At 41.9% G+C, this 144,179-nt stretch overlaps 2 protein-coding genes across 2 annotated transcripts; both read left to right on the top strand.

The window, feature by feature from the left end:
* Positions 1-69,062: 69,062 nt before the first annotated feature.
* LOC306968983 (ectonucleotide pyrophosphatase/phosphodiesterase family member 7-like) lies at positions 69,063-95,180 on the top strand. The gene is made up of 6 exons (XM_079564587.1): positions 69,063-69,215; positions 74,128-74,273; positions 82,027-82,656; positions 92,002-92,239; positions 94,822-94,933; positions 95,116-95,180. Exons 1-6 carry the CDS (start codon positions 69,131-69,133, stop codon positions 95,171-95,173), a joined length of 1,269 nt encoding a protein of 422 aa, XP_079420713.1. The 5' UTR covers positions 69,063-69,130; the 3' UTR covers positions 95,174-95,180.
* A 4,856-nt stretch (positions 95,181-100,036) lies between these two features.
* Positions 100,037-114,189, top strand: cbx2 (chromobox homolog 2 (Drosophila Pc class)). Its single transcript, XM_079564499.1, has 5 exons — positions 100,037-100,188; positions 100,276-100,319; positions 110,382-110,447; positions 110,534-110,603; positions 112,994-114,189. Exons 1-5 carry the CDS (start codon positions 100,117-100,119, stop codon positions 114,149-114,151), a joined length of 1,410 nt encoding a protein of 469 aa, XP_079420625.1. The 5' UTR covers positions 100,037-100,116; the 3' UTR covers positions 114,152-114,189.
* The last annotated feature ends 29,990 nt before the right edge of the window (positions 114,190-144,179 follow it).

The following is a 144,179-nucleotide window of genomic DNA, read 5'->3' as shown; positions in this document are numbered from 1 at the left end:
CTCTTTGAGACTGAAGACATGGTGCACAGTTGTATTAGATTCTGTTTCATTTAATTCAGGCGCATTGAGTTGCCTTGTGTACGAAATGCGCGGTATAAATAAAGTTCCCTTGCCTTGCCGTGCCTTAATATCGAATATAGTGTATATTTTAGTATCAACCAGTGATTCTCAAATGTTTTGGCATTGAGAAACCCAATTTGGAAGTGCCGCGACCCAAATAAAGAACATTTATTTGATAGAATTTCATGTTTTTATTTATTTAAGGCGAGACATTGCAGGTGAATCGGAAGACAAATTTATAAACATGTGAAATTTTATGTCTTCACAAAAAAATCAAAATCCTAGCAGCACTGACGGTCCAGTGCAGTAAATAGTCTATACCAGGGGTGGCCAACCCGCGGCTCTCGAGCCGCATGCGGCTCTTGGCCAATCAGAGTGCGGCTCTTTGCATGATTGGAGATGTTTAATACAATGCGGCTCTTTGCAAAATAATTGGTAAATATTTCCCATAAACTGTAACAGTCTTTGACCAAAAATCCAACCATCGTCTACAGACCCTGTTTCCATCTCTACATGAATGAGACTCTGTATCTCCCTTGTTTTCGAGGCGGCGTGTAAAAGGAGCCCGTGCAGCCTCACTCACAGCGGGATGTAGGTTGAACAACAGGCAGGCAGATCGTGGCACTAGGATCAGCTTCTGTGCTTTTCAGATTTCTGATCAGCTACTCTTTATTTGATGTAATTTGGCCTCATATTCACAGAAAAAGATCAAAATTAGGAAATGGAAAAAAGCGGAGCTCTTTTGAAGCGTATGATGCGAAGCGCGACATCGTAACGCGGAAATACACAAAGTCATGACTTTTCTTTCACATGTGACTGTAACTGTAACAGATGCAACTTAAAACAGACTCAGATCCTCCAGAGGCTCCTGGTTAAAGTTCATGAACTTTGTGCAGCCTAGAGTGCGTTCTCTGCACAGTCCAGTCAGGACAAAGCTGCAGGCACTGAGCCACAGGCCAGGGGCGGATCAGAGGAGGGGTCTCAGTGGGCAGGGCCCCACATACAAACACACCCCAGCATTAAAAAAAATAAGAATAATAATAATAATCTAATTCTGTCTCAGTCAGAACAGGAAACACAAAATGTCATTTAATATACATGTATTTCAATCTTGTTGAGGAGTAAAACCATTCAATCTAACACAATTATTAAAAAAAAAAAGAAAAAGGCATAAAGTTATAGTTTATTGTGATTAAATAAAACGGTCACATTCTATTTAATCACAATAAACTACCGCCCTGGGATCTCGCTAATGGTCGGTGCCTTTGTGGCTCTTCACAGGATCAAGGTTGAAAATTTCGGCTCTTGGTCTCTGACTGGTTGGCCACCCCTGGTCTATACTGTTATTTATATTATAATCAAAGGAAATAAATTAGACCATTTATTCCAATGATTTCTTAAAGGAACAGGCCACCGTTTTTCCATACTGTGATATGTTCTTACCTGAGCTTAGACGAGTTGATGCGTACCTGTCTGGTCTTTGTATGTGCCCGTGGAAGAGCTTGGTCGCTTCTAACTTCACAACGTTTGGAGCTATAGGAATACATTGGGAGAGGCAAAACGCTAACAACATCTTTAGTCGTTTTGCATGACTGAGGGCACGCACAAAGACCAGACAGGTACGTATCAACTCGTCTAAGCTCAGGTAAGAACATATCTCAGTATGTAAAAACGTCGGCCTGTTACTTTAAGAACATGATAAAGCCAAATAAACTAATTCTGCAATGTAGATAATACAGGGCAGATGGAAAAAGAGACAAGTTTCCTACAGCAAAAATAGTATTTATAGGCTATGCATAAAATTGGTATCGAGAATCGAGTTTTATTTTCAGTATCGAAATCATCCTCCCATCCATCCATTTTCTTCTGTTTTATCTGGGGCCGGGCCTCAGAAGCAGCACTCTCAGCAGATATGCCCACACCTCCTTCAGCTGTTCTGGGGGACCCCGAGGCGACACCAGGCCAGCTCAGAGACATAGTCGCTCCAGCGTTTCCTGGGTCTTCCACGAGGCCTCCTCCCAATAGGACATGCCTGGAACACCTCCCGAGGGAGGCGACCAGGAGGCATCCGAAACAGATGCCCGAGTCACCTCGGTGTAAAGGAGCAGCGACTCTACTCCGAGCTCCTCCCGGGTAACTGAGCTCCTCACCTGATCTCGAAGGGTGCGCCCAGCCTCCCCCGCTTATATACGCGATCTTGTTCTTTCAGTCATTACCCAGATCTCATGACCACAGGTGAGGGTGGGAACGTAGATCGATCAGTAATAGGTTTAGAATGTGATGATGTCATAATGTCAGGTGGAGGGCGGGGCCAATGCAACTCCATGGGAGAAATAGAGTTTTTGGAAGAAATCTCCAAAACGAAAATTGACAAATGTTTTTCCTCATCAGTATTTGATCGTGATTGGATTCACAAACCTGTGATATTATTTTTATGTCTGCAAGTCCTTTCTATTAGACAACATCACGGTCATGTTTTTGCATATTGTCACCACTTTTTGACGTTTTTCGGAGAAAATAATTGGACATTAGTTCATATGTGCTGACAGTGGAGATAATGAACTTTGTGACAGTTTTTGTTTCATGTGGATTCCTCCAGTTACCATAGTTACCGTCAGTTGCCCTCCACCTCAATTTTAAACTCTAGGCTCTTTAGAATGTTGTGATGTCACGTGAATGCAACCTATTAAAGAGCTTTTCCCCCTGACCCAGCTCCCTCTTCACCACAACAGTCCGATACAGCGACCGCATCACCGCTGACGCTGCACCGATCCGTCTGTCGATCTCACACTCCATCGGTCCCTCACTCGTGAACACGGCCCCGAGAAACTTGAACTCCTCCAAATTGAGTTTTAAAAGGTTGGTATCATGACACTAGTTTACAGAAAAGCAAAACACCGGTTTCGTGTGGATGATACGCTGGATTAATGCGTTTAGTCCTGAGCTTGACTTCGTGTGGACAGGCCTCAGAGGGTTCGATCTGGTCTTTGCCTCTGCAGCAGGACTTCGCACTTTCGAGAGACCACATTTATGGTTTGATCAAGAAACAAAACAAAAATTCAATCAATAAAGAATAAGAAAGAAGAAAATAGTGATTGATCGATATGTGGAAAATAATCGTGCCCTGCGATAACGATCATTTGGCGGTACATCGGGCAGCGCTACACAATTATTCATCAGTTTAGCACCTTAAAAATGGTTTGTCCCCGACTGCCGCTCGCACGTCTTCCAGAAGCTCAGAAGTAGCAGCTGTTGCCACTTGTGCAGCTTCAGTGTGCAGGTGTCCATGACTGGAGTTCACACTGTCCTTGTTTATCCCGCCGGTGGCCTCTGTGTGTCTCGTATTGTCCCGACTATCTCCATGGCTGCATTTTCCTGTCAAAAACAAAAGTTTACTGTAAGTATTAAGCTGAAGTAATTACTGCCTGTATATGAATGTTTGAAAACTGCACGCTTACCTTTTGGCTTGTTGTTTAAGGGCCACGGGGAGAAATAGGCTGAAGTCAGCAGTTTTTCCCTGAGGATATCTTCCAAAATGTTGTTGGTGCAGTCTGTGGTGCAGTTGCGGCAGGTCGTTCTGTCTTTTGCTAAATCAGACAAGGCTGTTATTTCTGAAATTCTCTGATAGCGAGGACATGCTTGTAACACATATACTGCAGCGTTGATATCGTGGAATATTCAGTTTTTCCACACGAGGCTCTACCTGTTATGTTCCCAATTGCAACATCTTTCTTTATCAGATTCGTGTTTGGGAGGTCGTTCCCCATTTCTATCCAGTTGCTGTGACTGTAGAAATCCTGTGAAGGGTCCACATCTTACTATAAGACATTTTTATTCTTTTCAAAGCACAATAAAGGGCCCATTTCATCGGAACAGAGTTGAGGAGACTACCCCGACCGGCCGTCTCTGCAACGTCCCCGCAACTCGGATTGATTGTGCGCATACAGAGGGCGTTTCTCACTGGCCTGGAGACCGGCTGGAGTGTCTCTGTCCTGCCTCCTGTGTCATGTGATCACTGTCGACACAACACAGTTCAGGAGAAAGGTCTAAATGTGTGATCAGTGGAGCTCTTCTTCTCAACAAGAAATTACGCCACCTGAGTAGGACAAGGCTATAGCTTCACCTCTTACCACCCGCCTAAACCAAATGCATTCTGTCCTCTTTGGCCATTATATCGGTCTGTGTAACACCTCATTTGAAAGCTAAGACCTACAAAACTGATCTTTTTCCTCGCGTTGTTGCTGTGTTGTGTCACCATTTTTATGTTTTATTTTTTTAATTTTGGTCACATTTTTGTTGAATTTTTGTCACATTTTTGTAGAATTTTTGTCACATTTTTGCGGAATTTTTGTCACATTTTTGCGGAATTTTTGTCACATTTTTATTGAGTTTTTGTCACATTTTTGTTGAGTTTTTGTCACATTTTTGTTGAGTTTTTGTCACATTTTTGTTGAATTTTGTCACATTTTTGTTGAATTTTTGTCACATTTTTGCGGAATTTTTGTCACATTTTTGTTGAGTTTTTGTCACATTTTTGTTGAGTTTTTGTCACATTTTTGTTGAATTTTGTCACATTTTTGTTGAATTTTTGTCACATTTTTGCGGAATTTTTGTCACATTTTTGTTGAGTTTTTGTCACATTTTTGTTGAGTTTTTGTCACATTTTTGTTGAATTTGTGTCACATTTTTGTTGAGTTTGTGTCACATTTTTGTTGAATTTTTGTCACATTTTTGCTGAATTTTTGTCACATTTTTGTTGAGTTTTTGTCACATTTTTGTTGAATTTGTGTCACATTTTTGCGGAATTTTTGTCACATTTTTGCGGAATTTTTGTCACATTTTTGTTGAATTTTTGTCATTTTTTTGTTGAATTTTTGTTGAATTTTTTTGTCATCTTTTTGTTGAATTTTTTTGTTGAATTTTTGTCATTTTTTGTTGAATTGTTGTTATATTTTTGTTGAATTTTTGTCATATTTTTGTTGAATTTTTGTCATTTTTTGTTGATTTTTTGTTGAATTTTTGTCACATTTTTGTTGAATTTTTGTCACTTTCTTGTTGACTTTTTGTCACTTTTTTGTTGTGTTTACATCCTTGTTTTCTTCTCATTTTTTGTGGCTGTTTTGGTGCTTTTTTTCCAAAGCCAAACCGGAGAAAATGGGATCCGTTCAGGTGGGAGTTAAGAGGTTAAACTAATCCAAACTAACCCTACACCGAACCTTAAAGGAATAGGCCACCGTTTTTACATATTGAGTTATGTTCTTACCTTAGCTTATACGATGTATGTATGTACCTGTCTGGTCTTTGTGCGTGCGCTCAGTCACGCAAATGTTGTTGGCATTTAGCCTCTCCCAGTATAGGTATAGCTCCAAATTGGTTTGAGTTAGAAGCAACCAAGGTGTTCCATGTTTTCCCTATTTAAATACAGTTACGTGAGCCTTTACATGATCCAAGTCTAGTTTCACAAAATTAAACATGTTGATTTTCTTAGCGGATAAAAAGGGGCACTATATTGTGAGTCGTCAAAGTACAAAGCATACGTATATAGTGCCCCTTTTGACTGAGTGACTGAGCGCACGCACAAAGGCCAGACAGGTACACATCAACTCGTCTAAGCTAAGGTAAGAACATATCTCAATATGTAAAAAGGTGGCCTATTTCTTTAAGGATAGTGCAGTTTACTATAGGCGTCTTATTGAGATTAATTAAATAAACGTGGCGGTCATTTAATGTCGAGTTCTGGAGTCGTGTAGACCCTCTTGCAGTTCAGTCCTGTAGGTGCGAGTTTTCCTGAACTTGTTTATAGTTCTCTCAGATGGAAACAAAAGACGGCAACCTCTTTTCCGGTGGATTTAATAAGAAATGGAGTCAATATTTATTGACTAGGTTCGGGAGCAGGACCACGCCTCAACCTATCACACTTTGCACACCAACCACTCTTGCTTTCACCTAACCACGCCTCTAATTACTCACGAGCCATTATATGCCAAGCCATACCCTGTCATCTCAGTTTGTTTGAAACTGTGTCGACCCCACCCTCCCTCCCTTCATGTCTGTTCCATTTCAGCAATGATTCTCCTGCTTAGAAGGGGGGTCCCGAATAGCTGGGTTCATCCGAGACGGAGCCCCCACTCACAGCCTCGCCCAGTTTCACTCTACACTATAACCTTGTGAATAAAATCTTAATTGCACTTTGTTGTGGCGTGGTCCTTGCTAGTGAAAAGGAGGTCATAGACATCAGCCCCGAGACGGAGGAGACAGTGAAGAGAAGTAGCTGAATTGTCCGAACACAGTAAGTGCCCCTGAACTCACTTTACGGTTGAAATGACGCTGGAAAAGGTGGTTCATGTGAACTTTTGGTGATATAAATGTAATGTTGTGCTGTTTGACGTGTTCTGTGTGGGTGTCATTGGACGCTGCTTTCCACTCTCCTCCTGTGTGTCCAAAATCTGTCTTGAAATGATTTACTGTGACTGAAGTTTTGTCATGTCTTTCTGCCGCCCACTTTACACGATTGTGGTTGACCCCTCCACTCTACGAGACGACTCGGGAAGACTCACCACGACTGAGAATTATAGCAAAACAATCGTGTAGTGTGTGCTCAGCAGCATATACAGTACAACATGTAAATATAAATAAATCTTAACCTGTAAAGTGTGCAGGATTTCTCCAAGTTTAGCTCTTGCTACGTCATAGTTTTCCTCCTTAATGCTGGCCTTCACAGCATCTAGTCCATCTATGATGTGCTTCTTTCCTTCGTCAAAACTTTCATCATCAAAATGGCGGCTTGGGACGAGTGCGGAATCAATGTTGACTAAAGCGTTGAAAGCTTGTATGTCAAATGTACTCTTTGTAAAATCCTTGGCTGAGCTGGTAGCCGCACACGCTTGAAGAAGAGACACTGCTGTCAGTGATGCCTGAAAGAATTGGAATACTTTACTTCACATGCTTTATAAAAATACAATACAAAAAAAACATTCCGTTTCATATTTAGCGCAGAACAAACAAAGGTTTACAAAAGCCCCAATACTGTCTCTGCTTTGTATCAGATCACACCGCCGTCTCTCACACATGCATTTGTCATCTCACAGGTTAAAAATGCAGACACGCTCACTTTCAGCTTTACATATTCCAATAAAAATGGTAGGTTTTACTTATTCAATCAACTTCTTACAGGAGATGTGAAGTCCCTGCTCTCGCTTAGAGCCAGAGCTTGGCAGCTTTGTGCAGTGACTTTTAAAATGGCACTTTCCGTGATCTCCCAGTGGCTCTGCGAGTTACTGTCGAAGTCCAGTTCAAATCCATTCACTCCGGCGGAGACGAGCAATAAGGTAAATAAAACCGTGGCAGACATCGCGGTACGGCTGTGGGCTGTGGAAACATCAGACGCTTAGAAGTGTAAAACACATCATTTATACTCACTGAGGTCCTTTTCTCAAATTGCGGGTAAATATCAAACAGGAATCAGGGATGATCGAATAAACAAAAGACAGAGGACATTTACATTACACGGCCAGCGGTCTCAAGAATAAACTCTTTTCTTCAGGGCCAAGATTGTCGACTGAATTCCCACAAGATAAAGACAAACATGTATATTTCAGATTTTAAACGTAAAACGCAAAAGTTCTGTATATCCACAGGCCACAGCCTTCTGATGTGTGTAAAAATCAGAATAAGGGCCGTGTTATAGAATAAGAGGTGTGACAAACATAGTAGCAAGTGTTTTGATTACCTTTCCAATTTGTTTTCATTGTGAGCTGAGAAAAATGCCCTGAGGCGGCAGCATATTTTGAGTGTTTGAAAACCTGTCACACGAGTCATGTTGTTCTGGACTCCGGTTTCCCCCATCAACCAAAAAACATGCACAATAGGTGAATCCTCCAGTCAGGTGACTCAGGTGACTCTGACCATCAGCCTGGCTCCACATCTGGTGATGGGTTCCCGGGCACGGCGCTGCTGCCGCCCACTGCTCCTTACGGGTCGCCCCAGCGAGGACAAACTTCCCTACGGCACGAGCGTCAAACTCATTGTGGGTCGCGGGCCACACGTAAACAGGAAAATACTATTGACAAATATTTTTCAATGAATTATTAATAATAATAGTAATGTGTCGCTGTGATTTTAAAATAAATGCCCGACAGGACTATAAACTAATAAACAATAACGGCCTATACTTGTATTGCACTTTACAAGCCTGTATCACAAGTGTTTCATTCATTCACACTCTGTGGTGGTAAGTAGCTAAGTAAAAAGCACAAATATATTTACTTTTACTTTACATGGTAAATGTTTATGATGAATACTTTTACTTTTACTTCACTACATTTTAGAGCCTGAATCTGTACTTTCCTACTCCACTACAGTTTTAAATTGGGTCAAAAGTAAAAGTATTCTATTTTCAAAGTGACCTCTTTACGATGAACTGGTTTAGTCCCACTTTAGACTTGGTTTAGTGGTTTACTCCTTTAGACCTGGTTTAGATCTGGTTTAGTTCCTGTTTTTGACCTGAGTTAGTGGTTTACTCGCTTACACCTGGTTTGATTCAAATGATTTAAAAAAAAAAAACCTCCTGGGCGCCTTTACCCTGGCGCACACGTGGGATTCACTTCTGCAGTAAAACCACCACACGGCGGCAGGCGTGGCCCCCCCGACGCCCCCAGCATTATTATTGTGTATATTGCTTCTGTCTGCCTGGGAATAATAGCTGATATGATCTGTCTGGAGAGGCCTATGATGAAGACAGAAATAGATTTCCACTCCGTTGAAGCATGTCAGGTGTTTAAGTGAACTCAGTGTCTTACGTCATGCATTCTTTAGACTCTAGTTAAACCTGTTGATCAATTCACTGGAAAAGGATCCATTTATTGTTGTAACACACCCGGAATCATAAATCAGTCAAAAATCCCCAAAGGCGTTGCGGTCGGTTTTACACGTTGCTCTAGACTTCCTGAAATCTTGAAAATGCAATTCTGTAAACTTAGTGTAGATTCTGTTGATGCATTTGGGTGAAATAATCATGTAGCTAAATTACATTCTGTGAAAAAGGCATATTCTGCACTGATGGCTCTTTTGTTTTTTTCATTTGTCTGTTTCAGACAAGCATTTGAAAATTGACTCTGCCAAAAAAAGAAAATAACTAAGCTTTTAATTGATTGCGTTTGACCCTGTTCAGCGTTAACTCGAAAACCCCAAAATGGAACTTGCTCGTTTAGGAAAATAGCACAAATAAAACTTTATTTGATCTGATGGTTTTGCAACTTCAAGGGATATTTCAGGATTTTTGACATAGGATCTTCATTTCATAGTTGTCCAGAGTGTATTTTTTAATTGGTAAAATGGTAAATGGTCTCAACTTATAAGCGCACTCACATTAGGCACTCAAAGCGCTTTACAGCAAGGATCCACTCACCCATTCATACTCTCATTCATACACCAATGTACGCAGACACTGGGGGCAATGTGGGTGAAGTGTCTTGCCCAAGGACACAACGACAATGTGCACTTTCAGGAGGTGGGATTCGAACCCCCGACCTTCCGATCATGAGACGACCCACTCTACCATCTGTGCCACTGTCTGTGCAGTCCTTATATTTGTAGAGTTTAGTGGTGCTAGGCTAGTGCATGTCTATGGTAACTATTAAGATAAGATAAGATAATCCTTGATTGATCTCACAAAGGAGAAATTCACTTGTTACAGTCGGCGTTCAAGAAGATCACTCAGAGTTAAGAAAGTGCAGCTGATACAGAGCTTATTGCACATGTTACTTTACAGTCTTACTGTACAGTCTGACAGCAGTGGGGATGAAGGCTTTGCGGCAGCGCTCCGTCCTGCACTGAGGGTGTCTCAGTCTGCCACTGAGAGAGCTGCACAGCTCTTCTACAGTCCCGTGCAGTGGGTGGGAGGTCCATGATGGAGGTGAGCTTGGCTAACACCCTCACATTAACACATTAGCACAGTGCCCCTGAGGCAAATCACTTATAACGCCAGACTCCCCGTATAAATGTCTGTGCTGACTGAATAATTTTTGAAATATAACCATTTCCCATTTAAAAGAACTTTAGAGGAAGCCGTTATCTGCTAGAAAATAGTCCCTCAAAATGTAGTAATTCATGTGAGGCAAGGTCAGTTATATAAAAAATAATATTCAGTCAACACAGACATTTATGCGGGTAGTCTGGTGATTTGCCTCAGGTGCACTGTGCTTGGGTCAGACTGTTTTTGATGCAGGCTACTAGTTACCATAGACATGCACTAGCCTAGCACTAGCCTGGCACCACTAAACTCTTCAAATATAAGGACTGCATGAATAAAATAAAAAGATCTCCAGGAATCAACAACACTCTGGATAACTAGGAAATGAGGCCCTCTGTCAATAATCCTGAAATATCCCTTTAAGTAAAGAAGTTGGCTACATTTTGCTGCGAGTCTTGCCTTCTCTCTCCCTTCTCTCTGGGCGTGTGATACACAGTGCGGTCAGAGCAGACGCAATGCAATTGAGCTTAGTTATAAACAGATCTGAACTTATCTAATTCAGCCTTGAACACGTTTTCAGGTCATAGTTCAGTCTATGATGTTTTTGTTGTATATTAGGATAGTGTAAATATACAGTGGCTATGGGTTGTTTTTCTGTAAATTGTAAAATGTTCAATACAGAAAATAGTAAATACAGTGTTGCTGGCTGGTGATATTGGCCAAAAAGGTAGTGTCAAGCCCTGATAAACTATGAAGAATGAAGAAACATCCCATAAGCTTTTTACAATCTGCTCAAGGAAGTGAGTGTAATACGGAAAATGCAGTAACAATGCGTCCTATCACAATTACACAGACGATGCTCAGATGTATTTGTCACTGAGAGCGGCTGAACATGGGCTCGCAGACACTGTCATTGATCAAACAGATTACACCGCGTTCCAGATTCTTATGCAAATTGTGAAAAAATTACCTCTGGAAAATATGTGGAGTTTCTGACGGACCACTTTCTTCTATGGCACAAAAAGAAGAGCCGTGCTTTCCCGAACAAGATCCTCTTCACGCATGACAACGCACCATGTCCTGCTGTAAAGAATACCTCTGCATCACTGGCTGCTATGGGCAGAAAAGGAGAGAAACTCATGATGTGGACCCCCTCCTCCCCTGACCTCAGCCCTATTGAGAACATTTGGAGCCTCAACAAGCAAAACGTCTATTAGAGGGAGGCAGTTTTCATCCAAACAGCAGCTCTGGGGGGCTATTCTAACATCCTGCAACAAAATCCAAGCAGAAACTCTCCAAAAACTCACAAGTTTAATGGATTTAAGAATTTTGAAGCTGCTATCACACAAGGGCTCCTATGGTCAAATATAACTTGACCTGTTTAGATGTTTTTGATTGAAATAGCTCTTGATTTCAGTAAATATGACCTCCTAATGCTACAAATTCAACAAATGACCATTTTCAGTTAATTACAAGCTTTAAAATGTATTGAAACAATGAGTTGCATAATCATTTGGAACAGTAGATTTAGAGTTTTTTACTATATTTATTTTTGAAAAAAAATTTTTTAAATGATACTCAAGCAGACTTGAAAATGATGCTGACTCTCACTTGAGTTGACAGTTTAGAAAATCAGAGAAAAATGTAATTTGCATAATAATTTGGAACGCGGTGTAGTGTGTGGACACAAAACAACTTCCTCTAGTTAAATATAGATACACTGAGATCAATGTCATTGGCCCACAAAGACAACAAAGAGAGCTTGTCATTAGTCATCTTTCTCTGGAACTGAAACATCAAGTTTGAAATCTGGGCGTAATCATGGCCCTGAATTTCAATAGTCATATTAAAGGACCAGGCCACCGTTTTTACATACTGAGATCGAGTTGATACATACTGGTCTTGTTGTTAGCGTGTTTCCTCTCCCAGCAAAGGTATAGCCCCAAACCTGGGTGAAGTTAGAAGCGACCAGGCTCTTCCACGTTTTCTCTATTTAAATACAGTTACGTGAAACGCTACATGATCCAAGTCTAGTTACACAAAATTAAACATGTCAATTTTCTAAGCGAATAAAAAAGGGTTCGATATTGTGAGCACTGGAGCACTTCAATGATATTACTGCGCGGACGTCTAAGCGCTCCAGGTGTTACTACGGCTCACAATATAGTGCCCCTTTTTATCCACTTAGAGAATCGGCATGTTCAATTTTGTGGGAGTAGACTTGGATCGTATAAAGGCGTTAACCCCTTAACGCCAAGTGTCGCCAATTTACGACATACCTCTTCCTGCAAGAATTTAGCATCAGCTTGAAAGCAAAAACACATACAATCTCTGAGTGAGAGGCGGGACATGGCCACACAGTTCCTCTCCTCTGCACACATTCATAACTCAGACCCCTCCATTGGACACTCAGACGCCAAAGACCATGAGCAGCCAAGAAGAGCAACACAAAAAAACCATTAACGTTGTTTTGTAAATCTGTTTTATATATGTTTTTGTTTTTTCTTCTTCTAGTGCAGTTTTTATTCAATTATAATTGACACATTTCAGGTTGAAAAGTTTCTTCTTTCCTGCTATGTCAATGTTTAATAAACCTAAAAACACTGATAAGATATTTTTTATATTATTGGAAATAAATTCAGGCGTCAAGGGGTTAAATATAGAAAACGTGGAAGAGCTTGGTTGCTTCTAACTTCACCTCATTTTGGGGCTATACCTTTGCTGGGAGCAGCTAAACGCTAACAACATTTGCGTGACTGAGCACACGCACAAAGACCAGACAGGTACGTAATCAAGTCGTCTAAGCTCAGGTAAGAACAAATCTCAGTATGGAAAAAACGGTGGCCTGTTCCTTTAACCCCTTAACTCCCACCTGAACCGAGCACATTTTCTCCAGTTTGGCTTTACCCCAGTCCAAAAGCTTCTGGAAAAAGCAACATAACTGAGATGAAAAAAAATGATGGAAATGTGACAAAAAAGTGACGAAAAATTGATGAAAAAGTGGCAAAAATGTCACAAGAAATTGACAAGAAATTGACGAAAAAATGACAAAAATGTGACAAAAAAATGACAAAAATCTGATTTAAAAAAAAGGACGAAAATGTGACAAAAATGTGACAAAAATGTGATTAAAAATTGACGAAAAAAAGGACAAAAATGTGATTAAAATTTGACAAAACAATTTAAAAAAACTGACAAAAAAATTACAAAAAAAAATACAAAAATATGACAAAAAATGTCAAAAAAGTTACAAAAATGAGTTGAATACCCAACAAAAAAATTATGGAAAAAAAAAATCAGATGACGTGAGGAAAAAGATCCTCTCGGTTCAGGCGGGAGTTAAGAGTTTAAGTCTATAGGCTTGTGTATTTATACTTTAATGGGCTCTTTACCTTCACCAAAACACAGGAAATGTGACCCTTGCCAAAGTAGACCAGCCCTCCCTCATTATAAAAATCACGTATTATATTTAGGTTTGTCTGCTTTACCGCCTTTTGACTTTGACCCAGTGTGGAGCTAATTTATACATAATATACAGGAAACTAATAAGACAAACAAATGGCGATAACGATAAAGTAACGCGCTGTGGTCTGAGTTCAACCTCCGGGTGTTGGACGCAGAAAGTGATTCAATGTCATCAATTAAAGGTTAATTATTGCATTGTCTTTGTTTTTCTTTTTTAAATATTGCAACAAGTACAGAATATGTGAAAACGCAATTCTTCATTTTGAATTTTCCTTTTAAAATGGAAAATACAATGAACACAAAAGTAAGACTGAGGTTGTGGTCGAGAGAGGCAGTTTTATTTGTCATGTCCCCTTCTGAACTTCATAGGTTTTATTAACATTAATAAATATGACTTTAAAGTTTGTGTAATAATAGTCATATGTTTTATATTGGATAAGTTTGGACGTGGCTTTCACTGATTATTCGTTTAACAGAGAATGTGAAGGCACCGAAATACACAGTTATAGTCATTCTGTTCTTACTATTGATGACTTGACTTTATTTGAGTTTTTTGTAAATACCATAAACCAGAAATTAGATCAAATATACTGTATTTAATCTCAGTAAGTATTTAGTCTTAAATGATTGTGTCTGTGGTGATGGTTATTATATTCAATCTCTTAACTCCCACCTGAACAGAGCACATTTTCTCCAATTCGGCTTCACCCAAATCTATAAACTTCTTGAAGTGATGAAAAGTCAATAAAAAAAAGAGACAAAAACAAAACAAGAGCCACAAAAAAAGTGATACAAAAAAAAGTGATGAAAAAGCAACAACGCGGCAACAAACCGAAAAAAAAAAGAAAAAAAAATCAGCTTATATCAGTTTTGTAGGTTTTTCAAATGACGCTTTACTCTGGCCTAGAAGCTGTAAACTTTTAGCTTTGGCTAAAGCTGAACTGGAGAAAATGCATTTGGTTAAGAGGTTAAAGATGCACTATGCAACTTTTTATGCCAAAAAATAATATGTATTATGGCTGCATGGGCAGTTAACATGGCTCCTTTACTTTCCAGGATCAATTGTGTTGTAGGTTTTCTGGTGAGCGGCTCCGTCAGCCGTGAAAACTCTAAAAACAGTTGATCCTCGAGCCTCCGAGAGACCTCAGACTCTGCTCTATCGTCGCTCCCTGGAGTTTAAACTTTGGTGCTGGTTCAGCAGCACAGATGGAGTAAAGAATGATTGTAGGAACTTTGTAGATGCTGTAAAGAGGCTCTATGTACCAAGCTTTTGGTCAGTTTTTATGTTTTGAAAATCCGTCTCATATACACGGAGTTTTACAGCTGATGAACAGATTTGTTTGTGTGTCCAATAGACTTAAGTTTAGTCTGTGTCACAGCCCTGTGTCAGTGAGAGACGAAGAAGCGGAGCACAGGCAAATGAAGTATTATCCAGGCAAATGAAGTATTATCCAGGCAAATGAAGTATAATCCAGACATATGAAGAAGTATGATCCAGACATATGAAGTGTTATCTAGGCAAATGAAGTGTTATCCAGGAAAATGAAGTATCCAGGAAAACACAAACACTGGATATGTGTCTAACACAGCCTAAAGCACACGACATGTTGTTGTTGTTTTTATTCCTATTGATTTTGATCATATGATATTTGTGTGAAAATAAAGTTCACTTTATTCATGTTTCATTGACACAATAAGAGTTAGAATTTCATACAGCTCGAACTCACTCATGACACATTGGCACAACAGGAAAGCAACATAAATAGTTATAATTGTCATGCTGTTGAAAGACAGTTATGCCACAATCTGATTATCATCTTATACATTGTTACAATAAATAATGTCTCATTTTGAATATATGTATTTCTACAAATGTGTTGCAATGTCATTATTTCATCTAATGCATTAATGCATTAAATTACAGGAAATTACGTGTTCGGTTCAAAATTTGTTGTAAACTAAAGTTGTATTTCTCACCCCTGCGTAGAGGCCTGTGTGGTGGAAATAAAAAGAAACAATCTTTTTTTTTAACATAAAGAGTTGCATCATTTACTTTTAAATGTAACATTTAAATGTAATTTTAATCATATTAACACAAAAGTGCATTCATTTTGATGCAAAGTTCTGAAAATGATCTTATTAATTTGTTTTGATAGAAATATAGCACATTAATGATCCAAAGTTCAAATTCATGAATCAACATTCAACAAGTGAATGCATATAACAGGTCTGCAGCAGAGTAATAATGAATGATACTCACAGTCAGTGGAGATGTCAAATACAGAAACAAAAAGTGCTGTCCTTTTGTACATGAGCGCTGTAGTTATGACTCCTCCCTGGTCAAACCTGCTCCACATGATTGTGTTTGTGGATGATGGACAGATTTGATGATGACTCAGTAGCAAAGTATCAGATTTGCGTTTGTTAGTTTAACTTTTCATATCAATAATACAGAATCATTGAACTCCTATTGTTTAATTTGCTCCAAATGTGGTCTCAGCTCTTTAACATAATGACAAACTAAATCTAATAAAGATGACAGATCGATGTTTTTAGAGTTACCGTCCAGACAAAGCAACAGGCACAGACGTTTCTTCCTTCATCATTTAAACCTTGGTAAAAGTTGTTCCATGAGCCGTTGTTAAATAAAGCCGAGGAAGTCAGAGTTATTGACGTGTGTGTTGTAACCATGGCTTGCCGTGACGCTTTATGTCAGATAAGGCTTGTCCAACAATAACAAAACAAGAAAGAAAGAAAACTTTTTATTTTCCTTTTGAAGTCACAACACAGACTTGACTTGACTTGACTTGAGGCAGGGCTACTATATATTAGATTGACTATTTGAAGATGATAGTAACACAATATGCACCTCACAAGTTTAATAGCATTTTGTAGCAGTAACCAAACTCTCAGTAGCACTTTTAGATCCTATCAGCACATTGTATCATGCAGTAATCAATACAGTATTCAGTATACAGTATACAATGAAGCAAACATAGACGTTCATTTCTACAGCCTAATACAAATAATACAGAGATAGAAACAAAAAAGAAAATGCTTCACAGAAATATACAATTTTACTATTAACAAAATGAGGCCAACAACACACAGTGAATTGATCTGCTCAGGACTGGATTGAAGCCTGTAGTCCTAAAGGTGTTAAAAACAGTGTGTCTTTAAAGGTACACTGTGTAACATTCAGGACTATACTTTATTGCCATCAACACAAAACATGCTCTCAATGACCAGGTCGACACAGAAAATGCTATTTTTGCAGTGGGTAATCAAAGAATGGATCTGGATGAGGACCTAGCATGTTTAACCCTCAATTCTGTTGACTTTAGCGTACATCGCCATGGAGACGAGCTGGAGACGCACCCACTCCCAGTGAAGTTATAGGGTGTGTCCGAATGTCCACACGTTTCCCTATATAGTGACTTGGGGTGTCCAGAGAGAAAAAAGCAGGGCACTCGAAATTTCCCACAGTGCATCTCGAAGAGTAGTGAGCATCGAGGGTCACTAAACGGGTCAATATAGACCACAATGCATTGCGAGAGTCAGAGAAGACAGCGACAGGTCTTTGAACTAAACAACACGACTGAATGAAATCAAATGTTTCAGTCGTGTGTTGTGTATTTCTCACCAATAAATGACTTAAATATAAACGGTTACAGTGAAAAGATGCTAACGTTAGCTGCTAACCTTTAGCTGGAGCTGTTAAATGACCGAAAGCTTCCTCTCGAATAATCCAAGCCATTCATGTAAAATCCATGACTCGTATTTATCCATGAATATTCCACTGTCTCATGAGTTTGGTCTTTATCGCAGAAATACATTATTCCCGGAGTTTAGCGAACTTTTAGCAGATGTCGTCACTCATTCTGCTGGTGTTCGGACACCGAGCTGACCTACTCTCTGCACGTCTTCGAGCTGCTGGAGTTATTATTATTATTTTTTGTGATGATAGTTTTCATTTTAATTTAAATGTCAAATAAAACGCCTGTAAAAGTGCCAAAACAGTCGTTCTGTTTTCATAAAATAAATGTTTGTTACATTAAAAAAATTCAGATTAAAAAAATACTAATAAAAAAAACATCAGCTTGGAGAAAGTAGTGGCTTCTGTCGGAATCGCCAACAGAATCAGTGGCTATATTGTTGACTATATAGTGCGGGCCTATGTAGTGAATGAGGGGTTAGGGACTAGGGTGGACATTCGGACACAGCCAAAGGCATGTTTTAGCAGAGGTGAGCCGCTCAGAGCAAAAGCACATGTTTGTTTGAGGTATTTCTCAATGGTGAAAATCCATCCATCCATCCACTTTCTTCCGCTTTATCCGGGGCCGGGTCGCGGGGGCAGCAGTCTCAGCAGAGATGCCCAGACTTCCCGATCCACACACACCTCCTCCAGCTGTTCTGGGGGGACCCCGAGGCGACACCAGGCCAGCTCGGAGACATAGTCCCACCACCGTGTCCTGGGTCTTCCACGAGGCCTTGTCCCTCTAGTACATGCCTGGAGCAACTCCCGAGGGAGGCGACCAGGAGGCATCCGGAACAGATGCCCGAGCCACCTCAGCTGGCTCCTTTCGACGTGAAGGAGCAGCCGGCTCTACTCCGAGCTCCTCCCGGGTTACTGAGCTCCTCACCCGATCTCGAAGGGTGCGCCCAGCCACCCTGCGAAGGAAACTCATTTCGGCCCCTTGTATTCTCGATCTTGTCCTTTCGGTCATTACCCAAATCTCATGACCATAGGTGAGGGCGGGAACGTAGATCGATCGGTAAATCGAGAACTTTGCCTTTGGCTTTAACTTGGGCTTGCACACGATCTGGACACACAGATTGAGGGGCGAAGGGTGTTTGTTTGTAACACAATACAATACAATACGCTTCAATAGTGATACAAAATTCATCCAACTTTTTTTGTGAACAAGGTTTACTAAAACTGCCTGGGAAGCGCTCATCATTGTCTAAAAACACCTTTGGCCACAATCTACAACCGTAGCTTCCAGTGTGGCACTTTGAGAAACTTGGCAAAGATTCAAAAGATTTTCATTGTCAATTCATTGATGAATGGAAAAGTACGTTTCACCCAAACCCTCGGTGTGGGCGGCTGGGTGGATTACTATCTTGCCTTTCGTGCAAACTCTTGGAAAACATCTTATGAAGTAATCCAAAGTAAAAGGCCAGTCTGTACGTAGTAGCTAGAGGCAGAACTTAGTACAAAAGGACTGGACAAGACTTCCGATGTGCACTTCCATCAAATACTCGCTTGATGTTACGTGTCATCTTTGCTCTGACATTGATCAAACAAAGACTTCTTCAAACGGATGCATTGTTCTTTTTCATGTTCCGGAGCGGAGAGGAACTCGCGAAGCACAGGGAGGGCAGGGGAAGTGTGGGAGTTCAGCTTCCTGAACATCCTGGACCTGGCCCGTGGATGTCTCCTCCCTGAAGGCCTTATCTTGAAGACCGGTGATTCTGGCAGCTTTGCGGGTGAGACGGGCTATAGAGGTTGGCCAGATGGGAACTGGGAAGTGGACTGATCCTTGTTGCACAGGGGTGGGTCGAGATGGTGTGGGTTGGTGGGGGCAACTAAGCTACACCACTGGCTCCACGGATCTTCTCAGCTGCTCTCACAGGCTTACAAGCTTTTATTGCTTTTGTTTATGTTGGCTGTCACCTTTTCACATTACTTCTGATGTTCCTTCTTGCATGTGCTGAATGTTCTCATGCTTACCCTCACCGCTGGTCTGGATCAGAGAATCCGTCAAGATCAGGAAGTGTGCATCAACATCTATGAGCCGGGACAGTGGAGCAGACACCTTAAAGGGGGGGCATTATGCAAAATCGACTCTTTCAAGCTTTACATCATGTTATTATGTCATTCCCTCATTAAAAAACATGCCTGAAGTGTTGCCTTGGCACATTTACGTATTTTGAGTAATCTGTAAAAACTCTGATGGCGGCCATTTTAGGGATAGGTTTGCCTGAGTCCTCCTAGGAACGCCCCCACCTCCTGGAGACGCCTCCGAGCTTTCGTCACCAGCCGAGTAACCAACCACTGCTCCTCAGCAGAACCCCCTCCCCACTGATGCCACAGACAGCGTGGCCTATTTCAAGACATTCGCTACAGCCATTTTGAAAGAGCAATTTTATACAAGGCAGTTATTCTAATTCACTGCATTTACAGACCAACAGAAGGTTTGCTCATCATTGTAGTGTGATATAGACTGGTGCTATGTGATTGAAAAAAGCATAATACCCCCTCTTTAAAGGTACGTGCATCCCTAACTGCATGGATCGCTCTGCCGCTTCTATTTGGTCACACGTGTTCACGGCAGGAGTCACTGCTGGTGCTCAATTCTGTAAAAAAAAAAAAAAAAAACTCTGCACTGTTGCTGCTAAGCACTAAGATGTGAATGAAAATTGTTTCCTGATTGTGTACTTGTGCTCATGTGTACTTCCTCCTGCCTCTCCCGGATATTATTTCAATGTGTGTGGGTTGAGTGAGCAGTACCTGTCTGTAAAGCCTCATGTCATAATAAAACAACAGTTTAAACATGTTGTAATCTAGTGCGTTTTTTATTGCGTCCATGTTTTCATTAGGTTAAGGATAAGGTTGAACTTTATTGTCCCGTGAAGGGAAATTGGTCCTGGATTTGCCGGGCTGTGGTTCCTACAATACAATAACAATAACAATATATGACAGTGCATTAAAATGACAGAATAGACAACAGCCATCATCACTTCATCAATGGAATATGGCTGTGCCAGAACGACTACAGTACAACAGAATGTGTCATACATTAAAGGGACTAGATGGAAGAATTGTTGTACTCACTGCTGCCACCGCAGGTCTTTCGTGTAACTGCAGGTTCTATATTTAGCTTGTGCATGACTTTACAACGTTTTGAGTGACAGTGATATAGAGTCATTACATGCACAGAGACAGATGGCAAGCCTTTATTTGTTATAATTTCGATGATTATGGTTTACAGTCCATTTTCTAAATATTCTAATTTATGAGATTTTTAATTTGGGGTTTTCACAAGCTGAGCCATAATAATCAAAATGATAAATAAAAACAAATAAAGGTTACATATCTCACTTTGCATGTAGTTAGTCTATCATATATTAGTTTCACAGTTTAAGCACGGTGGGGCAGTGGTTTGGGCTCGTGCATCACAGCTCGAAGGTCCCGGGTTCGATTCCCACCTGGACGGGGCCTTTCTGTGTGGAGTTTGCATGTTCTCCCCGTGTCTGCATAGGTTAGTGGTAAAAACATGTGCAATAGGTGAATCCTCCAGCCAGGTGTTTCTGACCACCAGCCTGGCTCCACATCATGGAGACAAGTCCCCGAGCGCCGGCCCATGCTGGCAGCTCACGGCTCCTACAGGTCGCCCAGCGACGTTGAGCATGGGTCAAATGCAGAGAACTAATTTCTCTACAGAGAGAGATTCATTAAGTATAATTGAATTTAACAGCAATGAATGCACTTTTGTAGGTCTAGGCTCCTTCTACACATGGGACATCGCTGGAGAAAGTACAGGGTAAAGAAGACATCATTTTAACATTTTAAAACTCTGTCTCGTCCCTTTAAGTTTAATTGAAGTTTATAATCCCTCTGATCCGAATGCCTGGGCTCGGGAAAGGCATTTCAAACCACAGCGGCTGGTTGTCATAAAGCTCTTCCCCCTCTTTCCAGACGGTCTTTGTGTTTCACCTGTGTCTTTATGATGTAGTAGAGGTGACATTATGTTGAATTATTTTTTTATTTAAAACAAACATAGAAGAGAAATGTGGAAGTTTGAATGATTTTGCCTTACGTCAAGTCAGTCAATCTTTTCTTATATTTGACCAGTAGTATCCGTGCTTCAAGTAATATTGACCACCACTCAGTAAAATTATGAAGTTTTTTACAACTACAGATCCTCAAAAACGTCAGTACAGCGCTGTTTCTTGACTACTGGCCTCCTCTGTGAAAAGAACAGGACGACAGGAATTGACGGACAAAGCAGAAGCCGACACGGGGAAGAAAAGATGGAACAATCAGAGAGCGAGGGAGCGCTGTGACCAAAAGCCAGCGGTGAACGTAATGCTCGGCGATGGCGCTCTTATGGCGTATCGATTTCCAATGTGTGGCTCGGCGCGGAGCTGGGGGGGTAGTTATACCGAGCAAGCAAGGGTCGCCGCCGAGCAAACATCATCATTGTCAGATTAGGATGAACGGGGGCGCGCCGGAGAGCCAGGTGTCCGCGCCCGTCATCCGTCTTAATGTCCCCTCCGAGCTCCCGTCCCTCCGCGGGGTCATCGCTACATCACCCTGACACTGACCGCGAGAGGGGGGGAGCAGGTCAGGGGGAACGGGCCATTTATCAGGCGCCGACAAGGGCCGAGGCGAGGCAGAGGGAGAACACGCAGAGGAGGGACAAGGGTGGAGCGATAAGGATCAATGTGGGGCGGCTGCACGGGCAGCACTCTCGCCTTCATAGCGAGAAGGTCCTGGAGTCGATTCCCCAGACAGGTGCGGTCAGTAGTGCGGCTGTGCAGTTAAATCTGATAACGATTTCGATTATTACACAGGACGATTACAAAATTAGCATAATCGGAAAAACAAACAAACAAGCAATACGTGGCAATTTCAGTACATTTGACGGACTAACACCGATACAGGATTACATATAATACAGTACGGTAGACAGGACTTCAGCACAATGCATTCCAGAAAGAAAAATAGTAGTAGCTTTAGCAAGTGTTTGGTTGATAATGAGGATGTTCATCTTTTTAACTTATTATAAAACAATTGTTAAACCCTTAACTCGCACCTGAACCAAGCACATTTTCTCTGGTTTGGCTTTACCCCAGTCCAAAAGCTTCTGGAAAAAAGCTGTGAAAATAGCAACAAAACTGAGACAAAAACAATGATGGAAATGTGACAAAAAAGTGACGAAAAATTGGTGGAAAAAGTTTCAAAAATGTCACAAAAATGTCACAAGAAATTGACCAAAAAGTGTTCGAAAAAAATGACAATAATGTGACAAAAAAATGACCAAAATGTGACAAAATGTGACGAAAAAATGACAAAAATGTGATAAAAAATTGACAAAAAAATTACAAAAAAATTACAAAAAATGACAAAAATGTGACAAAAAATGCTTGAAAAAATTACAAAAAAATTACAAAAATGAGTTGAATGCCCAACAAAAAAATGATGGAAAATAAATCTAATGACGTGAGGAAAAAGATCCTCTCGGTTCAGGCGGGAGTTAAGAGGTTAAGGATGCCCTCCCGCTTGTCCATCCAAAGCAATTTCACGAACCAAAGCAGACTTGCATTACTTCATACCGCTGGGATTATTTTCCCTTCACATTTCTCATGCCTCAGCTCATGCTTTTCCCTGACATAAAACAAACAGCGCTGTGTGATGACGTCATCGGGCCGTTCTGCTCAGTTTGCTTGTGCAGGTGTGAGGGCTGGCCAGCAGGGGGCAGGTGTGCAACAGAGACCTCTCCTCAATCGAGGCAAATCATTTGTATGACCGTTCATAAAACAGAAATTATTCAGCATAGTTTTTGACTAATTAATAAATAAAATAAAGATGGACTTTTTTTAAGGCAACAAATAATCATTTGAATAATCCTGATTTCAATTATGACTAAAATAACCATGATTATTATTTTTTCAATAATTGAGCAGCCCGAGTCCGTAGTGTAAACTTCATTTTTCTAGAAGGTACTGTATCAGGAGACAATATTTATCATGTCACAATATTAGTGCTTTCCAAAGGTCACAAGTGTCCCAGGACACTGAAAAGAAAGATATTGACACTTAATTCAATAAAAGTCTTAACTGAAAACATGGGATAAATGTTGAAGTCCAGTTTTGCTGCTTGGTATTATTGGCACCAAAAATGCTTCACATTAGTTTCTGTGTTGTGAAATCCCGCACTTTTTCCTGCTTTGTAGTTGATGGTTCTTTGTGATTGACATTTGTGATCGTTGTGGTTGAGTTTCATCAAATAAAGACTGATTTGAAAGGTGACACGCTCAGAAAGCCAACATGAGAGCGCAGGAAGAGATACGGACTCTTCTCTCTCAGGGTTTGCGTGTTGTAACATGTGTGCTGGTTTCTAAACTGAGAGAAAAGTTAAAATAACAAGTCGACCAGTGTTGTTTTTGGCAGCGGCTCACATTAACTGTGTTCCGAGTTCAGCCCGGGTTTGGTCCTGATCCAGTCCGGGTTTGCCCCGAAAGCTGTATTTGCCAGTAGTGTCCCTGTGTCACTGGTAGTGGAGAAATGTTTACATTACGCTCGTGTACAGGTGGTAAACGAGACCAGATAAGTAGTGAGCAGATTTTATTTTGAAATACACCGGATCTTATTTCCTCACAAGACCTCACTTCCTGGTTGGCTCATGTTTTTGCAGCTTGATCCGCAGGGCTCCGGGCTCCGGCAAAAATAAACTTCTTGCGGATTCTTAACCGGACCCAGACTTTGCGGAGCAGTGTGAGTGTGAAACATTGGTTTTAATGACTTTCTAATATTGCGGAGGCCGTACCGGACCTTAACCGGATTTAATGTGCGCTGGGCTGGTTGTAGTTTAGCAATGGTGGCGGATATGAAAGTAATGGAAGCTCTTCAATCCGTTCTGGCTCGGCTCCTAAACAAGACTTAAAAATAGTGCTCAAGACAGAGCGAAATAGTGCTTAAGATAGAGCGAGTCAAAACAAGACTTAAAAATAGTCCTCAAGACAGAGTGAGTCAAAACAAGACTTAAAAATAGTGCTCATGACAGAGCGAGTCAAAACAAGACTTAAAAATAGTGCTCAAGACAGAGCGAAATAGTGCTTAAGATAGAGCGAGTCAAAACAAGACTTAAAAATAGTGCTCAAGATAGAGCGAGTCAAAACAAGACTTAAAAATAGTGCTCAAGACAGAGCGAGTCAAAACAAGACTTAAAAATAGTGCTCAAGACAGAGCGAGTCAAAACAAGACTTAAAAATAGTGCTCAAGACAGAGTGAGTCAAAACAAGACTTAAAAATAGTGCTCAAGACAGAGCGAAATAGTGCTTAAGATAGAGCGAGTCAAAACAAGACTTAAAAATAGTCCTCAAGACAGAGTGAGTCAAAACAAGACTTAAAAATAGTGCTCAAGATAGAGCGAGTCAAAACAAGACTTAAAAATAGTGCTCAAGACAGAGCGAGTCAAAACAAGACTTAAAAATAGTGCTCAAGACAGAGCGAGTCAAAACAAGACTTAAAAATAGTGCTCAAGACAGAGTGAGTCAAAACAAGACTTAAAAATAGTGCTCAAGACAGAGTGAGTCAAAACAAGACTTAAAAATAGTGCTCAAGATAGAGTGAGTCAAAACAAGACTTAATAATAGTGCTCAAGACAGAGTGAGTCACATTTGAGTCAATTCTAAATATGTTAGTTTTAGTCAACTAAAACTCAATGAGGTTTTAGTCAAGTTTTAGTCAGTTGGATTCAAAATTAGCATTTCAGCAAATTAATTCAGCATTGAACATAAGTAGGCCTATTGGAATCTGGGATGAAGTAAGCTTTTGACAGACCTCAATAGGCACTGGCAGAAGTGTCATTGTGAACAGGGCTTTACCCAAAAGCGACCGCTCTCCTCATCCTCTGATCATTGCTTTGAGATTTGTTATCAATAGCGCCGTCTGCACATTCGTGTTCATGCGTTCATACCCTACGGTGTTTAACTGGAGCTGTAGGCGCAGATTGGAGCGTGGAGAAAGAGAGACGTCAAGCATTTGCACCACATTTGCTGGTTGTAGTTTAGCAATGGCGGCGGATATGAAAGTAATGGAAGCTCTTCAATCCGTTCTGGGCTCGGCTCCCAAATATCCAGAAATTAAAATTGAAGCCTTGGAATGTGCAAGGAGTTCCCCCAAGTCAGATCCAATCGTTTCAAAGGAGTTCACCCCTCCCACCTGATAGCGGAGCTCAATTGTGAAGATCTAATACCAGGCTAATATTGTTGTAGACTTTGTTGACGAAAACAACGCTATGCCTGTGTATCTCTGCTCAATGGTTACACACCTCCCCACTCCGACATTGAGGTCTAATTGTCTGAGTGGGGGCATTTCCCCAACTAGAGCTAACCCTAACCTTACCTTAGCCCTAACCTTAAAGGAACAGGCCACCGTTTTTCCACACTGAGATATGTTCTTCCCTGAGCTTAGACGAGTTGATGCGTAACTGTCTGGTCTGTGGAAGAGCGTGGTCGCTTCTAACTTCACCCCGTTTGGAGCTATGGGAATATACTGGGAGAGGCCAAATGCTAACGACATCTTTGGTCTTTGTGTGTTGACAGGTACGTATGAACTCGTCTAAGCTCAGATAAGAACATATCTCAGTATGGAAAAACGGTGGCCTGTTCCTTTAAGGAATGGAGGGGTGTCAGAATGACGGGTCGACCCCCTGCTCAATTGGTAGAGAGTACAGGGCAATTCTGCAGGATTTAGGGGAGGGAGTTCACATGTTCCGCCTGACATGTTGAAGGATGGGTCAAATGCACGTGGCACATTTCCAAATGAAAAGGTTTGGGAGGGGAGTCCTCTGCATTCGACCCATCCATCAGTGCGACCGCAGTACAGCACTTGAGACCCTTCGCCGATCGCGGGGACTGAGCTCCTGCTGCTCCGGGCCTCTCTTATCATGCTCCTCTGCCGCATTAGCATAGGCATTACCATAAACAGGTCAGACTGGGGGGGTCGCACTGTCACAGCCTGTCACTGCCGCGGACAGAACGGCATTAACCTCAGGCTTATCTGCCTTTAAAGACGTCCAGCGAAAAATAAAGGAATGCACAAAGGCTTTAGGAGACAGTCAGGCCGGGGTTTGAGGGGGGGTTTGTCGAAATGCGCAGTCACTTCTTCCTTTCCTCTCCTCAGGGACTCGGAGGCGGGAATAGCAGAGTAGGCTAGATTTCTATCACGGTAACTATAGTAACAGTCACATTTTTACTGTCCGACTTTTTGGTCAATGTCTCTGTAACGGCTACATAGGGCTGTGCAATTAATCGAAATTCGATTACGATTTCGATTACAACAGTAAACGATTACAAAATTAGCATAATCGCAAAAAATCGATTATAATTTTTTTTCTTTCACGTTTTTTTTTCTCCAATTTATTTATTTTTTTCCCCAACATTTTTTTTTCTATTTTTCCGAGTTTTTTTTTTTGCAAAGCAGACTTGCGTTATTTCAGGCCGCTGGGATTATTTTCCCTTCGCTTTTCACGTGCCATGGCTCGTGCTTTTGCCTGACATAAAAACAAACAGCGCTGTGTGATGATGTCATCAGGCCGCACTGCTCAGTTTACTTGCGCAGGTGTGAGGGCTGGCCAGCAGGGGGCAGGTGTGAAACAGGGACCTCTCTTTAATCAAGGCGTACTTGAAATCATTTGTACTTTTATGACTGTCCAGAAAACATAAAATATCATCATAGTGTTTTGATTAATAAATAAATAAAATAAAGATAGACTTTTGTTAAAGGCAACAAATAATCGTTTGAATAATCGTGATTTCAATTATGACAAAAATAATCGTGATTATTATTTTTTCAATAATCGAGCAGCCCTACAGCTACCCCTATCCACATGAAACAAAAACTGCCTCGAAGTTAAACGTCTTCTCTCTCAGCACATATGAACTAAGGTCAAATGACTGTTTCATAAAGGCGTCCAAAACTGGAGACAATATTCATAACAATGTGCTTGATGTTGGCAGGTTTGTGAATCCAATCACTTCCAAGTAATGATCAAGGAAAACATTTGGAGATTTCTTACCAAACCTGTGTCTCTTCAAGCTCATTCACACCAACACGATAATCTCCTGTCGGGAGTGGTTGAGCAGACTTTGCGGATGGCGACACACATGTGCGTGGTGTTCATAAAACCATCAGGCGTAGACATCGGAGCTCTGTGAACATAGTTTTGGACGATTGCGTTTGTCAAGTCAGCGTCTCTTTGTCGCCGCACTAGGATCGCTGTGATTGGACTATCTTTACCGACTGGGCAGTGAATCAGCTGGATTGTGGAGGGAGAGGTTATCTACTGTGTTTTTGAGCTGTGGAACGCACTAAACTGGGCTCCCTCATACAATTTTTTAACCTAGCAAGAGTCAGATTGACATTACGGTGCCAAACACACTGATATCAATCTGGGACCACTCTGGCTTGACTCTTCGGGAAGAGGATGCGCTTTTGAAGCAGCGTTTGCCACTGATTGGATCAAGAACACTGAAAAGCCATTAAATATTTTATTTTTAAAAATGTTACATGAGTTTGTGTTATGCGTAGTAGTATTCCTCATTTTTTGGGGGGGTTGGCCCATTTGTCCGACGTCTCATTAGTCCGAAAATGTCCCATTGAGTAGTGGTTGAAAACTAAAATTAGGTTCAGGCAAGAGTCCACTGACCTTAAAGGAACAGGCCACCATTTTTTTTTTTGCCCCTCCTAGAACCGCCACCTTAACGTGGTGGAGGGGTTTGAGCACCTGGGAGCTCTGTTGTCGGGCTTTGTGCCCCTGTAGGGTCTCCCATGGCAAACAGGTCCTAGGTGACGGGTCAGACAAAGACCGGTTCAGAAATCCCTTATGAGAGACCAACCATGAGGAGGAGCCATAGGGGGCTGGTGCAATGTGATTTGGGCAGTTCCAACACATGCCCCCACGACCCGGAAACGGAGAAGTGGAAGAAAATGGATGGATGGATGGATGGATGGGCCACCATTTTCCGACACTGAGATAAACTCGTCTAAGCTCATATCAACTGAGCTTAGACGAGTTGATACGTACCTGTCTGGTCTTTGTGCGTGCCCGTGAAAGAGCTTGGTACACTTCACCCCATTTGGAGCTATAGGAATATGCTGGAAGAGGCCAAATGCTTTGGTCATCTTTGGTCTTATTGCGTGACTGAGGGCACATAGTTCTTCCATACTGAGATATGTTCTTACCTGAGCTTAGACGAGTTGATACGTACCTGTCTGGTCTTTGTGTGCGCCCGTGAAAGAGCGTGGCAGCTTCCAACTTCACCCCCGTTTGGAGCTATAGGAATATGCAGGGAGAGGCCAATTGCTAACAACATCCTTGGTTGTTTTGAGTGCACGTGCAAAGACTAGACAGGTACGCATCAACTCGTCTAAGCTCAGGTAAAAACATATCTCAGTATGTAAAAACGATGAACTATTCCTGTGGTGGCGCATTGTTGGCTGGTTGAACGCGTGCGTAAGAAAGTAAAAAATGCCAAAAACGTAAAAATGTCGTCGGATATGTCAATCCATTTATTGCAATGAAAGGTGATTATTATGGGAAAAACTGAAAACCAAATAGTTAATAACTCACAGTTAAAGGATGTTTTGTAATATTCTCTAGCACGGTCAAAACCGTGTGCTCCAGCAGCGCCACACCGGTCACTAATTGGCGCACCTCTTAAGTAAATGGGCCACTCCCAGAGCGCCCCCTAATGGCTCCACCATACCGGCCCCTAATTGTTCATGGCCACAAGACATAACAATTACAAATGAAATACAAGTGGAGCAAAATAAACAGTACCTTCATTTACACAAAAACAAACAAGGTTCAAACCCAAAAATAAGAATTTGAGTAGAATACAAGATAACACTTTCAGGTTTTTCTTTAAACCTTTTGTCATTCTATTGGGTTTTCTTTTTCAAAACCATAACATTTATGTTTACCAAACACCAAATATACACACATTCCTAATGCCATTCAAGTTTTATCTGTGTACACGATTTGCCACTTTTGTTTCTCCTGTATGTCACACAGGTATTTTCTTGGACATTTTTGGTTGGGTCTGTCAGATCTCTTAGACTTTTGATTCTTTAAAGCATTTGTTGGGCGATGTGCCTTGATTTGGGCAATTTCATCGTTTCGTCCTTTACAAACTTTCTAGTATTGTCCACATTTGTCACTCTTTTTTTCTTGAACAGCGTTTTTCCTTTTCACTTTTGGTACAGCCTTTTTGTGCTTCATTTCCTTTTCGTTTCTTTCAGCTTCTCCTGTGAAGCGTCCTTGAGCTTTGCTCCCTGTGAGCATCCTTACTTTCTTCACTGTTCCTTTTTCCAAGAAATCTTTCCTGGAGTTTACTTGTTTGCATTGTGTTCCACTTACAATCCAACCCAACAGAGTTTTTACAGCAAAAGGTCAATTTTTTTGGCAATTAACAACCTTTTGAGGTTCGTGCAATTTTGGAGCATTTAATCCGATAACCAATTCAACATTTGAATTAATTTCAGGAACATCAATGTGACTCAAGTATGACCACTGTTCAATATCCCCTTTGGAGACAACATTGTCCTTTGTAATTGGCAGTACCTTTTGTGTGTACGCACCAGGAATGTTATAAAACATTGCATCATTAACATTAGAGACAAAAAGATCATGAATCAGGTAAGTTGACATTGTTTGCTCAGATGACATTGTCTGTAAACTAATTTGTGTCTTTTTTCCTTTTAAGTTTAGTTTTTGCATCAGTGATTCAGAACAAAAACTGGAAGTTGAACCATTGTCCAGAAGTGCATATGTTTGAATGATTTTGTTGCTTTTGTTCGACTTTACATTTACAGGAAGTACCGAAAACTTTACACTTTCACCGGCCCCGGTTTGGTCTTTGCCTGGTTTGACAGTAGTGAAAGTACAGTGAACAGTTGGGTTACTCTCATAAGTTTCAGTGTTCACAGATTTGTCAACTTTGACAACAAGATGTAGCACAGTTGGATGGTTGAGGTTACACTTTACACATACAACACGTTTACTGCACTGTTTACTGAAATGTCCATAGTTTAGGCATTTGAAACAAAGTCTTTTTTCTTTCACGAAATCAATCTTGTCATTGTGTTGCTGGCATTTAAACTGAGCACAGTTGCAAAGAGAATGCTGTTCAGAACAAAACAAACAACTTGGGTCTCTGTCATTTACAGTACGTACATTTGTGGCAAAATTCAGTTCATGTCTCATTTTCGGTCTTTGACTTTCAACTTTAAATGGAGTTCTTTCAACAGTTTGAGCTTGAATGTCTCCAAACACTGGATCTGACAATATTTTAACTTCACGTTCAACAAATCTGACGACGTCACAGAACCTTGGTCTACGTTCCAGTGTGTCTTGAATGTCACAAGCAATACTTCTGAATTTCTCTTTCATTTTGTAGGGTAGTTTGGAGATTGCAACTTTAAGATTTGACGACATGTCCAGTTCTCTCATTTCACTTAATTCAGACATTGCATTTTGACACGCTGTAAGAAACAAAGAATAATCATGCAGCAGTGACACATTTTCAGCCTTAATGTTGGGCCAGTTCAAAACCTTTTGCATGTAAGCATGTGTGAGTCTTGTTTCATTTCCAAAGTGTTCTTGTAGAAGTGCTTTGGCCTTTTCAAATCCTGCTTCCGGTGGCATATGCAAACAGCTTTGTACCAGTTCTCTTGGACGTCCCCTGGTGTATCTTTCCAGAAAATACAAGCAGTCACCTCTTGAGGAGCACTTGTTTTCCACACAGTGCTTGAATGCTTGAATGAAAACTTTATATTTCAGTGGATCACCTTCAAAAATTGGAATGTCTCTGGGAGGAAGTTGAGTAGCATTCTGCTGCTGAATGAGGAGGTCTGAAATTTCATTCTGCTTTTGTAAAAATTGCACAAGCAAATTATTTTGTTCTTGTGTTTGTACAGATGAACTTTGAGTTACTTGGGTTTCTGGTTGAGTGACAGGAATAACTGTTGACCGTTTGCTTTCTGGTTTGGTCGAATACAACACATTTACAGTTTGCATGTTTGTCTGTCTGGTTGTAGTTTCACTTTGAGTGACTTTTGGTTTGGTGTCGGGATCACGTCTGCTTGCCTTTGAAACATAAGAGTTCATGCCATCGCTGAATGTTTCTAGAACGGAAAGTTCAGCGTCGGCAGCTTTTATTTCTGCTTCCAATTCCACCTTTTCAATTCTCCTTCTCAATTCTTCCTGTTGTGCTTCCCACAACTGTTTTTCTTTTATTTCTTTAGCTTCATGCTCTTGTTTGTGCTGCATTGCCATTTGTTGAAGTTTATGTTTTTCCAGTAATGCATTTTCTTTTGCGAGTAATGCCGCTTTTTTGGCCTCTGCTTGGACTCTCAAAGTTGATGAAGTGGTAGAATTATTTGATCGTGCACTTTTGCGAGAAACATTTGATGCACTATCATTAGGTTTGATTTCATTGTTTTCACAGTCATTTTCATTTTCATCAGTTTCACTTTTGTCTGTTTTACTCAAAAAATAGTCTGACACAGACTGAGAACACTCTTGGACACTCAATAGCTTTGCTTTGAACCAAATTTCATTTTTCTCTTTTTCATCATCAGGCAACAACTTCAATAAACATTGATGAGTACATTTGGCTTCTTGTACAACAAACTCGTACTTTGCAAATAAACTGTTAACCTCTTCACATGACCCATCATTTGCTATTAATTCATTAATTTGTTTTTTGACATTGCTAGCTTTGTTAAGCAGACATTTTCTTGCTTTTTCCAAATCTGATATTTTTGCAAGCAATGCTTTTTCTGTTAGCTTTTCGTGTCTTTTACTTCTGACACTTAGTTCAACCAAAGGTGGCTCCAAACACAATTCACTCTTAGGCTCAACAGAAAACGCCTCAACATTAGTTTCAGTCATTTTGTACCAGAACTCAAAATATTCAGTTCAAAATCAAAAAGGGTACCTTCAACAAACACTTTCGACTTGCATAGTCTTTAAACAAAAATATTTTTTAGCAGAAACCTTTCTTTTCAATCTTTGCGTGTTTCCAGTTCAGTACTTCACTTTACCAATGCATTGGATTTAATTTTCAGAGTTACTTTACTTCGTGTGCACACTTTAACCCGTAGCGCTACGCATACCTCGATCCTCTAGTTTCCAAACAAAACACAGGCCTGACAAGCCTGTGTGGCCGCTTCCTTGGCTGCTCCTGGCACGACCGGCTTCCCCGTTGCGTCTGCCTGGTGGCCGCCTCGACTCGACCCGACCTAGCCGCCCTCGTGCGGCACCTTCCTCCGGCCCCTGTACACCTTTCACGGTTGCCGCTCCTCCTTCTCCAGCCCGCCGACCGCTGGACCGCGATGTCCGCCTGTAGCCGACGTAGTCCGGGAAGACCCAGTCGCTCCCGGTTCGGCTCCGTTGCTCTTCCGTAAGCCCACCTCCGCCAGACAGCTCCGTGGCTCCGCGAGACCCAGTCTCCTTCAGAACGGCCACGAGCTCCTCCACGCCCAGCAGCTTCCAGGTCGCTTCGGCTAAGCACCCAGTGCTTAGGCTGACAGGTGGTACTCACAAACAACGTGCAGGCAGGCCACGTCCACGCGGGTCTTCACTCCAACATGATGAGAGCGGGTTTTGACTTTTTGTGGTGGCGCATTGTTGGCTGGTTGAACGCGTGCGTAAGAAAGTAAAAAATGCCAAAAACGTAAAAATGTCGTCGGATATGTCAATCCATTTATTGCAATGAAAGGTGATTATTATGGGAAAAACTGAAAACCAAATAGTTAATAACTCACAGTTAAAGGATGTTTTGTAATATTCTCTAGCACGGTCAAAACCGTGTGCTCCAGCAGCGCCACACCGGTCACTAATTGGCGCACCTCTTAAGTAAATGGGCCACTCCCAGAGCGCCCCCTAATGGCTCCACCAATTCCTTTTAGGGGTAAATGGTTGTATATGGCTCTCTAATCCACAACACAACTGGGTTAGAGATGTCGGACTCATGGCACCTCTGCTCAGTGGTAAATTTTCAGAATAATGAGACGTCGGACCAAACCACTTTTGGTTTGTTTTGAGACGGTGAAGGCGGGAACAGTTCAAGATGGATTCTCGTCTTGCAGGTAAAACTAATCTTGTGACCACCGTTGATTGACTATTTCATCAAAAAACCGGGTGAATGTACAAACTCCTTCTCTACAAGCGGGACCGACAACCCACAGTGCGTTATTAACATTTCAAAGAGTAATTTGGGGGTAAATAGTAGTTACCTTTCAATACGTATATTCCGAGCCAACGTGATCCCTGGAGAGTTGGCGAGCGGCTCGGTGTCGGAGTGAGGATGTGCGTCTTCTTCTGTTGTGGTTACATTATGAGCCGGTGTCAGACGGAGCCCGCCACCATTGCAGCTCGTCTCCTCCTCCGCACCCGCCGGATCCGAGCCGCCGCGGCCGTCTCCGCCGCTGACAGGAGCTGGAGCTGTCGAGAAACTGCTGAGTGAGGGGCTTTGACGCTGGAAGTCATTATGAGCTACACGCCGGCGCCGGGAGACAGGGAGGCCGCGTAACATCAGCAATACTCCTCCGATAATTGGGAGAGACACTCGATCAGAATGGAAATGCGTCATATTTACATCAATAAAGGGCTACAGGTCCAAGAGTCAGATCAATGGAGCGACCTTTTGACTTTATTTGTCCTGAGTGAGAGGAGATGCGGTATCATAACACATGTTTGTATAGGTGTAAAACTATGACACGTAAAAACATCACTTTTGGATAAGACAGTGGCTCTAAAACACAGAGGCAGCCGAGGGAATGAGAACGGCTAAAAACAAACTTTCACTGTCATCCAACAATGTGACAAGCAACTTCATGGCATTGAGGTGAACACACTTGGTGGTGATTTGTGTTTTTCTAATATGACTCAGGAAATACAGAGCGGAGCGCTTCAGCAGGAGAAGAAACGAGGGAGAAAAAAAGTTAAAACTGCTTGAATGATGTGAAATTCTACTCAGGTAGAGTTAAAAAAGGCAATATTGCATCACGGTTACACATGCCCCGTTACCATACAATGCCAGTGTCACCAGTGTTGTTTACACCATGGAAGACGATAACGATGTCATTTAATTGACTCTGTGCACAACTTCAAATCATAACAAGGCCGCCCAAGAAGCGACTTCCTGTTTCTGCCTAACTATTAACAGACAAAACACTTAAAATGTGTGTATTTATGTATATTCTTGTAACGTTGCAAGTACGAGACGAGCTGTGTGCTTTTATTTTGGTGCTGGATCGAAACAGGAAGTCACTTCTTGGGCAGTGTTGTTATGACTTTAAGTTATGCACCCCCACCCCCGCCCTCCAGTCGACAGGCGGGCGCCCCTCCCCTACCCAACAAAAAATTCCAGCGCCTGCCCAGGTGTACTGTGTGTTTCCCATGTCTTGATGTTTTTATATATGTGCTTTGCCTTAACTTAACCTGATTGTAATTTCGCATATTTTCTTTTGTAAGGCGCATTGAGTTGCCTTGTGTACGAAATGCGCGGTATAAATAAAGTTGCCTTGCCACTGAGTCAATTGATGCACCTTTTTAAAATGATGATACTGATAATAACGATGAGGAGCTAACAATAGCTCTTTTGTGACTAAAACGTGGCGAGGCGTTTTTGAGTTTATGTTAATGAGACGAGACAGAAATGGGAGAAAGTGGTTTGTCTGACCGTTCGCAAACAGAGGTTGGGCGCAGAGCAGAAGAAACACACCCGGTACTCGTGACACAGAGCGGCACCGTCAGCGTGGACTCCAATGGCCGCTGGCTGCTCTGCTTTTTGGCCACAACACTAGGGGCCGCCATTGCTGTAGTTCCTCCATATGGCCGCTAGTCTCCCATTGAAAAGCATTGCACTTTAGACACGTTAAAAACAACTTTAAAGCCTGGTCCCAATTTTTTTGAAACTATCTAGAGCTTGATATTCCTCCTGTGCTAAGGTCGGACTGTTGGCATTGGAGCTACGCGAGCTACACATCACACACTCTTCTACAGTGAAGATCCCGCCCTTATGCCCTTTTTAGGAACATGCTTCGTCAGAGCTGGGGAGGAGGAGTCTATAAATCTGCCATGACTTCCCCCTCGAACGTGGTCATTATGGTAAACGGGGAGGAGTGAGGAGAAGCTGTCTATTATATATACAGTCTATGGTGGATGCAGCTGGCCACGCCCTCTTCCCCTTCTCTCCCCGTGCTACAATCAACGCTGATACGTCCTCCATGGAGTGCGTCTGACAGCGATGTTACAGAAACTTTATCTTTTCTCTGGACAGTTTTAAATCCCTAGTGTATGAAAATGCCGCACCTACTGCTAAAAAAGTCATATTTACTAAAGTCGGTACAGCATTTTTGTCCAATGGGCCTGAAAAATAAGTATGTTCAGTAACTTTCTGTTGAGTTTCAGAAATATTGATTGTTGTATTAAAGAGTTTTTTGTAGTTTCTCGCAGATCTATGACCGCGGAAGTAGAGCTGTGACATCACCACTTAACAAACGTATTCAAACTAATGCATCCCGTCTGCAATAAGCTTCTTCAATTCAAACTAAGAGTTTGTGTTTTTAATCGGTCTTGCTCGACCTTGTGAACCTGTGAACTGTTGTGGCACATACTATAAATGTTTGTTCTGTGTGTATGTATGTTCATGGGATTAATAAAGTCTTCTGATTCTGAACCATCATTCCAAATTCTAACACTAACACTTAATCACTTTTTATAAGGAAACTGACTAAAACATGACTTAAACTATCACATTTAGAAGAGAGTAAAATGTGACTAGGACTAAAAGCATTCATCATAAGAAACTAAAAGGGCTGCCAAAAGTGCACACCAGTGAAACGCACAGAAGTCATTTCCTCCTCTGGCTGTTCTCGAAACTCCCTATTTATGAGTTTCACACAGGTTGGAATTAAAGAGTTGTTTTACCTGTAATGCTGACACAGAAATGTCCTGTACCTTCTTCCAGAGTGTAAAAACTGTATGTATTAAGTATTCAGCCTGTAATCACTATTATTTGTCAGTAATTATGTAAAATGATGAAACATGAATAATGAATTGTTACCTGCTCTTTGAAAAGAGAACATTCACATTGTTGAGCCAAGACCTGCTGGACTTACTTAAGACTGAGTTACTGTAATAAATCTGCTTAAGGAGTTCCTTTTGTGTCATTTTGCAAAGGAACCCTCAAAGCTTGATGTGTGACGTAGTGGACCGATCAAGAGTCTGGAAACCCTTTTTAGGCCCGAGCGCCATACATGGCGATAGGGACTATTGCTTCTGCAACGCAGGGGGGCACCAGGGTGCGCTTCGATGGCGTACGGAGTGCACAACGGACACGACAGCGACCTCCGACCACGACAGACGCATAGGACTCGGCCAGAGCTTTCCGAAAATGTCTAATGTGTAAAAACAGCTACAATGGAAAAACGCCTATATTGTTTTTGCTCAGAATATTATTATTATTCTATCCGTACCACTTTTTAAAACTGGATTTTCACCCCCTGAACGTGCGCGAAAACTCAATTAAAAATCACGGAAAAAATCAGTCTGGTGAACAGTTTATGAATATCTGGGTGTCCAACGTGGGACATGCAAAATGGCACAACAGCGCCACCTGCAAAATTGAAAAAAATAATTCAGTGACGGAGAGCCTCCACCAACTTGGACACACACTCGCGCCTTTGGGCACAGACATTGTCCAGGTCGTGACCAGCAAAAAACATTATTATGACCCCGCCCCCTGACAAACAGGAAGTCCCCTATTTTGAGTGGAAAAATGAGGAAAAGTCAAATTGCCTCCACACTGATGTCACATTTGAACGAACTCCTCCGTGGGCGTTTGTCCGAATGAGCTTCTGATCGCTTCTAACTCATCTACACATGTTGGGGATCAAAAGTTATCCACGGATTTTTGCTATGTTATGCGGTCTTCCTCCAGTGGAGCCCCAAAGTTGACCTTTATTTTGGCGATTTTTGAGACATCAATAATGGCTCCTGTTCGCACAAACTAACTCGGATTATTACCAAAACTCATACACATGTTGCCCCTTCACCCCCGCATACATGACATGAGGTTTGGTGGCAGTGGGCCCAACAGCGCCCCCTTTAATATGCATGTTAATGCCATCACTCATTCACGGGGTACGTGCCAGAGAGTAATGACCCTGACAGGTGCATGCGCCTTGGTCAGAGCTTTCCGAAAATGTATAATATGTGCTATTTCGAGCAACGGGAACCCTTGTTAGGCCCGAGCGCCATACATGGCGATAGGGACTATTGCTTCTGCAACGCAGGGGGGCACCAGGGTGCGCTTCGATGGCGTACGGAGTGCACAACGGACACGACAGCGACCTCCGACCACGACAGACGCATAGGACTCGGCCAGAGCTTTCCGAAAATGTCTAATGTGTAAAAACAGCTACAATGGAAAAACGCCTATATTGTTTTTGCTCAGAATATTATTATTATTCTATCCGTACCACTTTTTAAAACTGGATTTTCACCCCCTGAACGTGCGCGAAAACTCAATTAAAAATCACGGAAAAAATCAGTCTGGTGAACAGTTTATGAATATCTGGGTGTCCAACGTGGGACATGCAAAATGGCACAACAGCGCCACCTGCAAAATTGAAAAAAATAATTCAGTGACGGAGAGCCTCCACCAACTTGGACACACACTCGCGCCTTTGGGCCTTAAGTGGGTTTTAAGTGGTTCTAAGTGGTCCCACCCATCCTCCGTGGAAATGGCCAGAGGTCTTAGCCAGGCAGCACGGTGGCCTCTCTAAGAGTTTTCTCTGAAATTCGTCATTTTTCCAAATTTCCTCCTTTATTCACAACGGCTACAGTTTCAGAATCGTACATGTTTATACTACCCCTCTGTCACAGACAGATGCTTCAATTTTGATGTTTTTGACTCCAACATCTACTTTTTCTAAAGTTTATAGTGACAGGAAGTTTATTTTACCCGTTTCCTGTCCGTCCCTCTGTGTGTTCCTCGTACTATTTCGCTCTCAACGCCATATTCTTTATATGGAGGGTGCTGCTGGGCTGGTGCACCCTCTCATCAAATCTTTGGGCGGTCAGAGGAATTTACCCTAATTAAAAAGAAGAAATATATTAATGCTTAAGCTGTAATTTCCGTTTTCTGCAAATACACAAGTGCAGTCTTTCATAACATTAATGTTCAATTGGCTGCAGTATTCACTAAGCTTGTGAAGCTCCATTGGTAGAGTGCCTGGTTCCTATACGTTAGGTTGTTGGATCGATCCCAGCAATCACCTTTTTTTTTTTTCTTTTGGACTCGGTAATTTCTGGTCCCACCCTCATGAAAAATGGGGAAATGATCCCTCTCCTCCAGTGGGGTCCTGTCACCTAATTTTGGCCTGAGAATTGAGAGAACCCTCACCCTCATCAGGCCCATGTTTGTATGGACTTATATCTCAGTAGTAGCAAGGTTTTCTTCAGTGAATGAGCTAGTCCTAACACAGCCTTCACACTTTTCTTATGCTTTCTCATTTTACATGGACCACTGTACACATTGTCTCAGCCTAAGACCATGAGTGCGAGTGTTTCATAAGATATTTTTTTGTTCGATTAATACATTGTTTGTGCCTGTATAGTGTCATGGGCAGAGCATTGGGTTTATAACCAAGAGGCCCCTGGATCAATTCTGACCTTCATAAGTTTTTTTGTTTTTTTTCTTTCTTTCTTTCTTTCTTTCTTTTTTTTGGCTCTTTCTGGGAAGAACATGATTTACCGCCTTTGGTCCCACCCTCATGAAAAATGGGGAAATGTTCCCTCTCCTCCAGTGGGGTGCTGTCCCCTAATTTCGGCCCAGAAATTTAGAGAAGCCTTGCCCTCATCAGGCCCATGTTTGTATGGACTTATATCTCAGTGGTAAAAGGTCGTCTTAGGTGAAGGAGGTAGCTAGTCCTAACATTTCTAATGCACGGGGAGTTTCATAAGACATTCCTTTGTTCAGCTTGTATTTTAACTGTGCCTGTATAGTGTCATAGGTAGAGCATTGGGTTCATAACCATGAGGCTGCTGGATCGATTCTGATCTTTACTATTTTTATCTTTTTTTTTTTTTTTTTCTTGGCACCTACTGGAAATTACATAATTCAGCACCTATGGTCCCACCCTCATGAAAAAAGTGGGAACAACGCTTACAGAATTTGCATAACTAAAGACATGGCAGGATAGTAGGGCAACTATTGAGGCAACACCAGGGACAATGGCAAAACAATCTAGAAAATGGAGGGGGAAAATTGACCAAAAATTACCTCTCCTCAGGCGCTGGGACCTAATTTTGGAGCGTTATTCTAGAGAATACTTGCCCACATCAGGTCATTGACAGTATGTAGTTATAGCTCAGTGATAGTGTGCTGGTCTCTGGCATAGGAGGTTGCCAGTTCAAACACTGCCATGACAATTTTCCAATTCTTTGTTTTTTCACATGATTCACATATTTTCGAGCCTGATACAAGTACACAATGAGAACCAAGTAGTGTGACACAATTGTGTATTCCCTTCTCCCTCTTCACTCGTGCAGACCATTGCAGAGAGGTGTTCCATTTAAACACCCCTCTGGTTCGTTCCACATTACAGTACAACGTGTCTTCCTACAACAAGTATGAAAAGTTTTTTTTCGTCTTTTTCTGATTCTCCTGTTTCCGTTTGTTATCTTTGATAGACTTACATTACTTATAGGCTTGTGTTACAAGCTTCATATCTGGAACAGCACCCCAGGCTGAGGACAGGGGGCCTTCAGGCTGAGGCAACAGTGGGCCGGCACCAAAGCTACTTGGGACAAGAGTGAGGCCGGTGTGTGACAAAGGCTCAGGCGAGAGTGGGATGGGGCAGGAGTTATCAGGCGTAAGAGAGTGGTTTGGGTGTGAGACAGAGGCTAAAGCAGGTTTGGGTGATAGCGAACGTGGGCATTCGCAAGGGGGAGGTCGCCAGGGGCAAGAGCGATCAGAAGGGCTCACAAGGAGCATAGCAATCGGGGGGCTCGCATGGGGCGACAGCGAGCAGGGGCGGTTGCAAGGGGGGGAATGCCAGGGGCGAGGGCCGCACGACGCCGCTTGCGGCTTTAATTATGACTTGCTTTTGCTTTTATTTTAAGACTATTTACGTTGTAGATTCTCACTGAAGGCATTCATTTAAGAATAGAGTCTTTCCACTTTGCACACTTTTCTCAATGAGCTTCACTATTTAATCACCAGAAATGGTTTTCACTCCACACACTGTTGGAAACTATTTCAGGTTATGAAGCTCATTGAGAAAATGTCAGTGGAAATTTTGAAGAATTTGAAATATTAAAACCCTTTTTTGTTTCCTACATAACCCCATGTTCTTCCATAGTCTAATGTCTTCAATGAGAATCACACTTGTGACGGGTATTGTATATCGGAGTGTGAGCTGGCGTTTTAAGTGCTCAAAGTGGAGACGGACTGAATATGAGGGATTGCTCAAACATGTACGAATGAAACCAAACATCAGGTACTGTATTCTTTCTCTGTTCTTTGTGTAAACAGGACAAGATCATGACCGGTAATGGGTAGTGAACAGTCCCCTTTCTGCACAGGCTCTGATGGGACACGGCCAACCATCCACCGCAGCTTCATTTCGCGAGAGCCTGATCCATAAAAGCATAATCTCAAGCAGTTGATTGAGGCCTAGTTTCTAACGAGATCCAGGACAATAATTATCTGCAAACACAAAAGGTGAAACTAAAGCTGGCATGAACCGGTTTGACTGAGGAGCAGAGGTTTTTATTACGTACAGTACGTACTTTTGGATTTGGATGAAAATGTTCCTTAAAGAGCACTACAAAAGAAGAAGATGTACAGTCAACGCAGCACGGCTCCACCCAGGACCAACACCCAGGACCTCCCCAGGAGCCTCGCCTGTGCTGAGCCGTCTCAAATGTTATTGCTTCTGGACGAATCAATGAGCAAACTTTTTTCCTTTTTTCCTAATTTCCGCTGTGCAAACAAATCCGCGACAAAAGCTGAAAATACATTTGCGTGAAATAACTTTAAAGTAACGCTACTCGTACTCAGTGGATACGGTGCCTACACACCAGCCACCCCTCAGATACCCACGAGCAAGGCGGTAATTCTCTCCCTTATGCAACGAGAACATAGATAGAATAGGTCTTGTTTGAGCAAATGACACATAAATGACCCTGAGTGAGGCCTGAGAGTGTGAGCGTGTGTGGTTCCCTGATGTAAAGAGTTTTGAGAGCCTAAGATGGAAAAAGCGCTACATAAGATGAGACCATTTACTATTTACTTGGGCTTTGCGATATAAGACGAGGTCATTGATGCTTTAGAATCAGGGTTTTTCCATTGCTATACTTTTTGTAACTTTTGCATCACAAAATGAACTCTTCAACTCTTGTGTCAAAGAGTCATGTGATATTATTTATTGATAACCCTACGTGGAGCCAGATGTATGAATGTCATGTCATATGTGAATTGTGACTCACACTTATAGGAATGTTGTTGTTGTGGATATCGCCCGAGGCCTCATGTGACATGTGTCACGTTGAGGCCCCGTCGCAAAAACAAGACTGCCTCAATATCGCCGGACAAGAATCCCGTCTTTCCCTGTTTTAGCATCAGTGACGCCTCTTTTCCTCATATTTGCTGAACCTGCTGTGGGAAGTACGGTCCACTGAGCGCTATCCTCTTCTTCTTACTGCAGACTTTGTCTTATTATGATACAAAATTTAATTTATCTGTAGTCTGTTCATCACTATTCACATGGTGTCTCCTATCAGATCGAACGGAGGAACCCGGCTGAACGGAGGAACCCGGCTGAATGGAGGAACCCGGCTGAACAGAGGAACACTGCATTCTGGAATCTGAGGACTGGACGGTCTGCGATCACGGCCCGTCTGCTGAGGGATCCTTCAGCCCTGGGTCTCTATAGCCTGTCCATCCATGGGAGTGGATCTTTCCTTCTGTGGTTCTCCCCAAGGTTTCTCTTTTCTCCCTCCGGGTTTTTGAGTTTTTCCTTGCCGTGCTGGAGAGTCTAAGGACGGGGGACACCCGCGCCGCTCGTTGCTACCTGCTGAAATCATAACTCCACACAGGACAGGGCTAGAGACTTACTTTTTTTTTACATACTCTGGAATTTATGCTCTACAGGCCGTATGTTTGACACCCCTGCTTTAAACCTAAAGCAATGAGGGGTCTCCGCACCAGAGCCTCCTCCAGAGGAGATGTGGAGATCCCACACCGAAAAACAACATTTGGACAGACTGTGCTGTCCGAGGTCACAGGAGGTACGTCTTGGAACAGCCTTCCTACTTGTGAGTCCTGCATCGGGACTACGGATGTAAATAAAATCAGTTTTTTTCTATAATCTGGCACATTTACACTTTCTGTACAACAAATATGATTGTTCATTAATGTGTGTTGTCCCGATGATATAATGATGATCAAATTTGTTTTCCAGCTCTTGAGTCGTCCCGCATAAAAGCGTTGTGTTTATATATGAACCTGGTTTTGCTCGGTGAGACATGGCGGCCATCTTTAAACACTCTCCCTCTTCTCTTCTCCGGCTCAGCGTGAGACCCTTAACACCTAATTTCCGTAATGGCTGTGAACGGAGTAAATATCCCTTGCGCGCGGCGTCTTTAGCACTTCCATCCTCATTTCTCTTGCTCCGACAAAGGCGCGGGGCGTTGCTAAAATCCCGTCTGATTCCGGACCTCCCCGACTCGATGTTCATTTCACACCAATTCTCCGGGCCCGCGCTCCCTCCGCTAAACTCCGGGGAAAGACGTCCGCGCTAATTGCTTTTAAATGGAAATAAAAAAAATAATCTCACGGACCCTTTGATGAGAAAGGCCGGTGTCACGCCGCGATTGGGGACGAGGAAATCGAGGCTCGGAGACGTTTTGGGGGTGAAGCTGCGCCGCAAAAGTCAGATTCTGGAAAAGTAACAGCACTGATGCATTTGACTCATGTCTGTGAAAGGTTTTAGATCAATGTCACTCTTTATTCAGGCCTTTACGACTAAAATAGACTCTTTAGCCTTGGTGTTTTTGTGGTATAAAACAAAACATAGACTAAACTCAACCTTTACGACGCTCATTTCATGGTAGTGCTTGGAAATCACTACAACAGGCGTATTCATTCACAAATATTGACATGTTTGGTATCCACGTGGAGCACAAAAGGCGGCAAATATGGTAATTTCCTCTGTGGGAAACAGTTTTGAATTTTTGGGGGGAAAATCACATTGAACATTGTGGAAAAGTTGGGAAAATTATGGAATTTCATTTTTTTTTTTTTTTTTTTTACCTCTTCACTCCCATTTTCTCCAGTTTGGCTTTACCCTAATCAAAAAGCTTCTTGGGGAAAGAAGCACCAAAACAGCCACAAAAAATGAGAAGAAAACAAGGATGTAAACGCAACAAAAAACAGACAAAAATGTGACAAAAATGTGACAAAAATGTGACAAAAATGTGACAAAAATGTGACAAAAATTCAACAAAAATGTGACAAAAATTCAACAAAAATGTGACAAAAATTCAACAAAAAAGTAACAAAAATTCAACAAAATGTGACAAAAACTCAACAAATTTTTTTACAAAAACTCAACAAAAATGTGACCAAAATAAAACATAAAAGAGGTTACACAACACAGCAACAACACGAGGAAAAAGATCAGTTTTGTGGGTCTTAGCTTTCAAATGAGGTGTTACACAGACCTATATAAAGGCCAAAGAGGACAGAATGCATTTGGTTCAGGCGGGTGGTAAGAGGTTAATTGGACAATTACCGCCCCCAAACGGTAACTGTCCAATCAGACATCCTAACAACCGTTACTATGAAGCCAGGTCCAACACGCTAAAGACCTCTAATGCAAAACAATGGGATGTACCAGCAATGAGCACTGAGCAAATGCACTTTTTTTCACTGCTAACCACCAAAAACCTACCAGACAAAGAAGAAGCAAAATGGTTAAGCATCTGCCTATGGAGGATGTAAATCAGACACTAGGGACCACAAGAGTGTGTCTGGGGGAGTGGAGTTAGTTTTGGCTATCCTACCCAAAGCGAAAACACAACCTGAACACTGCCTACAATGGATCAAAGAATGTGGACGGCCTACGCCCAGATAAAAGTCTCCAAAATAAACAAGCATACGGCTGCTCTAAGGTAAGACTGGGGCCTAGCTGCTAGGCTAACAGCATGCTAACATCTAGCTACTGACAGTCTTTTTGTGTCTCAGTGTTTTGTCTCCTGTAGGTTTAGCTAGCGTTAGCTAACTTTAGCCGGAGAAATGTGTCTATTATTAGCAATAGTAGGAAAGTAAGAGGGTCCACAAGGCTGTACTGTTGCATTTAAGGAAGAGAACATGAGGTTTCTTTGGTTTTGCTTGAGACCTGTCTGTCTGTTTGTGTCAATTCGTTGTTCTTTATCCTTCGTTGGATACTTTAATATCTTGAATATATGATCCTTCCACTGCAGACTGTGACCCCTTTGCCTCGATCTGGAGGATATCGAAAGGTCAATTCTGGAACAGTTTGGAAATGTTTTGAACATTGGCGCTCCCTCGTCTTTGCCCCACACTTCATTCATTCACAAATATTGACAGTTTGGTATCCATGTGTCGCAAGAAAGGCGACCGAGGTGACGCTTTAATCCAAATATAGATATTTTCTTTCTGGAGACAGCAGTGGCTACAGATGAGAGAGATATACTTCAAAGATATTTTAATGCACCTACTTCGAGCCGACATACTTTTTTCACCTACAATAGTTAGTTAGTTAGTTAGTTAATTTATTTTCTTCGGTCATTATGAACATTTAAATCACATGTTTTCCAAAGATCTAAGACATTATACAATAAGAAAAACACATACATTAAGAATTAAATCTAAATGATGCCTGACCGAAGGGTTTAGGCTGAAGCCAAGACTTATTTTGCCTAACCCCTTTTACAACTGTGACTCTGTGTCCCAAGATGTCACATTATACACTTTCTTTAATACCAACGATGGTAACACTTAAGCACAAAACTTAAACTTCAACAAACAAAAATTATGCTATGTATCCTCGATCGACTTCTCTTCTAATGGTCTTCATTCAAGTGTTCTATACTTCTCTATCATGTTTAACTTATACATTTTCTTAAATGCTTTAATAGTTTTGGAGCCCTTAAGTTGAATAGATAAACCGTTCCATAGATCAACGCCTTTAACTGATAAACACCTCCTCTTAGTATTACTGAGCGCCATAGGTTTCTGTAGCAGATCAGTTCCTCTAAGGTTGTATATAGATTCTCTAGTTTGAAACATCTCCTGTAAACACTGAGGGAGCATGAGATTGTGAGCTTTGTACATCACAACTGCTGTGTAAACATCAACAAGATCATGCAATTTTAAGATATTTAGTCTGATAAAAAGGGGATTTGTTGGAGCCAAGTAGTCTGCATGGCTGATCACTCTAACTGCTTTCTTTTGCAATGAAAAGAATAGCTTTAACAATAGCTTTTCCAAAGATCCAAAAATCCTCTTTGAAAACATTTATGTAACGAAAATTCATTCAAATTGACACATCTGAAAGTTATCCCCCCCCCCCATTGTGTCTCACTTTAAGATAATGCTGCAAGTGACCAGGAAATACCTTCATGCAGTTGTACGACATGCCAGTAGAGGGAGCACTTCTTCCTCTTTTGCATCAGTAATCAGTGCAAAACAAAACTTAAAAAGGGAAGAAAGAAAGATTAAAATTGAGAGAAAGTTCATGGAATATCATTGACTATGTTCCACGTTGACCAGAATGAAGACAGATGAGATAAGATAAACCTTTACTGATCTCACAAAGGAGAAATTCACTTGTTACAGTCGGCGTTGAGACAAATACGTTTTTTTTCGTCAGTTTGATGGATAATCTTATAAAACATGCACAGATTTTGTTGTGTTTGTGGCATTACAAAAATACTACTTGAGCTCCAGTTATGTTTGAGACAACAATGTAAGAGTATGTTGATTTTTACATATTCATCTGCCTCCCCAAATTAGCATTTTCCCAATCAGGCGAATGTATAACCTCAGTCTGCCAAACCAAAATCCTCCGGCTGCGGCGCATGATGTTTCCTCCTTTTCTGATTCCTCTGAATGTAGAACACAGTTTTGTGGCGTCGGCTCCGTGTCACCGTGACATTTCTGCTGCACCAGTTGTATTTTTTTCCGTTAATGTTTTTGGGTGAAAGCAGTCACTTACTCACTCCACACGGCGCCTCCTCGTGCGACAGGCTTCGGGATCAGGATCTGTGTCTCTCTCTGTTACTTTTTGGGCACGCTCCAGGAGAAATGGCTCACATTCACTCAGAGCAGCACCACATCACAGACTCACTGCTATCTCCACGTCACATGACCAAACGCTAAGCTCTGTGAGGGCTGGGTTTGAAGCTCCTGTACATAACTTTATTTATGTAGTAGAAACAAATCGTTTTTTACTAACATTCAGATTATGTTAAAGTGGCAATTTGTGAACAATAGTGCTTGTGTGCAGAATGCAGTTTGGTAAAACATGCTTATAAAACATTTGAATCGTTGGCTCCTTGTGCAACACAAGATGCTCTTGATCTCAGAACCAGAATAGTTTATGTTGCCATTGTTTGGAAACAGGTCCACAAACTAGGATTTTTTTAAACATAAAAATATATAGCACAGAGTTTAGGTTAAAATAATCTATAAAACTTTAAACGGTAGGACTATACATGCGTTTCCAGTGACATCACGCTTAGTTTCAGCGGCCATTTTGAATACCGAAGTTACATTATGCAGTATTATAACGTGTACCAATATCTCTACTCAGGATGAAAATGAAAGACAATTGATTGACAAAGGCATTTTTATATACTCGTAATAATTGCTCAAGAAGATAACAGTTAAAACACGACCCCAGAGACGCACGTTTATGTGATATAACCAGCAAATATTTGTCTGTCGACCTACAGCAGGATTTACTAAAGATCACTCGTCACTCATCAGACTAAATGTACACATCAAAGAGGAAACAGAAAACCTTTCACTGTGATTTTTACAGTTTGTTATGTCAACAGTCTCAGTTCGAGTCAGTGTTTAAGCTGCTCAAGATGGTAGCATTCTACCAGTTAGCAACCGTCATCAACGATAAACACATGTGTGACTCACATCTATGAACACTGAGGAAATACTACAGTAACAGCTCACCTCTGACCTCTGTCACATGTTGTAGCCTAAGCTGTTTAGAGTCTGGTTCAGGACTTTCTCTTGGAGAGGTCAGAGCTGAGCTGTTGAAGCTAAATGCTAACCGGTAGCATGCTAGCATCTTAAACACTGCCTCACTAGTTTCTTCACATAGTGCGCGCTCAGGGGTCGTGTTTTTACTGTTATCTTCTTGAGCAATGATTACGAGTAAATCGAGTCATCCTGAGAAAAGATATTGCTACATGCTGTAGTACTGCATAATTCTACTTCAGTATTCAAAATGGCCGCCATAGCAACAAAAGTCACATGACTGAAAAGCATGTATAGGGGCATGCTTAATATATTGTTATTATTATTAATATTAAAATAAATAAGATAAAAATTGGATTGGATTTACATATTGTGTGTATAAAGTGGTACAGTGATAAGTGGATCTAAGTGCGGACAGACCACATAGTGCAATAGAGCTGATTACTGTCTGTACTGAGTTATTAGGTCTCTTTATCGTTCATGAGTCTGACGGCTGTGGGGAAAAAAACTGTTCATGTGGCGGGATCCATGGGTCTTGATAGACCGTAGCCTCCTGCCTGACGGGAGAGGGGTGAATAGTCCGTGTCCAGGGTGAGAAGGGTCAGCAGTGAGCCGACCCACGCGCCTCCGGGTCCTGAAGGTGAACAGGTCCAGCAGATCTTACAGTTCTTCATGTCTTTTCAGGACATCTTTGAAACACGGTGTCTGATATTGGCTGCTTCTTTTGCCCACATATTGTAGCGTTACAATGAAGGGCAAAGACGCATGACGCTGGGATGCCGGCGCCCCATGCACTGTCCCCACCAGAAAAAATGTTCTTGTTGACAGGTGCCAATTACTTTTCACAGTGGGAGTCTGTGATTATTTACATGGGTGTTTTTGGGGCTGTAAAAGGTTTGGGGACTCCACCTTTAAAGCCCACATGCATGGTTAAAATGTAAGTAAGTAAATAATGAATGACTGGCAACCACTCATTGATTTACCATTACTGGGAATTGTATGACGCCACATTTCCAACCTGTTTCATAAGTTTTTGACCTCAGGAAGCAGACGATTTGCATTTGGATGAACCCCGAAAGCAGCAGAAGGAGCAGAAACTACTGTGAAATTATAATATAGGATTCCGGAGGAGAGAATACTGCACAGAGACAGCGTGGAGTCTGCCTCAGCTGAATCAGCACCGGGCGGTATGCTAATGCCATGCTAATGCTATGCTAATAAACACTGAGGCTAGCAGCTGCAGTTTACGGCGCTGCTTTGGGAAGTCGTGTGGGGGGAAAAGTTGCTTACTCCTCTAAACTAGATTTGATTGAAATGTGACTGCAAAATGAATTACACATAATCTCATCTGCATCAGGTTGTAGACGACAGAAGCCTGAGCAAGAAACTCTCAGGCTTCAAGGTGATGGCGGTACGTGGGGCTTTACTATTGTTACAAAGGCACAATGACCTTTGGCTGCCTTAAAGCATATATTTATTTTGTGAAGTTAGTTTACTCCCTTAACATTTTAGATCTAATTATCAGGGTACATAAAAGAGTAAACTCAGCCTGATGATTATTGGATGATGTTTTGTTGCTAGTGAGCCAGAGATATCCATATTTTATATCCACTTGTGTTGTGAAAAGCAACCGAGACAACGTTGTTTTCCGAATATGGTCAGTTCCTTTCTGGGAGACAGACGTCGCAAAAAAAAACATAGCTAAGAACATATCTCAGTATGGAAAAACGGTGGCCTGTTCCTTTAAAAGAGAAAAAAGGCGGGAAAGCCGGCAGACCGACTATGAGGCTTCCAGAGCCTGTCCGTCATAGATTTAGATTTCAACTTTCTATTGCTGCTGTACAAAAAACAGTGTGGTGAAAAATATAATATCCAGCCCAGTGTTGTCACATGGTCATATCCATTTTTACAAAAAAAAAATAAACAATTTGAAGCCAGGCTTTTAAGCAGTACTTGGGAGGTCCAAAGCTACATAGGAATGGTGTTTCAAAAGTCGCCCCTGGCCACCAGATGGTGGTATTACAGAAAAGTCAGCTAAGGTTTTCCATACTGAGATATGTTCTTAGCTGAGCTTAGACGAGTTGCGGTAGCTTCCAACTTCACCCTGTTTGGAGCTATAGGAATACATTGGGAGAGGCCAGTGTTTGGAATAACGCCGTTTAAAGTAATGGCGTTACGTAACGCCGTTATTTTTTCAGTAACGGAGTAATCTAATTCATTACTCTCCCCGTTGTTACAACGCCGTTATCGTTACTGGACGTAAAATGCGGTGCGTTACTATATTGATTGAATAAACTGTGTAATCCGAACGCACCCCTGAACGCACCCCTGGCTCACAGCTAGCTAGTGAGGAGGCGGAGTCATGTCTTAGTCATTCCACACGCGCCAGTGGCGCCACACACACACACACAACAGCTAAACCGAGAATCGATGGAGCAGCAGAGATGGCGAGTCAGGAGGAGAAGGATAAATCTGATGAAAACTTGGCATTTTCAAGGTGGCGATATAAGCACTACTTCAAGTTTATTGCGAGCAAAGGCAAGAACGTACATGTAACGTGTACATTATGTCCAGGGGTGAAAACTCTTTCGACATCCGTTGTAAGTAACTCAAATTTAATGAAGCATCTCACAACGACACACGCATCTACAAAGTTAGTGGCCAAAAACACCAGTACCTCAGATGATAGCACGCCATCCACTAGCAAAGAAGAAGGACTCGGAGCAAAGTCCCCCAAGCAGCAAAAGCTAGAACTTTCTGCCTCACAACAAAAGCCTATGACACAGGCTGAAGTTAACCGAATGATAGGCAGGTATGTTGTTGGAAGAATGTTGCCATTATCGACGGTGGAGGATGATTCATTCCGAGCCATTATTGCTAAAATACCTACGAAAGCAGGGGCCTGTGCACCATGCGCAAAGACGTTTGCTAAATACCTAGATGCCGAGTACGCCAAAATGAACACGGAGCTTAAAAAGAGTTTTGAAGAGTTGGGCTTTTTGTCTACAACTGCAGACATTTGGACTGCGCACAACCGCAGTTACCTCGGCGTGACTGCTCACTGGTTAGATCCACACAGCCTAGAGCGAAAGAAAGCTGCCTTGGCCTGCAGACGTTTTAAGGGCCGTCATACATATGACAGCATTGCTACAGAACTGTATAATATCCACTCATCCTTTAGTATTTCTAACAAAATCACAGCTACTGTCACAGACAATGGTTCGAATTTTGTGAAAGCCTTTAAAGTTTACCAGCCCGTTCAGGATGATGACTCTGGGGAGGAGGAGGAGGATGATGATGTGACTTTTGTCGACCTTCATGATGCCTTACAAGACATGAATGTGGAAGAGGATGTTGTGACTTTGCCACCACACCACAGATGTGCATCACACACAGCGAACCTTATTTCATGCTCTGATGTGGACAAGTGGCTAATTTCAAAGCCAGGCATAAAAGTTGTGTACAGAAGTGCCATCTCCAAATGCACAGCTTTGTGGAACAAGGCTAGCCGTTCCACAGTGGCTGCAGAGATGGTGGATGAAGTCCTTGAAAGGAAGCTCCTCGTCCCATGTACAACCAGATGGAACTCCTTTCATGATGCCGTTGCTCGTGTCTGTGAATTCCCAATTGCCGAGCTGAACACCATTTTTTACAATTTTGGATTGAAGGCTATCACAGATCGGGAGTATCAGTTCCTCAGAGAATACTGCACAGTGTTGAAGCCACTAACAGTAGCCCTTGACATTCTTCAGGGTGAAGACAATTGTTTCTATGGCACCCTCCTACCCACACTGGAGACATTGATCTCCAAGACCCTGAATTTGAAGACTGGCCTCCAAATCCTTGGTGACCTTCCAGAGGCTGTTGTCAAGGTAAGAGCCAGTATTTCTTCAAATACATTGAATACATTAAATATGGATTAATTGAATTATGAATTATGAAATCAAAGTAAAATTAAATGTATATCTCTTAGCTCATAAAGTAATGTGTAATGCTGTATGTGTGTGTGTGTCTCATTTCAGGCAATCAAAACCAGATTTAAAGAGGTGCTGGAAAGTGAGATTGCCATCTTGGCTGCGGTGACACTGCCCAGATTTAAACTACGTTGGCTGCGGACACAGGAAAGAAAGGACAGCGCCAAGGCAAGTCTGCTGGCAGAGTGCCGGAAAAGTGCCCAAGATGAAGACCAGCCAACAGGTACCAACACAACAACGCCCAGCCTCAGCACCGACTCAGCCCTACAGGATGAATTCTTTTCATTTGAGGAGGAGGAAGACACCTCTACTTCTGTGGAAAGCCAAGTCGCTGACTATTTAAAATCAGGAGCACAAGGGATGGACAGTCTTAACAGATTCCCAGTAATAAAGAACATTTCACTGAAATACAATGCAGCCACTCCATCTAGTGCCCCAGTGGAGAGACTATTTAGCCTGGGGAAGCTGGTCTTCACCCCAAAGAGAAACAGGCGGACAGACAAGAGGTTTGAAATGCTGCTGCTTCTTAGATACAATCAGTGGTTTGAAGGGTAGGCTACATTTCTTAGTCGGATACACGACGGACACATGAATAGAGTGTTTTAGATTTGAGTGTTAGAGAGTGTTTTTTTGGATGGGTAGATACATATCTAGGAGCTAAAGTTCAATCTTTAAAAGCACTCCATCTTGTTAAACTGTTTACTTTTTTTAATGAAGATAAAGAAATACAGCAGCCTATGTCTTCCAGACTATTTATCTCTGGTTGTTAGAGTTTGATTTATTTAATTTGCTGCAGTTACTGCAAACACACTTTATACTATTTAACTGTTTACTTTTGAAGACAATACTTGAAGTACAGAATGTCTAAGTTGTCTGAGATTGAGAGTTTAATTTATTTAATTAAGAATAAGACTACAGAGCTAGACACACTTTTTTGTTGTTTAAAAGTTTACTTTTGTTGTGAACAAAACACTTGGAAGTACAGGTTGTTTACTTGACCAGTTGTCCCAGGTTGAGAGAGTTTGATTTAATTTGCTAGCGTTAAGTGCACTTTATATGGTGTAACTGTTTACTTTTCTTACAAAGATAATACTTGAAGTGCAGTATAAACATCTTGCTGTTTGTCGACGTGCAATAAATATCAAAAGTTATATACAAACACCTGTCTGTTCTACTCATTCAATTGATTTGTGAAGACTGCACAAAAAAAACATTGATATTTAGCAACTAAATAAACTTTTTTTAACAGTAATACAAATAGTCACTTTCACTGGTAATGAGTTACTTTCATTATAGAGTAATTCAGTTACTAACTCAGTTACTTTTTGGAACAAGTAGTGAGTAACTATAACTAATTACTTTTTTAAAGTAACGTTCCCAACACTGGGAGAGGCCAAATGCTAACAACATCTTTTCACACACAAAGACCAGACAGGTACACATCAACTCGTCTAAGCTCAGGTAAGAACATATCTCAGTATGGAAAAACGGGGTTTCCTTAAAACTTTAGGACCCGTTTTCTCAAAATGAGGTTTTAATTCCAGTCCTGCTACAACATGTCCAGCTTTGCAACAGGTTCCAAACTTTCCTGTCTTGGGCTTAACAATATTGACAAGGGTTTCTTTTGATATCTAATTCCTGCCTGATTGATTGACCCCAAAAAACAAGGCAAAATTTGATTTTTTTTTAATAGAATTGATCATTAAAAATAGCTTACTTACCCAAACACTAAACAAGATTCATAATCCCATCTGAAAAAATCTTTGTAACTAATAAATCAACAAGATAAAACTAAATTTTAACCTGGCTCTATCCATTACTTACATTTCGTTGCAGAAAATATCAGCTATTTTTTATGGATTTATTTATTTATTATTTAATTTGAAGACATAAAATATCAGAAAACTTGCTGTACATATTTTCCCTCATATTTACATCAGTAGTTTACAGTAAAAATGTATATCTCAAAATATTGTTCCCCCCAAGCAGAAGATGAGACCAGTTTCACTATATTGGGCTCATTTGAAAGCTTAGAACCTCCAGATTTCAGTCACTGGAGGCTGCACAAACACTAAAGGTTATGATTAGCGACAGATGCTGGGATAGTGGAAGCAAGAGAGAGCCACATTATGTTCAACAACGGTAAATTTCATGTAAACTTTCCCTTGCATAAATACAGAGTGGAGTCCTCTGCTCACGGGCTGATTCAGCGGCGCATTCAAAGGCGTTTGGTGGGAGGCGGCCATGGTGTGTTCGAGGACTGTCTGTGCATCTGTGAGTCACGGTGAGTGGGGAGGACCTACGGAGGAGTGTGCCGCTCTCCACACTTCAGAAAGAATGCTACAGACATGCTTTGAGTTTAAGTCAAAAGAAAGTGTAATTTTATTATATACAGAGTCACAGTCCGGAGGTCACCTGGTTTTAAAAGAACTTTTTCACTGCAGGTAAAAAAGTATTATATTTTAATGTCAATGCCTGAAGTGAGGACCTAACATCACCTGGCAAATAGCGTTCTGATATTCTGCTCTACACAAATGTAACACTATCTTACACTTTGCTGGTTAGAAAATATAATATTTATCTAAAACAGGTGAAAAAACGTGGCTGTAGCTTTGATATCAATTTGCCGGACCATTGTTTCAACAAGCGTCTACAATGTCAAAAGATCCAGTGTTGCATTCATTTTTCAGCAAGATCTTGTATTGATGATGAGAGAGTGTGATCACAGCGCAAAGCCTTCTCTAGCACATCCCATAGATTCTTCACGTCCAACCAATCCATGCGTAAAAATGTCAAGCTCCTTGGACCACTCTTTCACAATGTGAGCACGATGAATCCTGGCATTGTTATTCACAGGTGCCAAGGCAAAAACTAGAGGAGAGAAGCAGCTAAAGACGAACTGTGAAGGTAAGCTACATGCAGATGTTTTGTTAACTCCAGCCAAAGTTGCGCTAACAGCAGCTAAATGCTAACATCAGCAAAATGAACTGTTTCAGCAGTGGTTTGATGTTGGAAATAATCCAGTATGACCTGCAGTTCAGCGCTTTAGTCAAAAGGTTAGTTAAATCCAGGTAGTGACCATAGGCATAATATTAATACACTATGGGCCAGATCTTGTGGCGGCGCACGGGGCGGCGCAGGCTGTTTTCCGAGTGGCGGCGCTATATGTGCCATTCGTCACAAGAGGAGGCGACTGCACTGATGGAAACACGGCTGACATTCACTTTCTCGTTTACATTGCGCTGTCTTGCGTTCTTTCTTAAGCCTTAGGCTCTCATAGGTCAAACTAAAAACTTTATTTACCCCATCGTGAGCTAAACCATGTTCACGTCTCCAGAGAAAAAGAGCTAAAACGTCCGCTGTGGCGCGGATCGGCCGCGCTCGGCGTGAACGCGAAGCAAAACAAAAGCACATGTTCACCCCCCACTCCCACACAACCACTCTCCTGGACGCGGAGTCGATCTGGTTGGAGGAAAATGTCTGTGTCTCCACCCATGTAAATGCGCTAAGTCTGGAGTGGCAAGATCACAAAGTGCGCTCCGACTGAGCGCAAAATGTCACGCTATCGTCTCCGTTTTGATGCACAAGATCGGGCCCTATGTCTTCTCACTTCTCCCCATTTGCCATAATAACCACGTTCGAGGGGGAAATTATGGTGGATTTCCAGACTCCTCCTACCCAGCTCTGATGTTGCATGTTCCTTATAAGGGCATAAGGGCGGGATCTACAGTGAAGATCCCGCCCTTATGCCGTGTACATGTCAGCCCTTGCATGATGTGTAGTTCGGTCGTAGCTGCGTCATTAGCTCTAATGCTAACGGCCTGTCAATCATAGTCCGGCCCTAATTCGTATACGAGATTTCAAAAATGTTCCTTACAAAAATCAGTCTAACCCAGCGTCATCACAGAAGGAATATCTAGCGGTAGAAAGTTTAGGAACATTAGGCACCAGGCTTTAAGTTGTTTATTGTGTCTTAAGTGCAATGGTAGCTTATGGAAGACTAGCTTGTTCTGTCTATACTTGGATTGTGTAAATGCTCACGTAACCGTATTAAATAGGGAAAACATGGAAGAGCTTGGTCGCCTCTAACTTCACCCCTGTTTGGTTCCATAGAGAAGAGGAGGAAAGGCTAAATGCTAACAACATGATCGGTGTTTTTGCATGACTGAGCCCACCTGTAAAGACCAGACAGGTACGCATCAACTCGTCTAAGCTCAGGTAAGAACACATCCCAGTATGCAAAAACGGTGGCCTGTTCCTTTAAGTGCAAGAAGCTTTCACGTGTGGCCGGCTCCATTGTTGGGCTGATTCTTGATCTGTCTCTTTTCATCAGGGCTGGACTGGCCATCGGGAGAATCATGAGTTTTCCCGGTGGGCCGATGTACTTTTGGGCTGGTTGGGCCAGTCAGATTGAGACAAGCCCCGTAATACCTTACACCAGCCCACAATTAGCGGGAAAAACCATTAGAATCTCTATCATTACAGAGATGCAATTAAACAATTCCTCCAATAGAGGGATGTGACGCCTTTTATACCCCTCACGTGGCGCTTTCTTGAGTCATGGTTCCCAGATAATCTTGTATAATGAGCAATCGGCCTCTCGGACATAACACTCATGCCCCTCACATTGCAAATATAAGAGGAAATAGTTTATTGTATCTCCCTCCAGGACCCACAGAACCATAGACCTCTATTTTTGATACATTTTAGACAAATGTTTGCCCCTCATCGTCAGTGCAGTTTGGAAATCTTCTAGTTTCTATTGAAAGGATTTACAATGTTTGGCCTTTTTGGGACTTCTGTTTTCACTCCACACCTCTCTAACTTCGTGGTGAGTTTTACCATTTCATCTTCAATCTACAGTGGGATCATTTGGTTGGTTTTGAGAAGTTTATTTGTGTTGCAGTCACGAGACAAAACTTCATTAACGCACATTATAAGATTGTTAAGTAATTTTACAAAAGTTCCATCAAGCTGTAAACAACAAGATTAAAGTGTTGAGTGCTATGAGGTGCTAGCTTGAATTCAGCAGAAACAACCTGCAGCTATTGTCCTCGATTCGTTTTAGTTCAACCAAGGGCTTATTGTTTTGCTCATCACCTCGACTATTGTATTGAATATGACTCTTTTTTTTTTTTTTTAGAGGGCCAGTCTTGACCCAAAAGTCCCGAGCCGATTTATTTCTGCCAGTCCATCCCTGCTTTTCACAACTGAGATCCAATTCGAACCGCCAGCTTCAAAACCTGTGCCCCAATCGCCTCACTTTACAACAAGTTATGACAAAAAAAGTCTCGATAAAGTGCTTGGGAGCCAGTTATCAACCGTGTCTTATTGTAGAACCCCGTTCCTGACATTGTCACTACAGGCGTTTAAAGCTATCGCCACCTTTTACAATAAATAACACCGTACGTGGACTGAAAGGCTCTACGGGAGACTTCTTTCCTCCGCCTCAGCGTGACTGCAGCGGCTCACACTCGGCATTATCTGGAGTGAAGCAGGCCGCCGTCTTAATCTGTGCCTTAAACGGCGTGAACGTATGGCGGCGCGGAGAGAAAATGTCACGAGCGCCCGGCGTTTGAAGCCCCTGCGCTCAGGCATAAAGGCAAAACGCGCAAATGCTAATGAACGGTTGGGGAGAAACGGGAGATCAGAGGAGCCAAACAAATTCCATATCACACCTAAAGACCTGGCATTTAATTAGAGGGCCTTGAAAAATGCCCGCGCGCTTCGGCTGACAACGGTGTCTCTTCTTGAGGCAAATTAAAGGAATCAATTAAAGCGTAATGCCGTGGCGCGGGACCACAGAGAGGAGAGTGATTCAGCCTCCAGCTCGTCAGGAAACATGTTAATTTGGACTTTGGGATGTAACAAAATTAACATTGAGGATTTTCTACAATGAAGTTCAAGTGGAGTGAAATTATTTTTTTCTGAAGTTTCTCTGCTATTGAGTCTTTCTTTGGCATTGGGGAAACAAGGCGTCGCTTGTATTTTAGTGATGTGACTTTCGTGGACGACCGGCTCTTTTGAACGGCTCTTTAAAGCAGTGCTAAGTAACCCATGCCCCTAGTGGCCATAAGCACCATGGCAGGTGTCGTAACATGTTGCGTTTTTTTCACTCATTATTTGTCCGTGAAAGTAAATACTACACTGACAGTAAAGACAAAGGGAGAGAGGGATATTGTACATCCAATTACACAATGGAAATAATTGTTTTCACTCAAACTTGACATCAATCTCAGACACCTGGAATGACTAGTTTTCAGGTTAAGCCCAGTTCAGGGAAAAACTACTGAAAAAGGACGTTCCACATTATTATGCGGACCATTATTTTCAAGCAATATGGGAGAGAAAAAGGATCTCTCTGCTGTTGAAAAGCGTGAAATAGTTGAATGCCTTGGACTAGGTATGAAAACCTTCGATATTTCATGAAAGATCAAGCGTAATCATCGAACTGATAAGAGATTAGTGGCTGATTCAGACACACACGGGTTTGTGCAGATAAAGGCACAATGAGGTTTCTGCCAGACAAACACATCAGATTAAGAGAACAGCTGCTACAAAGCAGCAGACAGGTATTTGACATCAAGGTGTCAGACTGAGTCTGCAGTTGTGCATAAACCTTCTATCCATTGGTTTCATTGGAGCTGATGAACAGAAACGGCTGCAGTGGCTCAGAAATACATGAGGACTCATTTTCAAACAGTCTTGTTCACTGATAAGGCCGTGTAACCCTGGATGGTCTGATGGATGGAGTAGTGGATGGTTGGTGAATCTGAAAATTACCTCTGGAAAATATGTGGAGTTTCTGACTGACCACTTTCTTCTATGGTACAAAAAGAGCCGTGCTTTCCTGAACAAAATCATCTTCATGCATGACAACGCACCATGTCCTGCTGTAAAGAATACCTCATGCATCACTGGCTGCTATGGACATAAAAGGAGAGAAACTCATGATGTGGACCCCCTCCTCCCCTGACCTCAACCCTACTGAGAACCTTTGGAGCCTCAAGCAAAACATCTATGAGGGTGGGAGGCAGCTTTTATCCAAACAGCAGCTCTGGAAGGCTATTCTGACTTCCTGCAAACAAATCCAAGCAGAAACCATGTAAATATTTCCATATCAAAGGAAGGTGTCTTTCAAAGAACTGCAGGTTTTCCCGCAAAAGACTGACGAACGACACTCAGAAAGTTCTGGATGCCGTGAGTAACACTTTGATAAATGATTTGTCTGTTGCGTCACACGTGTAGCGGCCGGTGTTGTCACAGAGAATAGAAAGAGTGCAATGGGAGATTGAACTCAGCAAAAAATATTACTTATAGATAGATTTTTGCTGTTATTCTATTCACCTGATGCGCTCTTTTGCTGCGTACAAGTTTGTCCAGTGCGTTTTTACCAAGCGTGACCTTCCGCGCCCGTCCCCGAGTCTATAAATATGGAGCGCCTGTTGACGTTGATTTGATAAAGCTCGCATTAACACGGGGGGAAGGTGGCCGTCAGTTCCAGCCCAGTGTTTCTGCATTATGCCGTGTATTGAAATTAAACGTTGCAAGTGTGACAGCAGATATTCCACACATAAACATAGCTCTTGTGTTTGGCACCTAATTATTCCCGCTCCTCCGTATCAGCCGCTGTTGTTCCGCGTTGCTGCTCTGCGACTGTGAGGACTAAATAACCCCCGACTTTTCTATCCATACAATGTGCTTTACGTGTCACGGCGGCTCACGAGGAAAAAGTGCTTTCAGTGGACGATGCTTCTGATACTGTGTTTGCAAACAGTGGTAGTCAGCTCAGGTCCCCAAAATAAACTTTACGATGAGACACAGAAGGTGAATAGATGTATTTATGTATTTAAGGGTTAAGGACAATCAATCAACAACTCCACTCAATAAGGCAATAATGTAAACATAACTCTTTTTTTTTGTCTGTTTAGAAAAAAATTAACATCAGCTTCAACTCAATATTCATCAGTTTTGTAGGCTATTAGGGATGGGCGGATCGATACCAAAGTATCGATATATCAATACCAAACGGCTATTTTTTAAGCATCGATATTGGGCAAAAAGTATCGATACTAATTTGCATATGTAAAAAGAAGGCGGGGCAGCAATTATCAACACAAAAGGATGATTTATTTCTTTGTTCTGAGCCAAAACAGTCCACAACAGCAAAGGATTGAACTGAGCCAGGCATATCATTCTGGTTTAGGTTCTGTTTATCATTTAGCTAAGTATTAATTTAAATTTTGTTTATGTAGGCTATTCAATTTCACATTAGTATTGTTTAATTAAACAGTTAAAGTAATATAATTTTAACTGACCAGTTAATTATATATAATAACCAGTTTTAGAGATGCATATTGATTGAAACACATTAAATGACCAGTATCAGTATTGGTATCGACAAAAATGACCCCAAAAGTATCGGTATCGTATCGATTCCAAAAAATGTGGTATCGCCCATCCCTATAGGCTATTGCTGGGTTGCAGGTGACATCACAGCATTCTAAAGGCCTATACTCTTATATAGAGGAAAACATATTTTGTTTTTGAGGACATTGTTGACCTTGTACAGAGAGATCATGGACCCAGTGACTGATATTGATGATAAAACAACATATTTTTTCCTCTATATAATAGTATAAGCCTTTAGAACACTGTGATAGGATTGCTCAATTATTGTAAAAATAATAATCACGTTTATTTTAGTCATAATTGAAATCACGATTATTTGTTTCCTTTAAAAAAAAGTCTTTATTTTATTTATATATTTATCAATAAAAAAAAAAACTATGCTGAATATTTTCTGTTTTCTAAACAGTCATAAAAGTACAAATGATTTCATGTATGCCTCGATTACGGAGAGGTCTCTGCTTCACACCTGCCCCCTGCTGGCCAGCTCTCACACCTAAATTACAAATACAGCAACTTTTTTTTAAATGAATTGTAGCCCCTTGTTGACGCTCTGGGGAGAAATATCTTGCCTGCAGTGTCTATAATTGTATGTACTTTATGCTTGTTCTGTAAAAACACTTTGAATTGTGTATGAATTGTGCCCTACAAATAAACCGGCCTTGCCTGAATGATACCGTGAATTTGGCACCTAATCACTCAAAGCTCTGCTCATTCAAAGGCCTGTAGCTAAACACCGTGCGTATACATGTGCGTGTTTGGCAGCAGCTCGAGCCGTGTGCGGCGCCATGATAACTCACAGTACGAGGCCGGTTCACTCTGGATAACACGCGTGGAGGTTACGTAAGTGAATCAGTGTCTATTTTACATTTAAAGTTCCACTCATAGCATTGGCAAAATCGATCACCCAAACCATGTCCGCTGTCCGTTTCTGCAAACCACTGATACATCGGTAATGACCCTCGGCTGGGTTTATTTTGACTTTGTAATATTGGAAGGATTTTATTATAATTCAGGCCAGTGCACTCACCGATGGCAGGCTGGGCCCTCATTTCGGCCCCGAGTTTTGTAATTTACAGCGGTGTTATGTCATCTCAGCTTCATCACCTCCAGTGCATCATGAAGATCTGCATCTCCCCTCCATTAAGGACATGTACTCCACCCGTCTCACCCGCAAAGCCTTCAGAATCACCAGGGACCCATCACACAGTCTCTATAGTAAGTAAGTAATGTTTTAGTAAGCGCCTGGAAGGATCGATCTGCTCTGGTCCTGAAATAAGTGTGAGGGACCATGACACGGGTCTGATCCAGAGACCTCAGCCAGAGAGGGGGTATAAGGACACAACAAGTCTCTTCACAATTTCCTTCGCAACTTTTCCTTAACTCCGCAACTTATGCTCAACTAAAGTGAGTTTCTGATCAGTTAGATATATTTCACTTGTTATATTTTCACGAATATGCCCAGCGCCTCAGACTGAAGGACTCTCGCATCTGCTCCGCCTCCTCTCACTCGCCTGGGCCTGAAGCTCCGCCTCCTCTCACTCACCTGGGCCCCCCGTGATGCAGTCAGTGGTGTCTGTGTGAGGGGCTGGTGCTTTTACTTTAGGACCCACAGATCTGTTGAACCGGAGCCGAAGCTCAATGTCCATGTGTGAAATAAACAGACATTCGTCCTTTGGTCTGTTCTCCTCGGACTCTCCTTCATGGCTCTATCTTATCAGTTTTGTGTGGAGTCAGACCCTGCGCTCCCAGAAACAGGTCAGGTGCCTGTTAGCCCCGCCCATTTTCTGTAGCTGAGTGGAGTAGACGAGAGAGAAGGGGCGCACATGGTTCTTTTTTTTTTTTTTAGATAAAATATCTGTGTGTTTTTTTTAGATAATTATAAGTCTTTTATTATTCTCCAGAGTCTCTTTGAGTCTTTTGAATTTTGAATCTTCTGTTCGCAAATGAAGTTCCTGACGGGCAAATAGAGTGAATTAGATAGATGGATGGATGGATGGATGGATGGATGGATGGATGGATGGATGGATAGATGGATGGATGGATAGATAGATAGATAGATAGATAGATAGATAGATAGATAGATAGATAGATAGATAGATAGATAGATAGATAGATAGATAGATAGATAGATAGTGTGGGAAATTGATGTTTTTTAGCTAATGTTATATTTTATAATGCTATTGAATGTTTTTGATGAATTTAATCTATGTGCTTTAAAGTTTCAGTTGAAAACCAATCTTTTCACACGCACATTGCTGCAACAATACCCCATTTCTCGCTCTTGCATTCTTTTGCTCATATCTATGGAGACGTCCAGGTGCCCACACCAGTGTGGACAATAATAACTCCAAATAAGGCATCAGGAAGACACTTCTAGTGGAAAACTACTGAGAGAAAAGCTTGGTGACCTTGGCCTAAGCTCAACTCATCTCCTATCTCTTCGTGAACGTCACATTTTTGATAATATATATTGTAAGAGCGCAGTTAGACGATGCTTTTCCCGGGACTGCCCCGCTCGAGCACCGTGTGTGTGTTAGTGTAGGGACTTTAGCGCTCGGAGAATCTGTGTTTAGAATTGTAATTGTTATAGGGAATAAATCTTCTTTGACTAAAGCTACTGAATTCTGGTTGTTTCTCCTTGGACCTTGGGATCAACGAACACGCTTGGCGAGACCTTTTTGATACTTTAATACTTTAAACTTAACTGTTTAACTGTGTTTAAATTGATCTTATGGAGTCAGATCTTGTGTAAATTAGAGTGCTAATATTTCCTGTAAAATCGCCTACAATAGATAGATAGATAGATAGATAGATAGATAGATAGATAGATAGATCTCTATCCTTCAAGGTTCATTAAATTAGACACTAGGATTATACTATAACAAGTACACAATGAACGTTACTAAGCAATACAATCCTGAATATCTCTGGCCCTTGTGTCTCTTAGTCACTGCCTTATCCTTACAGAAACATCAATCATTCTAAAACATAAAATATCAGTAACTGTATATGTCCTGCATGTTCCCCTAACATTTCAAAAGCACTTTAAGGCCTCCAGCCGTTTTCTCCAAAGCCTGAATAATGCAATATACATCTCCAATAAACACCGGCCTTATCGTTTTAACCCCACGCTGTGATAGTTTACATATATTCACAAAAACCAGCGGTGGTTGTATCAGAGGCTCGGCGGACCTCCCACCGAGTTTCCCGCCGCTCGGGCTTTTCCTCCAGAACCGAGTGATGCTGAACCCGTAACAAGGTGTTCATGCATTAAGTGTTTACCCTCTTCCATCGCAGAAGCGTGCAGATATTTCCAACCGCGGTGAGACGAGCAGCCAGGCAGTCGAGAACATGGTGATCCGTGCTGAATATGAATGTGGATTAGAGAGTTGTTTTAGCACTGGCTGACCAGCACTTCCACTGTGTCATATTGTATCATGTAGTGTCATATGTAACGTGTGGCAGCGAGCAGCAGGGGGCGCCAGTTACTCGAGAGCAACACCTGGCTAAATTTGTCATTTGGGATTTATGCACAGGGCGCCAATCCTGTGGGTGCTCTCGAGCTCAAGCGCCCGCCATGGACAGCACAAATCTTAGGGCACAAGGTGAATCTGCCCAAACAAAATGATTCAATAGAAAACGTGTAACATACAAGAGGTGTTTGTTTTCTTCTCTTTCACGTCGATGTTGAAGTGCAATGCAAAAACATAGATATATGTAGCGCATTTTCTGGCCTATAAGTCACTCCGGAGTATAAGAAAAAACAACAGGCTGAATAGGTGTACGGTTTTCTAATGTAGCACATTGATGATTAGCTACATGAAGCATAAACAACGAACTAAACAGGTGTCTGGTATGTTAACGTCACAGAAACAGTTCAGATAACTATAGCATAAAGAACAAACCAAACTCTCCATCTCACTCCAAATCAATAAATCCATTGAAATCTTCACCCTCTGTGTCACTTCCTGGGCACGAAGGCGTAACTACACCGTTGACAAGCCTCTCCCGGCAGCACGTTTTTCAAGCTCTCATTTGCAAAGTTGTTCCTCTAAATGTGGCTCTAGCTTTTAGCCCCGTGATTAGTTTTGTTTTGTTTTCCTCTCGCACGAAGCCAGCTTAGTAAATGTGTGCGTCCACATGGGTCGACTCAGGTCTGTGAAAATGGCGCAATTCATCTTCCAGGCCTGTGTGAGGCGCTGTGACGCTCACATAGATAATAGAACAAGATGTAGAGGCGCATTTGCAGTAAACTTATGTGGAATGTAAACGAAAATGAAACTGATTCAAGGATTTAGGATCTACAGAAGAGACGAGGAGGCGAGTTTATTCTTCAGACGTAGCGGGACTAAAGCAGAAAAACCTGACACAGACTGACTCAGTGTTATTCTACTTGTCACCTGTGGCTTGTGGACTGCAGTGGAGCAAAGAGGAGCGGAGTCAAACCATCATAGATCCATGAGGAAAACTCATTATAAACTCAGTAGATTATGGATCACAGACACCACTCTGATGCTGTGATGACATCGTTTTAGTAAAAGTTGCGGAGACGTCGAAACAACGGAGCCACGTTAACAGCGTTTTGAGATCTTTCCACTCTGCGACCTAGTTTGGAAAATGTTCCTTTACAGACCCCCAAAACGCCGGGCTCGGACGATACACTGGATTGATAAAAGATCTTTGCGCTTGGTCCTCAGCTTGACTTCCTATGGAAAGTCTGCTTCTCACTCCAGACTTTCTTTCTGCTGCTCGATTAGCCTGCAGTGTCCTCTAGCAGGAATGTGAAATTATACATTTTAATACCGTTCACGGAGCTCTGTAAGGAAAGCGTCCTTATAATTAGGGGTCGTGAGTTCGAGTCAGATGATGGACGATTATGGTGTTGTTTAACTTGACTTGATTCATTGGTAAACAAAAGCAGAAATATGTTTGGGGTCCTATTATTGTCACATGCACTATCCTTTATTAAATCTTGGTCAGTGACTTCATTTTTAGATGGTTGTACCACTGATACTTCTCATTAATTATCAATCATTTGTTTCTCTTCTCATTATCCAGAGCAGTTTTCCTCTTTCTAAATTCTCACTCTCAGCTGGTTAAACAGTTCAATCCCAATGCTTTGGTCCATGTTTCTGAGTAAATGAGCTCAGTCAGTGTTGAGTTTGCTTTATTCATGCTCACTGCTGTTGTGCTTTTTCACCACCAGATGGCGCCTATAAGCCCAACAACTTTTCCTGGCAATTTTTATTTTATTTTGTAGACTGTTTGTTTTTTGTTAAGTTATGGAGTTCCCCCACTCTGGAAACCACTGATCTAAACTGTTGTAATGTTTATTAAAAAGACGACTCTTTAGTTTTGACTTTTTACACATTGAGTGACATTTTTTAATTACGAAGCTACACACTCTAATACACCTTATGTGTGATTTTAGCAGCTCTGTGATGAACAGGACTGAAATAGATGACAATTAAAAACTTGTGAAAAGTCATGATCAAAATCGATCCAAGGACGACTGAGAAACATCCTGATAAAGTCTTCAATCCGAGAACCAGGCTGTTGTTAAAGGAGCTAGATGCAAGTTGGCCATTTTATACTCACTACTGCCACCTCGGGTCATACGTGTAACTGCACCTTCTATATTAAGCTCGTGTATGACGGCACTTCAGACCCAGAGTAACTTTCTGAGTGACAGTGCAGGATTTTAGAGGCAGTTGTGGTGAACAGGTCTGGGCTCATTCTACACATTAGGACATGGCTGGAACAGGTAGGGGAGGAAAATACTTAATTTTAACATTTTTAAACTCTGTATAGTCCCTTTAATGCGAAATAAGCGTGTCAATAATGTTGTCGTTGAAAATTTACTTGAAATGGACATATTTAGGAGTTAATCAGAAAGGACAGTGTTGCATAAAACCCCCGTTATCTCCGTTTCTAGAAAAAAAATCTGTGATTTTGATCAAAACTAGCCTCTGTTTCGCTTAGATTTCTCAGGAACCGTGGCACGTAGAATCAAACAGTTTTCCACCTACGGAGAGCTTAGAGTCCCACCTTTCAAACGAGCCATAGCATGTGTCCATAGCTATAACACAGAATATGCTGTGGTGCTACAAATATCATGAAAAATGGTCTGGATTGCTGGCACTCTACAGCTACATCCCCAAAACAGCGCGGCCTCATTGTGTTAAACACCAAAAAACATCTAATTGGTAAAGATGGAAGGAAATGTTCGTCACTCAATGCTATGTTGCCATGCTTAGTCCATACTCTGGGAGCCCCTTGGTTAATGGAAAATGCGTCTCGTATTATTTGCATTAACAACTATCCCTACTGTAGTGCATCTTGACAGTAACGTGGTCTGTGAGCAGTGTGGCAGTCACATGACAAAAGCTGATGCATATGAATGAGCGAAATGAAAAGCTTGCGAGCGCTATCTCTTATCATCGTACAGATTAGTCAATTGCCTTTAACCTGAGCCAAGGACACGCTCCCACGAATATGAACCTTTTGATAGATAAGATGAGATTTCCTTGTCATTTGTCGCCCGTTGCAATGAAAAAAAAAAAGAAAAAATCAATTCGGAGGCAAAAGATACTATCCGCGGGCCAACATACATTACAGTGGAGTTATTAAAATGAATATGTCTATTAGCTGGCGTTTGGTCCCGGGAGAGCGAGATGTATGCTCTCATTTTCCTGTTCATTTTGCGGACGTCAGATCAATCATGCGGCATCCCCAACCCAAGGTGAAAGCCATCAAAATGTCATTGCCCCCGTTTTTTGTCGATGATTCACCGCAGCGGGAGCCAGACGGACGCGGGGGAACGGCGGCGGCGGGACAGCGGGCTGAGGGGGAAATAAACAAACGCAATAGACGGATAAAGCTGGAATTCAAGTTACCGTCGCAGTTTGACGATCGAGGAAAGTCGCATTGGCCTCTCACCTGACCTCGAGGTGAGACGCTGCAGGTGGAAAGGGAAGAGACATCGATTTGAACTTTCGCACAAAAAACAGCATGGTTACGAATATGATACCAAACCCAGCGTTGTCACATGGGTCACAGCAATCATTGGAATCCTGTTTACCAAGTGTCTAGAAGGAGTCACCCCTGGCCACTAGGGGGTGGTATTACAGCAACGTCAGGTCCCTGCCATGAGGACCATAGAGAAGGGCTTTCCTCACCCATTGGAAATAGATGCAGAAGGCATCGAGTGGCTTCGCCGAGAGGGAAAATAGAATCTTTCTTTCTGGTTTTTGCCATTTCTGGTGGAATATAAACGTATTTATCACACATAAATAAAGTCAAGTCATGACAGCATGATGCACATTCTCCGTTATTTATGTATTTATGGGCTGTTGAACCACTTTGATCCTCTCCATGTCTTTGTATCTTTATTTAGTAGAAAACTATATTCATAATTCAGCGTTTGTTAAAGTTGTTTTTGAATAATTAGAGAAAATTTAGATTTTTCTCCAAATTGGTTTCCCCCTTAACTGTTTTCAAACATGACAATAGATACAGACGGCATCTCGTCATAGAAGGGGGCGTGGCCTCGCCAAGGGGGAAAATAGAATTTTTTGGGAAACACAATTTTTCACTCTATTTAGCCACTTTCTGGTGGAATATGAACTTATTTATCACAGACAAATAAAGTCAAGTGTAAATCAGGTCCATATAGATATTTTCTCACAGCAGATTGTTCTGTAGAAGTGAAAAAACGGCAGTTGTAGCTAGTGCTAGCTAGCCGTTAGCATTAGACCGATGCTAACATGTAGCATCATGTTAGTATTCTCCGTTTTTTTATGTATTTATGTATTTATGATGATGCCGTCTGTATCTATATAGATACAGACGGCATCTCTGGAATCGTCCATATATGGTCATGTTTGAAAACAGTTAAGGGGGAAAACAATTTTGAGAAAAATCTAAACAAACGCGGAATTATTAATATAGTTTTCTACTAAATAAAGATACAAAGACATGGAGAGGAGCAAAGTGGTTTAAAAAAACAGAGAATGCTAACATGATGCTACATGTTTGCGTCGTGCTAACGCTAGCAAGCGTTTGCTACGACTGCTGTTTTTTCACTTCTACTGAACAGTCTGCTGTGAATAAACATCCATATGGACCCGATATAGACTTGACTTTATTTGTATGTGATAAATAAGTTTATATTTCGCCAGCAAATGGCTAAAAAGAGTGAAAAACTGTGTTTCCCAAAAGATTCTATTTTCCCCCTCAGCGAGGCCACGCCCCCTTCTATGACGAGACGCCGTCTGTATCTATACTGCATTGACTTTGCATAAACTTTAAAGGCACCTAAATTTGACCTGTTTTATGTCAGATTTTGAATAATGAAAGTCTAATCTGACAATATAAGTGTTTTTATCATCGTCTTTCAGTGGCAGCATGTAGCAAAAAAGGTACAGCCCTTTATGTTGCATATATAGTTCGGGATGGAATGTTATAAATTCACTGTTACCATGGAGATCCGCCATGTTTGTGGTTACTAGCAAACAGTTTCCATGGATTTAACATAATATTGGCTGAAAACAGTATAGAGAGTTGAGAGAAAAAAGCAGAGGAACAATTCCATTAGCCACAGAGTCACTACTAGTAAATCCATCTAACAAACTGTGAGTGTTTTTATGTGAACAATATTATTATTTAACCTTTTAAGTTTCCCTTATAGTTTATTGTGGCATCACCATTCTGAACTTGACAATTTGAGCCACAAATATCAGCTTTTACAACATACTCTTATGGGGCCAAAAGAACTTTACCCAACATAAAAGGATAAAAAAGCCGGTCCTTGATTTGTTATGATTTACAGTTAACAGATAAGAAACAATGGACCGGGGCAGATATTCCTGAAAGTGCAGTAAAATTTGTTAATAACCATCAGCTGGACTCACAAGAGCAAACCGCAGTCGGGCAGATAAGATAAAGCGGGGAAACTTTGCACCGGAGTTTATCAGAAGGCTTTGGCGGCTGAAGTGGAGAGACCTCGGGGGGAACCGGGAACCGGCTGTGGAAAAATGCTCCTGAATCGTGGTGTTCTGTGTCTCCTCTGGGCGGCGGTGGCGCTGGCGTCGCCGGTGAGCAGGCAGAATCAGAAGCCGAAGCTGCTGCTGATTTCGTTCGACGGCTTTCGGTGGGACTACGACCGCGATGTGGACACGCCGAACCTGGACCAGATGGCCAAAGACGGGGTGAAGGCCCAGTTCGTGACGCCGCCGTATCTCACCATCACCAGCCCGTCCCACTTCACGCTGCTCACAGGTAATCAGAGCACGGACGCCAAAAGTCTATGCATCACTTCCAAACGTGTGTGTCCATACCAGAAAACAGGCCAATGAACAACTTTTGAGCTAAAATTACTTGCAATGTAAAAGCAGTTTAGAAACACTGTGTATCTAAGTCTAAATCATTTGCATCAATATCATCAGAATCAGGCAAGTTTTCTAGCATTCAGGTGAAAGTGACCCTAAAACATGACCCTGCAAGTTGTAGAGCGTGACTACAAAGTCTTGTGAAGAATTGGGATGCTACAAATAAGTGAGGAAAGTTAGGATTTAATTTCGACCACAGCTAACAACGGAAATTACTAAATATTTAAACGAGACACTCTAATACACCTTATGTGTGATTTTGGCAGCTCTATGTTGAACAGAAGTGAAATAAATGACAATCAAAAACTTATGAAGTGTCAAGATCTGGACATTTTATATATTTTATTGTGTTTCTTTCTTTTTTTTGTTTTCTAGTCCACGGAGGCGTGGTGTTGCGTAGCGAACTGCTGTAAACCCAACATTTCTCTCTCGCTCTCTGGAGCACATTTGACAAAGCAGAGCGGCTTCCCATGTAGAGTTCGAAACAGTTGAGATTTTAACGTTTCTCTGAGTTTTTAAATGGTCAAAATCGGTCCAAGGACGGCTGAGAAACATCCTGTTAAAGTCTTCAATCCGAGAACCAAGCTGTGTCAACAATGTTGTTGTTGAAAATTGACTTGAAACGAATATATTTAGGCATTTGCCTCTTCCCATAATGCTAGTGCCCGTCCAGAGAGGATAGAGGAGTTAATCAGAAAGGAAAGTGTTGCATAAAACACTAATTATCTCCGAATCTAGAAAAAAAGCAGTGATTTTGTTCAAATTAGCCACTGTTTAGCTTAAGATTTCTCAGGAACCTACGGAGAGCTTAGAGTCTTGTCTTTCATACGAGCCATAGCCTGTGTTCATAGGTATAACACAGAATATGGTGCTACAAATATCATGAAACACGGTCTGGATTGTTGGCACTAAACAGCTACATCCCAAAAACAGTGCAGCCTCAATGTGTTAAATGAGTGGTTTCATCTTCCATTTTTTGTAATCAATAAATCAGGTTTAGGCCTTTACCACATCTCAAACAGTTTTTCAAAGAAGTGAGAACCACTCAAAATGTCCTCACTTTACAAAAATGTCCTCACTCTGTTGGTTAAAAACTCAAACTGGTCCTCACAATGTTGTAATTACAAGAACACACACACATATGATCATAAAAACATGGAGACCCCACATCATATTTTCTCCACCTTTATTGCCCCAGACTCAGATCCCTCACGGCTTTCATTTAAAAGCTCAATAATCGTTCAATTCACTGTGTAAACATATGTGTGTGCCATGTTTACACTGTGGGTACTTATTAATGGGATCATTTATGCGCTTTCAGCAACATACTATGATGCAATGCTTCAATGAAATGCTGTTATTTCAATTACAATGAAGCTGATTGAAAGCTCTGATCTGTAACTTTGTGCAGATGTGGCTATACAATGTGATTATAAAAGGCTCAGGTCTCACCTCGTCTTTACAGCCACAACATTCACTTAGTCAGCATTGTTATTTTTAGTGTCCCAAGCCCAGGTCCGTCTGACTGCAATAAATGCATTATACTTTTTTATTTGTTAAGCCCGACTGACTGAGCACAAGCAAAAGCACATTTTTGCTGGGCTGTGTTCATTTTTCATCACATATTTTAATTTATTTTTAGTCTTTTCACAAAATGTCATGTCATTTTAGTCACAGGGCTGCCAACTTTTCACCAAACTTTGGAGTGAGACTTTGGTCGGTCCAGAGCTGGGTGGCCCTTTTCATGGCGACGGTGTCTCGTAATCGTATTAAGTTTAAGAAATGTTTTAGAATTCAGATATGATTTCCTGCAATCTGGTGCATTTTAGATCATAAATAATAATTTTAGCTGGTCTATTTACTGGTGTTAAAGAATTATATTTCTGGGCCCCTTTCAAATTGGGGCCTCTCAGCAAATGCCCAGAGGCCCCCTTCATCGTTACAGCATTGCCAAAAGGTACAATGACACAATATCCCTGTTTCTCTGAGTCACTCATTCCAATTATTACCAACAAAAAGCAGCACAAGCTTTAGAAAATATGAAAAATCGATCCCTGTATTTTGCAGTATGTTAGAGCATGTTTGATGATTAAACTTTGAATGAACTACTTTTTCTCTGCCTATCTCTCCCTCGCACAAGAGGGGGAAAAAAACTGAAGTAAAAGAGGTCTAGGTTCAATGCGATCTCTGCTGTAACCGTTGTTTATTATTTCATTAGGACTTTTATTTCTCAAATTCGTTGCCTTATGCGTGCTCACTTTGAGCTCCTCGTGGGGCAGCAGCGGCGGCAGAGGTGACCGGGGCGGAGGAGGAGGCAGTAGGCGTGGAGGAGTGGAGTGAGCTGAGCGAACAGGTGGAGGATGTGAGTGTCGGGGCTCCTGTAGCCGCCTCGTCACATGCGGAACACACGCACCTTTTTCTCCTCATGGCCCGGGAGCGTTCGGGGGCGCTCACGTCCCGCGCGTCGTGCATTCGAATAATACTGTACAAAAAATGAGCCGTTCACCTCCGCGAACCCGTTCATATCACATCACTATCACCGCCGACAGACACACAAACACACGCCAGAGGAGCCGTACAGGCACACAGACAAAATAAAGCGTCTGGAGCTGCTCACTGCAAAAAGTCAGGGATGATTTTTAGTTGAGCGTGTGATATGAGAAGAGTGGCGTGAGAGCGTGTGAAGGCACTCAAATGCGTGTGTCTCACGGTGAAAGCGTGAGAGTTGGCAGCCCTGTAGTCAAAGTTATACCATAGTCTGGGTCAATACTAGATTCTGATTGGCTGGAGGGTGTCCGTTAAAAGTGATAATGTACACCTAGTCCGGCAACAGTAAAGTACAGGTAAATCATGTTCTATACGTTTGTTTAGTGGTGACGTCACAGCTCTACTTCCAGGTTTGCAGATATGCGAGAAACTACGCTTTAATACCACAATCAATATTTCTAAAACTCAACAGAGAGTTACTGAACCTACTTATTTCTCAGACTCATTAGCCGAAAAAGCTGAACCTACTGCTATAAAAGTAATATTTACCAAAATCAGTACATCCGGGTTAGCGGAGATAAATGCTAACCCCGGAAGTACCGACTTTAGTAAATATTACTTTTTAGCAGTTGGTGCAGCATTTTTGGCTAGTGAGTCTGAGAAATAAGTAGATTCAGTAACTCTCTGTTGAGCTTCAGAAATATTGATAGTTGTTTTATAACGTATTTCTGATAATGGAAACCTCGTCGTGCATTACCCCTGACCCTGACCCTGCTTCATGTTTTTTCTCAACATGGAAACAAAGCTCAGAGCTGTTCCTTTGGCAGTGGATTTAAATGATGTGAGGCACTTTCAAACGGTCACTGAATGTTTTGATTATTTTAGCTGCCTCTTATTTATTTATTTGTTTTATTTGGTCAGGACAGTGCACGTTAAAGGGACAGGCCACCGTTTTTACATACTGAGATACGTTCTTACTTGAGCTTAGACAAGTTGATGTGTACCTGTTTGGTCTTTACGCGTGATGTTGTTAGCATTTAGCCTCTCCTCCCTCTCCTCTATGGGGAAAAACGGGGGTGAAGTTAGAAGCGACCAAGCTCTTCCACGTTTTCCCTATTTAAATACAGTTAGTTACACGATCCAAGTATACATGACATCACACATAGTTCCGGCGGCCATTTTGAATACCGAAGTAGCATAATGCAGTACTACAACTTGTAACAATATCTCTACTCAGGATGAAAATGAAAGACAACTGATTGACAGTGGCATTTTATGTACTTGTAATTATTTCTCAAGAAGAAAAGAGTAAAAACACGGCCCCAGAGACGCACGTTTATGTGATATAAACGGCAAAGCAGGATTTACTATAGATCTGCTTCACTCCTTAGACAAATTAAGACATCAAAGAGGAAACAGAAAACCTTTCTCTATATTTTTTACAGTTTGTCATGTCAAAAGAGTCTGAGTCAGTGTTTAAGCTGCTCAAGACGTTAGCATGCTACCTGATAGCAACTGTCGATAGCTTCAACACGATAAACACATGTGTGGCTCACATCTATGAACACAGGAAATACCTATACCTATAAATACTGCCTATTGTACATATTTTTAGTGGTAGGGGAAATGGAGTACCTGGAGGAAACACAGAAAGGCCTCATCCACGTGGGAATCGAACCCGGGACCTTCTAGCTCTGACCACTGTGCCACCGTGCCTCTCATAATGAAATATTATGTCTTTATAAGAAAGTGTTATTTTCCGAGAGATGTGCCCAACCGGTCGCCGGTTATTTTTAGGGCCTTGACTATTATTTGTTGGAATAAAAATGTTCAGGAACAAATTTCACATTTTTGACCGAAATCACCAGCGCTGGCTCAGGGAAAGTAAACTTCCTTGAAATTGAATTCTGCTAATCTCCGGAGTTCAGGGGCGAGACCTCGTCCACAAAACGTCAACCACGAAGTTAATCAAAATTTTTGCGATTCTCTGCGGAAGGACCGGGGACCAATTCTGCTGCTGAGGCCGACGTTCGTTTTGTAAGTGACAAATTAGACACACGATAGAGCGAGGGGAGTGAGTGGAGGTCGCTCTAATACTTCAGGGCTCGGGCAAAATCAGCGTTTAATTCAAAGAAGAAATGAGCTTCAGTCCATTCTTGAAGTCCTTCCTCAGGTTTTACTTCACGGCTTTGTTGATATCTAATCCCCAGACTGATTTATTGGACGTTGAAGCCCAAAGAACCCCAGAATTTCACACAAACAAATAAAATATCTGAATTCCCCCCTTCCCTGAATCTCATTTTGTTGTTCTCCAGGTCTGTACGTGGAGAACCATGGAGTGATTCACAACATGTGGTTCAACACGTCCTCCTCGGAGACGCTGCCGTACTACCAGACCCAGTTCAAGAACGACTGGTGGGACAACGGTTCTCTGCCCATCTGGATCACAGCCCAGAGACAGGTACAGACTCCACAAAATAGAATAATGGTCTGAAACGGCTTAGACAAAATATGGAGTAGTTCCACTTCCTGATTGTCCAAGCGATCTCTCCATAAACCATCGCCCATTCGTCTCCTCTGGCTGCACTTCGCTGCCCAACAAAAGAGAGAAAAAAGGGGAGGTAGAATAGACCGAGGTGAGATGAAAGGATTAACCTCTGAACCCCAGCCTTAACCAAGAGCGTTTTCTCCAGTTCAGCTTTATCCAAATCTACAAATCTCATCGGATGATTTTCTCATTGGTGTCACTTTTTGACTTTTTATTTGAATTGCATTTGGTCACATTTGTCTCACATTTTTGTCACTTTTTCGTGACTTTACACTGGACAAAAAGCCCTAAAATCCGGGAAGATATAGTAAGATCCTAGTTCATGGATCTGTCAGATATCCGGAAAGTATCCTGGAAAATCCGGGAGGATCTGATCCGTCACAGATCCTGACATATGCATATAATTATCTTTCCGGATCTGAGAATTTAAAATGTCAGTATTTCTTTATTTGGCAATATTTCATTAAATAATCTTTACATATGTACGGGCAGTATTTTGGAGATATTTAGACAACATAAAACCTCACTTTATGAGCTTGTTAATGTTACTGTACAGATCCAGTGGTGCATCTCTCTGGATCTGTGAGATATGACTATCCGCGACAAATCCGGAAAAATATCCATACTGGATTCTCGCAGGTTCAATCTTGGTACATGTTCAATCATATTTGTAGATATGAGAGTGACATGGCCTAAAACTTTAATCAGGAGGTGGATTAGAGTGAACCTGGCCCCCCATCATACTGAAATTTAAATGAAAAATATTTAATCGTTTGTGCTGTAAAAATCTTCGTTTGTGCTGTTATCGTTTTTGAGATATTGATGATTTTTGCATGCAGTGTGCGTTGCCGTGCGCCTCTGACACATGCGCGCGCCTCAGAGGACGAGGGTGAACGCCTTAAGACTCTAAAGTTTGTAATAGTTTAAAAACCAAACCCGTACAACTGGAAATCTTTACAGCACAAAACAGCACAGATGTAGAGGAAGCAGTGACACCATTTTTTCCTGTTTTGGAGCTTTATAACAAGCAGGGTGACCTCAGATCTGACCAATAAAACAATCATTAATATCTCAAAAACCCTAACAGCACAAACAAAGATTTTTACAGCGCAAAACAGCACAAACGATTGACATATTTTTCATTTAAATTTGAGTATGATGGGAGGCCAGGTTCACTCTAATGGGTGGTGCGGTGGAGGAGGGGGCACATGCACGCGCACTGTCTACTGTGCCATTGAGACCTTGATGCGCGTCACAAGTTTCTTCTACTAAAAGAAGCGAATATTTATCCTTGCATTGGTGATGGCGTCTAAAGTTGAAAACACACTCAAAATTACGATTATGCTTCAACATACCGGAAAATAACTACATTCAACCGAAAAATAAGAACCAATCAGGGAGCTAGATTATTTTGAAATAGTTGTGGCGCGAAAGCCGATTGGCTCGTGCACCTGTTGTGGGCGGGAGGAACAGAGACGGGCGCTCGCGCTGTACAGTCTGTGGTGCGGCCAGAGCGGGGAGCGGTGCTAGCTCCGGAGACACGGAGAGAGAAAATGTTCTTCCTAATGTACGTTCTCTTCGGACTTGGACCCAGCATAGTGAAATGGACACAACATCGACTAAGCCTCGGGTGGGAGAAGTCGAAGCAAACCAAAAACCAAAACTGGATCCTTGGGACTAGAACTCCGCGCCGAGAACCGTTAGATAGCTAGCATGCTAAGTTAGCATACTTGTGCTAATGGCTAGCTTTATCTAACGACCGATGTCTGGCATTTACGTAAGTATTTTACTTCACTGAGGATATTGGCACTGTGTCGCTAGTAATCCGACAAAACACTCACATTATTTTCTACTGTCCCTAGGTTACAAAATACAAGTCTAATAAATGAGCTAAAGATAAGCCAACCGTTATTTTTTGGTTATAGTTAAAATTAGTTTGCCACTAAATTGTGCTGCATAGCCTTCTATTTTAATAAATTGGACTGAGTCGTGTCATTTACAAAACAACATGATAATATTAATAATGCATTTGGTGCTAGACATTAATGCCTTGCACCAAAAAGTTTAATATTTACACTGCTTGGCGCTGTTTTATTTTTAAAGCCTAAAAGACTAAACTTTAAGTGTGTGTCTCTGAGACAGACTGTGTGTGTCAAGCCAGCACAAACCTGGTAAAAATAAGTATTACTCATTATTTTCTTACCTTATTTGCTAAGTGCCAAAAATATTGCACTTTCATGCTGCATTCAATCTCGTTTGCATCTTGTAATCATTTACTATGCTTTTACTATTAATAATGTCCATATTTGCTTTGCCACAAAAGTTTTGGATGGATCTGAATGCTGTCCACACGTGGATGAGGACCAGGGTGGATGTCAATTTGAGGCAAGTAAAAAAAATGAAAAAGAAAACTAAAGGGTTGTTATATACTGTATCAGCCTGTTTTGTTTTATGTGTTTAGATCCATTCGGACAGGTGCGCACTGTCATTGTGTCGTTGGGCAAAACACTTCCTCCACCTTGCCTCCAGTGTCTGCATACACAGGTGTATGAATGTGAATGGGTGAGATTCCTTGATATAAAGCGCTTTTAGTGCTAATGTAGGTAGAAAGGCGCTGTGTAAATGTGACCATTTAGGACAGTAAGTTCAATCATATTTTTGTCATACTGTTTTAAATCAGCCTTTCTGGCCTTTAAGGCCGAGCATTGGGAGGGAAAAAGTATTAATGTCCCAACAGATGTTTGTATCATCTGCCTTTAGTTTTTTATCTTGTTTGTTGTGATTTTAGAATGTAATGATTATTCTTATTTACAGGCCATGCCACTTTGACAATGCCTGTTCGAGTCAGGTGTCAGAGGCTGAACAGCTTGGGCGGGATTGTACCACGATGGAAGACCATGCGGAAATATATGGCAGCTTGAGTAAGTTGACGGTGGTGGTGAGAGGGTACGTTGGCAATAATTGGAAGCTTGTGTCCCTTACGTAGGGCTTTGGGTGTGTTCTGTGAAAAGTGCTGTACAAAAATGATTTCCTTTCCCCTATGCAAAATACTATTTATCTGTCTAATGAGCCACAACTTCACCATATTTGTCTTTTAACAGGGTACTGGCAGACAGGAAGTGGTGTGGCAGTTGAGGGAGAAGACAGAGGTGATTTTCAACACTTTTTACAAAGTAATGTATTTACCATATATAGTACATAAACATCCTTTTCTTATGAAAGATTAGCAGTGTATTGAACACATGTGGCAGGCTGCAAGCACTGGAAATGTGTTGGATGAGAATACTGAAAGTTAATGTTCAATTAAAAGAAATGTCAGAAAAAATGTTCTCTACACACATTATCCTCCAGTGAAGTTGTGTTACATCCATCCATTTTGAAATATTTATTGTACTAATCTTCGATAGGAAAATAACGAGTGGAAAACCAGCGGCTGATGTGTCGCTTGTGTGCACAGAGCCTCTTGGATGCTCAGTGATTGGCTTCTTCTCAACAGTGGCTCACACACCCCGAGAGGCCACATTGAGTAACCTGAAGAGGAGGAAGCCCACAATCTGAGGCCCACAAATAAGGTAAGTACAGGAAAGCCTCTCCTACACTGCGGTTTTACATACTAGGTTGGCCAAATGAAACTCAGTTTTGTCACCTGCAGTGCTGCACATGAACAGTGAGAAGCTGCAGACGAGGACACTGGAGACACAGAGGGAGGACTGAGCTGGAGAAACGGACAGCGCAGAGCCAACGTGACTTTCTCTGTGAACCACAGCCTGGTGAAGGAACATTTGTGTGAGTTGTGAACTGTTTGCTAGGAGATTAGATTTGATTCTTTACCTTTTGTTAAAGCCTTGGTTCTGCATAACTACTCATTCAGACATGGGGGCGAAAACATTGAATCAGATTTCCAAGATAAACACTGAGGTTTGTCTCCATTAATACTAGGTTTGACCTACAGTCTGTATTCATTTAACTGCTTATTTTATCATTCGCTTCCTTCAAGATACTTTTTTGTTTTTTTTAAGCACTCCTTAGTGACATTGCCTTGCTTTTTTTTTCAGGAACATGCAACCCTTATGAGCGCAATAGACCATAATTTAAGGCCATCTTCATGCCAAGACAAACAGGTAAGCTAAACGCATTTCAAATTAAGTAAGCAAACAAAAGCTATCCTTACATGCATGTAGGGCTTTGTGCAAAAAGTATTTGATGCTGATTTACTGTATATAAACATAACATATTTATGTTTTTTTTTTTCTTAAAGCACCTGAATCCTGTGAAAGTGGAGGCCACTGGCTGATGGGGCTCCTCTGCCTGCTGTTTTTCTGAAGAGGACACCAGTGAAACCCAAAGAGACACCCAGCCTCACAACTGTGTAATGTCATGAAACAGTCGGACAGGGCGGACGGTCCAGCCTGTGTGGTCATGATGTTGCGACTTCCCTCACAGAACACAGTAACCTTGGAAGCTCTCTTTTTATTTTTCCTTGGCGAATGAAAAAATATTTGTCCCACGTGTCGCATAGGGCTGCACAGTTAATTGTTTTCAAAGCAAATTGGAAATGACTGCAATTCTTAGGTCATTCCAAACTAAATCTGTCCTCATGTTCTAGAATGCATGTGAATTTTTCACTTTTATGTGTAAAATGTGACGTCAAAGTGAGTCTCATCTGAATCTTGAATCTTAAAGATTGATAATTACAACACAAGTCTAAAAGAATGTTATTGATATTAATATACAATTGTGCCGCCCTAATCGAGAAGTATTACTTTTGTACTGTTTCAATTCTTGGTTCAGTCCAGGTCTAGTCCTGGTACAGTTTAAGATTAAGGCGCTTTATTTGTCATTATACATCAACTATACAAAGAAAAGTGTCCTTGGCATTTGACCCATCCTTTGATGCTGCTGGGACAACCCGCCAGGAGCAGTGAGTGACGGCAGGACCGCCCCCCAGGGACCAATCTCCAGATGTGGATCCAAGTCTGGCTGGAGGATTCGCCTATTGTACATGTTTTTATCTGTCATTAGTCCAAGATTAAATCTAGTTTAGTTGTGGCACTTCCACACTGCTTCAAGTCATATCCCTTCTCTCCAAACAGGACAGTTTGAAAGGTTATTGGAAATGTTTTTATGGTTCATATGTGAAAAGTTTCATTGATTATCTGATTTCAGTTTGGAGAGAGAATGTGCTTTGCAGGCAAGTGTATTATGTAAAAGCAAGCTTTTTTTCCCTGATATGTTTTGAATGTTTGACATTTCCAAAATGTGACATGGTTAATAAATTAGAGATTCCTGAAATATGGTATCTTCACTTAAATATACTGTAAGATGCACAGGCATTTTGTCATATCTGTGAAATATGCAGTAAGTTCCAACTATATCAAACGAGATCTTAAGTGAGATCACAGATGGGACCTGTTAAGGATTTGGGTTCAGGATATTTTGGTGTACCAGAGGGATAAAAATCCGGAGATCTCCAAAAGATACAAATAATATGCAAGGGGATCCGAAATGGATCTGTCGGAGATTCGGTTTCCGTATACAAGAGGGATAATATCCGTCGATCTTAAGAAGATACAGAAAATATGCGGGGAGATCCGTGATGAATCTTTTGAGAATACGGGATCCGGATATCCGTATATTTCAGGGATAAATATCCGGAGTTCGGATATTCCCGGATACAAAAGTGGTCCCGATCCGGGAAGATCCGAAATTTGCATACCTCGAAGATACGGCTTGCATATCTCCGGATATTCTCCGGATCTTTGACAAATACGGACATATACTGGCTTCCGGATATCTCCGTATATTTCAGGGATAAATATCCGGAGTTCGGATATTCCCGGATACAAAAGTGGTCCCGATCCGGGAAGATCCGAATTTGCATACGTCGAAGATACGGTTTGCATATCTCCGGATATTCTCCGGATCTTTGACAAATACGGACATATACTGGGTTAAATCTTCCCGGATTTTAGGTCTTTTTGTCCAGTGTTATCTTCTCCATTTTGACACTTTTCTGCTACTCTTTTGATGCATTTTCGTCACATTTTCACAGATTTTTGTCACTTTTGCCAGATTATTGTCACATCTTTATCACTTTTTTGGCCATATTTTTGTCACTTTTTCATCAAATTTTTGTCACTTTTTCTCACTTTTTTCTCACATATTTTTTGTCACTTTTTACTAACTTTTTGTCCCTTTTTTTGTATTTTTTGGTCACATTTTTGTCCCTTTTATTGTCACTTTTTCATTACATTTGTGCCAGATTTTTGTCACTTTTTTTCGTCACTTTATCTTCTCCTTATTTTCACTTTTCTGCTACTCTTTTGATGCCTTTTTGTCACATTTTAGCCACATTTTCACAGATTTTTGTCACTTTCGCCACATTTTTGTCACATTTTTATCACTTTTTTGCCACATTTTTGTCACTTTTTTATCACTTTTTTGCCACATTTTTGTCACTTTTTTAATCACTTTTTCATCAAATTTTTACCATATTTTTGTCACTTTTTTGTCACATTTTTGTCACTTTTTTTTCTAACTTTTTCACCATATTTTTGGCACTTTTTACTCAGATTTTTGTCACTTTTTCACCATATTTTTTGGCCCCTTGATGTCACTTTGCTGCCCAACAAAAGAGAGAAAAAAGGGGAGGTAGAATAGACCGAGGTGAGATGAAAGGATTAACCTCTGAACCCCAGCCTTAACCAAGAGCGTTTTCTCCAGTTCAGCTTTATCCAAATCTACAAATCTCATCGGATGATTTTCTCATTGGTGTCACTTTTTGACTTTTTATTTGAATTGCATTTGGTCACATTTTTGTCACTTTTTCGTGACTTTATCTTCTCCATTTTGACACTTTTCTGCTACTCTTTTGATGCATTTTTGTCACATTTTTGTCACTTTTTCTCACATTTTTCTCACTTTTTTCTCACATTTTCACCATATTTTTTGTCACTTTTTACTAACTTTTTGTCCCTTTTTTTGTATTTTTTGGTCCCATTTTTGACACTTTTATTGTCACTTTATCTTCTCCTTATTGTCACTTTTCTGCTACTCTTTTGATGCCTTTTTGAAACATTTTAGCCACATTTTCACAGATTTTTGTCACTTTCGCAACATTTTTGTCACATTTTTATCACTTTTTTTGCCACATTTTTGTCACTTTTTTAATCACTTTTTCATCATATTTTTACCATATTTTTGTCACTTTTTTGTCACATTTTTGTCACTTTTTTTTTTTTACTTTTCCACCATATTTTTTGGCCCCTTGATGTCAAATTTGTCTCACTTTTTTCCTCACTTTTTCGTCACCAGATTTTCTGTCACTTTTTGTCTCAACTTTTTGTCTCAACTTTTTGTCGCTACTTTGACACTTTGTTCAAGAAATGTTTCGATTTGGGTAAAGCCAAGCTGGAGAAAATGTGCTCGGTTAAGGCGGGGGTTAAGAGGTTAAGCTTAGCAGGTGAGGTGTGCTACAAATTGCCACTTGTGAAGATGCAAAGATTAGTGAACAACGTGCGAGTCGGTCGAACACAGCTCCAGGTAAGATTCTGATGAAAGAACATTGTAATGTGGTAAAAAAGCTCTAAAAAGTAAATCTATCAGGTTCCCTCTGTCCCTCACTCTGTCTTCATTTCCTCACTCTTCCTTTTCTTCCGTTTCCCAGGGCCTCAAAGCCGGCTCCCTGCACTTCCCCGGCACCGCCTCCACCTACGACGGCGAAAGGGCGCTGGTGACGGAGGTGGAGCCGATCCTGTACAACTACAAAAACGAAACGCTGTGGCGCCAAAACACCGAGAAAGTCATGAGCTGGTTCCGCGACAAGGACCTGGACTTCATCTCCATGTATTTCGGCGAACCGGACGGCACGGGGCATCGCTACGGGCCCGAGTCGCCGGAAATCCGCGAGATGGTGAAGCAGGTGGATCGCGCCGTCGGGTACTTGCGGGAAACGGCCCGAAGCTACGGCCTGGAAGATCGGCTGAACATGATCATGACGGCGGACCACGGCATGAGCTCCGTGTACCGCAACGGGCTGGTGGAGGAAATCACGCTGTACAAGATCCCGGGGTTCGCCTTCAAGGACCTCTCCTTTCACATCGTGGACTACGGCCCCAGCGGGATGCTCCTGCCCAAGCCGGGGATGCTGGACAAGGTCTACAACGCGCTGAAGGGGGCGCACCCGCACCTCCACGTGTACAAGAAGGAGGAGCTTCCCGAGCGCATGCACTTCAGCAAGAACGAGCGGATCCTTCCCATCGTCCTCTGGGCCGACCCGGGATACGTTATCAACGGGGTGAGCGACCTTTGACCTTAAACTCATTTAGAGCTTGTGCGTTCCTCCTACTCACCTCAACTGTGCCGTCCTTTAAGGTTTAGCGATGTCTTGCACAAATTAATGAATAACTAAAAACATTACTTTGGATACAAATATGTGACGGCAGGAAAGCTAACGGCTAACATCATAAAACACCAAGTATTTATACTAAAGACAGCCCGGTTATTTTTGGAGCGGCTTCTTCAAAATCCTTCTGCTATTTGAATTTTATTTAAAGAGACTAGATGCAAGTTGGTTATTTTATGCTCACTACTGTCACCTCAGGTCTTGCGTGTAACTGCAGTTTCTATAATAAGCTTGTGCATGACGGCACTTCTGGATTTTAGAGGCAGTTGTGGTGAACAGGTCTGGGCTCATTCTACACATTAGGACATGGCTGGAACATGTAGGGGAGGAAAATACTTTGTTTTAATATTTTTCAACTTCGTGTCGTCCCTTTAAAGGGATATATCAGGATTTTTGACATAGGGCCTCATTTCCTAGTTATCCAGAGTGTTGTTGATTGCTGGAGATATTTTTTTTGTAATTCATGCAGTTCATATATTTGAAGAGTTTTGTGGCGCTAGGCTAGTGCAAGGCTAGCGCATGTCTTTGGTATCAGCTAGCCTGCATTAAAAACAGTCTGACCCGCTCCACAGAGCACCTGAGGCAAATCACTTATAACGCCAGACTAACCATATAAATGTCTGTGTCGAGTAATTTAAACCATTTTGCATTTAAAAGAACTTGAGCAGCATCAGCTTCGTGGTTGTATAAGCTACGCGGCGGCGGAGTGATCTGCTAGAAAATAGTCCCTCAAAATGCAATCATTCATGTGATGCAAGGTCAGTTATATTCCAAAAGTTATTCTATCGACACAGACATTTATATGGTTAGTCTGGTGTTATAAGTGATTTGCCTCAGGTGCTCTGTGGAGCGGGTCAGACTGTTTTTAATGCAGGCTAGCTGATACCATAGAAATGCGCTAGCCTAGCGTCACTAAGCTCTTCAAATATAAGAACTGCATGAATTACAAAAAAAATATCTCCAGAAATCAGCAACACTCTGGATAACTAGGAAATGAGGCCGTATGTCAAAAATTCTGAAATATCCCTTTAATGTTAGTCGTTAGCTTGAAGACAAAAACACTGAAGTTTCCTCCAGTGAATTCTTGCTCCTGACGCAGTGTTTTTAACCTGATGCTGTGACTGTCCACCAGTAACTCACCGTCCGCCGTGTAAACATGAGCTAATTATTTATTTGGACAAAGACGCCTTAACTTTATCCACTCAGTCACGTGACACTCGCATGCTTATAACCCATTGCACTGATATAGACTTATCTCCACATCTGGGGAGGAAATAAATCTGTTCTTCCACCTTTAAGTGTAAAGGTCCCAAAGAGCTGATATTACTGCGAAGTACTACAAACCTAAAGTATCTGTTTTGAGTAGTAGTAGTTTAGAATTATTCAGGCCCTTCTTCTTTCTTTTACCAGTCAAGTTGACTCACCGATGAAATAAGTTTTACTCCACTGAATTTTGCTTGGAGGAAATAATATTGTTCAAACCGATGCATAATATCCGATATCGGCCGATCTAATGCCCATTAAAGGCCTCCGCAACGGGAAGCCTGGCCTCAGGGGAACTGAGAAACATCTCGATGAAAATCAGTCACAAGTTTTTGCACCTCAAATCATTATTTTTTTTATATATATAACATGCTGGATTGTAGACCAGACATTTGGAAAAATGCATAAATATCGGCATCATCAATTTACAAACCTTTCACACTGAACTGTGGTTATTCTCCTGCTGTAAATTGGGCATAAATGTCAAAAATCCTGTGGTGTTTCGACGTTTATTGAATCGACCAAAGCCCCGGGGCCGAGAACCCACCTGTACTTTTATTATTTATTTATTTATTTGATAGGGACAATGCATATTAATGAACAGTTGCACATGAGCACTGTAAATATGCCAGATTATAGCAGGGATGCTAGTTTCCATCTGTAGTCCCGAGACAGGCAGCACATACACAATTTACAATGAACAAAATGTGACAACAAATCACAATAAATGCAATAACAACTAAAAGTGTTCACAGGCCTGGTTTTCCTTTAGCCACAGTTTAAAACGTGCTTTAAAAGTGGCCAGAGTTGGAGTCTCTCTTACTGATAAAGGGAGACTATTCCAGCACAGTCTGTCCAAAGGAGGTTCTCCTGTGTGGAACCTCACAGTCTCCTCGAGCTGATGCCCTGGTGCCCATCCCACTAACAGACTTTGTTTTAATGAAATCCTGCAATGGAGGCGGGGCAAGTCCATGCAATACTTTGTATACAAGGCAACCATATTTAAAATTAATGAAACTATCAAAATTGAGTAAATGGTGCTTCTCTAAGACAGTGCAGTGGTGAAAGGAGAACGGTTTCTTGTCCAAGATTTTCATGGCTTTTTTGGTTTTATTGGTTTGATTGTTGTACCAGCAGCAAGTGACCATGTGGTTAAACAATACTCTATATGAGACAGAATCATGGAGTGTAAAAACATTCGGGCGCATACAGAGACATAAAGGGTCTTACCTGTCTAAAATTTGCTACATTAAAATGAACAGTTTCTTATTACATGTTACTGTATATTATTTATGCAACCAGGGACTGCAGATGGAAACCAGCGTTTTAGCTACAACCTGGTGCAGAACATATCTGTCTTTGTGCGCTGTCCCTTCAATAAAAACTTTACTAAAACTAGAAGTATCTCCTCTTGGTGGGAAATGTTATTATAATATCCAAATGTCGACATACCGACAGTAACATGCGTATTTTGAGATTTATGGTATATCTTGTGTAATTCTCTGCCCAGAGTTTGCACTCGTCCTTCACCTTCATCTGCCCGGATCTAGACAGAGAAATAAAGACATAAAGATTTAAAGCCTGATAAATGTGACTCAGTAACATTAATGTGAAAATAACCCCTTCGACTTCGCACAATCTAATCGAGCCGTAATTCAGAGATAACGATAATACAAGTCTGATGTGTGGAAAGAGAGATATCGAAGTACATAAAAGAACAGAGAGTTTTACAGAAGATGTTTACACATTTATCATTTATCATCAACAGAATGAAGAGGTTTTTTAAGTCTGGAAACAAACAGAACAGGATTTTACATGTTTTTAGACGAAGGGGAAACCAGGACACACGAGGAAATCCACTGTATCGTTTTCAAACTGGCTTTTAATCTACATTAAGTATATTTCTAACTGTTCTGATCTGAGGCTGTTGGTCAGGTCTAGGTTCAGAAACACTATGAGCCCAAAGAATGAGCTCAGCTGACGACCTGAACATCCTGAATGACCAGGTTATTCCATCAGTGGACTTCTTCTTCCCTGATGACATGGGCCTATTCCACGATGACAATGCCAGGATTCATCGGGCTCACACAGTCCAGACTTAAGCCCATAGAGAAGGTCTGGGATGTGCTGGAGAAGGCTTTGAGCAGTGGTCACACTCTCATCAATACCAAAGTCAATGCATCACTGGATCTTTTGACATCGCAGGGTTAGGGTGAGGGTTTGTGTTATTGATGCAATGCCACAGACTTGGACACATCTTTAATAAAATATCTTTTTTAGGAAATTCGTAATAATTACCAGGGCCGTCAATAGACTGGCAGGGGTCCGTGGGCAAGAAGGTTTTTACTTGGGACCTCAACCAGGGGCGTTTCTCGGGCCACCCCCGGGGCTCCCCCACTCAACAACATGAAGAAGAATATTTGTGGCAGTGTTTCCTCATGAGCACACCCCTCGTCCACCTGCAAAAACTGTCAGAAGAAGCCTTTTGTCATGCAGTGCTAACATGGGCTAATCACCGATTGTTAAAGCAGAACTACGTAACTCGTGTCCCTAGAGGCCATAAGCGCCACTGCAGGTGTCCGTGAGAGTAAATACTACGCTGACAGAAAGGACAAAGGGATTACTAACTCACTCAAACATGGCTGTAAATATTGTTTAAGTGGCGTTAGCCCGCAGTTAGCTTTGCCTGTTAGCCTGTTAGCTTCTTCTTCATAATTCCATTAGTGTGTATTGCACCTCCGATCCGTAGGCAGCCAACTTGCAATTGTGGTTTTCTGGATAGAGACACCAGGGGGAGATGAAAGACCCCCCGATCATCCCATTAACACTTGTCTTACCCCCAGAGGGACTACGAATAAAGGATTTATTAAGGTAAACAAGTTACTCAGTACTGCTTTTAAACCCCGGACCACGTGCCACCCCAGAAAAAAATGGTCTGGACACGGCACTGGCCCAACTCTCCTCCAATAGAAAGAATTAAAGACTCCCCTTGTTTTATTAGCGCAGGGCGATATGGCCCAACATCTTTATCACAATTTAAAAAAGAAATGTCCCAATGACAATATATTTGACGATATAATTGATAATGGACATAAATTACTGGGACTATTGGGAAGATTATGATCTACTCAAGCAGTTTACATCCTTCATTCCTTTTACTTTTTAAGCACCTGGTTCTCATAAATGATATCGCGTCCACAACGATATAAAAAATTACAATATCAAAAAATGATATCGCGATAACGATATGCGATACGGCCCAGCCCTGGTTATTATATCTTGGTATATATGGTAACTGATATGCTTGAAAAATAAAGTATCTAAACATTTGTATCTATCTTTATCCTCATATTTATCATTCGTGTTATTTATTTTTTTTGCCGCACAGACGAACACCGGGGTCGTGTGAACTTGACTTCACCTTTGAAATGGCACATTCACTTATCATAATCCTCTAACAGTCCGATGTATCCGCCTTTATCTCCTGATCGATGGCTGGGCCGATAATGGGAAATAACAGCAGATTATTGGCGCGATAAACCGTGTCATAAACAAACCCACGCTCTCCTGACCCGGCGCCGACCCACAGTTACCTTTTATGAAGTCAAAACAACCCGAGATTGCACAAGTTTTACAGTAAACCTGAACATTGTGCGTTAGTCAGAAGAAAACAACATGAAGGCCGCTTTTACTGAAGCGTTTCATCACAACTTTAGTCAATGTTTTTGCAGACTAACATTTTACACAAAATAAATCAAAAGTAGTTAATTTAAGTTAAAATCTTCCGATAGAAAGTGAACATAAATGAACAGAAGGGACTAAAAACATCTACATTTGCAGTGACAGTTTGATGGAGCCTCATATCATTTAAATTCACTGCTGAAGGAACAGGTTTGTGCTTTTGTCCAGGTGGGAGAATCTCCATGAAGCAGAGAATATCATTACATATGACTGAACACATTTCACTTTTGAATACATATTGTAGATTTAGTCGACTTCATTTAAAAAGGCGAAGACAAAGAGTAAAACTAGAATATGTCGTCAAAATCAACACTTAAGTACGAGCATGAATTCAAACTTTGGGGGCAGGAGCTTGAATCTTGCAGGTTTTAGTTTGTTTTTTAGTGAATTGGTTGTGGTGACCATTCTGCTTTGGGATCGAATAATTGTCCAAACAGTCACAATAGCACATGGCCATGTTATGGGCATGTTGCAATCAACTCACCATCTGAAATTGGCTGTATTGCGATTTCGTCCCAAAATCTAATGTAAATGAGAGAATGAGTAAGAATGTGTGAGTGACTCTGCTGCGAATCCACTTTACACACTCTCGGACGCGTGTCTAGCTCCACAAATAGTCGGAAAAAGTTCTCGCGTCTTGTGGAGCATGAAGAGGCCTTTATTCCGCCCCGCCCACTTTTTACACTTTTTGCATTGTTTGGTCACTTCCGTTGTCCTGACACTTCCGGTCGAGCGCGAAGCCCGTTCATTGAAACGGAGAACGAGGGAAAATATTCTCCGCTTAAATCTGATGTTTATTCGATTGATTTGTGTAAATTGTCCGATGTTCATTTGCACCAACAGGTTGACACTGCACCGTATCTCTGTGCGGCCGAAAAACGGCTTTGTTTTCGTGTAGTGGCTGATTTTACGTGGACTTCTCCAGCCCCATGTTAACAGATAGGAGAAAAGGGGCGGGCACAAATCATGGCGGCGCCCACGCGAGCCTCTGGAATAAGGTGAATACAGGGCAGGTAACTGCACAAGTTTACACACAGAGCGCCACACAGTGGCAGGAAGACCAAACATGAACAGAGTGCTAAAAAAGTAACTTGACTTTGAAATAATTTGACTCGAATAGAAGTAAAAAACCGTGACCAAAATAATATCCTAGGTTAGAGTAAAGAAGTACCTGAGGATAATGCTGCGAGTACTACGGGGCTGGGATGATACGTCATTTATTTTTTATTTTACGAGAGATATTTTCATCATTGAAAAATACCTCATACAAACATACAAGTGTCTTCATTGTGAGCGGCTCAGCTCTAAGACATGACTGTGAGACTGTAACTTTAGCGGGAGTGGGTACGTCTCCAGCTCGTCTCCATGGAGACGTACCCACTCTGTGATTACCCACTGTAGTGACAGCATTTTCATTAGGAGAATGTTTTATACTGAAGGCAACAGTATAGTCCAAAATATACACAGTGTGCCTTTAAAGGGACTACGACATCAACAAATCATAATATGGCACAAATGTCACACATCAGGCTGATTTATTCACAAATGACTACTTTTACAACATACTTTTATGGGGCAAAATAATTTTAGCTTACAAAAAGAAAAAAAAATCAGGTATAGCTCCTTTAAGCCAAAAACATTTGTATAGTATTTCTATAACTTCTTTGAGTTGAGTGTCAGTAGTATTATGATACATGGCTATGACACACGTATCGCAACAAAGACGTTTGCGATATGTTGCAAAACGATATTTTATACTCGCCTTTGTAAATGACCCCAAGTGCTACATAAACAACCTCCACATCATGTTTTTCTTGTGAATAAAGCAACATAAAAAGAGTTATCAGTTAAATAAATATTACATTTGAGCATGTTTATCTTGAATGTGGGGACACAGATAAAAAAAAGTCTCTCTCACCCCACTTTTCATGAAACATTCGACCAAACTTTCCAATCTAAACTCAGTTTGACCTGACAGACTTCACAGCTGGTTATCTGACTTTCGTATGTTCGCTCCGTGATACTCTTTACGGCCTTATCCTGGCGCGTTTCCCCCGGATAAGAGCGTTACGTAACAGAGGGACTGTCTCTGTCGGGGGGATATCTGCTCTAACTCGGGGAGACCGACTCTGAACGCACTCATTTGGAGCCACTTTGAGTCTCACAGTCGAGGTTAGGTGTCTTTTGATGAGGCACCAAAAAAGAGAGGCCTTTGTTGTGTCATGCAGCTGGAGAGGGGGCGATTCGCTGGTCTGTGGCGGCCTCTGCTGGTCGCTTTGAGTATAGGCACCACCACATTCTATATAGAGGCTTTCTGTTTTGAAGGATTCTTGTGTCAGTTATTATTCTATAAATTGATAATTAAGAAATAACCAAAAGTAGGATCCACATCGTCTTTTCCTGTAATATTTATCCAACCAACAAACATCCAACAAATACTCAGCAGTGGTTGGATTTCGGCTTTTCTCACATCGGCAATGTCTCTCAGCACTAAACACCTTGTACTTCTGGACACTTCAGGAAAATTAAAGCAGTACTATGTAACTTGTTTACCTTAACAATTCATTTCCGTAGACTCTCTGGGGGTAATACAAGTGTTAATGGGATGATTGGAGGGGTTTTTCATCTCCCCCTGGTGTCTCTGGCCAGAAAACCAGAATTGCAACTTTGCTGCACCGGGTCGGAGTCACCAATACACACTAATGGAATCACGAAGAAGAAGCTAACAGGCTAACGGGCAAAGCTACCTGCGGGCTAGCGCCACTTAAACAGTATTTACAGCCAAGTTTGAGCGAAAAAAATATTTCAATCGTTCTGTCAGTGTAGTATTTACTCTCACGGGCAATTAATGAGTAAAAAATGCAACATGCTACGACACCTGCAGTGGCGCTTATGGCCTCTAGGGGCATGAGTTACTTAGTGTGGCTATAAAGCACAGGTAGATAACGCTTGATTTTACTTCAATCTTTGACAGTTACTTTGTGTTTTTTTTCCAAAGCGCTCGCCTCTCCTCAAACACGCACTCCTCTAGTTATGCATGTACTGGGAAAATGAATATTGTAATTGTGCAGTAGAGTGTGAAGTGAAGTGAAGTGTAGTGTTCAGCAGTAATCAAGCTTCTCTCAGGTATGGGGATGGTTAAAGCCACACCTGATCAATCAAATCATTTATTTTATAACTTATATTTTATCGTTGAAACATGTGTCTTTGTTGTGGGGGGCTCACCTCTCCTATAACCTGACCATGAAGATGTTGACAGAGGCCGCCAAATATGAGATTTAAAGGTGCATTATGCAACTTTTTATGGAGTGGATATTAGTGCGTATTTACCCTTTCAGTGACCCTGCGGCTGTATGGGTGGTTAACATGATGCCTTTACTTTCCATCCCGGTGGCCTCTAATAGATACAGACGGCATCTCATTATAGAAGGGGGCGTGGCTTCACCAAGGGAGAAAATAGAATCTTTTGGGAAACACAGTTTTTCACACACGTTTTCTGGCTTATTTTCCACATACAAAATCAGGTCCATATGGATGTTTATTCACAGCAGAAAAACAGCAGTCATACCTGATGCTACCTAGCATTAGCATTAGCACGGTGCTAACATGTAGCATCATGTTAGCATTCTCTGTTATTTATGTATTTATGGGCTGTTGAACCACTTTGCTCCTCTCCATGTCTTTGTATCTTTATTTAGTAGAAAACTATATTCATAATTCAGCATTTGTTAAAGTAGTTTTTGAATAATTAGGAAAAAGTTTAGATTTTTCTCCAAATTGTTTTCCCCCTTAACTGTTTTCAAACATGACCATATATGGGCGATTCCAGAGATGCCATCTGTATCTATACCCTCCAGGACCAAATGATCTTAAAACGCCCCGCTGTAGTTTCTGGTAGGTTTTCATTGCTAATGGATCCGTGTCCATGGTTACGTATACATTCCATCTGGAAAACCTTAAAACCTGAAATAAAATTGACCCTGGAGCATCATAGAGGCCACCGGGATGAGAAGCAAAGGCGCCACGTTAACCACCTATACCGCCACTGGGTCACACATAAAGGTCTCACATGTCAAGTTTTCATTTTCACATGAAAAGTTGCACACTGTACATTTAAGGTATACCTTATATAGAAAAAACATCAGTTCAACTAAATGAAGCAGGTTGAGTTCATAATTGTTCTAAGTTAAACCTTTTCTATCACTTTGGACTAACCCGTGTGTGTCTCCTCAGTATTTCCCGGTGCAGTTCCACAAAGGGGAGCACGGCTTTGACAACGAGGCGATGGACATGAAGGCCTTCTTCAGAGCCGTGGGTCCGGCCTTCGCTCGGGGCCTGGAGGTGGGGCCGTTCGAGTCGGTCAACATCTACCCTCTGATGTGCCACATCCTGGGGATCCAGCCCGAGAAGAACGACGGGAACCTGGAGCTCACCAGACACATGCTCAGAGGCCAGGAACCCAGGACGTCAGGTGAGAGGGATGCACTTGCTGAGAAAGGTTAACTTAAAGGTGCATTGTGGAACTTTGTATGTATATATATATATATATATATATATATATATATTATAGAAAACGCTATCTCAATGGCCGCCGCCTGGGCGCCGCCATGTTTATTTCCCATACCGACTTTGAAGCTAAGCAGGGAAGTGCCTGGTTAGGACTGGGATGGGAGACCGTTTGGGAACACCAGGAAGCCTGGCGACAGTACTGAGTGTGTGCGTGGTTGGTGGTGCTGCTGTCCGAGGACAACCCGCTGTCACAAAAACGTGAGTGCACGAGATCTGACTGCCGTGCGTGTGCGCGCATCCAAGCAGGGCGATGTGTGTGTGCGCGCGTGTGTGTGTGTTCGTGCGTGTGTGTATGTATGTGTGCGCGCGCATCCAAACAGGGCGATGTGTGCGTGTGTGGGCGTGTGTGTATGTGTGCGCGTGTGTGTGCGTGCCCAAAATCTGCTCAAACACGAGCCTCTAATCAAACGCGCTGCTCCGACTGATTTATCCTCCGTGTGAGTAAAAGTGATTTATCCTCCGTGTGAGTCAAAGCGAAAATGAAACTACAACTTAACGGGCGCATGGCCTAGCTGCACTGCGTAGTTTTTTTTCTTTTTTTCCCCCTTTGCTGCTGTACCATTTGTTTTCTATTTTGCTTTCACGTATTGTGAGCCCAGAGGTACAATTGATTCTAAAGCAGCTTTGAACGCATTGCCAATTTGATTGTAAGGTTATAAATACTGTCTAACAACAATCATTAGGCTATTTCAGTTCAAAACCTACTCATTATTTTTTTGATTGCACACTACCGTGATGGACCAAACCACGGGTCCTGCACCGTGAACCAAACCGTTAGAGCTGAACCCCTAATATTTATCCATAATTATCCCACTGTCTCTTGAATCCTGTTCTCCGAGTTTTGCGAACATATTGTCGTTGTTGTTTATAAGAAAGGAGTACGGGTGCCTCAAACACTCCAATTGCAGTTTGTTTGAAATTGTTTTTTGCCTTCATTCTTTTACTCATTTGTAGTGGCCATAGTTTTTGGAATGGTTTGGGAACCACTGGTCTACAGCTGAACTGTGTGACGGGTTGGACATTTCTTTGTAATCACTCATAATCTCAGAATATCAAATGTGGAGACTAGCGAGGCCCGGCCGAAGGCCGGGTCTCAGCTAGTATATATATATATATATATATATATAAAAAACTAAAAAACATTAAGTTACCCAATAGTTAACATGGCGCCTTTACTTTCCTGCTGCTGATCGGAAAACCTGCAAAATAATTGATACTGGAGCGCTGTAGAAGGAGCTGTGATTGAAAGTAAAGGCAGCATGTCAACCCCCATGTTAAAATATCAAGTTTGTTGTTTCTTATGAAAAGTTCCATCATGAACCTTTAAAATGTGCATTATGGAAGATGAAGCTTGTTAATACTTTCCTCGATAAAAACATACTTGGAGAAATGCTTGCTTATTTACAGAGGGTTGAGTGATCGTACACACAAGTTTAATCTAGAAATACGTAAATTATCTTCCAATACATAATATTTACCATTGATTTAAAGAGACTAGATGCAAGTTGGTCATTTTATACTCACTACTGCCACCTCAGGTCTTACGCGTAACTGCAGTCTATATTAAGCCCGTGCATGACGGCAATTCAGACCTGAAGTCAGAGGCGTAGCTTGTCATTAGGCCTGGCCCCCCATCAGGCAAGGGTCACCGTGAACTGAGCCATTTTTTTATAAACTTGCGTCAAACACTAGATATACGTACAGTCTTCCTAAGATTCTGGAGCTGCAATTACACCATGTCTCCACAAATGCGCTGTGGCGCTGTTCATCCCCATCCTGCTTTAGTGAGTCATGGTTCCCTATAATGTTAACTTATGCAGAGTGACCAGCTCCTGCCCACGAGACGTCCTCTCTCCCAGTGTGCAGTACACAGGTCAGCCACCAGAGGGCCCCCTACCCTGGGAGGAGCTTGATCGTTAACTTTTGAAAAATCTCCTCATTTTGCAAACTCAGAAGGGCTTTCTGTTTAAAGAGGAGAGGAATTTGATTGTTTACTTTCAAATTTCACTCTATCTCTCCTCACTTTACAAACTTACAGACTATCACTTTAAGTAGGAAAGTAGGTAGAACAAGTATTTATGTATATGTATATATATGAAAAAGAAAACAACAACATTAGATAATACATTATGTATAATTGAAATAACATTAGGAGATATTTTAATTTAGCAAGTCAACATTACTCAAATTAAGGTAAAAAATACTTCATTTGTGTAACATTTGTTTTTAAGATATTATTAACCTAACTACGTCTTATTTTCAAAAGTATTAAAACCTGTCATATGCACTTTAATCGAGTGTCTGTGAACCGCACTCATCAGAAGATACAGTCTCATGGCGCCATCAAGTGGTTGTTCTCCCACATTACAGCTGAAAGAGCAAAGACTAAGACTAAAAGACACAGACTGGACTTTATTGCATTAGTGTGAAAAGAATATTGTGCATAAATGTAACCACGGCAACGACCTTGTCCTTGTGCTGCAGGTGTGAACGTCTTACCGAACGTCTTCACCGGTCTGGCGGCTGTGGCTGGATTCTTCGTCGTGGTGTTTATTGCTTTCACCACGAAGTCAATGTTGAAACGGAGACGGAGCAGGTACGAAAATTAAAGAGCACCAAAAAATAAACAACAGAGTAAACAAATCAATCTTCTACTGAAAGAGGCAAAACTTCCAACTCTTAAACTTCCAAGTACAGATGACGGCTTGAGATGATTTGCCTACAATAAATCAGTCACATTTCGCTATTTGAGAGTAATTTCTTGTGTTTGTGTTTCAGATCTCCGAGCGTCAGTGACAAAAAGGAGAAAGAAGACACTCGACAAACTTCATTTTGATTTACACTGAAACACCCTGTCATTCTGTGCAATATTGTATTATAATATAATAAAAAGTCCATAAACGTGACTAGTTTGTTGTTCAAATCTACTTTATTAATGGATTCATGTTGTTACTTGATTCCAATTCACAAATATTCCAAACTAGGTAAAAAACAGTGTTGTTTTTCATTCAGTAATCCATTTTCTACACTGAAAACTCCAGCCCACACACCGATAGACACCACACAGAGGTTTCCATGAAGTTTTCTCTGAGCTTATGTCCTTAGTAAACCTCTTACCCACAACGATTAGCATGTTTCCCGGTATATATCTTTTCTAAGTTCTGTTTTTTATTATATGTGTATATCTTAGTTTCATTTAGATATACAAAAAAAAAAAAAATCTAAACTAAGGTACTTAAGTTGAGACTCGACAGATGGAAACATTGTTTTTTCAACCAACGGTAAATGTTGAGATTTGTGAGAGTTTTCTCCCTTAAAGGTGCATTAAGCAACTTTTATATGAAGAAAAAAAAAAAAAAAGAAAGTTGATATTTGTGCATATTTGACCTTGTAGTGACCCAGGACAGGATGGCACCTTCGTCTTCGATCACGGTCACTACAATACTCCAGGCTAAATTGTTTTGTAGGTTTTCAGGTGAGAGGGTCTGTCAGCGGTGAAAACCCTCCAAACAATAAGCCCATCTCGGGTTGCCAGTTGCATAATGGGTAATGGCTATTGTCCGCTATGGTCCGCTATGGTCCGCTATGGTCCAGTAGGGTGAGCTATGGTCCGCTATAGTCCACCACAGTGCTCTATTGTCCGCTATGGTCCACTATGGTCCACTATGGTCCACTATGGTCCACAATGGTCCACCACAGTGCTCTATTGTCCGCTATGGTCTACTATGGTCCACTATTGTCCGCTATGGTCCACTATGGTCCACTATGGTCCACTATGGTCCACTATGGTCCACTATGGTCCACCACAGTGCTCTATTGTCCGCTATGGTCCGCTATGGTCCACTATGGTCCACTATGGTCCAGTAGGGTGAGCTATGGTCCGTCATAGTCCACCACAGTGCTCTATTGTCCGCTATGGTCTACTATGGTCCACTATGGTCCACTATGGTCCACTATGGTCCACTATGGTCCACTATGGTCCACCACAGTGCTCTATTGTCCGCTATGGTCCGCTATGGTCCACTATGGTCCACTATGGTCCAGTAGGGTGAGCTATGGTCCGTCATAGTCCACCACAGTGCTCTATTGTCCGCTATGGTCTACTATGGTCCACTATGGTCCACTATGGTCCACTATGGTCCACTATGGTCCACTATGGTCCACTATGGTCCTCTCCTGCCTACGGAGCCGCCGTCCTGACTTTTCACTTTCAAGATATTGAGACTTATAGTCTTTAAACCAATGCCCGTAAGCCTTATGGGTCACAGTTATGGCTACACTTCAGTTTTCTCGCTCCGCTACCTGAACTCGCTCACACATTTCTATGGGGAGTGGTTTGTTTGGGCTGAATTCAGGAGCCTGATTGACCCACACATGCTCAGTCGAGATGGGCATTCGGCTCATTGATCCTGGAGTGTTGTAGGGACCATTGTGATGGAAAATAAAGGCGCCATGCTGACCATTCATACAGCAAATGTGAGTCAAAAAATAGACCAAAGCCTATTTTATTACGTTTTGTTGAGGAGCGCTTTGTAACTACTAATACATAAACAAAATAAAATCATACATTTAAACCTGGCTTGGCCCATTATTTAAATTTCGTTCATGAAAATAAAGGCAATTTTAGCCATTTTTATCCATAAAATGCCTTATTTTTTAATGAAAACATAAAATGACATATCCTATTTATGTCCATAATCTACAGCAAAAGTTTCAAATTGACATCTCTAAATTTAAAATATTCCCCTATTCACCTGCTGTGTCTCGCATTAAAGTAAATGTTAAATCATGATGCTCTGTTGACGTCAGTTACGCCTCAACCAGGGAATTTTAACAAACTTTTTTCATCAATATCGCATAAAATGATTTCACCTTAAGGCTTAGATCATTTTTTGGTGACTGGAAGACGAGATATTAACCATAAACAAGGTCAAAACATCCACATTTACAATCTTCTGAAGTCTCATTCATCTCATTATAATATGACATCATATGAATGCAACCTATAGTAGATGTTTTCCTCCCGTACAAGTTCACACATGTGCTTTAGTCTTGTCCTACTTTGAGGCTCCATGTCCTTTTCCCGTTAAAAACAAATTATATAACTTCTATAGGCAGGTTACATAAGGCTAGACCTACTTCTTTGAATACAGTATTACACTTACACAATAAAAGTGAACAATAATAAAACTAGACCGGAAATTTAGTCGAATGCAACAGTATATCTATAACTGGTACTTGACATAAAAAGGTAAAGACTCTTATTCTTTCATTGAATTAAGCTGTATATGTATGGTGGCCTGGAAGGGACAACTCTGCAAATTTCTCAGTTACCCGCCTCTTTCAGGCTTCTATCAAGTGAAACAGGAGATGCGCCTACTTCCTGCCTGATCTTTCACAATAAAAGGGGTGAAAATATCAGTGAACATGTCTAGATTTTAGGGCCGCTGTAATGTTTTATAATTGTTACATGTAAAATGGTGTAGTCTGTGCATTTGGTTGTTACACCGGATGCCCTTCCGAGAACAAAACATGAAACACCAACAGCACCGTAGTCGCCCCCACATGGAGCAGGAGATGGAGATGTTAGGCTAATCAAAATACAAGCTACACTAGCTGTGGGGTTTAAGATAATGGTGCATTAAGGGGAAAACTACATTCTAGCGATGCCCAAGACAAACAGGTCGTCTCATGATCTGGAGGTCGGGGGTTCGAATCCCGCCTCCTGAAGTGAACACTGACGCTCTAAGGACAGATTGAAGAACTCTTTTGTCCCTCATGCCATCAGGCTTTATAACAGAGCACCTTCAGGGAGGAGCAGAGAGGTGTACTGTTTTGGTAGGTGTACTCGGGCCCATGCTGTGTCTGCAAATGAAGTCCCTAACGGATAAATAAAGTGAATTTGATTTGATTTGATTGAGAGGGAGGAGAGAGGGAAATGTCTTGAATATTGTCTTTCAATGCCATAACTTCTTTTGATGTATTCATTGCTTTTTAAAAAAAATGTGTTTTTGAACTTCTTAATTCTGTAGACCCTGTTCTGTTTGTGTGAATGTGAGCAGGAGACTAATGCACGATTTCCTTCGGGATCAACATTGCTGCCATTGTGTCCTTGGGCAAGACACTTCACCCTCCCTGACTCCAGTGTCTGCGTACACTGGGGTGTGAATGAAAGTGTGAATGGGTGAGTGGTGCCCATGCTTTGAGTGGATAGTGTGGGTGGAAAAGCGCTATATCAGTTGAGACCATAAGGAATAAAGTCAAATGGTCTCGAAACGATGACTCTACCAAAAGTATAAGAATGAGCTCCATACAGACAAAGAGTCGTCATACTGCACAAACAAAAAACAGCCACAGATAAAAAATGACAATGACAATAAGGGGTTGTAAAGGTTAGTAATGGACTGAGGACTTGACATGAAGGAGCAGCAGCTCTACTCTGAGCTCATGGGACGACAGTAGGAGAGTTTTGTGATTCCGAAAGTTCCAATATAAACCCGCAGCAACAACATCATACGCCCGCCCTTTGCTGATTGGTTTACTCCACTTCCTGTTTACGAAAGTACGTTCTGCTCTAGAAATGTAGCTGACGTAACGGTCACAGGACTCAATCGTTGGTCCAGCGGTGAGTCTGCATTAGGGGTGCCATGCCTTTAGTCCAACTATTAGTCCGAAATCTCTCTAACCCAGTTGTGTTGTGGATTAAGCAGCCATATACAACCACTGGCCCGAATTTAAGGTCAGTGGACTCTTGCCTGAACCTAATTTTGTTTTTCAACCCCTACTCAATGGGACATGAGACCAAAACCTCAAAGTGCTTCAGAGAGACCCCACAAGTAGGAACCCAGGGTGCTGAGGGTGCTGCAGAACTCCCTGGTGGCTAGTTTGTGCATTCCAGGTCATGTTCCCACTGCCCTTTCGATGAGGGTGCGCCCCGGGCTGGACTGGCAGATTAAATCAGCCCGGGACTTGTGGGTCAAGACCGGCCCTTAAAAAAAAAAAGTCATATTTAAAGCAATAGTTGACGTGATGAGAACTAAAACAGTATGAACTACGAATCGAGGACAATCGCTGCATGTTTCTGCTGAATTCAAGCTAAACCCTCACTCAAGCTAGCACTCAACACTTTAATCTTGTCGTTTACAACTTGATGTAACTTTTGTAAAATTAATTTTAAAATGTGCGTTACGTTAATGAGGTTACAATAAACGATTTCCTCTTATATTCACAATGTGAGGGGCATGAGTGTTATGTTCCAGAGGCCCATTGCTCATTAAACGAGATTATCTGGGAACCATAACTCAAGAAAGCGCCACCAGAAGGGTATAAAATGCGTCACATCCCTCCAGTGGAAGAATTGTGTAATTGCATCTATGTAATGATAGAAATTTCAATAGCTTCTGGCGCTATTTGTGGGCCGGCCCAAAAGTGCGTCGGCCCACCGGGAAAACTCCCTGTTCTCCCAATGGCCAGTCCAGCCCTGGGGTGCGCCCATCCATCCTGTCGATCTCACGCTCCCTCCGCCCGCCACTCGCGAACAAGTTGCTTCACCTTAAAAACATCGACAGCCTGCGTTACAGACTCACCGCGCGTGCGTAAAATAGCCATCATTTTATTGTGAAGGCCTGCCCGCGCACATCCTGCTCTCTCCCCTCCCTCCCGCTCTCTCCGCACTCTCCCCCCCGGCGCGCTCCCCGCTCCTCCTCCCCGCACGCCCCTTCGCTGCCCTCGGCCTCGTCTCCGCGCAGTCCCCGCTGAGCACACGCAGCCTTTAGCGCCATGGAGGAGCTGAGCGCGGTGGGAGAGCAGGTCTTCGACGCCGAGTGCATCCTCAACAAACGCCAGAAAAAGGTCCGCAAAGTCTCGCACGCATTTTCTCCCTCGCGATCCGCGGCCTTTTCCCTCCCCCGTGTTCACGCCGCGTCTCTTTTGTTGCAGGGGAAGTTGGAGTTCTTGGTGAAGTGGAGAGGATGGTCGGCCAAGTGAGTAGCCCCATTACCGAACAATGAAAACAACAACAACGTGACGCTTGTTGCTCGTAGTTTAGCCATTATTGCAACTCGTATTTCGCGTTTAAACAAAGCTGCAACAGAAAACGCGTGATCGGGTGCGTGTTTGCGAGGAGAAAGGTCAGTTTTGATCATTTATCCGCCCTCTTTTGTTCATTTCAAGCCAAATGATTGAAGTTAGCTGCGCTGCGCTACACGTTTATACGCGTACATAGACTATAAATCTACGATCACGCGTTTCCGAAAAATTCTGTCACTATTTTTATGTTTAATTGCGCTGTTGTTTGCATTGTGTCCATGATAGGCCTGAAAACACCCGGATTAAAGAGTTTAGTTTGCCTAATGTGCATGTTTTTGTTACATCTTGGCTAATTGCTTGCTGTTTGATTTGTCAACAATGCAGGAAAAACAATTCAGTGATGAAAAATGTCAACCTTCTCTGCAGATTCTGGCATGAATGTGCGAATAAGAAATGTATTACAGGTTTTCTTATGTCTGAGAGAGTTTTATGTGGAAATGAGTGAGCTTTTGTGTGGAAATAAATGACAAGAGTGCAATGGAAAGAGCCAGGTTTTACCTCTTAATCCCCACCTGAACCGAGCACGTTTTCTCCAGTTTGGCTTTACCCAAATCTAAAAGCTTAAAAAACAACAACATCAAATCAGGGACGAAAGCGATGATGAAAAGCGCAACCATAAAGTGACGAAAAGCAACAAAATGTGACGTAAATGCAGCAGAAGCGCGCCCAAGAGCGTCGGAAAAGCAACATAAAAGTGACAAAAAAAACAGTAAAGGGACTATACGGAGTTTAAAAATGTTTAAATTATGTATTTTCCTCCCCCTACATGTTCCAGCCTGCACTGTCACTAAAATAGTTGTTGCTTTGGGTCTGAAGTGCCGTCATGCACAAGCTTAATATAGAAGCTGCAGTTGCGTGTACGACCTGAGGTGGCAGTAGTGAGTTCAAAATGACCAACTTGCATCTAGTTCCTTTAACAAAAACATAATAATAATTAGGGTTTGGGACAAAATATCGGATCGCAATACTTTGTGGTGCAATACCAAGTATCGCAATACTTTATCAAGTATCGCAATACTTTCAATACTTGTGTTTGGAGGCATTTTTTATCATACACTCCTTTTTTCCCTGTAGCAGTTACAGCACTTTGTCACTTTTGTGTTAATGCACTTTTCAATCTAAAGACTTAAGCATTTGGTTTATAAACTTTGGACACATGACTTTTTAAGGTAAACATATCACTTGTTTTAATTACTTACTTACAATATGTATCGGATCGGCCCCTGGGTATCGTGATATGCATCGGATCGTGACAAAAGTGGATCGTCCCAGCCCTAATAATTACGCATTTTATTTGTGACACATTTTACATTTGAAGACAAACCTCAAAGTGCTTCAGAGAGTGAGAACAGTAATAAACAAGTCATGATCACTATTGTACGTCTTAGCTTTTAAATGAGGCATTACACTGTTGCTCTCCAGTCGAGAAGCTTTTAGATTTGTGTCAAGCCGAACTAGAGAAACTGCGCTCGGTTCAGGTGGGGGTTAAGAGGTGAAATGATATGACCAATTTCCAATCTTGCTGATCCTGTGTTTCTGTTTTGAAGTTTGATATTTATCCTGATAGTGTTGTGGTTGTTGTATGGCTAAGGAAAGTGTGAGCTTTTTGTCCCTCTGAGGCAGCTGTAGCCTGTCTCCATATGTTGCTCTCGGCGGTAAATTGGATTAGTAACATCTGCCTGTGTGTGGCAATTACAATTCTCATTATGAGCCTCGAAGCGCGGCCACTAAATACGCCAAAACAGCCACGTTTGTTTCGGCTCAACGAGATGTTGTTTCCCCGCGGCTTTGAATATTTTTAGTATTGTTTTACTTCCTGTTTGGAAATCGTATCAGGAAGTGGCAAAAGAGGCGAATATCCCGTGAACTGTTTTCCGCGCCAGAGTTTCCCGTTTAAAGGAGAGTATGGCCACTCTATTTTTGGATCTTAAAGGCAACTTTTTATATGAAACAAAAAGTTGATATCTGTGTGTTTTTGACTAAGTGTGTGTACGACTGGTTCATATGGTGACTTTACTCGTCTTTAGGATACTCCAGGATGACAAAACAATTGATCCTGGAGCGTCGTAGAGACCCCTGTGATCGAAAGTATAGGCGCTATACTAACCAGTCATACAGCCACATGGTCACTACAAGGCCAAATCAACCTTTTTTTTTCTTATAAAAAGTTGCATAATGCAGCTTTACAAATCAAAAAAGAAGAGTTAAGTGACATTTGTGCTCGCATTTCAGTGGACAGGGCTGTGAGAAAGTTCTATACCTGGAGATTAGGCAGAAACAGAAACTCCTATAGCTTTAAAATGACAGGTAGGATCTGTTCGAAAAGTGCTTAAAGGAGCTTTACCTGATTGTACAAAGAAACCCGGGTCACTCAAATTTCAAATTGATGTTTTCTGGTCCAAACTCAAACTTTCCTAATGCATTTACAACAAACTTCATCACAGGGACTGAGTTTAAACCAGGTTTCACAACTTTCAGGAGGAAAACTGTCACTTCACTGTAAAACCCTGCACTGTAAGACATTTTATGACTGTTTTAAAGGCTTTAAAACCAGTATTTTTTGGATAAATGTCTGCTTTTACCATATACTAAAGCACAAAACAAATTTTATTCCAATAACAGAAAATAAAAAATCACGATAGCTCCTTTAATCCTAAAAATGAAATACAATTAGACACAACTTATTTTAGCTTAAAAGTAAAGTGTTACGTTAGAAAAGTAGGGGGGGAAATGCACTGATGATAAATATTGAATCCAAAAATGTATCATTTATCTGCCATTTATTGAAGGATAAGGCGATAAAGACAGATCATTAATATGCACTGTCCCTTAAATAAATAAATAATGAATAATATAGTAATTATCGTGACTTGGACTCGGATTGTGCCATTTTTCCCTCACTCTTTCTCACATATTCCAACAAAATGTTTCCAACTTTTTCTTATAAACCTGACAATAGTTAATGGTAACCTGGAGCCTCGTCCCATCAACATGAGTAGTAACTAAAGCATAATGCTCTTGAGTTTAATGGACAAATATCCTGCCGATTCAGTGATTAGCCGTGTAATTGCGCGCTGTTCCAAACCAATCCCAGAGTAATCCACGTCGTGGGACACCTGCTCGCGCCGGGACGACTTTAGTTAATAAGCTCCTGTCCAGATTCGCGCCCCGACATCTGCCGCTCTCTTTCTGAGGACAGTATTGTGCCTGTGTTTAATCCCCAGTCAATGCAGCAGCCCGTGGTTTTGCCCGGGACCCCTTTGTACGGAGGCAGGAGGAGGGGGTGAAAGTGGTGGGCGGTGGGGGGTGGGGAGGGGTGGCGCCATTCAGGGGTCATTTATCCGAGCGCCTGGTCCAGGGCCCTCTCCAGCGCGGGGCCCCGGCCTGTCCCGCCTGACGCTGCCGGGGCCGCGGGCGCAGCTGGGACCTGTGGGCCGACACTCGGGCTTTGTTTTGGTAATGAGTTTGATTGGGGAGTGAATGGAGGCTGTGGCCACAGTTTGGGACGAGAATAAACACTTGAAAAAAAAAAAAGAACGCAAGGAGCCGGGGTTCAGCATCGCGGGACTGGGAGACACAAAATCTGTTCTGTGAGATTAGAAGAATATCTGTAACAGAGAAGTAGGGATGAACGACGCGGCAACAAGAATAGTGATTTTGGATTTTTTCAATTTGGTTTTTTGACATAGGGCCTCATTTCCTACTTTATCCAGAGTGTTGCTGATTTCTGGAGATATTTTTTTGTAATTCATGCAGTTCTTATGTTTGAAGAGTTTCGTGGCGCTAGGCTAATGCAAGGCTAGTGCATGTCTATGGTATCAGCTAGCCTGCATTAAAAACAGTCTGACCCGCTCCACAGAGCACCTGAGGCAAATCACTTATAACACCAGACTAAACATATTAATGTCTGTGTCGATAGAATCATTTTTGGAATATAACGGACCTTGCATCACATGAATGATCACATTTTGAGGGACTATTTTCTAGCAGATCACTCCGCCGCTGCGTAGCTTATACAACCACGAAGATGATGCTGCTCAAATATAAGTTATTTTAAATGCAAAATGGTTAAAATGATTCTATCAACACAGACATTTATATGGTTAGTCTGGTGTTATAAGTGATTTGACTCAGGTGCACTGTGGAGCGGGTCAGACTGTTTTTAATGCAGGCTAGCTGATACCATAGACATGCACTAGCCTTGCATTAGCCTAGCGCCACGAAACTCTTCAAACATAAGAACTGCTTGAATTACAAAAAAAATATCTCCAGAAATCAGCAACACTCTGGATAACTAAGAAATGAGGCCCTATGTCAAAAAATCCTGAAATATCCCTTTAACCTCTGACCCCCTGCCTTTACCGAGCACATTTTGTCAAGTTTGGCTTCACCTAAATAAAAAAAAAGCAACAAAGATATGACAAAAACATGATTAAAAAGCGATGGAAACGCAAATAAAGAGCCACAAAAAATGTACAAAAAACAGAAACCCTTCGAAAACCAGACAAAAAGGACGGAAACGCAACAAAAATGGCTCACATAAACACAGCAACAACACAAACTTTTAGATTCGGGTAAAGCCGAGCTGGAGAAAATGTGCTTGTGGGGGTAAGAGGTTAAATGATCAATAAATTAGGCCAGGAATGAGTTATGAGTTAAAACTTTGTCCGTGCACATTTTCTCCAGTTTGACTTTAACCAAATCTAAAAGCTCCTTGATCTGATTCTGGACTTCTAACAGTGGATTGTAATTTTGATCGTCCTTTTTTACTAATATGCTCAGTTTAGTCATTTCTTTATGTACTTAATAAGTTGTCAGTGTTTCACTCCATGACGTCGTGGCCTTTGAGGCTCCGCCCACAAACATGAGCTTGTTTTCTACCCCTGACATTCTTCAAACATTCCACTTCTTTGCGTCTCCTTTGCAGATGTTGTGTGTTGTTGTGAGGGGGAGTTGTTCTGTGAGGCGAGAAGTGTGGAGTTTTTGTTTTCAGTTTGGCCGCAGCATCTGTTTACTTGTTCGTCCAGGAAAGGCCTCATTTATTGTTTTTTTCTTTCCTTGATCGAGATTGTACTGATGCAATAAAAAAAAAAAAGTTAAGATGAATTACTGTATATATCGTGCCCACTATCGCCCCATTTCGACAGCACTAGACCAGTTCGGTTCACTTCAGACCGGTTCATTTAGGGGTGGGTGTTTGTGTCTTTAAGGTAAACTGGGGTCATTATGGGAGGGGCCAAGGTCATTCATATTCATGTGACAGGCAACAACCACAGCCTGATATCACTGAGCTTTAGTCCTGCACCTTTGTATCTGCTCCATGCGGACATTAGGGACGGCGCCTCTAGTGTTTGAACAGTTTTCAAGCGCCAGAGGAACAGTTATTGAGAAAAAAGAAATATCACAAAAATGCCCAAAACGAGTAAACCTATTCTCTTTAGTTAGGGAGATACGAGACCTCGCTCCTCTCTTTTGGGCAATAAGAAACAATGTATGGGAAAACTGTGCAAAATGAAACTTGAAAACGTGAGCAGTAGATACTGACATGAATATGAGGGAAAATATAATTTAATTGAATGATTTCACATCAAAATCAGGCATAAGCTGTGAGTGGAGATGGGGAAAAATGCCTATATTATCTGTGAACCAGTCATGATAGAACCTTGTGAAGAGAAAGAAACTTTGAATATGCAAGCTGACTATTGGCCTGACCAATCAGAGTGGTGACAAGCCCCCCTCCCCTTTCCCCCCCAAACCGGTCTAGTTTGCAAACCGGAGCGCTTTGGACCCCCCTTTGGGAGCGGAGCGGTTCACTTTTGGCTGTGGAAGCACCTTCAAAGAGCTCTGGTCCGCTCCGGTCTGGTCCTGGGGCCGAAATGGGGCTAATGACATCAAAAAATGGTATCACGATATCGATATGGCCTGCCCCCAGGGCCGGATTTAAGTAAAATGAGCCCCGGGCTTAAAGTTTCTTTCAGAGCCCCCTCGGATTTCTCTCTACAATGAAAGAATAAATGGATGATTTTTTTCAAATTTGAACATGCAGAAGTAACATCTTAAACAGTTTTTGTTTTGCCCCAAACTTGTTTCTAGCTCTCACAGTCCCTTTTGTGTATTCAAGTTGTTAAAATAATGTAATAATATGCACATTTAACACCCACATTTAACACCCATATACAGCACTGAGAGGTCACAAAGTAAAGTAGGGGCGCCAAGACAAATTCCGCTAATTTAGATTCGACTTCTATCATCCATTGCTCAATAAATCTTTAGGTGGCGACGATACAACAAGGTCTGTGTTTTGCTGTGTTTACGTTAAACATAAATGTATTCTACAACACCAAAAAATCAGGTCCCCCAGCTTTAATATAATGGCCCCAGTTTGAGCTCCGTGGCCCTCGCGGAAGAACCTGTGCTACTGCCAGACTGGTGGGGGGACTCATTTAAAAGGGGGGTCTGGGGTCCTCCCACAGAGATCTTTTATTTTAATGGTGCATTTTCAGGCATTTTAACATATTTTTTCCCAGTGCCAACTCAATGAATATGAATAAGACCTTCTTTAGACCTGGTTTAGTCCTGGTTTAGTCCTGGTTTAGTCCTGGTTTAGTGAGGGAGTATACAAAGAGAGAGAGGGAACTAGTTTACAGCATTTTTCTCCATATGCCCAGGGGCCCTTTAACCTGCTGGGCCCCTGTGAGCCCCTTAATAAATTCGGCCTTGTCCACCCCATACAGTATGCTTGTTTATCCGAGATCTTCGCCTGAGAAAATCCCCCATGAAAGTTTAACAGTTTTCTACAAAGTCATTTATGATGCTGAAGTCAACAGATATTCACACTTTTCACAGAAATACATTTGTGCTTCTGGTGACAACTGGCTCAGACTCTTGGAGAACTTGTAAAGTCCCGTCTGGTTTGGGAAAAGGAACATGGTCTCACTGTGTTTGTCAGTGAGTGGGCAGAGAACATTTCTGTGAGAGTAATTAGCATAAAGTTCATCTAAAGTTCTCAATAATATATCTGTATCTGTGAAGTGAAGCTCTTCCTCCTCTGCGTGTCCTGGCTCCTGTGTGGGTTTCCAGATGAGCCCGGGAGGAGAGCAGAGGGGAAGGTTGTTATGATGCCGGGTTCAGAAACTATTTGAAGAATGCAGCTCGGCGTCGTTCTGGTGAAATACGAGCGTCGGAGGCGGTTCACAGCTCCTCCTAAATCTGTGAGGGCATCGGAGTTAAAACAATGAAATAAAGTGGATTTACAAAGGCAGTGGAAGGACGTGAACAGGGTTGGTTGCAGAGGAGAAGGTCAGATAAAGCAGAGGTTTCACTACAGATTCCAAAGAAGTGGTCAAAAAAAGGAGACAATAATGACTTTTGCAGTTGGATGAAGAAACTGCAGCGTCTGTCACATCAATCAATCAATCAATCAATCATAATTTAGCGATAAGTAAGTAAGTAATCTTTTTATATAGTGCTTTTCACAGACAGAGGTCACAAAGTGCTTTACAGTGGAGAGCAACTAAAACAGTAAAAGACAGTAAAAAAATGCATTCAAAGAGGCAGCTCTATTTGCTCTCAAAAGCCTTTTTGAACAGATTAATCTTAAGTTGCTTTTTAAAGGTCTCCACAGAATCGAGGGAACGCAAAGACAGAGGAATTTCATTCCAGAGACGGGGCGCGACGGCTTTAAAGGACCTGTGTCCTCGGGTTTTGTAAAAGGTCCGAGGAACCATAAGCAGGTTTTGACATGAAGACCTCAGACTCCGAGCTGAAGTGTAGGGCTGGATTTGGTCAGTGATGTAAACTGGAGCCCTGAAAGTCAGAACCAGGATTTTAAAGTTAACTCTGGAGGCAACAGGAAGCCAGTGGAGAGACTTTAGAACAGGAGTAATATGGGTTCTCCTGTTGGTGCGGGTCAGGAGCCTCGCTGCAGAGTTTTGAACATACTGTAGGCGGGTCAGCTCCTTTTTATTCAGGCAGGTGAACAGGCTGTTGCAATAGTCCAACCGCGACAACACAAGATCATGAATAATAGTCTCCAGCTCCAGCAAATGAAAGAAACAGTTCTTTAATAATTTTCTCGAATGCTGCGCTAGAGACATGTCTTCATCAAAGGTTACTCCAAGGTTTCTTAAACTGGTCTTGACTGACACACTCAGGTCTCCCAGGTGTTGTTTAATACCTGGGATGACATGTTTAACTGGAGACTGTTCTCACTCAGCCAGAACTTCAGGACTTCACAGGTCTTGAACGAGCAGTACAGTTGTGTGTCATCCACAAACAGGTGATAAGACACATCACTGAACCTCTGGATTACCTGTCCAAGAGGGAGGATGTACAATATAAACAAGAGTGGCCCTAGGACTGAGCCCTGCGGAGCACCCCAGGATAGTTCGGCTGACCTCGACATGATGTGTTTGGCAAACACACAGAAGTTCCTCCCTAAATCACTCCAGTACAGGACCCGATATTCCCCCCCAGATCCCGCAGCCGTTTTATCATGATGCCGTGGTCAACCGTGTGAAAGGCCGAGGACAGGTCTAACAGAACCAGTACGGTACATCTTCCTGAGTCCGCAGACATCAGTATGTCATAACATTTCTTCATCTTGTTTTTATCCTTTTTGTCTAGGCTTTATAAAATCAAAAACACGTATTCTACATCTTCAGAAAAATGTCTAGACATTGTGTCAGTCTCATGTCCGTTATTGCCACAAACATGTTTTAAAATCCAAGTATCAGCGTAAAATTGAGTGTGGTGGTGCAGAGGTAAGAGTTCTGGCCTGACAGCGAGAATGGAGGTCCCGGGTTCGATTCCCGGGCAATAGGCGTTTTCCCACCGCAGGAACTTGTTGTACTTCATTGTGCTCTTTAAAGGAATAGGCCACCGTTTTTACATACTGAGATATGTTCTTACCTCACTTTAGCCGAGTTAATATATCCCCGTCTGGTCTTTGTCCGTGTGCTCTGCCAGGCAAACGGAGCACATACGCAGCCTCTCCCACATGTCACATAGCTCCGAAAAAGCTCACGATAGAAGCTACCAAGCTCTTCCACGTGTTCCCTATTTAAATAAAGTTACGTGAAGTGTTTTCATGCGAAGTATATTTACACAGAAATGTAACGTGTCGATTTTATAAGCAAATAAAAAGGGGGACTATATTGTGAGGCGTAATGATACGAGGAGCACAGCGTCCGCGTAGTAACTCCTAAAGACTTCCCCCCGCTCACTTCCGTCAATAACCTTTAGGAGTTACTGCGCAGACGTTTTACTCCTCGTATCATTACGCCTCACAATATAGTCCCCCTTTTTATTTGCTTATAAAATCGACATGTTACATTTCTGTGTAAATATACTTCGCATGAAAACACTTCACGTAACTTTATTTAAATAGGGAACACGTGGAAGAGCTTGGTAGCTTCTATCGTGAGCTTTTTTGGAGCTATGTGACATGTGGGAGAAGCTGCGTATGTGCTCCGTTTGCCTGACAGAGCGCACGGACAAAGACCAGACGGGGATATATTAACTCGACTAAAGTGAGGTAAGAACATATTTTAGTATGTAAAAACGGTGGCCTATTCCTTTAAGTACCAGGCCCTCTTTTGATCACTTCCAACAAGGGACTGTTGTATTGGGCTGCTTTTGGAGGAACTGCTTCAGCTCATGGGGTCTCCAAGTACATTTCCTTGGGGGCCAAACTGTAGTGTATTGCCGGGGTCCATAAACAAAAACTCCAGTAAAATATGTTTTAATTGGAAAAATACTATTGAGGAAACTTTCAGTAAACGAATAATAATGAGCCTGACGGGGTCGTAGCCTCGGCTTTCACTTGAGGAGAATTGAGATTGGGCCTTGACCGTTCCTGTAGTTTCATGGGTAATATCTTCCGTCTTTCCCTCCACTCTCACTGTGAACCTCTTTCTCCTGCTCCCATCGTATCTGACAGTTGTTCTCCGTCTCAGGCACAACAGCTGGGAGCCTCAAGAAAACATCCTGGACCCGCGGCTGCTGGCGGCGTTCAAGAAGAAGTGAGAGCATTCTGCCGCACCACCAACAAACCCTCTCAGCGTTTCCTAAACTGAGCCGTCACTGATCGCCGTTGTGTTTCTCACAGGGAGCAGGAGAAGGAGATGCTTCTGAGAAACCGAGGGAAGAGGCCCAGAGGACGTCCGCGGAAACTGCTCGTGAGTTACAAGCCGTTTCTTCCTCATGTCCTTTTATAAGTGTAGTAGATTATTTACTGTAGCCAACAGAGCTGCCTTGGCCTCTTCTGACCCACTAACAGGTGCTCCACTGAGTCATCTCGATATCGTTCTGAGGAGAGGAATGAGTGCAGTCTCAACCACAAAAACTGTCAAATTTAACAGACATGACACCTGCAAAACGCTCTTGCTTGCACCTCCCCCAGGCTTCCTCAGTTCAAAGACGAGCAAAACAAAACTGTCTTATCAACAACAGCTGTTCCTATTGGATCGCTGCTTTGAGAATTAAAATAAAACGTATCCTAACACACAATGCACGACACGAGAACTGCAACGATCTAGTGCAGCATTTAAATGAGGCGCTTCACTGAGCACTGAGAGGTGAAAATCTGTGAATCTGAAACCACAGAGAGCGAGTGGAGAGCAGGGCTGCAAGATATGAGAGCAGCTTTAGTACTCGATGCTGCAATATTTATTTTTCATTAAACCATTTCGACACATTACGATCCATTAAATGTAATAAAATATCTAAAGAACGAGGTGAATGATGACAAATTCAAGACTAAAACTGATGTAGTTTTAGGCTGTGTTGGAAAGTAAATGTTTCAGTCTCTGTCAGGTGGATCCTGGGTAGAGATCGACTGATATGGCTGTTTTGTAATATCAGCAATCATCTGATATGGCGGTAAAAGGCAAATATATCTCAGGAATCGAAAGTGATAAAGACTCAGCCTTTTCTGCATTGGAACGAGCTCAGTTCGAGCCTCCAAATCAATGGTCCACAAAGTGCACCCAGGTGGCCAAATGCGGCCCTCAAGCTTCTCCTTGAATTAGCACACGGCACCAGATGGTACTTTTTAGGGCTGCGCGATATTGAAGTAACTTCTGATATGCGATACGGTGGTAAAATATCGCAATAATGATATTATTGCGGTATTTTACTTAACCATCTCAGCACATGTTCCATTGACAGTTTTTCAGCAGAAGTCGTCAAAAACACAAAATCTGGATCAAAACAAGGGTAAAATTGTTTATTTTTGGTTGGGACGGTGCGTGTTAATGAACATACCTGGGACTCATACATGTAAACACGCCACGCCGGATTGAAATCTCCTTAAGTCAAATCTACTTAAATTGAAGGACCTAATCAATTAGGTGATGTTCAAAGCTAAAAATGATCTATTACCAGCAATTATTCAGGATTTCTCTTGACAGCAGGAGGAAGGGTATAGATTAAAGGGGCACATGAATTTCAAAACTCCAGTTGTCTGATCCACAAGGATGAGTTTCTGCCTTGCTGTTTGCGGAGCAAAACTTTGGAACAGCTTGAATGTGTCACTCAGGCAATGTACCACAGTTTGACAATTTAAATCTATGTATAAAACATGGTCTTCACAAACTACAGAGCTGGAAGTTAATTATAGTTTAACAATAATTTAAACAATCAGTGACATTATTGTCGCTGGACTTTTATGGCCGTAATGTGTGTGTTACGGAAAGATATTCATATTTTTGAATTTTAGAATTTTCTTCTTCTTCTGCACCTGTAAAACCTGTTTTTGTTTTGCAAAAACGAAGTTAAATACAATCTTAGACGTACAAATACTTTCACCAAGCAATACGTCCGTACTACAGCAAAGCAAATGTTTATCTCACGGTGTGGAGTAGACCTATGGAACGACCTGGATCAGGAAAGGAAGAGTAGTGCTTCCTTAGAGCAATTCAAAGTTAGGTTCAAGCAGGATTTACTGCATCAATACGCTGGAAAAGAGAGCTAAACGATATTCAAGAAGTGAGAACAACATTCTCTGATGGGCTATGTACATTAATATTTATATTGCTGTATACATACACTGGATGCACGTTTAGTTGACATGCTTTCGAAACCTTACTATGGTAACTAACTGTAAATGTTTACCTTTAACTATGTCAATTTGGAAGGGGGTAGGCGTATACAAGCACCTTGCCTCTGCCTACTCCTTTGGGCATCTTACCTGTTAGTTTGTTTGCTTGTTTTGTCATGTCATCTGCTGAATACTCAGCTGCTCAAATAAAAAGAAAAAGAAGAAAAGAAGAAGAAATATTGAGTAGAAAGGGGATGGGACTAAATAAGGTCACACTTCAACCCACTCCTTTTCAAACAAATGCTTTGTATTGTTAAATATACCAATACTGCTTAAACGTGTAGAGGCTTCTGCAAAAACATGAAAATCACCAGTTTCTTTTGCGTTTTTATTGAAACTTGTGTTCCTGGTTCCAGCGACTGGGCACAAATTGTAAAGTGAATGTGTGTCTTGGAACTCATAACTATCATTTCTGTTGACGTAGTCGAAGACAAAACATCCTTATCTTTATTTTTCTTGTGATTCCAGGAGAACATTCCTGAGACGCCCAAATCCAGCAGCTCGTCAGGCTCCGGCTCTGGCTCCTCCTCCTCGTCTGACTCCTCCTCCTCCTGCTCCTCCTCCTCTTCATCTGAGGATGAAGACGAGGCGGAGCTGAACCAGCAGCCGCCCCCGATCCGGACCCTGCACCCCGTCCCGCAGAAAAAGGCCCAGATCGTCATGGCCAAACCGGAGCCGCCCCGGAAGCGCGGGAGGAGGCCCATGCCACCCGAGCTGAGGGAGTACCACAACAAGGCCAAGAGGCCGCTGAAGGAGCTGGACGTCCCGGGCGCCATCAAGAAACCCGTGCACCCGGCGAGCTTCACGTTCATGGGCTTCCACCGCAGCAGCGTCACGGGCCTGAGCAGGAGCCCCGCGGGGCAAAGCGGGGGCGCGGCCAAGTCGGCGCCGCCGCAGAGCAACCCCAAAGCGGCGCAGAACAAAAGCGACGCCAAGGCTACGGCGAACAGCGGCCCGAGCCTGGAGATGAAAACCCCGGCTGCGGCGAAGTCGAAAGGAGTCGCCGCTTTGAATCTGAACACGATCAAGCACCAGGGGACGACGCAGCACACGCTAAGCCCGCCCAACGTGGCGAAGAAACCGCAAACCGCCGGCTTGCAAAGGACACCAAGCGGGAAAGCCGTAAGCGCCTTGCCGTCCAAAAACGGGCCGCCGGGAGCGCAGGGGGCGAATCTGCAAAACGCCAAAGCTAAAGACGCGCACACGAACGGGATCATGCAAACGTCCGGGCTCAAGAGTCCGCTCGCCCCGATCCGGAAGACTCAGAACCAGGACGCCATGTCGCCCAAAAGCCCCGCCCCCGCCGCCGCCAACCCGCGGCAGGAAAAGGCGGCGAAAGACCTGGCGGAGCTGAAGACCGCCCCCTCGAGGAGCGCGGTGCTCAAAGCCGGCGGCGAGGCTTCGAAGGACGGGAAGAAGGTGAACGAGCTGAGCGCCGGCGAGGACGGGAGCTGCTCCGACTCCGACCCGGACTTCGGGAGCCAGGTGGTGCCGAGCGGCGAGTGGAAACCGCCGCGGAGCCTGATCGAGCACGTGTTCGTCACCGACGTCACGGCCAACCTGGTCACGGTGACGGTGAAGGAGTCGCCGACCAGTGTGGGCTTTTTCAGCATTCGGAACTACTGAGGTTTTTTTGGAAAGGTCAACGCTGCAGGAAAAGAAAAGGACATTTACAGCAGTTACAATGGCTCAAATGTAGAGTATTTATCTTGTATAACCTAAAATATTTGCAATTGGACTAAAAAAAAAGAAAAATGTCTCATGGAAATTTCCAGGAAAGAGCCGCACAGTGAGAAAAATGATTCTATTTGACACTTTTTTTTTTGCAGTGAAAGATGGCGACAGGAATGGGGGGAAAAAAAACAACTTTGCTCTTCTTTTAGTAAAACCGTTGTTAGTAAAAGGACTATTATTTATTTGTTTTTTAAAGTGTATGAGTGAAAGAGGCTGTTGTGTGATTATCTCGAATAAATCAAAATTATGATGAAGAACTGATGGACAAAGGGTGAAATTTGCTGCGTTTGTTGGTGAGAAAGTGGACGAGACGTTCGCTTGGAAACAAAATGCTGTTGTTGTTTGTGGACGTGTGGATTTAAGACTTTCACGCACCAGTCCCGGGTTGGCAGTCCGATTCCCTTTCGGACACTGCTGTCGTTTCCTTTGGCAAAACACATAACCTTTGTGTGGATTTTGGGAAAATGTCATTGCAAGTTTTCTGTCTTCGCTTTCTTTACCCAGAGTCATTCTTGTCATTTCAAGTTTGATTAAAATTAAGCTCAACTGATGGGATTTTACCACAATGTTCTCTCTTCAAAAAATAGACCTGGAGCTGTTTTGTTTGACACACTCGCGCATCTTTGAGTGTGTCAAACACTCGGCAGCTTCCCAAAGGCTCCTCTCGAGGTCCTACATGTCCTCGAAATGCTTTCCTCACCTCCCGACGGTGTTGGGGGTGACGTATTACAAAAGTAATGAGTTATAAAAATATATGACTTTTTTCAGTAACTAAGGAATGTCACAAACAGGGGCTCGGCATATAATTAGAATATCATGAAAAAGTGCATTTACTTCTGTTTTTAAACCTCTTACCCCCAGCCTGAGTGGATTTTCTCCAGTTTGGCTTTATCCAAATCTAAAAGCGTAAAAAAGGCATCAAAGTAGTGACGAAAACCAGGATTTAAATGCATAAAAAGTGATGAAAAAGCAACAAAAATGTGACAAAAAAGCGTCAAAAAAGAAACAAAAACACTTAAAAAATGTGACAAAAACACGGCAACAGCATGACAAAAAAAGTTATGATCACTTTTGTACGTCTTAGCTTTCAAATGAGGCGTTACACGTTGCGCTCCAGTCGAGCAGCTTTTACATTTGGGCAAAGCCAAACTGGAGAAAATGCGTTTCTGAGGTTAAACTGTGAAAAGAATAAATGATATCGACTCATTACATGCAAAGTGACAAATGTCAAGCCTTTGATTTAATTTTGATGATTATGGTTTACAATAATTTCTTTTAAATATTCCAATTTTATGAGATTTTTCATTTGGGGTTTTCACAAGCGGAGCCTTAATAATCAAAATAACAAATAAAGGCTATATATCTCACTTTGCATGTAATAAGTCTCATAAATTATTTTTGAAGGTTAAGTTGAATTACAGAAACAAAATAGGAATATATTAGTCATTACAATTGAAGTAACTCGAGTTACAAGTGCATTTAAATGTATGAATGGAAAAAAGCCAAACTCCTCCAAATCAAGTTGGACACTGGTGTATAAGATCTACAGTTGTCGTCAAAACAAAACATGAGAGAATGGGGGAAAGAGAAGGAAATCTTTTGCTTGGTGGCATTATTACTTAGGATTATCTGTTTATATTTCACCAAAAGTAACTCAGAAGTAACTCAAAGTAGTGTAACTCAGCTACATTTTTTAAACTGTACTATGTAATACAAACATGTTACATTTTCCATGCTTTAACTACTAATATAGAATATGTTACAGTTTTAAAGTTGCCCAACACTTCCTCCCAATCTCTGGCTAAGCTTAGCAAACGGGAACAAGAGGAGGGGGTGGGAGGGGCTAACGGGGAGATCGCTTGAATTCAGGGAGTTAAAGCACTGGATATTTAGTTTTAGTGGTCGATATTACATTTTCTAACCAGCAAAGTGTAAGACAGTGGTGAAAATGTGTTTGAGCTTAACACCTCCTCTTTAAGTTTCTTCTTTAAGAACACAGTGACATTATGAGTTGATGAATGTGGAAACTGAAGCACCAGCATTTCTACAAACTGAGCTACTGCTGCCCCAAAACAGAACCTTCATCTTAAAACATATCGCACAAAATCCTTGTGTGTCGCTCCCTCGTCTAAAACGTATCTGGAGTAGCTTTGTTCTTGTTTCGAATGATCCTCCTCACTTATGCTCTTATATATTTCTGACTAAAACATTTACAACGACAGCATTTTATTCCGGCGAGTGGCTGAGCTTGACAAATGTACTTTGTGATACTAATATCTCCGAGATATTGTGCTGTTTTGCCTGTAACTCGCGTCGTCATATCAACCTGTAGCTGTAGCTTTTAGAGCGACGTTTATTTTGTAATATTCAAAATGTAGCTACCTCTCTTGTGTATCTGCTTTTATTTTGAAGGGGCTGAAACCGGTTCCTTTCAGGGGTGCATGAATTGACTCCGCGTCTCCCAGTTGTTTTGTACTGAAAATCTGCTGTATTTTGGAGTCATGTTTCAATGTGTTGCTCACATTAAAGCCACACTGCGGAATATTGTAGAGGATAGACGCAGGTGGCAGCGCATCATACAAGGGGGCGTGGCCTAGCCGAGGGGAAGACATTTTGTTTTACCCGTTTTCTGGCGAACTATGATCATATTTAATACACACAAGTGAATTCAAACTAAAATAGGCTCCATGTGGATGTTCATTCACCAAAAAATTGTTCATTAGAAGGAAAACACAGCACTCGTTGCTAATGTTGGCATATGTAGCATGAAGCTAATATTAGTATGGTGCATTCATGTGCACTGGGGAGCTCATTTTCCCGAGATGTGACGTCATTGTCCCCAGTTTGTTTGTGTTCATGTGGTTTTTATGGGAAAGTGGGGATTTTGACGTCATCAAATAAAAACGGTCTTTTATCACTGATTAGCGCTTAGCTTAGCTAAACATTTAAAGGCGTTAGCATCTCAAAAGCTGAGTAGTAGTTCTAAAAAATATCCCGTAAATTCACTTTTTCCTACAATTGATGTCAGTCATTTCACTCACAATATTGTTACTACGAGGATGACGACAGCTCACAGTAAACTCAATAAAAGAACAAATCAGTTCCCGAGGACCACATGAACCATTAGCTAGCAATGTCGTTTATAAAGTATTTATGGGCTGTTGAACCACTTTGCTCCTGTCCATGTCTCTGCATATTTATTTAGGAAAATATATTCATAATTCAGCATTTGTTTAAGTAATGGAGCGTTCGGGTAAATTCACTGTTACCATGGCGATCCGCCTTGTTTGCAGATGCTAGCATGCGATTTCCATTGACTAACATTAGCTAAAAACTGTATAAAAAGTGGAGAAAAAGTCATGGAACAATGAGTCACGACTGGTGAAAACATCTCTAACACAGTAGTGTCCGAGTGTTTTAATTTGAACAATAACTCCAGTATTTTACCTTTTAAAATCTACATTTGTTTATATTGCTGCAACTCCTATGATGCTTAGCGAAATAATGTCACAATCCTGGTGCAAAGTGGTTCAACAGCCCATAAACACTTAAAAAACAGTCGATGCTAATCTGGAATCTAACATTAGCTTCATGCTACATATTCTACCGTTAGCAACAAGTGCTGTTGTTTGCTTCTACTGAACAATTTGCTGTGAAAGAGCATTCATATGGACCTGATTTTGGCTAGACTTTATTGGTGTGTGGTAAATATTTTTATAATCTGCCAGAAAACGGCTAAAAAATGTGAAAAATTGTGATTCCCATGAGAGGTTTTCTTCCCCCATGGCTAAATATGAATTAAACAAACATGATCCGTTAAGACACCAGCAAGCCTCTTTTCATGGAAGTAAAGCATTGAGAAAAGGTGTCCCAGGGTGAAATGTTCCGCAGTGTTGCTTTAAAGCGCCTTTGTAAAGAAAAGTCGGGCGAGGACTGAAGCTTATTCTTCTGTTGATGTCATGTTTTTTGGTCACTTACAAAAGAGCTGCAGCGCCAATATTTTTGATAACCCGTTCCTACAAGTTTGTGTACAGCAGAAACTATACGCGTATTTTGCATATCTGTCAATAAATATGTTTGTTAAGTAACTTTGTTTTTGCTTTTGTTCTCAGTTTGATGTGACGCGGGTGTGGCAGTTCTGTAATGACTGCGGAGTTTCTCATTATTAGACCCTGGTGGTTCCCCAAGATCTGAAAATGAAAATACTGAACGAACTGACAAGACAAACTGAACAGCTTTGCTTCTTGAATGATTGTAAACCTATAAAAGCCTACGATACTCATCAAAAAGAAGCATCAAATATACTCTCAGCATACAGTATGTGCCAATTTACCGCAGAAGGTAAAAAATGTATTTCAAATCTTACATTTTAGAGAAACTCAAATATTAAGAGATTCAAACATTGTAAATAATGAAGTGACCCTGCCAGTTGTGATATGTGCCGCTAAACTCGTCCCTGAAGAAGAAAGAAGAATAGAGGCATCTTATGTACAATGAGTAAATGCAAAAATCTTAAGGGGCAGAAATACAAACAATAAGGAAATGTAGCACAAAAAGATTTTGCAAGGGGGGTTATTGCACATGTTACTTTACAGTCTTGTTGTTCAGTCTGACGGCAGTGGGGATGAAGGACCTGCTCCATCTTGCACTGGGGGTGTCTCATTCTTCCACTGAAAGAGCTGCTCAGCTCTTCTACAGTCCCGTGCAGTGGGTGGGAGGTGTTGTCCATGATGGAGGTGAGCTTGGCTAACACCCTCCTGTCCCTCACCTCCTCCACAGAGTCCAGAGCTGGCCCTCCTGACCAGCTTGTTCAGTCTGTTCTTGTCCTGCTCTGTGCTGCCCGGGACCCAGAGCGGGACAGTACAGAGCGGAAGGGTTAATTTCACAAGACTATAATCCTATAGAAAGTTCAGGACATTGTGGTGATCGATCCGAAATTATAGAAGCAACATTTAGAAATGACTCTATTTTTTCCTCTCTAAATACTCTTTTTTCCCCCCCAAGTGTTTGTTTTGTAGACAAGTTTTTGCTGAGTGTTTGTGAGCCACATTTGAACATGTTTTCATCCACGTTTCTCTCATGCATGTGCAGCTCAGTGGCCACTAGATGGAGCTGTAGCTCTAAAGTAATAACATTAGCGCCTCTTCAGTCTTCAATGATGCTCATGACTCCAGCCGAAATAGAGCTATTTTTCATTAACATTGTAATATACCATTTAAATAAAATGTTATTAAATTAAAGCAGAAAGATTTTTTTTTTTTACCCTGAAAGCAAAACCAGTTTGAACCCGGGGTCTTCTTACTGTGGGCAGCAATCTCCAACCACTGTGCGACACCAAAATGAGTCAGTTCTTTATAATATCTCTGTTTTCTGCACATTTTCAGGTCAAAACTCCGAGTCCTGCCGAGTTTATCTCCATCAACATCAGACTTTCCCCCTTTTCGACCCTGATTCGATCAAAAGCATTAGCTCTGTTATATTCTATTAGGCCACATTCATTTGGCCCCAAGATGTGATTTGGAGACGTGCGTTTTGGCCACAGCAGAGCGGGTCGTCCCGCCCCGGGGCAAAGCCACAAAGAAGATTTAGAATTGAATAAGAAAAAGCGTTTAAGATCAGACAAAGACACATTTTCAGTCTGCATTCAAATGCAGTTTAGGGTTTCTGCGAAGCATTAAAAAATATTTTACTGAAACGTGACCGTAATTCTGGCAGGAATAACATTTGTATTTCTTTGAAAGTAATGTCACTAACCGACTCAAAGTTCAGGAAAAAAATGCAGATTTTGCTGAAGTTTTCCACAGGCCATTTTTTTAAAAATGTTTTGCTTTCCACACATACATCAAACTTTTACGCTCAGTTACTCACAACATTTTATTTAAATGAAGCAACAATTTCAAGGACAGACAGATACAGACAGCATTTATGGAATTGCCCATATATGGTTATGTTTGAAGCAGTCAGTCGGGGAAAACAAAGAAGAGAAATGAAAAAAAAAAACTCCAATTATTCCGTAGTTTTCTCCTAAAAAAAGACACAAAGACCAAAGTGGAGCAAAGTGATTCAACGGCCCATTAATACTTAATTAATACAAAAAAACACATAATACTCCATGTTAGCATCATGCTACATGCTAACGCTAGCTTCAACTGTCAGTTTGTCGCTTCTACTGAACAATCTGCTGTGAAAAAAGTGAATAAGCAAGTGCTTTATTTGTCATTGTACAATTGTACTACGAATTTGCATTCAGGTGTTGGGTTAGTCCGAGCCTGGTTTTACCTTCGTACTCATCGCGTTTCGTACAAGGGTCTGGAGCTTCACATTTGAGCTCCGTTATCAGGTGGGAGGGGTGAACTCCTTTGAAACGATTGGATCAGATTTTCGCTAGCTCTTGGGGGCATTCCTTGCACATTCCAAGGCTTCAATTTTAATTTCTGGATATTTGGGAGTCGAGCCAGAGCAGATTGAAGAACTTCCATTACTTTCGTATCCGCCGCCGTTGCCAAACTACAACCAGCACATGCGGCGCAAATGCTTGACGTCACAGACAAGCCCCGCCTCCCCGCTCCCCCCCACTGAGATCAGACCCAGACATACATGTAGGGAAATGATAACTAACCGGAGTTTATGGATGGCTAAGGCCAAGGGCTATGTTCCTCTGAAACAGTGCATGTTGTCACGGCAACAGTTTAAAACAGTTTGCCTCTATCTATGTCACTTCCTGTCAGTGTCCAATAAGGAAGTGAAACTATAAACATCACAAAAATGGTGAAACTAAAGAAAGCTGGGTAACATGTGAGCAAAATCTTAAAGAGGGGGTATTATGCTTTTTTCAATCACATAGCACCAGTCTACATCACACTACAATAGATACAGACGGCATCTCGTCATATAAGGGGGCGTGGTCTCGCCAAGGGGGAAAATAGAATCTTTAAAGAAACAACATTTTTCACTCTTTTTAGCCATTTTCTGGCGAAATATAAACTTATTTATCACATACAAATAAAGTCAAGTGTAAATCGGGCCCATATGGATATTTTCTCACAGCAGATTGTTCAGTAGAAATGAAAAAACTGCAGTTGTAGCTAGCACTGGCTAGCCGTTAGCATTCACCCGATGCTAACATGTAGCATCATGTTAGCATTCTTCGTTTTTTTTATGTATTTATGGGCTGTTGAACCACTTTGCTCCTCTCCATGTCTTTGTATCTTTATTTAGTAGAAAATTATATTCATAATTCATAATTTGTTACAGTAGTTTTTGAATAATTAGAGAAAATTTACATTTTTTCAAAATTGTTTTCCCCTTTAACTGTTTTCAAAAATGACCATATATGGGCGATTCCAGAGATGCCGTCTGTATCTATGATGACCAAACCTTCTGTTGGTCTGTAACTGCAGTAAATTAGAATAACTGCCTTGTATAAAATTGCTCTCTCAAAATGGCTGTAGTGAATGTCTTGAAATAGGCCTCTGTCTCTTTAAGAACCTCTGACCCTTTACGATACGCCCCCTCCACACGCTGTCTGTGGCATCAGTGGGGAGGGGGTTCTGCTGAGGAGCAGTGGTTGGTTATTCGGCTGGTGACGAAAGCTCGGAGGCGTCTCAGGAGGTGGGGGCGTTCCTAGGAGGACTCAGGCAAACCTATCCCTAAAATGGCCGCCATCAGAGTTTTTACAGATTAATCAAAAATACGTGAATGTGCCAAGGCAACACTTCAGGCATGTTTTTAATGAGGGAATGACATAATAACATGAGGTAAAGCTTGAAAAAGTCGATTTTGTATAATACCCCCCATTAAATATAATTGTGTTAACTATGTTTTAGCAAAACTTGTGTCTAATTTGCCGTTTGCACTTAAAGCGTGGAGTGGTTTTACAGTCGCAGTGAAAGTCTTTTACTGTTCTCTCTCTCTCCCCGGGCCGCTGTCCAACATGGCCGCCGCCGTGTCACCACTTATCACCGACACAAAGCCGACCCCCCGGAGGACGGTAATTTATAGAGATCCCAGTCTGAGCCGGGCGCACGTCTCCCAAAATAACCCCGAGCAAACGGACCGACAGAGGCCCTGCATTCACGGCCTGGTATGTGTAAACAGGGCACCAGTGTGACAGAGTAATCCGCCCTCCGGACCCCCCCCGCCGGTCCGCCAACCCGGGCCAAACACCCACACACCCCAGGCAGAACGCAACCGGCCTCAGGAGAGTGGGTAAAAGTTCAATACAACAACTTTTAAAGTGAATATGAGAGGTTTTCAGGATTGTTACAGAGTTTGGTTGAAAAATGCTGGTCGTTCAGCCAAAAATGTGGCAATTTTATGAGAATGTTCTGAGTTTAAAGCGACATATTCTGCATTCATCTGACCCAGAGTGTTTGTTTCGAAGAGATGTGTTTGTGTGGCCAGAAAGTGAGTATTTCACAGCGGTGGAGGTCAGTTCACTGCAAAGGAATATTTCAGGATTTTTGACATAAGGCCTGATTTCCTAGTTATCCAGAGTGTTGTTGATTTCTGGTCATATGTATTATTCATGCAGTCCTTATATTTGAAGAGTTTGTGGTGCTAGGCTAGTGCTAGGCTAGCACATGTCTATGGTAACTATTAGCCTGCATTAAAAACCTCTTCAAAATCATGGGGTCGTCCTCCAAACTTTGCCATATCTGATTTATGGAAAGCTCCTTTGTGATTTCCACATGAAGTAAAGCGGCCGCAGGTAAACAAACTACTGTAGATCCGGTAACCGAGCAGATCACTCCGACACCAGGAAGCTGATACTGCTCAAATAAGTTCTTTTAAATGCAAAATGGTTATATTTCAAAAAAATATTCAGTCAACACAGACATTTATATGGTTAGTCTGGTGTTATAAGTGATTTGCCTCAGGTGCACTGTGCTTGGGTCAGGCTGTTTTGAATGCAGGCTAGCTGGTACCATAGACATGCACTAGCCTAGCACTAGCCTAGCACCTTAAATTCAGTTTTCCGCCTGCAGATTTACTCAGTAAAAAGAGAACTGTACACTCAAGAGTACAGACACTTCAAAATAATACTACTTGAGGAAAAGTAAAAATTGTGATAAAACTCAAACAACAGTTTATATACAAATAAATGGATCCCAGGGAGAATAGTTATTGCTGTGGTAAATCCATAAATGCATAAATAAATAGTAGATAATAATGAAAAAATAAAATAGTATCAAATACATAAACCCCTTTCTTGTTCCCTTCTTTTTTCTTTCGATCATTAAACTCTATACAATTTACATCTTTCTCTATATTTTGTTTTTATATTTTTTTTCTACAAAAACTGCTTTAGTCCATATAAATCACAGGCATCTGAAGAAATATTTAACAGCAGTTTCTTTCAGATTGTTATAATATAATGATAATTATTAAGAAATACAACTGGATATGACGCTTTATGACGTAGCTGACCCTTCAGCCAATCAGAGCAAAGGCTCACCTGCCCAAACACCCTCGAGCTGATCCACGTGTTTTCATTGGACGGAGCGAGGGTCTGTCAAACCTAGTTCAAAAACCCGCGAGCTAAACACAGTTGTAATGTTTGATATTTTTTATCCTTAAATGACGAAACTGCGGAGAAATGAACCACATCCGTTTCATCAGGACATTTGGCAGCACGTTCTCCAGAGGAACTCCGAGAGAGACGCAGGACTTTGTGGAGAACAGCAGCGGAGCCGAGACCCGACTTTGCCGTGGTGACGGGAGAAGTTTCCCCGCGTCCGACGCACGGGAACCCGGCGCGGATCCGAGGCTCGCCGCGGTCACCGAACAACCGGTGACCGCGGTTGTTCGGTCACCGGTTGTTCGGTGACCGAACAACCGGTGGGACTCCGGGGGGACACGGAGTCTGAGACACAAGGACGTTTGAGGACAGAGATGGAAGTGACAGGAGAAATATGGAGTTGGCAGTGACGCATATGGAGGAGAAGAAGAGTCACGAAGACATCAGTGGTGAGTAGTGCTTTGGTGTCGCTGTTGTTGTGAGTAAAATGGCGATAACTTAGCCCACACATATAATGTTATATAAATTATGAGAGTGGTGAATCGTTACCGCTGCTGCGGTTTGGGGATGTGATGCGTAATAGCGCAGAGCGCGCTTGGAGAGCCTTTGGCACAGCTGGACGTTCAGTTCCTCCACAGGTGTGGCAGGGCTGAAGACCTGGAACGGCTTTTGGTCCTAACATATTGCAATTGGGGCAAATTTTGCAAGTTTGTGATTCATTTCTTTGCGTTTGAGTTTTGGAATCTTGATTGCAGTTGTTCAGATACTACGTACAATAAAGTCGTTTCTGAATTGGGTTTAATGTAATGTACATCCCCGCAATGGGAGCTCGGGGGCGCTGTTTTAGGAGACGTCTTATGGTCGTAATTCAGGGATAAGACAAACGACCACTTGTGTCGATGGATTTGGAGGACTTGTTGGGTGGTAGAGGACACTATCTCTGTCCCCGTCCCTGCCAGAGGAGTTGGGGGAATCACTTTCCCGACTCTGAGCCGGTCGGCCATGATGGTAGTACACTCGGGGGGGATCGAGGGGAGGGGGTCTGCGCCATGACGACGACTCCTCACCCTCAATAAGATCTGCAGTTGTGTCATTAATGCTCTCAAAACAAAACACAAGAGAATGGGGGAAAGTGAAGGAAAAGGAAATCTCTGACTGCACTTTTGCTCCGTGGCATTACTACTATCTCAGTTTATATTTTGCCGAAAGTAACTCAAAGTATTGTCAGTTACATTTTTGGAACAGTAATATGTGAAACAAACATATTAGGTTTTTAAAGCTATAATCACTAGTAGAGAATATATTACCATTTTTAAGTAACACACTGCCCAACACTGTTCACGGGAAACCTCTTACCTCCCTGAGCCCATTTTCTCGACTGGAGCTCACAGCCTACAGACCAGTGACGCCTCATTTGAAAGCTAAGACCTGTATGAAAAAAAAAAAATGATTGTAACATTTTTTTGTCACCTTTTTTTCATAGTTTTTTGTCACTTTTTTGTCACTCTTTCGTGGCTTCCAAGTAGATTTTATGTCGCTTATTTTGTTGCTTTTTCCGTTGCTTTTTTGTTTTTTTTCCATTGCTCTTGAGTCGTGTTCTTTATATTTTCCCATTGAAAGTTTCCGGCTAATTTCCTGGAATTTATCAGGAATTTTGATGGATATTCTGATGGATATTTGAGTCTATACGGTATGCTTCAATTATATTTATTCCCTGTTTATTCCCATTCTTTCCCTTTAATTCCCATGTAAAGTTCCTGATATTGAGCCCCCCTCCTCCCCGCGCTGTACACAGTTTAAAGTGCCGCTTTACGTGATGTCGAACAGTGGCTTTAAAGCGGCGCTGGCTCGTGTTTCAAAGGCCGTGTTTGGAAACCCGAGCGGCCGCAGAGTAAACAGAAGCCGCTCCGCGTCACGCTCATCCATCACCCGGCGGAGTCCGAGCGGGCGCCGCGTTTGACCCCGCCCCGGGTTACCTCACCGTTCCCACGGATCACCAGGGAAACACGAGACGGTGCTGCGCTCGCCTCCACACCCCTGAACACGCCGGTATGTCCATGTTTCCTGCTTTCATCAGTTCCTTTCAGTGGTGTCTAGAATTGTTCTACCAGGGTGATCTTATAGGGCTACATTTACTTAATTACTGTACTTAAAGGCACACTGTGTAACATTTTGGACTATACCATCAACACAAAACATGCTCCCAATGACCAGCTCGACACAGAAAATGCTATTACTGCAGTGCAAAAAATGGATCTGGATGTGAACCTAACATATTTAAATCTCAAATTCTGCTGACTTTAATTACATCATGGAGACGAGCTGGAGACGCACCCACTCCCGGTAAAGTTACAGTCATGTCTTAGGAGAGCTGAGCTGCTCACAGCAAATGCTCATGTTTTTTTTTGTTCATTTATGAGTTTTTTTTTCAAAGATGAAAATATCTGTCATATCTTGTATTTCAATTTATTTATTAAAGGGACTGGAGTTCAACAATATAAAAAAACGGCCCTCCATCATCAAACTCTGGCCCTCGAGATGATTTTGAGAGATATTGTGACCTCAAATGCCTGTTAAAGTACTCTATAAATGTGAAGATACTGTCAATTCCTTAAAATGTCTTAGCAGAGCACCCTTTTAGGCCATAATCCTAAAAGAATGATCATCTAAAGGAAGAAATGACTTAAATCTACTTGAATTTAGATTAAATCTAAAGTTTGAGTAGATTTGGTCTGGCCTTAGAGCAGATAAAACCTATTCTTGCCAATGGAACAAACACGTTTTGTTCAAGTTTTTTTCTTAATTCAAATTATTTTGTATAATTTCAAGTTTTTACAGTAAAAGTTCATTTGTCTGATTTCCAGTGGGATTTCTGTTTGTTTGATTGGCATAAGCGGTTTTATCTGATCTTAGATTAGTTCAAACTGACTCAAATTTATTCAAGTGATTTTAAATAATTTATCTAATTTAAGATTACATTTTTCCCAGTGTATATGATGTACAACACTGGCATGTATGTAGAAAGTCAGTTGCTTCAATTGGAGGGTCCGGCCCTTGGTCTTTTGACGATGAAGAAAACTGGCCCTCCACCGAGCAAACCTGCCTCCTCCTACATGTTCCAGCCATGTCCTAATGTGTAGAATGAGCTCAGACCTGTTCACCACAACTGCCTCTAAAATCCTGCGCTGTCACTCAAAAAGGTGTTAATTCGGGTCTGAAGTGCCGTCATGCACGAGCTTAATATAGAAGCTGCAGTTACACGTTTGGCCTGAGGTGGCAGTAGTGAGTATAAAATGGTTAACTTGCATCTAGTCCCTTTAAGTAAACATTCACACAGTGTGGAGGAGCTGAGCAGCTCTTTCAGTGGAAGACTGAGACACCCTCAGTACAAGAAGGAGCAGGTCCTTCATCCCCCACACTGAGACTGAGCAAGACTGTAAAGTAACATGTGCAATAACCCCTTTGCAAAACTACGTGCAATAATCTCTGTATCAATGTCACTCTCCTTCACTAAGACTGAAAGAATTTGCACTGCTGACATTTTTTATAGTCTGCTCTAACTTTTTTATTTTTTATTATTTGCATTCATTGTACATAAGATAGCTTTATTGACTATTTCATTGATTGCACATTTCCTGTCGATTTTGCACAACCCTGAGTGTTTCTTGAGAGCTGATTTAAAGTAATTTTCTCCATTGTGAGATCAGTAAAGGGTTATCTTGTTTGTATACTTTATTGTATACTTTATGGTCCCCGTAGGGAAATTTGTCCTCTGCATTTAACCCATCCTTCAATGCCACTGGGGCAACCCGTAAGGAGCAGTGGTCGACGGCCGTGCCGCGCCCGGGGACCCATCTCCATGATGTGGAGCCAGGCTGATGGTCAGAATCATCTGGCTGGAGGATTCACGTATTGCACATGTTTTTAGTGGTAGGGGAAACCGGAGTACCCGAAGGAAACCTACGCAGACACAGGGAGAACATGCAAACTCCACACAGAAAAGCCCCGTCCTGGTGGGAATCGAACCCGGGACCTTCTAGCTGTGAAGCAGAGGCGCTAACCGCTGCGCTACTGTGCCGCCATCTTATTTTAAAAATATATTTTTAATACATTTTATGGTATTTTCTTTGGAAATATTAGGATTTTCTCATTACTACAAGTTTTGTTTCTCATAATTTATATCTTTACTGAAACATATATCAGACTTTTATGCTCAAACAGTTACTCAGTCCTCACTCAAGGAACATTCTCTCCAAATACTTTTTTTACTTTCCCTTTATTTGGGCCACTTTGATTTACTTGTACTCGTACTGTCCCCACCTCTGGTAATGGTTGACCCGTAGTATCTGTCAAGTAATGAATACAAGTACTTTGACCAGTACTAAGTGAGTAAGTAAGTGCTCCATTACTGTCCACCTCTGGTCCTGACATGGATCTACACGGCTCCTCATCGTGGGCCGTTCTTCCCCACACTCTCTTCACTCTCCCCCTGTCCCGATAGGATCTGCCTAGTCCCGTTCGGAGACAGGCCGCAGCAGACAGTCCCAGGATCCGTGTCCGTCTCCGGTGTCACTGTGGCTCCACAAACACTTTCCCTCCTCCAAACCTCCCCGTGTCCGTCTGTCACCTGAGAGACTCGTCTGCAGCTGCCGAGGATGTGGGATCTCAAACACAAAGACTTTTATGTAAAACGGTGAGTGTTGGTTTAGTTTCAGCTGCCTCCTCCTCCTCCTCCTCCTCCTCCTCGTGATGTCGAGACCCTTTTCTCCCACATCAGTATTCTGAAGGCCAGACTCTGCAGGTGAATATGGAGAACATGTCAATTTGAAACTTTCCTGTTCATTACCGGAATGAATGTGAGGAAAAAACACAATGCATGTTTTCTTTTGTTTAATGTTTTCAGTGATTTAATCTGAATAATGGATAGAGCCAAGTTCTTCATCCCACTTCCATTCGAGTTGGAGAGTTTAGTTTATATCCTTTGTACTTGTGATTTTCTTCATATGAAAACAATATCCAAACAGAGGTCATCGTCAGCAACAGATGGAAACGTGCCAAGGGCGTCCCCCGCCATTAGACTCTTCTACACGGCAAAGAAAAACTCAAAAACACAGTGGGAGAAAAGAACAAACCTCGGGGAGAAACGCAGAAGGAGAGATCCACTCCCATGGACGGACAGGCAGATCGACCCAGGGCTGATGGGAGTCCGTCTGCAGACAGTAAACTCAGAGACGTCCAGACTGCTCCAAGTTCAGATACGAGATGTCCAGTCAATCAAAGCCAGTCAATCAAATCCATCCATCCATCCATCCATCCATCCATCCATCCATCCATCCATCCATCCATCCATCCATCCATCCATCCATCCATCCATCCAGTTTCTTCCACTTCTTGTGGGGTAGCAGTTGGAGTTGCCCAAATCGGTTCCAGGAGGGGTCAATCAACACCTCAGACTTAAAGGAATAGGCCACCGTTTTTACATACTAAAATATGTTCTTACCTCACTTTAGCCGAGTTAATATATCCCCGTCTGGTCTTTGTCCGTGCGCTCTGTCACGCAAACGGAGCACATACGCAGCCTCTCCCACATGTCACATAGCTCCAAAAAAGCTCACGATAGAAGCTACCAAGCTCTTCCACGTGTTCCCTATTTAAATAAAGTTACGTGAAGTGTTTTCACAGAAATGTAACGTGTCTTTAGGAGTTACTGCGCGGAAGTTTTGCTCCTCGTATCATTACGCCTCACAATATAGTCCCCCTTTTTATTTGCTTATAAAATCAACATGCTACATTTCTGTGTAAATATACTTTGCATGAAAACACTTCACGTAACTTTATTTAAATAGGGAACACGTGGAAGAGCTTGGTAGCTTCTATCGTGAGCTTTTTTGGAGCTATGTGACATGTGGGAGAGGCTGCGTATGTGCTCCGTTTGCCTGGCAGAGCGCACGGACAAAGACCAGACGGGGATATATTAACTCGGCTAAAGTGAGGCAAGAGCATATCTCAGTATGTAAAAACGGTGGCCTATTCCTTTAATCAATTACAGTAAAGGCAGGAGTGTAGATAAAATACATTCAATCATATGCACGGGCAAACAGAACTGTTTTCAGCCTGGATTTGAACATTGTCAGAGTTGAGGCCTGTCTCACGTCCTCATGAAGACTGTTCCAGACTTTTAAGCCTCAGACTTAAAAGTTTTAATTCCACAGAACAAAAAACAGTGTGGTTTAAAATATGACGCCTTCCCAGCGTTGTCATGGGTCATAAGGTGTAAAGTCTCAATTGGAATCCTTTTTTTTTTTAAGTTTCTTTTGGAGTCGCCCCTGGCCAGCAGGTTGTGGTCTTGCAGCAATGTCAGCTCCCTGCCATGAAGACCAAAGAGAAGCACTTTCCTCACCCATTGGTTTAAACGGAGTGAGATCAGTGATTCCAGCTTTAGTGTGTGTACAGAAGCTTTATCATGGAGGACCACATATTAAGTGTATGTAGTGCAGGGCCACCGATCGGTGTGCGTTTGGCAGTTTCAACCCATGCCCCACACGTAATATTAAAACCAGCTCTTTCCCAGAATATAATGTTAGTTTTTGAGGTCATAATGTACGATGTGTACCAGTTAAACATAAAGCCTGAAATTGGTCTGAGGGACACATTTGGTCCCCAGGCTGCAATGTGGCCATTCCTGGTGTAGAGCGTACAGCAAAAGGACATGAGGCCAAAGGAGGACTTGTTTTTTGGGGGGAACTCGTAGCTTTATAATCTGTGACGATCTGCACACACTTAACACTGTAAACGCTGGTTTCCGATACAGTATTTGAGACCCAACGTAGTTTATAGATGAACATGAGCCTGTGGAGGTTACGACGGGACTCCAGAGACGACCGGGTCACCAGAGAGTAAAGCCTTCAGTGATGTATCCTGCAGGACGGCAGAGTGAAAAGGTGTGTCCAGTGTTCGAAGGTGCTGATGAATGACGTCTCCACAGAGCTCAAAGAGACTCCATACATGTTTTTGAGAGCTTGGTATCCGACAGGTCTCGGAGACATTGCAGGGACGTCACAGAAACGTCTCACAGCTTTAGACCTCCTGGAGACCTCTTGGAGACCCTTTGGAGTCTCCATGCAGTCTCCATTGAAATTGAACATGTTCGTTTTCACTGAGACTACTTGGAGACTCGCCTGATCTCTAGGGGACGTCTTGGAGACATCCGTGTGACCATCGACAACAACTGGAGTCTCCACCTAGTCTCCAGGCCGGTGAGATCGGCCCTGTATCAATGGAAAGAAGCAGGATTTCGTTTATTGTCCGTTTGGTTTGAGGTCAGCGCGGGTTAACGCGTTTCCTTATTCTCTTTTTCACCGGTGTAAAGTTTGTGGCGCGGGGCCGTTGCTCAGACTCGCTGTATTCTAAGTGAATTTCACACTCCATTAGTTCGGCTCCAGGTCTGCTGCCTCCCCAGGACCAGGAGCCCCCTCCTCCCCGCTGCAGACGCCTCTCTCTGGGATAGACCCGTCCTGTCTCTGCCTCTGTCTGCGCCGGGACATCCATCAAATCCACAAACTCGCGCAGGAAAAGTGAGAGCTTTGTGATGACCTGTTTGTGTAAAGCTCTCAGTCTTCCAGGAGTAAATGTAACCTCCACTGGTCAAGGTTCACTTGCACCTTCATCTTCAAAGGCTTTAGCTCTAGATTAGCTGTAGAAACAGTTTTTGTAAGAAATTTCCCCAAAAAGTGTTTGATTATTTGATAGTGATTGGATTCACAAATCTGCCACATTACTCTAAGGCATGAAAGTCCTTTCTACTGATCAATTTTGTCAGCACTTTTGGACGCCTTTAATGAGGAAATAATTAGACCAAAGTTCACGTGTGCTGGAAGAGATGACTTTGAACTTTGTGACAGTTTTTGTCTTATGTGAATTGGCCCAAGAATTACAGAGAAATTAGCAATAAAATATGACTAGAAATCTGCGTTTTGACAGTTACCATAGTTACCGCTATGGAATTTTCAGCTCCTCCTCCTCAGAAACTACAAAAAACTTTTGAATACCACAATCAATATTTCTGAACCATATATGGTCACAATTTGGGGAAACTCTTCCTCTAATTAGTCAAAAACTGCTTTAACAAATGCTGCATTATGAATATAGTTTCTACTTAATAAAGATACAAAGACATGGAGAGGAGCAACTGCCATTTTTTTTTTCTGCTTCTACTGAACAATCTGCTGTGAATAAACATCCATATGGGCCCGATTTAGACTTGACTTCATTTGTATGTGATAAATAAGTTTATTTTGCCACAAAATAGCTAAACACAGTGAACAATTGTTTTCCCCCTTGGTGAGGCCACGCCCCCTTCTGTAACACGATGCCATCTGTGTCTTTAGAAGGTTGTGACCTCACATGAACACAACCTACATTATGTATATTGTGTTATCTCAGCAGCGATGGCGCCCTGCGAGAGGCCCTGCTGATGCAGCTCAACAACCGGAGATATGTTCTTACCTGAGCTTAGACGAGTGGATGCGTAACTGTCTGGTCTTCACACGTGCCCTCTGTCACATAAACACAGCACAGACACTGTTAGCATTTAGCCTCTCCTCCTCTCCTCTATGGGGCCAAACAGAGGGGAAGTTAGAAGTGACCAAGCTCTTCCACGTTTTCCCTATTTAAATATGAACCTTTACATGATCCAAGTAAAGTCACACACAATTAAAACATGTCGACTTTCTAAGCGGATAAAAAGGGGGAGAACATATCTCCGTATTTAAAAACGGTGGCCTATTCCTTTAACCTCTTACCCCCCGCCTTAACTGACTGTCTTTTCTCCAGTTCGGATTTACCCAGTGTAATGTCTCATTTGAAAGCTAAGACCTACAAAACTGATATAAAGGGATCTTTTTCCTTGTCTTGTTGCCGTAGTGTTGTCACTTACGAGATGTTTTTTTCGTCACATTTTTGTCACTTTTTTGTCACTTTTTCGTCACATTTTTGTCACTTTTTCTTCACATTTTTGTCACTTTTTTATCATATTTTTGTCACTTTTTCTTCACATTTTTCTCACTTTTTCTTCACATTTTTTTCACTTTTTTGTCATACTTTTGTCACTTTTTCGTCACATTTTTGTCACTTTTTCGTCACATTTTTTTATCAAATTTTTGTTTGTTTTTTGTCAAATTTTTGTCACTTTTTATCATATTTTTCTCACTTTTTCTTCACATTTTTGTCACTTTTTTTGTCATATTTTTGTCACTTTTTCGTCACATTTTTGTCACTTTTTCTCCACATTTTTGTCCGTTTTTTATCATATTTTTGTTTGTTTTTTGTCAAATTTTGGTCAGTTTTTTATCATATTTTTCTCACATTTTCTTCACATTTTTGTCACTTTTTTGTCATATTTTTGTCACTTTTTCGTCACATTTTTGTCACCTTTTTTCGTCACCTTTTTTCGTCACATTTTTGTCACTTTTTCTTCACATTTTTGTCACTTTTTTATCATATTTGATTGACTGCGGAATTCTTCCGCAGTCAATTATTGGTTTTCATGTTCTTTATTATTATTCCTCTTCCATCTTTTTCCCGATTTTCTAGAGCTTTCAGCACCTTCATGCTTTGTGCAATTTATGCAAGTTATGCATCAAAACGTTCCGCATGTTGAGGAGAAGGGTGCTATTACTTTTGGGACTTCTGCAACTTACGTTTTTTCCGCAATCGGCCAAAATGTCGGAGATTTTTCCCATTGACTCATAATGGGGCTGCCGCAAATCCATGCTTTTCTGCACTTTTTTCTGCATTTTATGCAATTTCTGCACTTTGTGCATGTTCAGCTTCTGCAACTTGTGGGTTTTGAGAAAAAATTGTCCTTCTGCAGTTTTCCAGTTTTTTTATACGAGAGTTTGAAATTTTTGCATTAGTGTGTATGGGGGAATCCAGCCAATGGGGGAGACTCCAGGCCTTTCAGCCATTTGTGCAGCTTCTGCCAATCAAGCACTGAGGCCATTTCAACAGTTTGACCAGTTTATGGAATTAAAAATGTTTATGCAACATTAATAATTTATGCAAAGTAACCACTTTATGGGATTTAACCAGTTAATGCATTTTAAAGCGTTTATGCAACTGACGAGTTTATGCCATTTAGGATTTATGCATTTTAAAGCGTTTATGCAATTTACATAATTTATGCAAATTGACCCATTCATGCATTTTGCCACTTTATGCAGTTTATACAGTTTATGCAACATGACATTTTATGCATTTTACCAGTTTATGCAAATTTGATTATGCAATTTGAAGAGTTTATGCAATTTCTGCATTCGCTTTCCGAATTTCCGCAGTCAATCGCAATGGCGCAGCCATTGCATTTCTAGTTTTGTTTGTTTTTTGTCAAATTTTTGTCACTTTTTTTATCATATTTTTCTCACTTTTTCTTCACATTTTTGTCACTTTTTGGTCATATTTTTGTAACATTTTCTTCACATTTTTGTCACTTTTTTTTAATCATATTTTTGTCACTTTTTTTTAATCATATTTTTGTCACTTTTTTTAAATCATATTTTTGTCACTTTTTTATCATATATTTCTCACTTTTTCTTCACATTTTTGTCACTTTTTGGTAAACTCACTCCCATTTCTTCTTGTTGCATATTGAAGTTCTATTGGAACCTTATCATGATCCAAACATGCAGAATATGAATCTTAATCTTCTGATCCGGGCTGTTTTATGCTCAAACACTGCGCACTAATTCACAAAGCGCTGCCATCTTTGGTCACAATCACACTTTGTTGTTAAAACCGAGAGCCTTGGCACCCAGAGCCCAGACACCATTAGAACGGGCGGTGACGAGACTCGCCCATAAAGTCCATCCTGGTCTCGGGTCGTTTCCTGTGACCGCGGCGCTTCACCTCGGCCTCGTTAAAGTCACAATCACTAAAGACCAGATTTACGGACAGAAAAGCTCCGCTGAAGACGGTCCGGCCCGGAGGATGAATGAAGAATGAAGAGACAGGACTTCTCTGTGGAAACGTGTGAGAGTTTATGCAAATGTCGAGCCTATTTTAGGACGCGGCGCTCGACTGGGAGAGATCGAGTTCAATTCTCCGTTTCATGAGAGAAAGTGTCCAGACGATGACTCCGGCAGATGTTTGACCGAGACACATGTTTTCCATCACCCATGAATTAAACCATCATCGCTCAAAATGTCACTCCATCGTGTTAGAGCGTTTTGGGATTCAGACGTGAGGAGCAGCACTCAGAGGTGGCCACGAAAGGAAAAGAACTTTAACTCGATTTGTGTTGGATACGAATACTTTTGCTCTACTGCATTTGGAGGATGCATGTCATACTTTCTACTCCACGACCTTTCTAAAAGTATAAACTTGTATTTAAAATTAACACACTCACAGTAGAATGTAAGACACCAATGAATGAGAGTGCATTTTCTCCAGTTCAGCTTTACCCAGTAATGGACCTACAAAACTGATCTAAATTTTTTTATTGCGTTGTCGTAGCGTTTATGTCATGGATTTGATGAGTTTTTGTCTCTTTTTTTGTCTGTTTTTGATGTGGTTTTGTTGTGGTTTTCTTTTTCACTTTTTCATCACTTTGTTCCATCTGTCTGAGGCAGACCTGGGCAAAACACGGTCTGCGGGCCACATCCGGCCCGCGAGGTGATTCACTCCGGCCCACGACTTGTAGAGCCTAAATTCATAAGTATGTCAACAAAAAAAGTAAGTCTCTAGCCCATTCCTGTGCGTAATAAAAGGAAAGAATTCCACAGGTGTCCAGCAGAGGGCACTGACATAATAAGAAATCAGGATATAAACAACACGTTGTAAATGGACAGTCTGCCCATGGGCAGCTGTGGCTACTATAGTAGCTTACTACCACAGAGTGTGGAGTGAATGAATATTGACACAATGTAGCAGAGACTTGTGACACAGGCTTGTAAAATACAATATGTGTGAGCTGTTTTTATGAGGCTACAGTCCAATTATTATTCATTTATTGAAACAAAAAAAAGTATTTTCCCAATAAAAAAACATTTTTTATTTTGGAGCTTTTGTTTATGGACCCGGCGATCCATCCCGATGTATTATACTTATATCCCGATATAAGTTTGAGTTATTGTTGGTGCGGCTCCGACTCAATTCAGGCTTCTCATGTGGCCCCTTATGAAAGTTCATTTCCCCCCCTGATCTGAGGTGATGTTGCTGTGATGTGTCTGGCCGGCTGATTCTTAAACTGTTTTTATTTATTTATTTGAAGGACAATGTGCAGTGTACAAGTGCAAAATACAAATAAGTGTGCAAAATCGTCAAGTTACAGCATTATTTAAAGTGCAGAAATATATGAAGTGCAAGTACCATGGGTATTGTCTGATGGCCAAATACCCGTCTGGTTCTGTTAGTGAGGGCAGGACTGATGGTCTAAAAGCAGTGGCCGTCAGGACCAGCAGGACCTTCTCTGCGAGCCCTGGCCAAATGAAGAAAAAAAGTGTAAAATGTGTAATTAGTATATTTAATTTCTAATTATTTATATAATGTTGAGTTGCTTATCAGCTAAACCCATTTGAGATCTACAAACATCTTCTTCTGAGACACTGAACAGTGAAGAGGCACCAAGAGCCTCCACACCTGCAGCACGGAGGAGGCGTCACAAGAGGAGCTACAGGAAACAACAAAAGGGACCAATGAGGAGATGGTGATAGACTGTGGAGGGAGCTGTGCAGGAGGAAGAGGAAGGACGAGGTGGAGCTGACCAGTGCAGGACACCACGCTCTGAGACGGGGACAGGCCCAGGAGGCGGTGCACCGTTTCAGATGATCAGAGGAGACAGAGGGCAGCTACAGTTTCTCCATCCTCCAAGGTCATGCGGGTGGAGTGGCTGAAGGACAACGAGATCATCGACCCGGCCGAGGACAGGAACTTCTACATCACCGTGGACACAACCTGATCATCAAGCAGGCGCGTCTGTCCAACACGGCCAACTACACCTGTGTGGCCAAGAACATCGTGGCCAAGCGCAAGAGCTCCACCGCCGTGGTCATCGTCTACGGATTTCCCATCAACCAGTGCTCCTCCTGTGACCAAAACAGTGAAGATGGCGGCCGCGACACAACGATCTTTCACCAAAGAAAAAAAAAAAAAAAGAGTGGTGCGCACTGAATGGGTGCTGCTGCCGGATGCTCTCTCATCGAATGCAATTTCTCCATCTGTGAGATCAATAAAGTACCATCTTATCTTATCTTATATTGGTAACCGCGCATGGGCAAGACTTTCCAGAAAATCCAGAAAATTGTTTGGAGTCGGAGGCTCCGCTGCTTTGGTTTGCATTGTTGATTCATCCTTTAGTGAACAAGTGCCACGCAGAAACGCAGTTTTATCCATACGCCCTTTGTCGATCACTTTTCTATGCGTTTGACTGCGTGAACCCAGGCTGCTATCGAAGGCCCAGTCTGAAACCCCACGGCCGCCACTGTCCTTTTCCACTGTAGGAAAAGGCTGATTGAAAGAAGGCAGAAGTTGAAGTTATGGGTCATGATGCGTAGTAAAAAAGTATTGGAACGGGTGCTCTTAAAGGATGAAGACAGTGATCAAAAATATAGATTAAAGTCCTTACAAACAAATGTGTGAAATGGGCAAAAATCCGAGGCGCCCCGATGGTAGATTAAAAGTCCCTTATTAACGAGAGATGCATATTTCTTTTGGAAAACTTCAGTCATCGCTGGATACAGACCGTAACGCTCTGCTCGTCAGTTAGAGTAGAATAAACTTCATTGTCCCTCATGGGGAAAGTTGAGAGCGCAGCTGTACGTATGTCTTTAGAGGGGGTGTTGCAGCATCATTAAGGAGTTTATGTACCAAGATTTTATGTGGCTTACCTTTGCTACAAGCTGAATTGTCACAGTATTTGTGCATTCACAAAGACAGGAGAAACCATCTTGAACTGCTCCAACCTTCACAGTTCGGGATTAAACCAAAAAGTGGTTTGGGCCAAACAGATAGAAATTGACAAAAAAACATGTATGCTTACTGGCAGATCTATAGTAAATTCCATCCATTGCCTGACACAGAAAGGTGGTGCCATTATATGTCTCTATAGTGTAGATTTTTAAACAAAGAAAATCATATATTTTTTAGATTGAGACACTTCCTGACCCGCTCTTTGTAAATGTGTTAATGAAGTGAAAGTTCCTGACATCCCCAGGACGTGACTGCTCGCTCCCACGAGTGCAGAGATCTGGCTCCTACAGAGAAAGTGTCCCGCGCCGTAAACCTGCCCTGAGCCGCTGGGCCCCGTAAACCTAATGGGTCCGGCGTTAATGACGAGCTGGCGCCTGGGAACCGCCGAGGCTGCCCGGGTCGGTGTCTGCTGGAGTCTAACCCACAACCTCAGGATAACCACTCTGCCGCTGGAGGATTCTGTCCTTACTAAATGTTGGTGATTCAGACACTCAAAACGTCTCCGCAGATCTCAAAAAGTCGAATGGAGTCTCTTTGAGATCTCCTTTGCATCCGACAGGTCTCGGAGATCATGCTGAGACTCCACTGAAATCAAACCTGTTTGTTTTCTCCGAGACTACCAGGAGACTCGCGTTATTCCCAGGGGACGTCTCGGAAACATCTCTGTGACCAGCGGCGACTATAGTCTCCAACTAGTCTCTCGGCCGGTGAGATAGACCGTTTGTTTGTCAGTCCGAGTTTGGAGACGCTGCGGACACTGCCAGTCACGGCCGTCTCTCCGCCTTTACGTTCTGTGGTGATGGTCTCTGGGACGCTCCTGGTGATGGACCGTCTCACCAGAAAACCTACAAAACAATTGATCCTGGAGCATGTTAGAGACCATTGTGATGGAAAGTAAAGGCACCATGCTGACCACTCACACAGCCACAGGGTCACTACAAGGTCAAACACTCACAAATATCAACGTTATTTTCCTTTTCATAACAAAGTAGCTTAATTTACCTTTAAAACGTACCTTCATATCCACTTTTTATGTGATCAAAGATTCCTTGCACTTTAGTGTAAGGGGCACATTCTAATGAACCCTTCATTAACTCATGATGGGGCGACAGTGGTGCAGTTGGTAGAGCGGGACAGCATTTTAAGGAAGGGGGCCCGGGGGCCTAATAAATAAAAACTGAAAACAGAGTCTTTTAAACATGAGCTGCTTTTTCCTGCAGTCTGAAAGATCAATAAAAAATATTTATTTTATATTTGTTAGTTTCTGGCAGCTTGTCTGTCAGTGGTTCCCCTGTAATGCCCCGGCCCCTGTATACCCGGATTCGCCCCTGCTCAAAACAGGTTCTGCGCAGCCCTCAGTCCCGCTGTCAGTGGGCTCTGTGTGGTTGAGGGAAGTAACCTCTAAATGTTGTAACTTTCCTGAGAACTTCTTAAAACACTGAAAAGTCCTCAAGATTTCTGTCATTAATCCATCTCTCTGGTCTAATGACCGTATGTAAACATCTATGCGCTGGTTTTAGGAAAGAATCCTGATCTTTCAACTGTTTCACTCAAATAAATAATAATAAAGTCACATAAAGTTATTGAGAGTCATTGGCCTCAAGTCCAAGTTCAGTCTCAAGCTCACAAACAGCAAGTCCCAAGTCAAGTCTTTTTAGAGCTTTGGTCAAGTAAGTCTCAACTTGAGTTGCAAGTCTCCCACCTCTGGTATCTTCTGCACAAATTCATCATCATCATCATCATGGTTAATTACTCATGATCACCAATGAGTTTGTGCCTTCATTAACTAATAATGAACTAATGCAAAACAATTGTATTATTTTTCAGTGTTCCTTCTTTGTGTTTAGGGTTCAAAGCTCAATAAATCAGGCGAGGAATTAGATATTGAAAAAATATTCTGAAAAATCAACAAAGAAAAACCTTTAACATTAAGTAAAAGACTGTGAAGCTCGGGGTCTGCAGAAGCTATTGAATTACCAGAATTCTGTGTTTGGATCTTCCTTGTTTCTCCAGACCCAACGCACTGTGGCCTGTGTTGATCAGTGACACTCTTTACTTTACTTTCCCAGCTGCATAATGGTCCGTCTTTCTAACTCCTCTACAAAACGCCCCCTGCACAGTGCGCTGTATATTGTGGTCATTCAGACACAGACGATAAACTCCTGACTTGTGTTTGTGCCGGAGGCGTCCTTAAATAAACATTTCTTTGTTATCAGAAAGAGATCTTCAGTTGGTGATTGTTACATTTTGCCACGAGGTGAATCTGGAAACCATTTCAGACATTTCAGTCTCCATTGTTTCAGGTCAAATCTTCAACATCGGAACAAATTCAGATAAAAACTTCACTTAAAGGTCACTTCCGACGCTCGAATTTGAATTTGAAAGATAACGAATTGGCACAACTGCGGCCTCCATGATGAACCCAAAGGAAAACACAGAAACTCCACACAAGCCCAGCCTTGAGTCTTGAGTTTTCTTTTGGGTTCCTTGCGCTTTACAATTTAAAATAATGTTTACGCAAGAAACGGACACAACTCGGCCGGTCAAGATGTCAAATCTCCATGGAGCGCCCTCTGCAGGCATAAGAGGGAAATACAAAGTAGGGTGGTCCAAAAACGTTGGATTAAGAACCCTGCAGTTGGTTCTTGCGCCGTATACTATAACATAGTGGTAACATACTATACAATTTGTGGTTTTACTCTCCAAAAACAAACATAAAATGCTGCTTAGAAAGACGACTAATCACTGTGGCTTTATTGGCATCACAAAACATCTCCCTGCGCTCTTTCACAACTTACCGTTTCTGCTCTTCGTTTTATGTTAGGCTACAGGTGAAGTCTTGAATAAGCTTCACCCCTCCTTTCTGCAACATCATTGACAACTTTCCTGAAGCAAAATTCAGTCCCTCCAGGATTTCGCGGGCATTTTTTTTCCAAAAGTTGAGATGAAAAGTTTTTTTGTCTGCTTAAAACACTGGATACTTTTACATAAAAAATTAACTTTTCTTTGTATTTTACATCAGTTTTAACCAAAGAGACTCTGGGGAATAATAAAAGACTTAAAGGATCTACATCATGCTATTTTAGCCATTCCAAAGTTAAGTATAGACATTTATATGATATATTGTACCTCTACCACTATTGAGCACTCATTTTTGTGATAAATAAAAGTGTTTTCTGGAGGTATTTTTCGAACCCGGAAGACACAACGCTTCGATTCAGTTAACTCCGCCCCCTCTCTCCGCACATATAACTTTACTGTAATATAAATAAACAGCAATAAGTGAAGTTACTTCACGATGCAGTTATACGGAGTTGACATCTGCAAAACAGCTTCATAAATGGCTAACACACATGCTAACCCGCGTTTGGACTGACTCACCTCTCTGGTCCATCGCTGTTTACATTATGGGACTCGCGTTGGTTATAAAAGTTAATCCACTTTGATTCTGGCGAAGGTTCACCAAACATCCATCAGTGACAGTCACAGAAAAACATTATTTTGCTGATAGTCGCTGAATCCTGGAGAAAAAAACAGCTTCTTGAAAAAGGTTAAATAAACTCCCGTCCTCGTAGCCAAACGCTCTTCTTTTTCTCCGTGACATTATCGTTAGGTAAGAATAAAGAACAGGTGTGTCCAGAATAGGTGACAACGAGCTCCATCTTCACAGCTGCAGCGCAAACATGACGTCTGTTCAGAAAGTACAGAAAGTAGGCGGGGCTAAAAGGTTTCTGTGAGCGCAGGGTCTGACTCCACACAAATCTGAATCTGAGGAGAACAGACCAAAGGACGATTGTCTGTTTACTTCACACATGGACACTGAACTTCAGCTCCGGTTCAACAGAACTATGACTCCTGAAGCTTACGCTGTAAAAGCCCCTCACACAAACACCACTGACTACATCACGGGGGAAAGGAGTGTCGAAACGCACACGCAGAGTTAAACTGTCAGATAAAGCCTATATCGGCAAATAAAGACCCAGTAGCAGAAAAAAGCAACTGGGACAGAGCGCGGTAGGAGATCCATGGTATAGGACCACAAAGCGGCTCACGTTGTAAAGGCCCAGGCGAGTGAGAGGAGGCGGAGCTTCAGGCCCAGGCGAGTGAGAGGAGGCGGAGCAGATGCGACAGTCCTTCAGTCTGAGGCGCTGGGCATATGCATGAAAATATAACAAGCAAAATATATCTAAATGATCAGAAACTCACTTTAGTTGCGCGTAAGTTGCAGAGTTAAGGAATCGTTGCGGGGAAGTCGCGGGCTTTTGGAAAAGTTGCATCTCCGCACTGATTTCGCGGAGTTTGCTCGATGTTGCGTTAATAGATCGCAACATCGCAAAATCCTGGAGGGACTGGTCATGCCGCGGTCACTTTCAAAGCTGTGAAACTTGGCAGTGAATTTAAATGATGTGAGGCTCTTTCAAACTGTCATTGGAGGTTTTGATGATTTCAGTCTCTTTTTTTTCATTTTCATATTTCATATTTCAGTCCACGATAATATCTTGTTTTTATTGATTTTGCGTGTCTCCTTTAATATCTCTGGTCCCTGGTTTCCCCTGAGACTCGGACACGTCTCGTCAAACGCTGCATTCGTTGAGTAAAAGACTCCTGTAAACTCCCACACGGGGCATAATTGGACGCCTTTGAAACCTCCTCCTCCTCCTCCGCGGCGGCGCTGGTCACGGTGTTCGAGTTATTCAGGTTCTTCTGTGCGTCCGCAGTGATGCCGTGGGAGCTGCTGTTTGATGCCCGACCCTCGTTAGTCCAGACCAGCGCTGAGCTGTGAGGTCCAGGTGCTTTGATCCCGGCCTGGCTTCAGTCCACGAGCGACGGACGGACAGACCAGAGCGAGGCCGTGTGAACTACAGCCTCACAAGGTGGATAAAATCACTCACGACAAAGGCTGACCAACCAACAGAGGAAGTGTCCAGGAAATTATGTGTCTATGTTTGAGCGAGGCTGAAATGACCTACGAGCATAGAATCACTCAAAGTAAAATTGTAATATTCCTCCGTAATTGAACCCCTGGCCCACAGGATGATTTTGAGGAATATTATTACACAAATCAGAGATCAATAAAAGCCTTTTAAAGAGACTAGGCTGCGTCCGAAACCATCAAATTATAGCCTCTATGACCTGACATTAGCTCCTGATCCTTAACCTTACATGGAGTCAACTGTTACATCTATGCAGTTAGTGCACTTTTGCTTCAGCAACATTTTCCCAATTTGACTGTCCTTACCCGGGGGAAGGGGGCGTGACATTTCCAACAGCTGCTGTTCTTCTTCTTTCAGGTTATTGGCAGACTGCAGGCAAACAAAAGGACTGCCACCTAATGTATTGCATATGTAACATAGAGTCCAAATAAAGACATTTAAGAAGAAAAAAAGAAATCCAGATGAGCCATCACATTTCCCTTTAGCCTTATTTTATCTCAACAGCTGTTCCTTAAAGCTACAGAATGCAAATTAGTTTTTACTAAATGAAAACAAAAGCACAAACTGCCTGTGCAGAATCTTATTCCATATTTTTTGGGGGTGGTGGAATTGGCAACGCGGTGGCCTATGGCACATAGCTCCTAATCACTGGTAAGTTAGCACCAGAGGTCCCTATGCTAAAGTGGCTGTAATCATTAGCATTGAGGCTTCTTTTCCTAACTCCTTCCTGACAGCCCAATTCGGAGGCTTCTTATCATGGCGGACGCTGACGCACATCCGGTTTGGTGTAAGAGCTCTTACCAATCTGCACGTTTCGGAAGGGGCTTTAATGCAAGTTGTTTTTATTCATGCTCACTACTGCCATCTCAGGTCTTACGCGTAACTGCAGTCTCTATATTAAGCTTGTGCATGACGGCACCTCGTGACAATGCAGGAAAATACTTAGTTTTAACATTTTTAAACACCGTATATTCCCTTCAAAGTAAATATGAATAATACTGTCAAGTCTTTAAGATGTATGATGTACAACACTGGCATTTTGCGAAAGTGATGCTTTATTTTGGCCGACTGTTCAGGGGTCCAGGCCTGGGTCAAAATCATCCCTCCACCAACAAACCCTGATAAACAATTTCACTCGATAAGGAAACAACCTTCAGTTGTGTCAATTCCCATTTAATTCTGCTAATTCCTATGGAAAATGTCCAACTTCAAAAATTCAGGGATTTGCACAACCTTAATATCACACGATAATTAAATAGAGTAAAGAAATTTCATTCTCTCAACTGTGATAATAAATAAATAAAAATAAACAGTGTCCAGAAGAACCTTTCCTCATCTTCCTCTTGTTTAAATGTACAGGGTTTATCAAAAAGGCGTTTCTGGAGGAAGGAAAGCTCTGTTATGTTAAGTTCATAAAGTGTAATATAAATATATCTGAATGACTGAATGACCAGGTCTGTATCCGCTGTGATGGATGTATTAGGAATAATAGGAAAACAGGGAA

Source organism: Gobius niger (assembly GCF_951799975.1).
Source record: "Gobius niger genome assembly, chromosome: 10".
NCBI lineage: Eukaryota > Metazoa > Chordata > Actinopteri > Gobiiformes > Gobiidae > Gobius > Gobius niger.
Note: the sequence above shows the minus strand (reverse complement) of the source record. Positions and strands in the feature narration are given on the sequence as shown.

Bases quoted from the DNA above. Each gene is read 5' to 3' on its own strand.
- cbx2 (XM_079564499.1), top strand. From the start codon at position 100,117: ATGGAGGAGCTGAGCGCGGTGGGAGAGCAGGTCTTCGACGCCGAGTGC. The intron at 100,189-100,275 runs GTCCGCAAAGTC...CTTTTGTTGCAG, and splicing joins TCAACAAACGCCAGAAAAAG to GGGAAGTTGGAGTTCTTGGT. The intron at 110,448-110,533 runs GTGAGAGCATTC...TGTTTCTCACAG, and splicing joins CTGGCGGCGTTCAAGAAGAA to GGAGCAGGAGAAGGAGATGC.
- LOC306968983 (XM_079564587.1), top strand. From the start codon at position 69,131: ATGGCCAAAGACGGGGTGAAGGCCCAGTTCGTGACGCCGCCGTATCTC. The intron at 74,274-82,026 runs GTACAGACTCCA...TCCGTTTCCCAG, and splicing joins GGATCACAGCCCAGAGACAG to GGCCTCAAAGCCGGCTCCCT. The intron at 94,934-95,115 runs GTACGAAAATTA...TTTGTGTTTCAG, and splicing joins TTGAAACGGAGACGGAGCAG to ATCTCCGAGCGTCAGTGACA.